Consider the following 144,179-nt stretch of genomic DNA (forward strand, 5'->3'; position numbering starts at 1 on the left):
ACGGCTAAAAACAAATCTCTACTCTACTTAATGTGAATTTCAAAAACAAATATTTCTTTAATGTAGCCTGACCAGAAAAATAAGCAATATCTCCATGTTGCGGGAAATTGTTCACGAAATTTAGAAAACCGCTTGACGTACAAAGATGAAATTTGGCAGGGAGGTAGTCAATTCCACAGTTAGTAGGTATCTCCTAATAATGGATTGCGATAGGGCCGGATTAAAGAGGTCTAGAGGTTCTCACAAGTTTGTATGAGAGTCCTTGATTTTTATGCTACAAACTTGAAGTTAGGCAATTTAGATGTGCAACCTATTCTGCGCCATTAGTCTTGGAATAATGATGTTTTTTTCTTGTAGTCATTTGGACTATGGTCTATGTAGAACTTAGTTCAGTTGAAACTAATGTACGCTTACTGTCTGTACCTTAGATACATAAATAATAGAGGATATGTGACAAGTAATTTTCGTTGAGGCTTCCGGTAACCATGTTTGGTCACCAAATTGAGCTAGGGCTGTTTTATCGATAATAATTAAGCAATCGATATAAAATTATACAAAATATGTTTACTAAAACGAAACTTTTTAAATTCTGTCTTACATTATTATAATATTAAATTCCATACAATTGACTTTCTCATTATAGTGTTTTGTATTTAACACAGATTAATCAATAATAAACAGATGGAGTGTACGGAACATGACGGTGTCGTACCCGCTACGAATATGAAATTCAAAAACGAATACGTTCTCTTGTCAGTACGATACGAACCGTCGCATCAGTAATTTTCAATATCATTCAAAAAAAATGGCGTCATATGTTTCTAAATATTTTAAAAACTGTTTTCAAATACTAAAGAAATAAGATGGTGTACTTTTTTATTGATTATTATATCAATTTACGTTATTGTTTTTATATGCAAATGTCAAGGAGAAGTGTGACTATTGTTTTTTTTATGGGTTTTTATGGGTGCCCGCTTCAGCATGCAGTTTGTAAAGACTCTCTCTGGTTACTCTGTGGTACTTAATAAACATGGTATATTATAAATTATTTAAACTATACAATGTTTTGTATTGGCACTCACGAATGTTGGCCTGTGTTTATGTCTTGGATGTGTAACGATTACTATCAAATGAATATGATGTTGTCCTAGACCACCAACCTAATACTAAACTCGCCAAGTCGCACAGTTTATGCACTGAATCCTCAAGGCAATAGGAAACAAAAATCGTAATTCATCAACAAAATTTATTTATAGAAGTTGCAAAACTTACAGTTTTTGATACAAGGACGTTATACATAACAAAAAGTAATAGGCTAGTTGACACTTTTTTATAAATGGTCTTTTAAAAATTTGATTATCGTTCTACCAGATAAATTTTTTTTTCATATTTTTTTGAGACGTTGTTACAAGAAAATTTTAGTTTTTAAATATGTTTTTGACAATACAATACAATACTTGTATTCCATTTTGGGAAACAGCATTGTCATGACTCTTTAATAACAGATTAAGATTCACTTCTTGCAAGGGTTGTCTTACTTGTTGCTCAGGTGATAAATTCTAATAAATTAAATTCTAAGGTAATTTTTATTCTTTGGTTATCTACTAAAATATTACTATAAATGCAACATTAGTATTTATATGAGTACATAAAGCAAAAACTTTTTTCAAATTTTGAATGATATCTTTCTCTTACACTATTGGAGACAATAAAAAAATTATATAAATAAATGTTAAAAAAAGTATTCAGATATTTTAAAATGAGGGAATTCCTATATTATCACAAACAAGAATGAATACGATGAAAAAGATTCTCACCGGGATAGATAGACAGGCATTGTCTTTGAGGCGCGGAAAGCATAATGTTAAATTAATGTGATCCTTCTTAAAATGATCACTACATATGCAGCTGTATCGTGATGGCTTGAAATTAGGCCTGTTAATGCTGTTTAGCCATTTTTGTCTTAAATTATGATTTTTTGGAAATCTGAAAAATATAAAATAACTATACTTATAGGACATAAAATAATTTATTAATTTATACGTTTTCGCTTATTTCGATGATATAGCGAAACAAACAATCGTTCACTATTCATCGATATTGTAAACAATACTTTCCCAACACTACGTATATGGTCAAACCAAAACTCGTGAAATAATTAAATTTTTTAAAGGATTGCCCATAAAACCACGTATTGTAAAGCTTTAAATTAGCAATGGGACAAATTAAAAAAAAATACCTTTAAAATACTCAATATCAGCAGAAAAATCAAAGATTTTAATACTAACTTGTGAAATGAAATTCCCGCTAGTTTTGTTTGGGTTTTGTTGGTGCAGGCAACAACTGCGCACTTCACCATTGTATAATATTTAATTTATTTTGTGATTCACAAGCTTATTGGTTATTATTTCCGTAATATTTCGAATACCGTCGCACCGGAACCACAACAATAGCCATTTTGGGTCACCAAAAACAAAAGATAATTTGGTTACAACTGACATAATTGATGTTGTCATGAAAAATAATATCTATCTCGCTCCATTAAGGTAGCTTTCTTTAAGTTAGAGAGGTTAGAAAAAATTTTGTTTATTCTTTAAAGAATTAAATCCTTGACCAATTTTGACGTAAAATGCCACAGGTCCATTATATATAGGTGTCAAAGGTAAAAATGCTCTGTGAGTCCTAATAGTGATCTGTGTGTGAGTCTGTGGTTTTTGTAATGCCATTATGCCAGTGATTTATTTTGTTTAATTTTTGTTGTAAGGTTTTAAGCATTTAAATAAAGTAATTTCAATGTGATTTCTTCTTGGTTTGAACGTATTTCAGTTACAAGATGATTAAGGAATAATAATTTTATATGAATTGCGCTTAAAATATTATATTATATTTGAGGTTATAAAACATGGTTTCAAAAACATGGATGAGGAACCTGTAAGCCCTGTAAAAAAGCTTCGAAGTCCACTTTTAGATAAGTCTTTTAACAACAAGACCTCCGTAACGTAAGTACCCGTAAAACCTTTTTGCTGTTTTAACTAATTGTAAAATTCCGCAGTTTCAAGGAAGATGATCAATCATTATTAATATTTTCTTATTGCAAGGTCACCTGGCTAATGTGTTGGTTCTAGTTGGTTCCATATCGCATTATGATATCGAATTTTTGAATAATATGCTCAATGAGGCCCAATTCAGTAGTTTTAATAACTTCAACATAAGGAATAATTATTGTGCTATTTAAAATACTTAATTCATTATTGTGAAGGGCATCCAACTATGGGGCACTGGCGAGGTATGCCTAGTTGGACAAATTAAAACCACAAACCAAAAAAACAATGACAAAATATTAATTTGTACAAACGAAAAGGAGATTTAAACCCACGTCTTACTAGACATGAACATAAGTTATAGTCCACAACTTTAGGTTTTTTACACAACAATAATACTACTCAAAAAGGTTCTTTTAAGCGACACTTTTTGTTTCGATTCACATACATTTTATTTTTAATAATAAGCTTTACGGCTCTGGGTTCTAGCCCTTTTGAGTCCGGATTCACATACAACAAATTAATTATCACGGACCAATTATAGAAAGACCTGCCCCGCAAGACGTTACCTCTCTGTCAAACAACCAACGATCTAACGCGTTATCGATTGTATCGATGTTTCATTGTTGTAATCGTTTTCGTCGTCTAAAAAGCTCCCTAATAATTCCGGTTTGTGTAGTAAGTAGTCAGTCAGTCAATGGCATGAAAAACGGTCAACAACTTCTAATTCACTAAAAGATGACGTGACGTTTAATTTGAAAATATTTCTATTTTATTTTTGTTATTCTTTACATGGTAGCCCTTGATTTTAGTCTCACTCAGTAACTGATGTTCAGTCAGTAACTGATGATGCAATCTAAGATCGAAGCGGGCTAACTTGTTAGGAGGAGGATGAAAATCCACACCCCTTTCAGTTTCTACACGACATCGTACCGGAACGCTAAATCGCTTGTCGGTACGCCTTCGCGGTCGAAGCCTTCTACCAGCCAGACCTGAATCAATTAAGAAAACCTCAATCGGCCCAGCTGGGAATCCAACCCAGGACCTCCGTCTTGTAAATCCACCGCGCATACCACTGCGCCACGGAGGTCGTCAAAAACATAATTATAATTAATAATAAATTAAAACAATATATAAAAGAAAAATCGATTCTATTCTTCTAACGAACGAACGAACAGCAAAACATTGATCCATTAATTGAATATTCTGTGTACAGATTATAATTATTATTTATTCTTGTTAAATTTTTTCGATGTGTGAGTTTACCTCGTCCCCCTCTAAAAACGACAGACAATTTTGTTGCTGCATTTGGGTGCGATGCATTTCCATGTCTAATTCCTCTATGTTAATTAAATAGAGTTTGCAGAAATACAACACAAACGACATAAAAAGAACCTTAAATACCCCAAGCAGACATGAGTCACAAACCATTTTGAAAAACAAAGATTGAGTTTTATGGGTATTAATATGCATTTATAAAATTAAATAAGAGCTTTAATTAATTTTATAAATCGTATTATCGTATTATCATATCAAAAGAAGAAAGAAGATGTAATTCAAATGATGTTTTCTTTTATTATAATGTGAATAAAATATTTTCATTTATTGCAGAATTACCTTAAACTATGATTAATTTTTTGATTTTGTATTAAGTGAAAGAAGATTTGAGATTTGACAGTTCACACTTCACAGCACAGAACACTACTTTATTTTTTGTCTGTGACTAATACTCCTACTTCACAGTATTCGTTAACTCCCTTTTAATTTTTGTTATTTCGTTTTGTTCTCGTTTCGTTGTTATTGTTTATTATTGTTATTTGTTGTTCGTTTACTGTTTTTAATTTTATTTAGTTTAGTACGAAATTAAATTAGCACTTTAAATCTTAATATTTTACAAATAGAGGCCTAAATTGAAAAGTAGTGTCTTAACAAACTCATCAAATTCTACATAAAAACGTATACCTAACAATAACCCACACTACGAGAAAACGAGTAAAAACTACTTGTCAAGTTTTTAATTTACGCCTATAATCGCGTACATAATTTTCATAGTCAAGCTACAGTTTTCTATTAGTAATTGAGTTACAGATAGAAGGACAGACGGACATGGGTATGGGTATCTTCAAGTCAAGAGTGAATAGGCATCTTCTAGGCAAGCGCGTTCTACCAAAGGCTGCCTCATAGCTTACAATCTAGCGTACAGCTAAGCGGTGCTTGCTTATACATAATAAAAAAACAAAACTATAAGGGTTCTTTATTGACCACGGAACCCTAAATATAAGTGAAACATTATCTGTTCGATAAATAACAGTTTATAGGAACATAAAATATAAAAAAAATTGTCTATCAAAGGAAGTTTTATTTCATGACAATATTCGTGAATAATGCTTTAGTAAAATGTTGAGCACCCCTGAATCATATGTTTTTGTTTATTTACATTGTTTAAAATACCTACCCGATCTGACTATAGTTATTTCTGCATATCGTCTCCAAAGAGTAAAAAAAATCTTTTGTAGGTTTGGGTGTACTCTTTTATAACAAGATCCCTAAAACTGTGATGGACCTGCCAATGCATAGCTTTAAGCAATGTGTTAAAAAACATTAGCTTTACTTTAGGTTACTACTACATTGATGAGTTCCTTAATGATAAAGATGCTTGGAGGCTGTTGGATCAGCTTCCACCTTCACACAGAAAGTAAAACTATAAGAAATTGTAATTGTCATCAATTGTAAATTATAATTATAATATTGTATGATTTTTTTAAAAGAGCAATTGTATGATTTTTTTGAGTTTCTTGCCGGTTTCTTCTCAGCAGAACCTGCCTTCCGAACCGGTGGTAGAATCTTTACAAATAGTCAACTGACATATCAAAAGTGCTTGTAAACTGAGCCTTTTTGAAATAAATGAATTTTGAATTTTTGAATTTTGGACCATGAAGATAGTCAACATACTATATTTTACAGGTGCTCAAATGTCCCTGAAGGGCTATTTGAAAATAAAGTTGCCGAGAAGCACTTCAGCAAGTTTGGGAAAGTGCTCAGGATACGGCTGATGCCCAAGAAGCACATGTGCATTGTTGAGTATGACCAACAGACATCGGCAGAGAGAGCTGTGTTGAATGCCGGAGCTTTTGATGGCTTCATGTTTGATGTAACTCGCACCAAACCAAGAGTGTGAGTATACTAATATTATAAGTGTGTCAGTCTGTCTTTATAAACCACTGAATCAATTTAAATTAAATTTGTTATTTGGATAAATAAGATGTTGGACTAGGCTAATTCTTTATCCTAGAAAGAAATCCTGTAGGACTAAAAATAGTATTTTATGCTAACTGAGTTGCAGGCTTCCACTAGTTTCACCATATTTTGTTATTTTCTCTTATGGTTTGGGAGTCCATGATGCTAAATGTGGATTTACTCTGTGGCTGAAAATACTTACTAGATTTTCATACAGCAACAGTGAAAATTACTGTATTTTGTAAATTTATCTTAAGTTGAAACTAGTAATGTACAAAAAGGAATTGTGTTGTAGAAGAAGAAAGAGCAAGCGGGATGATGATCCAGAGTGGCTTCCAGACCCAGATGTGAAAGCAGAACTATCAGCAATGGTCGGAGCTCCAGCATATAGAATTACAAGGCAGAAATGTAAGTTCATTATATCAAAATCTGTAATTTATTATTATATCTGTAAAAACGTTTATCAACAGCCAAAGTACTTCATATACTTGAACATCTTGAAATTTCAAAGTTGATTAATATATTGTCAGAGACGGCTTGACATCAGAAGCGGGTTTAATGGGCAAAACACAGGATTTTAATGAAAACTCTTAACTTAAGTGTTTTTTAGATATCAAGGGTATGATGACAGTCCCCTGTATGATATTCATCATATGTACTATTATCGTAAATTGTGGCAAACTTTCAAGAGTGAAATGAACTGTCACCCGCACCATCCCACAGCCAAACCGGGCAGGTTTCCACCAGAACAACTGGACACCTCTTCTAATATAGAACTGAGGCATGTTATATATTGTAACACATTTTCTCTGGGACCAGCGAACCTATATTAGACATAGGCACTATATATTCTACTTTTTATCCAAAATATAATGTGCTTATGTTCATTTTGTTAGTTACTGTTTTTCTTTAATGCATATGCATTATTTATTCTTACAGCAATGGATTTGGATGTACCAAAAAGACAATCATTAGAGTTAAAACTTCCAGTCAAGAGGAAGACTGTTGTAGTACCCAAGATAGTTAAACCACCAAAGTTGTAAGTGTACTGAACTACTATTGTATCCTATAATATTGTACACTAAGTTATATTACTGTGTGCTATATATTTTTCTAGTTACATCGTGCTGTTCAAGTATTACGTAAGCAGATTTATTAAAATTGTTTATATTTATGAAATAATATAATAAAACCTGTTTACTTGCAGTCAACCTACCAGTGGTATAGAGTCTCCTGTATTGGTAACAACAGTTCCAACAACTCTGTCAACCTCAGAAGCAGCTGTTGAGCTGCATAAACTTCGCGCCAGGGTCTCTGTGACCCCTGACGAGAAATGGAGGACTTTGGATGCAAGAGACAGGTATTTTTATTTGTGAACCATTAATCCAGCCCTTACAGTATTATCGCTTTAAAAATGGAATAACTTCTCCCATTTTCCCAACATTTGCCTTCAGAACTCTGCTCCTATTGACTGTAGTGTGACGAAGAGTATGAAGAATAATTATAATTATAATAAAAAATTATATAATAAAAAAAACCAAAGAAGGAAAAAAAAGTTCTTGAAAATTGAGAAATTTCAGTGTGACTGTGATATATTTTTTAGAATTATTATAAATAATAAATTGTAAGATCACAAAATAGAAAATCTATAGCAATAATCATTTATTTTGATTCAATGCATATCTTATGCCATACTGAACACATACTCATAGACAATCAGATTAAAAATGAGGGTATAATTTACTAGTCAGTTTACACCTAATAATACTTATAAGTATTTGTTCTTAAATTAATGAAAATAAAATTAATAAGTTTAGAAGTATTGCTTATTTCACTAATTTCAATATCGTAATGTATCTCATTAAGCACATTTGCCGTTATGTAATATAAAGCCTTTGTCATCCATCTAAAAACCAACAGTACTTTTAAAATCCTGGCAAAGAGTCACCTTTGGCTCGAGCTGCAATATTGTCTTGGCTGTAATTTTCAACTTACCGCACTTATATCATAATGTACTATTAAATAAAATTTAATGAAATAAATAAGTTATAAAATGACATGCTTTTTCTACCTTCATTTCTAATTTGTTTGTTAGTAAATAGTACAAGTTGAGTATGGTTTTTGTATAGGTTTGTTTTGTTTTGTAGAGTATTAAGAGCATGGGGTGGAGCTGGTTCCAGGGTGAAGGTGGGTGGGGCCACTATCGGTACTTGTCCAGATATGTGCCCCGAAAAAGAGCTTCTACACAGACAATCTGAACACCAGGTGAGTTGATATATGTATTTCCTAATCCTACTATAATTTTAGTTATTATTAGTAGTTTTGGTTCAGTTATAATACGTAAATTAGTCAGTGTTCTTTGGATCTTATAGGATCTTACCAAATTTGGCTAGGCAGGGAGAACAACACTAGCAGAGAACGGGGAGTGTTGATCGATCGTCAAGGAATTCCTTAACCCTACATCCTGTAGTCACAAGTTCAGGATTCTGCTCGGAGTTTTTCTCTCTACCACGCACAGTGAATCTATGGTTTGCTAAGATATTCGTCTCTCTCTTAGGATTTTACATAATAGAACAGAATAGTGTAGTTGAAAATATATCTCTAATATATAAAAATGGGGTGTAAGGGGGAGGCTAGTACCAGTCAGTCTCCCCAACTGCCAACCTCACCTGCTCGTGGTGCACCCTGCAGATGGACCGACGAGGCTCTGGCGACCGACGAATGGCGGTATATCCATTCCCACAGGCTAGATTACGAAATGCCTCAGGCCGGTGTCGGGCAGCAGCGACACCGGCGCGAGTAATCTAGCACTGCGCTGACCAACCCGCATGCCCAGCGTGGTCAGTACTGGGCAAAACTTTGTATGGACGGCAAAAACAAAACACAGCCCCTAGTCCCCGGCAGCCCCGCTATTCCTGGCTCTGGCAGCGGTTATGGTAACGGCGGGGCAAGGGGTGTTAAGAATCTCCGGCAGAGATTCCGCTGCCAACCCCGACGACTAGACCTGGCAACATACAACGCACGCACTTTGAGGTCCGACGAAAAGGTCATCGAGCTGGAAGAAGTTATGAGCAAGTTGCACTGGGATATCATAGGATTGTCTGAAGTCCGAAGAGAGGGGGAGGGCTCGATAATCCTTGAATCCGGCAACATGCTCTACTACCGGGAGGGCGACCAACAGTCCCAGGGTGGTGTCGGATTTATCGTTCACAAGTCCCTCGTGAACAATGTTGTAAAAGTCGAGAGTGTGTCGAGCAGGGTAGCGTTCCTGGTCCTCCGAATTACCAAACGGTATTCGTTGAAGGTTATACAGGTTTACGCACCGACCTCGACACATCCCGACGAGGAGGTAGAGGTATTGTATGAGGATATTTCTAAAGCCATACATGCCTCAAACTCTTATTACAATGTTGTGATGGGGGATTTTAACGCAAAGCTGGGCGAACGTAGCGGTTCAGAGTTGAAAGTGGGACGATTTGGATATGGGCAACGGAACGATAGGGGCCAAATGTTGGCTGACTTCATGGAGAAGGAGGGCCTCTTTATGATGAACTCCTTCTTCAAGAAGCCACCACACAGGAAATGGACCTGGATGAGCCCCGATGGTTCCACGAAAAACGAGATCGACTTCATCTTGTCTACCAGACGGCAAATATTCAACGATGTTTCTGTGATCCATAGGGTGAAAACCGGTAGCGATCACCGAATGGTTAGAGGCACGTTGAATATCAACATTCAGCTGGAACGGTATCGACTGGTGAAGTCTACGCTCCGACCTACTCGTGCCCATATTCAAAACCCCGAGTCCTTTCAACTAGAACTGCAGAACCGCTTTGATTGCCTAGCAAATTGCGAAACTGTGGACGATCTGAACAACAGGTTCGTGGAAACTGTCCATTCCGTTGGGTCTAAGTTCTATAAGACCCACCGTGCGAAAAGAACCAAAAAGTTCTCGGACCAAACACTTAAACTCATGGAAGAGAGGCAAGAAATGAGATTACAGTCTTCAGCAGATGCGTCAAAATACCGACAAATCAGTAGACAGATCTCTAAGTCGCAAACCAGCGACTTGCGAAATTTCAATACCGAGCGTATTAAAAATGCGATTGAAAATAATCGAGGCTCGAAAGTTTTCGCCAGAGATCTGTCTATTGGACAGAGGCAGCTGACGCGTTTGAAGACCGAACACGGTAATCTAATTTCTTCCAAGCCCGAGTTATTAAGTGAGGTCGAGAAGTTCTATGGACAGCTATACACGACTACTCAGCAGCTTGTTGCCAATTTGGCTAAAGACCCCAGAGCCAAGTTGACCCGACACTATACCGAAGATATCCCGGACGTCAGCCTATACGAGATTAGTGTGGCTCTCAAACACCTGAAGAACAATAAGGCGCCAGGTGAGGACGGAATCACAGCAGAACTCCTGAAAGCGGGTGGAAAACCGATACTTAAAGTCCTTCAGCGATTGTTCAATTCCGTCATTCACGAGGGCACGACGCCTGAGGCGTGGCATAGGAGCGTGGTGGTTCTGTTCTTCAAAAAAGGTGACAACACCTTGCTGAAGAATTACAGACCCATCTCGCTGCTAAGCCATGTTTACAAATTGTTCTCGAGAGTCATTACGAATCGTCTCGCTAATAGGTTTGACGACTTCCAGCCTCCCGAACAAGCCGGTTTCCGAAAAGGCTTTAGTACCATAGACCACATCCATACGCTGCGGCAGGTTATACAGAAGACTCACGAGTATAACCAGCCACTTTGCTTAGCGTTTGTGGACTATGAGAAAGCCTTCGATTCGGTGGAAACCTGGGCTGTGCTAAGGTCATTGCAGAGATGCCGAATTGATTACAGGTATATCCAAGCGTTGAAGTGCTTGTACGAAAACGCCACTATGTCAGTCCGTATTCAGGATCAGACTACGAGGCCAATCCAGTTGCAGCGAGGAGTGCGTCAGGGAGATGTGATCTCTCCGAAGCTATTTACCGCCGCACTGGAAGACGTCTTTAAGCTTCTGGACTGGAGCGGACTTGGCATCAACATCAATGGCGAGTACATCACTCAACTGCGGTTCGCGGATGATGTAGTCATCATGGCACAGACTCTGGATGACCTTAGTACCATGCTCAATGACCTCAGCAGCGTTTCTCAACAGGTGGGCCTGAAAATGAACATGGGCAAAACAAAAATAATGTGTAATGCTCATGTATCGCTCCACCCAGTTATAGTTGAGAACGCTGCACTCGAAATTGTAGACGAATACATATACCTAGGACATATGATCCAGTTAGGTAGGTCCAATTTCGAGAAAGAGGTGAACCGTCGAATCCAACTCGGCTGGGCTGCATTCGGGAAGCTTCGCGACATCTTTTCGTCCGAAATTCCTCAGTGCCTGAAGACAAAAGTCTTCGAACAGTGCGTGTTGCCAGTGATGACCTATGGTTCCGAGACTTGGTCGCTAACTATGGGCCTCATAAGAAGGCTTAGAGTCACACAGAGGGCGATGGAACGAGCTATGTTAGGAGTATCTCTGCGTGATCGAATCAGAAATGAGGAGATCCGCAGAAGAACCAAAGTCACCGACATAGCTCAACGAGTTGCGAAGCTGAAGTGGCAATGGGCGGGGCACATAGTTCGAAGAGCCGATGGACGTTGGGGTCCCAAAGTGCTAGAATGGCGACCCCGCACTAGTAAGCGCAGTGTTGGCCGACCCCCCACCAGGTGGACTGACGACATCAAGCGAGTCGCAGGGATTCGCTGGATGCAGGCGGCTCAGTATCGTGATGTTTGGAAGTCCCTACAAAAGGCCTATGTCCTGCAGTGGACGTCCATCGGCTGATATGATGATGATGATGATGATATAAAATTCTCGTGTCGCGGTGTTCGACATTGAACTCCTCCGAAACGGCTCGACCGATTTTGATGAAATTTTTTGTGCATATTTAGTAGGTCTGAGAATCGGCCAACATCTATTTTTCAAACCCCTAAATGTTAAGGGTAGTCCACCCCTAAATTTTTTTTTTATTTTTTAGGCAATATTTTTTGTTTTTATTTTTTTATGACACAGCATACAAAAATACATACAACCCTAAATTTTCACCCCTCTACGATCAACCCTTATATTTTATTTGTTAATTAAAAACTATACATACAAATAATTTGTAACTAAAACGTAGTCAATTTGAGCTTTATTGTTATTGTATAAAGTTCATATTAATAATAATTAGAAAACAGGGTAGGGGTAGGGTAGGGTAGGGGTAGGGTTGGGGTAGGGTAGGGTAGGAGTAGGGTAGGGGTAGGGTAGGGGTAGGGGTAGGGTAGGGTAGGGGTAGGGTAGGGGTAGGGTAGCGGTAGTTGAAAGTTTACATCGAGTTTCACGCGGACGAAGTCGCGGGCATCCGCTAGTTTAAGTATATAAATTAAATTTATAATTACTAAGTCCAATAAATCAATTTGCGCTGGTTGCCAACCTGTGGCGGTGTTAAATTATCGTCACAGTATTTCATATTGTCAGCCTAAAAAATGTTTAATTTTATTAAAAACTTTTAATAAGAATTTTTTTTTTTTTAATTAGAATCTAATGTAATTTTTCAGGTGATGACATTAGAGACCGTCATCGACTCGGACGGCGAGTTGGAGCCGTGGCGCGCGGTGAAGCAGTACAGTCGCAGCTCGGCCGACCAGGAGATCCCCATGTGCTACGAGCTGAGGCCGGCTCCTGTGCTCATGCGCACCAGCGCCTACTTGCTGCACGAGATCGCGGACACCACTCGACAAGTGAGGCGCTACTCTATTACTGTTGCCAGTCAGTACAGTCGCGCTCAGCCGACCAGCAGATCCCCATGTGCTACGAGCTGAGGCCGGCTCCTGTGCTCATGCGCACCAGCGCCTACTTGCTGCACGAGATCGCGGACACCACTCGACAAGTGAGGCGCTACTCTATTACTGTTGCCAGTCAGTACAGTCGCGCTCAGCCGACCAGCAGATCCCCATGTGCTACGAGCTGAGGCGGGCTCCTGTGCTCATGCGCACCAGCGCCTACTTGCTGCACGAGATCGCGGACACCACTCGACAAGTGAGGCGCTACTCTATTACTGTTGCCAGTCAGTACAGTCGCGCTCAGCCGACCAGGAGATCCCCATGTGCTACGAGCTGAGGCCGGCTCCTGTGCTCATGCGCACCAGCGCCTACTTGCTGCACGAGATCGCGGACACCACTCGACAAGTGAGGCGCTACTCTATTACTGTTGCCAGTCGGTACAGTCGCGCTCAGCCGACCAGCAGATCCCCATGTGCTACGAGCAACTATTTTTAACCAACTATGTTTTTCCGAGTATATTTGTCAAATTATTTTTTTTACTTAATAAATATTATGTACATTTCGTGTTATATGATATAAAAAATGTATATTTATGTTTTCAAGGTAACGTTGGCGGATTGGTTTCATTTTATGTGGGATCGGTTTCGTGGTATCCGGAAGGACATCACCCAGCAAGCACTTTGTTGTTCAGGTACACACAGTTAGAAATACATATGTATTTGATTTTAAAACTCTCCTGGTATTGAGGTACCCTCATAGTGTCTGGTGTACAATACTGAAACACAAACAACCTTTTTTAAAATTTTGTTTGTCTTGGAACAGCTACACCGATTTAAATGGGACTTTTACCAGGAGATAGTTATTGATCAACATTTTACAACAACAACAACAGGCTACATTTTATCCAATTCTGAACTATTATTTTTGTATTTTTAGTTCATCACCACGATTCGTTTTGAAGACCCCTTCTGGTCTGGTTCTCAACAGAGAGATCCTGGGTTCGATTCCCAGCTCTGGACAGATAAGAATTAAAAATTTTCTAAATTGGCTCGGGTCTGGTCTGGTGTTATTTGTTAGGCCGTGGCTAGTTTTCGCCCTACTGGCAAGTGATTTAGCGTTCCTGTACGATGTCGCGTAGAAACCATCGTCGTCGTCGTCGTCGGCGTCATCAACCCATATTCGGCTCACTGCTGAGCTCAATTCTCCTCTCAGAATGAGACGGATAAGGACAAAAGTCTAACACGCTGGCCCAATGCGGATTGGCAGACTTCATACACGCAGAGAATTAAGATAATTCTCTAGTATGCAGGTTTCCCCACGATGTTTTCCCTCATCGATTGAGGCAGGTGATATTTAATTTCTTAAAATGCACACAACTGAAAAGTTGGAGGTGTATGCCCCGGACCGGATTCGAACCCACACCCTCTGGAATCGGAGACTGAGGTCATATCCACTGGGCTATCACGAAAACCATGGTATGGGTAGAATAAATTTGTGCCTCTTCAATGTAAGCCCGCACACATCTTAGACTGCATCATCACTCAATATCACGTGTGATGGTAATCAAGGCCTAACATGTCAAAGAATGAATAAAAAAAAAATACTTTGAACAGAGTCCATACGTCTGGTCGAGTTCTGTGCGCGTTTCCACGCGCACTGCGCCGCGCGGCTCGCCGACCTGCAGCACACGCAGTTCGACCAGAAGCTGAACACGGACAACCTCACCAAGTGCCTCCAGACGCTCAAGCACATGTACTCGGACGTGCGGCCCGAGCACAAGCCCAACGAGGCGGAGTTCCGCGGCTACGTCGCCCTGCTGAACCTCGGCGACGCCAACTTCTGGTGGGAGGTTGGTACTGAACCACTTTTGTAACGCATTTATGTTTTTTTTCTTTACAAGTTAGCCCTTGACTACACACCTGATGGTAAGTGAAACTACATGAAAAAACATTTCATTGTTGGAGGATTCAATTAAGTTCTAATTTTATTTTATTAGGTTCTAATAATGATATTTAAAAAGCCTTTAAAATCCTTCCTTTCCCTTTGTTTAAACTATTTGTGATCTTGGAGTTCTAAGTACACAGACAAGTATATAATATATTGATTTATCACTTGTCTGTGTATGGTTTAAGGCTTAATAGGGTTAGAACTCCAAGATCACAAATAGTAGTAGTAGTAGTAAATAGATAAAAAGTCAACTGTCACTGCAAAGTCATTCATATCTTTTTAATCTGTGTGTCATTGCCATTGATGAATAACTTATTGAACTTACACCACAGATAAATAACTTATTAACATAATATTGGGTGTGATTATTTTTATTGTGTTATTTATTGTTAAAAATATATATAATATAATATAAATGATAAATGGAGCTAATTTAAATAAATAATTGTGTCAATTTAAAATTCACTTCTAACCTCAACAAAAAATGAATTAAGTACATTAATATTCTCCAGCTTTAAAAAAGTAAAAAGTTTAATTACATATTATTTGCAGCATTACAAGCTATCAATAAAACATTAGGTTAATTGTGGCACTTTATGGTCTGGTCATAGCTTGCATAAAAGTGGCCGACCTCCTTTAAAAAACAAAGCACCATCTATGAGTCTCATAACTGCATTGCAACAGGTTCTTGAAGTGTACAAAAAAGGATTATTTCAAAGTTATTATTATAATTTTTTTTTCTTTACAGATTAAACAACTACCACAAAACATCCAAAAATCTCAACCTATTATGTTGGCGATTCAAATATACACAGCACTAGATAGCAACAATTATGTGAAATTCTTCCGTCTTGTTAAAGAAAAGGCTACGTATGTTCAATCGTGTATTCTTTTGCGCTATTTCAATGACGTGAGGGCAAGATCATTAGCCAGGATTGTAAAAGCTTATGCACCCAGAGGTGGTTCTAAATATCCTGCAGAAGAACTAATGAGGATCCTCGCTTTTGAATCAGTTGAAAGTATGAAGTCCTTTATAAATCACTATGGTTTGCGATGTTCTAAAATGGATACAGAGCTTACCGTTATTCTCAACAGGAACCATTTTATAGAAGACAGTGATCCATATCCACTTGCTAGATCTATAAAGCTTATAGAATCTAAGAGACAAGGTAATGTTGGTGAAGTGATTTCTGGTGGTCCACTGCCAGTTGATAAATATGCGGGCCATAATCTTTACTCCAGTTTCAATTTTGATGGAAGATTAAAAGAATCAGCTTTAATCGCTGAAGACTTGGGTTATAATACGCTTAATGACAGTAATAAACAAGTACAAGAATTAAAATTAGAATTGCAAAAAATATTGCAAGGAAGAAATTTTGAAAATGTTGAAAGAGAACCAATTAAAAATGTAAAGGTTGAACTTAAACAACGAAAAGAAACCATTGCTAGAAACTCAAATGAGACTGACAGAACACCAGTAAAGAAAATATTCTCATTCCAACCAGCTACACCAGTTGCACCAGCAGAGGTTATTAAGAATTCTCCTGAGAAAGTATTACAGGAGAGCTCAAAAAGTGTATTCACGTTTTCTAAACCACAGGATACGAAAGCAACGAACTTGACAGGCAGTTTATTTGGTGCTAATGTTAAACCGTTTATTGAACCAAAAATTAATTCTGATACAAAAAATATTTTTACTAATGCAAGTCAAAGTAGCAACTTGTTTAAAAATGCATTTAATAATATCGAGCCTGCGAATGTATTTAAAAATGTATCTGTTGATAAATCGATATTTAGACAACAAAACGACAGTTCGCAAGATACAAATACAGGAGATACTAACAAAAACATTTTTGCAAACACTAACGCTAATTTGTTTTCTCAAACTGAAAGTGTTAGTAAAAATTTATTTTCAAAGATAGGAAACAATTTGTTTAACAAGACCGATAATGCAGAAAAAAGTACGAACATATTCGCAAAACCACAAGAACCACCAATACAACCATCAAGTATCTTTGGATCACATGAGAAACCTCACGCTTTTTCAGATCCACAATCTATTTTCAAATTAGAAAATATTAATAAAAATGTGTCAAATGGTGAAACAACAGTTCTGTCACCCAGTAGCTTGTTCAAAAGCGCAAACAAACCTCTATTTGATGCCAATAATACGATCTTTCAAACTAAAACTAAAGCACAATCAGTTGCTGATAATATTTTTAAATCTGTTCAGTCAAAACATGATGTCTATGAAATTGAAAGGAACGAGAATAGCAATAAAGTAGAACAAAATTATAACGAGGAAGAACAAAAACGTCAAGAAGATGAATTTAGAAAACGTCAAGAATTTGAGGAAAGAAAACGCCAGGAAGAAGAAAGAAAACGACAGGAAGAAGAAAGAAAACGTCAGGAAGATATAAAGAGGCAAGAATTAAAAAGAAAAGAGGAAGAACAACGAAAACAAGAAGCGCTTAGGCTTGAAGAATTGAGAAAAATTGAAGAAAAGCGTCAAAGAGAAGAGAAGGAGAGACAAGAAAAATTAAGGAAAAAGTTGGAGGAGGAAAAAAGAATGGAATTGAAGCGACAGGCGGAGGAGCAAGAGAGGCAGTTTAGAGAAAGAATAGACAAAGAATCCGTAGAACTTACAGATGAACTTATCAATGAGGTCAATTATGAAACAATTAATGTCCTTTTAAATGAAGAGATCGAACGTTTAAAATTATTGTTTGCATTTGCAAAGGAAACCACTGACAATATTTTTTCTGAGTTGACAAATGAAATTTGTGAATCTGAAATGAAAGCTGAAATATTTAGAACGAGAAAACTATCGAAAAAGTGGTTTAATATTTGGAGAAATCAATTCATTAGAAATTTCAAGAGACGAACTCTGTTAGAAGGCACACCAGTTTGGCTAACAGATAATACTCCACAAGAAGAAGCTCGAATACTGAGACGCCCTACACAAGACGCGGCCTTGCGCCATATGAATGCTATACATAGTGGTTATAGGTTTGTAGGAGAACTGAAGCTAATACCCTCTCCAAAGTCATATAACATTGTTGATTTAATTAGATCTTCTTTATTAAAACGTATGAAACAAATTCAATATCCATATGATAAATGCTTCTTTTGGAAAATTGCTATAGTAATACCAGGGAGAAATAAATGGCTTTATAGAAAAATTAATATTGAAAAATGGATACAAGATGCATTGAGTGACAATAAACATCATGAAGTTAGTGACACACTTATACATGTAGGAAAACAGTCATGGAACAATTTAATAGACTTCGCTGTTTCTGTTAGCTTGATTAAAAGTGAAAATTACAGTGTTGCCAATGAAGCTTTAAATGGTGCAAACGGTTTATTATTTTATGCAACCGAAACCGATAATAATCTTGAAGAAGTGATAGAACAGACTTTAAAACATAGATATCAATATCAAGTACTTCCTATTGCAGTAATTATGGCAGAAAGGCACACACCACTAGAGCTAAAATATTTGAATGAGAAGCTATTATTACTTAAAAACACCAATGTTATAAAAGAATATAAAATTTTTGCTGTAGAAGTAAAAAATGTTGGAATATCGATTAACAGCTGTACAAGAAGTGCTTTGAAATGGCTAGCAAAAAATTCTCCAAAACCTCCAAAACTCGAAATAGATTATTTAAAATCAATTTGTCAAAGGTACCTTGGTAATGAAATATGGCATAAATTAAAATTAGAGAAAGACAGCAGAACAGATACTATTTTTAAAAATTTACATAAACTGGTAGCATGTTATAATACTGCTGTTGATAAGTTAACTCGAGTAATAACAAATGAAGATCTTTTTAATTATCCCACTTTTCCATTAGAATTTAATCAATATTTAAATAACAATTCTCCATATCCAAAACCGTTTGAATTTATACCGAGCAATGTCAAACAGTCAGATAATACAAATGCTATCCTCCATATTATGCAAAAGCTTAAACTTCCAGATCCAAATTATGTTTTCCTTCCCAAGAGTATATGTAGTATGCAAGACCAGATTCGTAAATACTGCAATCAAATAGGTTGTTTTTCTGATCCCGAAGAAGTTGTTTGTAAAGTTGTTGCCATTTTACCCAATGAACTAACAGATACGAGTATACCAAGTGAACATTTTAGTCAGTACTTTCAAAACTATGATCTGATAGATTTCTTAAATGTTATAATATATGCGAAAATCAATAGCTTAGAAAATTTTGATCACAGACTTGCTATATATGAAAAGGATGTTTTAGATGATTATCGTAATAGTCATTGGTTGTTTGAAATTGAAATTTACTCAAAAGCTAAACACAAGATTTTGGAAAATGAAGATGAATTAGACTATTATATAGAAGCCAAACGTCGCAAATTAAATTCAGATTCTTTTGAATATTTAATGCTTGAAGATAAAGATTTTAAAAATGTAGAGGATAGTATAATTATGGCAGAAAAAAATATATCAACAATAGACACTTGTATGGATGCTGTTTCTCATATAGATGAGGAATTGAATGAACAGAAGAAGAAATCTGATGAACTTGAGCAATTACTCAGAGCAGCACTTTCTGGTGTATAGAACTTCTATTTATAGTTTTTAACATATTTATTTTTGCATTATGCATGGTTTAAAAGAATGTCTGATTTTAAAACTTTTAAAATACAATGAATTTTATAATGATTTTGTTTTATTACTTTTGTGGAGACGTAATGTTGAAATAAATCATGACACACACCAGTGACATATATATATACAGTGGCATGCACTTCATTGATGCAAAAAAGCAGTGCCTACCCCAAGGGCTATTACCCAAACCTATGTTGGACCACAGAATACATAGTTGGACAATGAATTTTCCTATGTTTACTTTCAAAATACATTTATTTCAAGTATGCTGTTTACAAGTACTTTAAGTTTCTATCACCGGTTTGGAAGGCAGGTTCTGATCTTTAAAAAAAAACATGTACAGTATTATAATTTACAATTGATAACAACATTACAATTACTTATAGTTTTAATTCCTGTGTGAAGGTGGATGGTACTCGGTGGCAGTTGATGGCACTCGTATGAATGATGTGATTGTCTATTAGTAAAAACATTCAATGTTCAGTAAATCCAGAGATAACCTGACAAACTTTACCTTTATAATAAGTAAAAATTTCTACTACAAATAGTCTATCAGTGAGCTTATTATCTTATGTTTTATGCTCACTATATTACTCATAAGTTAAAAAGATAACTGCAGATTAATGGCCAACATTTTCAAAGAAAATTATTGATCAAAATATTAAATGGATGATCAATATTTTCGTTTACTACTTAGCATTTATTTATATGTAAGTATAGGTACTATTAACTACATACTAAGTATTTAGCATGTAGCTAATAGTATGTCAGTGGCCTTAGGCATTGCTTAGAACTGAGGATCTTACAGTTTATATTCTAACTTTAATTTTAAGTTTTCGAACCATCATCACCATTAATGGTATCCAACCTTCAAAGTTTTTGACCAATTGGAACATGCGTTCGGATTCGTTTGCATTTATGAATTTTTAATTTTATTTGCAAACAAATCCCAACGCATATTCCAATTGGTCAAGAACTTGAAGGTTGGATACAATTAATTTTGTATCATGGAATGCTTGGGTATTCATTTTATATATATTATCACCATTATTTAATAATATTATTATCTGATGTTTCAAAAGTACTTGTAAACTAAGCCTAATATAAATAAATCAACACTGATACTTCAACTGCCAACCTATTTAGGCTACACTTGGTATTATATTAAACTAAAGGAAACTTCTGTTAAATGAAACACAATAAATAATGCTTTCTGTCTTATTAATAAAAACCAGTTTACCTAAAATAATTAAGTATTATGTCTCTTCACTTTTATTCTGAACAACATTCAAACAAGCATCTGCAAACTCAGTAAATATTGGCTCTCGCATGTATTCATTTATTAAAACATCTGGATGTGGTGCACTGTCTAGTATTTTCAGAATTTCTCTTACGTGAGGATTTTCTAAACATTTATTCAATTCTTTTGACTCTTCTGCAATAAAAATATTTTCATAAAACAATACCATCAATAATGAATGTACTAGTATACAACCATGTTTCTGTTATGGGGCTAAAAAAACATTTTTTTTGTTTGTTTACACTTATCTTTGAAACTCTTACAGAATAATTTCAAGCAACTTAAATTAATTTAACGAGTTTTGACAAGCAAAAGTTATAAAAAAGAAGTAAATAATTCCATTGTCTCAATGACAGACTTCTGTCACAATAGAAATGTAATGTAGGGTAATATATCTTTTGGTTTATAAGCCCAAGTATATTGTACTGAGATATTTACCTAGTAATTTTAGTTTTTCAATAGAAACAGTGTCTTCTGTAGGAAAATCATACTCAAAAGGTTGTTCTTTAGGCTCAACTTGTGGAGGCTCTGGAGGCGGAGGTGGCGAGCATGGAGCTTCCTTGTGCAGTTTGCAGCAGACCATTGAGCAACTGTAATATAAATCCAACTAATTTTACAAGTATTGACCTTTTTTTCCAAGGAATTCTCAGTAAAATAAGTAAGCCCAGGGTTTGTAAGTGGTTGTGTTGTGTTGGTTGTTCACGCCATGCACCAATGATCATGTTGATCTCATGACAGACATCATAATCATTAACATTGTTACAAACATTAGCAGCTTAAGCCAATCAACCCAAAATGGAGCATGGTGGGGGCTTTAAGCTCATTTGGAGCCCTTGTCTTATGAGAAGGGAGGTCTGGTCTTGTAGAAGGCCATTTAAATAGGCTGATGATGATAATTATCAGTGTAGTCTGTGGGTATCTTCAAGTCTGAGACTAGGCAAACGTGGCCCACCGTAAGTTGCACTTTTCTAACTACCAGATGTGCTAGAAACCTCGACCACCAAAAAAAGTAATACAAAAGGGAAAAATAACACTTACTAGGGTGCCCTACATGTGGGACACTTATATTTTGAATTTGAACCCTTGCACTGAACGCAACTCATAATACAAATTTTTAATTTATATAGGCACACTGTAGCTTTTTCCTTAAATTGGATTATATTATAGTTATATTTATATTTACTTTGTTGCTGAATTTAATTTGATTTTTAAAATTTATTCATCTCAATTCTTCTTTAAGGCTTTAAAATTTATTGTAAAAAAATACAAAACAAATGCATTTGTTTCTGACAATTTCACAGACATATTGACACTGACAGTGACAGGTTCTGTGGTGTTTGTTTTATGATACTTTTATTTTTTTTATTTAAACAGCTGGTCCTAGATTCTAGTTAACTAAGATTTTGTTTCTCTCAAGCGTTTGCAAAACCCAAAAATAATGCCAATTCAAAGCAAAAACAGCTGGTAAAAAGCTCGGTATCTTAATATATAAAACGCAAAGGTGATGGTATTCATCTATCAACGCTAGGTACTTGTACAGACTCGTAAATCTATGATCAACGCACAGCCCAAACCACTAGACGGTTCTGGCTAAATAATTGATGTCTTTTAAATTATATATTAATTGAATATATGTATTACATGATTCATTTATGTTATAGATAAATGAATCGCGTCAAACACCTAGCATTATCAACGGCACCACCGACCTCAGCCACGGGAAAACTTGCTCCAAAGTGGGGTTGGTAGTGCCGCCGCTGCATGAAAAAATCACTTTTTTTTAAAAACTATTAAAACGTGCAAAATCTGTAGGTAAATTCGTAATAAAAACTAAACTTGGCTTAGGATGAACCACTACTTTCAGACGTAGTACTTGTTTCAACCGAATCATAATATGGTTATGTCAAAATCGGCACTTTCAGCCCCGCTCTCCCCTATAGAGAGTGAGTAGGCGTCTTCTAGGCAAGCGCGTTCCACCATAGGCTACAACATCGCTTACACCTACTGTCAAGCATGATTGCAGCCAAGCGCTCGCGTATACAACCTAATTTAAAAAAAAATCGCCCGAAAATAAATTTTCTGTTCCGTGATAGGCTTAGTATTCTAAACTAAAAAAAACTTGATGATTGGTGCTATGGAAATAAGACAACATTGCTTTGTTTTTGTACTTTTAATTAATTATTCGCAATAAATATTTACAACAGCATTACATACATTTATTTTCACTCAGTACAACATAAAATTAACAACGATGTAGTTAGGTAACATAAATTAATTCTATGAAAATAACACATTTTATCTAAATACATTCAAAATATTTAATATTCTATAAAATACATTTATATAACTATTATATTTTATTATTTTCTATAGGTATAAACATCATTTTCGATATTTTAAGTTACTGTTGGTGGGCATAAAATATTTCATAACTTTTATACATAATATTAACTACCTATCTACTTATTTTCCTGCATAGACTTTTAAAATAGGCAGACGGTATATCTAAGTCAATCAAGAAGCACCATAATGTGCCGAGTGTCTATGTGTGACTGTCAAGTGAATTGCCAGATACCTATAGGAAATTAATGGCGGTCTTTGTGTGTATAATTAAATTATGTGCATTGTATGCTTGTCGGTGTGTACGTGTAAGTGCGTAATTAAGTATATGCGAACTGTCTGAATTGAGGTGGGTCACTATTTAGTTCAGGAGACGGTGTCTGGACTTTCTAAGACGTCTATGCCTATATGCCTATCTATTTACCAGTAAGTAATGCCAAACACAAAGGAAAAATCTCCTCACAAGTTTTATGAGTAAGTGTTGTTTTATATTTTTTGTATCAAAATATTTTTTATCAGGACAGCTACGAGGAGGCAACGTACCTTACTATTTTGTCTACATCCTTAAGCGCGCTGCACACTTGACGGTGTGTAGCTGGCTTTACCTATATAATTTAGTCGTAATCAATACTTACCAATCCATTAAGTTTGTTTTCAATTTTATCATTTTATTCTTGATTAATTCTATCATCTAAACGTAAATTATATGGGTAGGTATCTCAGCACCATACGACACACAGGAGGAGACGGCCGGACCGTACACCGAGGACGTATGCATTAGGCACTCGCATTTTTTTTTTTATTCTTTACAAGTTAGCCCTTGACTACAATCTCACGTGATGGTAAGTGATGATGCAGTCTAAGATGGAAGCGGGCTAACTTGTTAGGAGGAGGATGAAAATCCACACCCCTTTCGGTTTCTACACGGCATCGTACCGGAACGCTAAATCGCTTGGCGGTACGTCTTTGCCGTTATGGTGGTAACTAACCACGGCTGAAGCCTCCCACCAGCCAGACCTGGACAAATTAAGAAAATCTCAATCTGCCCAGCCGGGGATCGAACCTAGGACCTCCGTCTTGTATATCCACCGCGCCTACCACTGCGCCACGGAGGCATGAATGTCGACCACCGAATCGCACATACTCTTAATTCGATGTTTACTTGTCAGTCAGTTTAAAGTATTCTATTTTAACAACAAGCGTCACATTCCGATGCCCACAGTGATCCGGCTCGAAGGACCACTGTGGGCGTCCTATGCATGAAAGTGCCTATAGTGCATATGTCCTCGGAGCGACGGTGCACGGTCGCCCGACCCCCTCCGCGACCTCTCCCCGTGCGTACGCTGTTGGCGGCAGCGCACAGTGAAAGGTGCGCAGAATAGGTTGCGCACAAAAACGTAATCTTCTCAATTCGACGCGTATTTTTTGGTTTGTATTGTAGAAATAGTAAGGATCGTCTGCCTGAAAGTTGCTAAGTAATGTTTATTTTTGTAAACGAGTTTTTTATAATAATATCATACGGCTATTTCTGTTATAACTTTAAATAGTCTAACAATGCGTTTATGCTGTGCTGGCGGTACTTTAGTATCCACATACATTCAAAGCGAAACAGTCTTCGAAAAATAAAATAACTATGTGTAATGTCTAAAACACATAAGTTGCATTTTACACTTGCTATGGACATTCAAAATGTCACTCAAAGTGAAATCATCCACAATTCATTCTATTCTATCTCTCATTTGGATCTCGAATTAAACCATCAACAATCAATATCGATCAACATTTTGATGCGATTAAAGGAATAGAAGGTAGGTATGTATTTACCTCTATGTTTGCCTAAATTGACAATAATTTAAAAGTAAAAGTTTGGGCAATTGTTTTACTGTTACTGAACTGTTGGCAAATATTTTACTATTACCATTGTATATAATTATACTTTTATAATATTACCATTTATATATCTTAATATATAAATGCGAAAGGTCATTCATCACGAAATCTCAAAAACCGACGTACAAAGACGAAATTTAGCAGGGAGGCAGTTTTTAGATAGTACCGGTCCGCTAACACGGATTTTGCGAGGGGGCCGGATTAAGGAGGTCTACGGGCGGACGAAGTCGTGCGCGTCTGCTAGTACTGTTATAATTCAATGTGGACGGCAGGTTTGTTGTCACTGACGTAGTATGCAACATCAGGCGCGGGCGCTCCATTGTCGGCGGCTGCAAGTGATAGATATCTTGCTCTCAAGTGGTGAGCTGAAGCTTTGGGCTGTCTCTCCCGTGTGAAGATACCCTTCTTGTTGCCGCCTACTCGTGTTATTGCTGAAATACGGATACATGTATAACTATATGTATAAATTTTTTATCTAATATTTTTTACCAGCTACACACTGTCAAGTAAGTAGTATACCGTCGACTCTGCAGCGCACTTGAAGCGCTATCCATTAAACTTGATTGTGTGTGGCTATCAATGTGCATGTCAAGTAGACTTGAAGCAAAAATGGAATTTCCATTCTGTCGAATTGAGTCTTCTGCGTCATGGAAACTTAAAAGTGTGTGTGAGGTATAACATTTTAGAATTTAAACTATTGCGAGTGTTATTTATATTCATTGATTATGAAACACGGCTAAAACTCACGTGATATTAGGTCGAAATATGCCCGACTAGTTTCGACTCACGATCCAAACTGCGAAGCGGCTGCGCGACGCGCTGCTGCTCGCATTGCGCGTTGGGAGCTTCACTCCTCACCATTGGATCGTGCCGCGATGCAAGAACCAGCTCTTGACTAAGGGCCCCGTATGGGTTCGAAACTAGTCGGGCTTACTACGACCTAATATCACGTAAGTTTTAATCGTGTTCCATAATTTAAATAACACTCGCAATACTTTAAATTCTAAAATGTTATACCTCACACATACTTTCAAGTTTCCATGACGCGGCAGATTCAAGTCGACAGAATGGAAGTTAAATTTTTGCTTCAAGTTTACTTGACATGCATATTGATAGCCACACACCATCAAGTTACTGGATGGCGCTTCAAGTGCGCTTCAGAGTTGACGGTATAGTACTTACTTGACAGTGTGTGGCTGGTAGAAAATATTAGATAAAAAATTTTAGTTAGTTTTTTATAGTTAGAAAATTATAGAAGTCGATCGAACTTATGGTGTTTAAAAACCTATGTAGGTTTCCAGATATTTTTTTGAAATCTACAGTTTACCTATTTGTGATAAGTTTTGTAGTAAATAAAGAAATAAGAACAACACAATATGTAATCACTATTGCAGTGTACAAAGTTAAAGTAAAAATTCCTACTATACTTTGAAAAATGATTATAAAACAAATATTGTGATTAAGAACGTAAAATAAACTCACTCTGTGCAGTTTTGAAGTCTGCAAAGTTCCAAATGAGCTCTCCGGAGAAGAAACCGGCGTGACGAAGTTGATCGAAAGCTTTGAAGTGTTCCGAGAGCAAAGCGACTTGATATTCCTCCGACCACACGAACTCTGGCAGCTGTAATAGGGTAGTATTAATTATTTAAAATATATATAACTGCGATAATTAGGTATATACAGATATCCCGTAATTAATGAATAAAACATAAATAGTAGATACACCGCATAATTATCTAAAACTAATTTGAATAGTTTTGAAAAATCCCTAAAGTAAGAGATTTTGTTTTTCGGATTTTTAAAATTTTTATATCTTGAATCAGTCTTTTCAATGCTTTAGCTGCTGTCATTGAGATTTTAAAATCTGATTATTATTGTTTAAAAATTACGGACTAAATTACCAATGATATTATTTTTATAAATAATGTTTTATTTGTTTTGCAGCTGCAATAATTAGAGTGCAACAATTATTTTTCTTTAAATAAGATGGGCCCGATTTAAGAAATATCCTGAAAGAAAAAATGTATGAAACAAAAGTGTACCAACATTTTAAATTACCTACCAACCGGCAAAGACGTACCGCCAAGCGATTTAGCGATCCGGTACGATGTCGTGTAGAAACCGATAGGGGTGTGGATTTCATCCTACTCCTCACAAGTTACACCGCTTTCATCTTATATTGCATCATCACTTACCTTCAGGTGAGATTTAACTTGTAAAGAATAAAAAAACAAGCTTACCAAATGCAGCCCAGCAAGCGTGTCGGCGCCATATTCGCTCATGATGACGGGCTTGTTGTGCTTGCGATGCCACGCCGTAGCCTCTTCCACCACGTTGCTAGCTATGTTGAGGAGCTGGCCGGTGCTTGCGTACCAGCCGTTGTATCGGTTGAAGCAAATCACATCTAAGTATTGACCCTGTAAATTTAAATCATCATCATCATTATCAACCTATATTCGGCTCACTGCTAATCTCGAGTCTCCTCTCAGAATGAGAGGAGTTAGGCCAATAGTCCGCCACGCTGGCCCTATGCGGATTGGCAGACTTCAAACACGCAAAGAATTAAGAAAATTCTCTGGCATGCAGGTTTCCTCACGATGTTTTCCTTCACCGTTTGAGACACGTGATATTTAATTTCTTAAAATGCACACAACTGAAAAGTTGAAGGTGTATGCCCCGGACCGGATTCTAACCCACACCTTCCGAAATCAGAGGCAGAGGTCATATCCACTGGGCTATCAAGGCTCTTTTCGAAAATTTTCTATTCGAAAATTTAAATAGATGTTTACTTCCATTCATTAGAGACTGTGGCTTCAGGCTATGTCCGTGTTCTGGATCAGGCTATGTTTAAGGCTTTTCATAATTCTAAAGTTCTCAAAAGCAATTGAAAAGCGTTCTTCTGACTCCGACGCATAAATGTTAATACCACCTATTAACAATAACACCTATACGAAACGAACGAGTGACGTAGCGTGCCTTGGAGGAGCCCTGTATCAAAATTATTTGGGGGTCCCAAATGAAGGGTAACAAATTCTCCCAAAAATAATATTGTTGCTTAAAATAAATATGACAGTGACTCAACCTAATATGTATGATGTTATAATGAAAAAAAAACGGAGTTTTAAACTTTTGTGTGTGAAGTGAAAACTCTAGTTTATTTTAAGACTTTTTCTGGGAAGCACCAGATTAAGTGAGACTGTGGTACTAATTGTTGCTTTTACACGTAAGGGACCGCTGTAGTCCAGGGGCTCCGTATCATTGATGCGGCGGCTAATAAGGCGATAGCTACGCCCCTGACGTAGTCAGAAGACCTCGGTAAGCTGTCGGTAATAATCATCATCATGTACTTGTGATACTTGATAGTCATCGACATGACAAAACTTTATTAATCTAAACCCGAATTAAATAAATTAACATCACTCTTAAAGATGCTTAAATTGGTACTTTACGGCTTAAAGTTGAAGAAATTGCTTAGAATGAAAACGTAACTGATTCCGGTGTGTGGTTTAAATACTAATAAAAATAAATAAATACTTACAGATTTATCATTTAAATAACCTTGAGAAATGGCAATCGTCACGGGCCTTGATAAATCCATAGATTTTACATGCTTCACAACTTTTCTGAAAAGAAGAGATACTTAAGTTCTTTCTTGAGATAACTAATATGAAGTACATAAACGCTCTACGTTTAGTACTACTAACTTTTTTACTAACGAATGTTAGCAATCAAGAATGTACCAAAGATGAAAAGAAAAATATTTTATTATAACTAAAATAAAATAAGATGCTTAAAGCATTTGTTACTTAAAACAGGAGTCGGTTGCAATAACACAACTACAGAGAATACAAATGTCAGGAATCAAGAATGTACCAAATAATTAATTTGATTATAAAAAAAACAGAAATACAACAGTCATCATCATCTCCTTACCCTTATCCCACTTAAGTGGGGTCGGAAAAATATGTCAATCTTTTCCATTCGTTTCTATTACTCGTCAACTCATCATCCACTCCTTTTACACACATGTCCTCTTTCACACAATCCAACCATCTCTTCTTTGGCCTTCCTCTCCTCTTATGACCTTCCACTTGCACATTCAAAATTTTTCTAGTAATATGACTTTCCTCTCTACGCATTACATGTCCATACCAAGCTAACCTTCTACTCCTCAATTTTTCTGTCACTGGCGCCACCTTCAGACTTCCTCTTATATACTCATTCCTTATCTTATCTATTCTTGTCACACCACACATCCATCTCAACATACGCATTTCGTTCACATGCATTCGTTTACTATCCATCCCTTTCACCGCCCAACATTCTGATCCATACAGCACGACAGGTCTTACAACCGTTTTGTATATTTTACCCTTAAGTCTAAGAGGCATTCGCGGGTCACATAGTACACCTGAGACTTGTCGCCATTTCATCCATCCCGCATTCATTCTACTTTTTACGTCTCGGTCCACATTGCCATCGTTTTGAAAAAGCGACCGAAAATCGGAGCAAAAACAGAAATACAAATATAATAACAATACAAATATAATAACAGAAATACAACAGTAATTAATAGTAATTAAAAGATTGTTTACTTAAAATAGGAGTCAGCCTTGAAGTTGTTGGACCGTGGCTCATTGGAAATGGACCACATGATCACACTCGGATGGTTCTTGTCTCGACGAATTAGTTCCGTTAGCGACTGCTTGTGCTTCTCCAGAAGGGTATCTGTGAATATACTGAAACAATACAACATAATTATATCATCATCATTTCCTCATTATCAACCCATATTCGGCTCACTGCGTTCGCTGCGCTGCGCTGAGCTCGAGTCTCCTCTCAGGATGAGAGGAGTTAGGCCAATTGTCCACCACGCTGGCCCAATGCGGATTGGCAGACTTTACACACGCAGAGAATTAAGAAAATTGCAGGTTTCCTCACGATGTTTTCCGTCACCGTTTGAGACACGTGATATTTAATTTCTTAAGATGCACACAACTAAAAAGTTGGAGGTGCTTGCCCCGGACCGGATTCGAACCTACGTCCTCCAGAATCGGAGGCAGAGGTCATATCCATTGGGCTATCACGGCTATATCACATAATTATTTATCTATGTATAATTATTATTATAAAATAACTGTGTCCCGGGGTTTTGCCTGCATAGACATGAATATGTTGAAATATATTGTGCTTGTTACACGATTATAATCTAACTCTGTGCCTCATACAAATAGCCGTGAACGTGATTAAGTCGATAAATTGCCTAAAATTTTAAAATTTTCTTTATATTTTGTTTTGTTAGATATCATTCATCATCATCATCATCGTTCATAACGCCAGCCACACACGGTCAATTAAACCGTCATGTCCGCTTAGGAGTGTGGAGATTGACAAAAATATCGACACCATTCAGTGATTTAGGTACTTACTCCTCAATGTTTTCTTTTATTTAGCCTAGGACAGTCACAAATAACGTGCCTTTCTAGTGGTAAAAGATTTTTTTTAAATCGATTTATTAGAACCGGAGATTCCCCGTACAATACAATTTTAGCTCTTTTAGAACCGGAGATTACCCCCTACAATTTTAGCTCTTAATATTAGTATAGACTGAAGAGACGCTTATACATAATTATATAGAAACGCCCTCATAGAGAGTTGTTCCGCCCATCTCTTTCAATTCTGCTATCGGGCGGGAAGTTGGCGATGCTTCTGTGATCGCCTAAACCTCGTGGTGACGCTGCTGAGGTCCCATTAAGGAAAATACGGCACTTACACATTCAGAAACTAGTCGCACGCACACAAACACCCGGTACGGTGTTTGTGTGCCGAACTGAAACAACGTCAGACGATGCACGGCTTTCAACGCCGCACGGCTGTGCCGGTCGGAATGGGGGGTGTTAGGTTTATTTTCGTTACGGAATTTCTTGATTCGTTCGACGCGTTCAAAACCCTCTAAAAATGCAAAGATATTTGGCAGTCTTCGGTTCAATGACTGTTACTCACTCAGTGTCAACGCTGGGACACTCGTCAATGATCATGATGCCCTGCTCGTCGGCCATCTGGTAGATCTCCTCGGCGTAGGGGTAGTGTGATGTGCGGAATGCGTTCGCTCCCACCCATTTTATTAAATTGAAGTTCTTCACCCACAGCACTGGGTCCCAGCCTTTACCACGGAGCTGTCAAAGAAAAATAGTAAAAACTAGTGGATGCCCGCAACTTCGTCCGCGTGAAAGTCGATGTAAACTTTCAAGTACCCCTACCCTACCCCTACTCTATTCGTACCCTACCCTACTCCTACCATACCCTACCCCTACTCTACCCATTAAGGCTACACACGCGACGGAAGCTTAAAAAATTAAGTAACTTCTCCCGTTTTCCCAACATTTCCCTTCACTACTCAGCTTCTATTGATCGTAGCATGATGAAAAGTATACTATACCTGCCCAGGAGTATGAAGAATAATTGTACCAAGTTTCGTTAAAATCCGTCCAGTAGTTTTTGTTTTTATAACGAACATACAGACAGACAGACAGACAGAAAGACAGACAGACAGACAGACAAAAAAATTACTGATTGCATTTTTGGCATCAGTATCGATCACTAATCACCCCCTGATAGTTATTTTGGAAATATATTTCATGTACAGAATTGACCTCTCTACAGATTTATTATAAGTATAGATATATATATGTAATCATTTATTAGTAAACAAAGTCAACCGCCGCGTCTGTTCGAGATAACTCAAACATTTAGATATTTAAACTTGAGTCAATGCGATTTTCACCAATTGACAGAGTATAAAGATTTTAAGAGCTCAGACCTTCGTCATTTTATAGAAGCTGTAAGTTTGTCAGCTCATGCACCTACCATAGTAAGTACGCCCGCCAGTTATGAAGTTTGACCGCGGTGGCTTTGGGGGGTAGCAGATTTTTAGGATCCTTGAAACTTGCTACGTCCCAAAGCCACCACGGTCAAAACTCTATAGTTGGTTATGGTACATCATACGGTAGAAACATGAGCTGAAAAACTTTTTAGCTCATGCTTCTACCGTATATTATGAAGAAGGTTTTGGTGTATAATTTGAAGTTGTGTATTTATTGAAATATGACGATAAAATCAAATTCAGTGCCTTTGAGATAATATAACAAAACTGCGACTGAAGACAAGATTTCCCATATTCAGAAGTGTGCACTTCATAAATGCAAAAATGCACTACCTACCCTAAGGACTCATTATGAACCTAGATTGAAGACGGAATTTTCTATTTTGTACGATTTGTACGTATAGTGCATACCTTAGTAAAAATCTTTGTGCTCGCCACTGCTCATATTATCCCGAAAATTGTATAAAAAATTTAAAAACTTGATGCTTGCCGGAGCCACCATAATCCAAACTCCAAACATCTATCGTATACTTACTTACCTATGATAGGACCAGGGACTGACAAACTCTCAGCATGTATAAAATGACAAAAATCTGGCCACACAGGCACGTATTGTTTTAGCTGAAAAATCGAAATTTTAATACGAATCTACTTATAAAAATTTGGTAAACTCACGTCTGAATCTTCGTGCATGCCAAACCCTCTCAAGTAAATGGGCTTGTCGTTGAGGTAGATTGTTGTGTTGCTCCAAGTGACAGTCCTGATGCCCACTTTCAGATTGTAAGTGTCTAGAATTTCTCCTAACTGGCCTATGAGGGATGCCTGAAAATTTTAAATGAATAAATTGGCGAAGTCTTCGAACAGTGCATGTTGCCAGTGATGACATATGGTTCTGAGACTTGGTCGCTAACTATGGGGCTCATAAGAAGGCTCAGAGTCACACAGCGGGTGATGGAACGAGCTATGCTCGGAGTATCTCTGCGTGATCGAATCAGAAATGAGGATATCCGCAGAAGAACCAAAGTCACCGACATAGCTCTACGAGTCGCGAAGCTGAAGTGGCAATGGGCGGGGCACATAGTTCGAAGAGCCGATGGACGTTGGGGTCCCAAGGTGCTGGAATGGCGACCCCGCACTACAAGGCGCAGTGTTGGTCGACCCCCCACCAGGTGGACTGACGACATCAAGCGAGTCGCCGGTATTCGCTGGATGCAGATGGCTCAGTATCGTGATGTTTGGAAATCCCTACAAAAGGCCTATGTCCTGCAGTGGACGTCCATCGGCTGACATGATGATGATGATGATGATAACATTGGCAAGGAACAATACTTTAGTAGGTACAGTAACTTTATAAATTAAATTTTGACTTTATAAGTTAAGTAGTACTTAATTTATAAAGTCAAAAAGTAAAAATTCATATATTTCAATTAGGCTTAGTTTACAAGCATTTTTGAAACGTCAATTTATATCATGATTAATTTAAAGGTGATAATTAAAGCCGAAAATTTAAAATTAAAGTTACGAGGGTTGTAAAAGCGCCTTGATCGTAGAAGAGCCCATTACAAACTCTGGGAATATAAATATAGAAGCTATTGTATATGTAATCATCAGTTTCTTCGAATGGTTCCTTATAGAACCAGACCTCACTTCATCACGCTGTGGGATGGCGGGCGTAAGGTGATAATTTTGTCTCTGTAACGATCAATAAACAACCACCCCCAACTCTGGGCAGCATACTAATTACTGATAATTTCTTGGAAGAAAGCTCAGTATTTGATAGCCCGACCCAGGACTCGAATCCAGGACCTTAAGATTTAATACTGCATAGACTAACCACTGGACCAGCGGGGCAGTTTTGGCAGTTAATACTCATATCTATTTAAATAGGCAAAAGACAAACGATGCGTACACAAAGATTATAAGTAATTAAATATTTTCCCACAACGATTATGTATTCAATATAAATACCTAATAGAAACCTAGATTACATGAATTACCTTCAAAGTGTATAAGTAACCAGGAGAGGAATGCATGAGGTAAGGCCACCAGAAATTGGCGTTGCCAATCTCCAAAAGGCCGGCGCATTCGTTAGCTCCAGCCACTTGCAAGCCGTCCTTATCAAACAATTGGATAAGGCAGTTAACGTTGGAAGTACCCTTGTATGTTACGTTGTATACAACGAAACCTGAAACAATGTGACAAGAACGACTTTATAGTAATTGTTGACGGAACAAGCATTGGCAACAACCTCATCCTTTTTTGGAAGTCGGTTAAATACTGTTACATCGGTTAAAGACCGCAGCAGGAAGTTGGTTCCACAAAATACATGTAAGGTATACGCTTGCCAAAGGGCCAAATACCAAGGCATGCCAAAATATCCTTTCATTATCAATGTTTTACTAACAGCCTACTTCAGGACGAGGCCTTAAAGGCGATAACAGCAGCTTAAATCTAACGGGTAACAATGTTTAGATGCAACTATCAGATGGTATTTTTTATTATTTACAATATAGCCATTTTTAGAAGATAATCAAAATCCACACCCCTTTCGGTTTCTACACGGCATCGTTAAACCTCTTGGTGGTTTTTTTTTGCCGGTAGGGTGGTAACTAGCCACGGCCGAAGCATTCCACCAGCCAGACCTGGGCCAATTAAGAAATCAACCAGCCCAGTCGGAGATCGAACCCAGAACAGTCATGTAAATCCACCGCGCATAGCACTGCGACACGGAGGCTGTCATAAATCAGAAGGTAATTGATAATGACCTGATCCGACGCGACGGCTGAACGGTTTTCTCAACACAGAAAAAATCTTGGAAGGATGTTCAATACTTTTGAATTTACTTTACATCAGGACTTCTTGATTCAACGCCACCTAAGCTTTAGTGGCGTCTACGTTGGCATATTAGACATAGTTAGTATAAAGTTTAGACCAACAATGTCTGATATAACTAGTCTAAAATAAAAACCATGCTGTGGACAGGAACATAAAGCAACCTCATTCTCGCGAACCGTTAGCTTATTGTTAGCAACCAGTGCAGTGAAGATATGATCAATGCATTGTCATGTAGCCTGCAATAAATGTGCCGCGTAATTTATTCAAGGATTATGAATAAGTCATACGTAGGTTAATGCGGTCATAGGAAATAGTATGTTGGTAGGGAAATGGGATGTAGCTAACTGATGAGTTTAGACTCTTCGACTTCTATGTGGTGGAGTTTTCTGGTATTGGAAGAGAATTTCGATAACACAACAAATTTGATGAAAAAAAATAATGAATTATCCTAAGCTTGGTAAATTATGTCTCTGTGCCTAATTTGACTACATTTGAATTCTATCCATATTTTAAAAAGAGAAAAAACATTTTTAAACTCTCTGTGTCGGTAGGTTCTATACTAACGGATATTTTTCGTCTGATAGCAGACGCGATTGAGATGAAAGTTGAAGAAATACGTCACCTGGACCTGTACTACTGCGACATGGTTTAGAGGAACACCGAGCGATGGATGCTGGCGTACTTGAAGAACTGCTTTACGTCACCTGTGAGCTCCTGGATATCAGTGTTGACGATGACGTCGTCGATGTACTGCTGCGGCGTGGTTTAGAGGAACACCGAGCGGTGGATGCCGGCGTAGTTAAAGATATACTTTACGTCACCTGTGAGCCCCTGGATATCAGTGTTGACGATGACGTCGTCGATGTACTGCTGTGACGTAGTGAAGAGGAACACCGAGCGGTGGATGCCGGCGTAGTTGAAGAAATACTTTACGTCACCTGTGAGCCCCTGGATATCAGTGTTGACGATGACGTCGTCGATGTACTGATGCGGATTGGTGTAGAGAAACACCAAACGGTGGATGCTGGAGTAGTTGAAGAACTGCTTTACGTCACCTGTAAGCCCCTGGATATCAGTATTGACGATGACGTCGTCGATGTACTGCTGCGGCGTGGTGTAGAGAAACACCGAGCGGTGGATGCCGGCGTAGTTGAAGAAATCGAATGTGTATGTCTGCTCTTGTCGCACTTTTGTTGTCCTGAAACATATTACATACTATGATCATTGTTATAACACAAAATATAATAGAAAACCCTATCCCTGCCATTGCGGGGCCTTGGAGGAGAGCCTTGACCAACAGTCAAGCGAAAGCTTGCTCAAAAGCTTCGCTGTAAGATTAAGAGCATTGACTAAAACGACAATCGCAAAAACTCTTGTTGAGATATTGTAGGTATTCAATATGTAAAACAGGAACAAGTAAAGTATTTCATTACAATATAGCCATTGACTCCGATCTCACCTAATGTTAAGTGACGTTGTCTCATGGTAGCAGTCTACCTTGTGTTGGGAGAAGCACACGTTTATTATATAAATTGCTTAACGATATCTATGTCTTTGCTGGTAGAGTTAACTCTTCCAGCAGAAGACTTCCACCAGACCAGCAATAAAGAAAACAAAAAACCGATCGATTGACCCAAGCTGGAATTTGGACTCTCTGTTGAAGTACCAGAGAGGTCATCAAAAACAAATCAAACATGCGTATTTCATATTTATAACATGAATAACTGAGAACGATACGACAAGTCTGTGTAAATTTGATAAAACTAAATATAAACAAGTTAGGATAATACCAACCATTGTTAGAATACAATTTCTTCGAAATAATTAATGCAGGAACTATTTACAAGTAACAGATAGCGAAATCGCAAAACATGGAATTTACATTTGAGTACAAGTTTTTAAGGGTATCTATGTTTAAATTATGTAAGAACCTACAATCCTTTTTCAGGTAATTAAAACATGTTACTTTAATGATATATTATGTTTACACTATCTATGAGTAAATTAATTACTTGATAAAATATATAGGTACGTCTTTTTAAATAATTTCATGAAAGGAGCATTACATTCAGTGATGAGTATATGTGTGTTAGGATCATAAATTACGGATTTTCAAAATTTGATAGCGTAGGTAATGATTACCATAACTAAAGTTAACCGTGAAGATAATGTTATGTAGTTTGATATAAGATACTTTTCTTTTCGTTTACCGCTATTTGTCACAGAATTTTACGGGTATTTATGAAACGAAATCACCGTGAAATTTCTAACAATGAATAATTATGATGTCAGAGTAACTGTCGCAATGTTCTATTACGAACTTATGTAACAAAGTACACTGTTTATAGAAGACGATAATAATTTTGAAGTGAATGATTATTAACAGATCACGTTCTGTTAGGGATGATTTAAAGATCCATTGGTCAGTATCAGGCCTTTATTTCCATAAGACAGAGGATATTATATTATCTAGACCTAATACCTATTACAGAACTATCACACTAGCGAATTGAGAGCGTTTTCAAAGCGGAACGGGCTTGCAACGTATACGTTACGGACGCGCAACGAACATGCCGCGCATCCGCAGCGAATTCGTTGCGGACGCACAATGTTGTACTGTCTCGTACAAACGCCAGTCCGTCCCAGTGTTGCCAAACGTATGATTTAAATAGTAATTGTACGACTTTTTTGGCTCTTGTGCGATGTACGATGAAGTAATCAAAATTGTAACGAACTAAACATATTAACTAGTCGACGAAAAATTAACCTGCGATGATTTGTTGGTTTGGAAAGAAAAATACAAACAATATAAACAATAGTTTTTTAGCCAGAAATCTGATTTTTTTTAAATAAATAAAACAGCATTTTGTTACTGAATGTAATGTACGTCGTAAATTCGTTACAAAACCGCGACGGAAACGTGAATCCGCGACGCCTTCGCTGCGCAGCTTCGACGTGTTCGCGACGCATTCGCTGTGCGTCCGCTCCGCTTTGCAACCGCTGGCAAACCGCTAGTAATATGATAAGGCCCTTACGCTGCGCCCAGTTAGCTTAGGCTTAGGGTGATAATATTTAGCTTTAAGAATATGCGATTCCGTGCTGACCACGGAGTTAAGGGTTATTTTTAGCCCGTGCAAGTCAGACATGCCCTGTCGACTAGCCGGCAGAAGTATAGAGATATGTATTTATCCCCGACAACACTGAGCAGAAAAAAGATATCTGTATAAAATGAACTTACCCAACAAATATATCCCGAATGGTGCCTTGAGGAACTGTGTCGCTGAGTAATGTGTTGTCAACAACGACGGTGAGGAGGTTACTGCTGTTGTAGTGAATGAGGTCAGTGATCTCGGCCTCGAACGGTAGGTGACCGATTTCATGGTAGCTCACCGGTTTGCTGTTCACCCACTGGAAGAACAACTTACTGTTATAATGTGCTAAAGAGATTATAGCTTTAATTGTTTGAGACTGTTTATGTAGATAATTCATCTAAAGGCACAGTTCCTGTCTTAACGAACCACTGAGTGAACCTCTGCCTTCGATTCCGGAGGGTGTGGGTCCGGTCCGGGCATGCACCTCCAACTTTTCAGTTGTGTGCATTTTAAGAAATTAAATATCACGTGTCTCAAACGGTGAAGGAAAACATCGTAAGAAAAACTGCATACCAGAGAGTTTTCCTAATTCTCTGCGTGTGTGAAGTCTGCCAGTCCGCATTGGGCCAGCGTGGTGGACTATTGGCCTAACCCCTCTCATTCTGACAGGAGACTCGAGCTCAGCAGTGAGCCGATAATTAAGAAAATTCTCATGTATGCAGGTTTCCTGACGATGTTGTCCTTCACCGTTTGAGACGCGTGATATTTAATTTCTTATAGTTCGATATTGTACTATTGAACCAAGTTCTATATTGAACTAGAATATCTAGATGAGCCACATAATACATTATTCTTAAAATGAATGGAAAAATATGTTTTAATTAAGTTACTCGTTTTATTTATCTACCTACTTATACTGTAAACAGCGGAAATTTTGTAGGAACTTAGGAGGGTATCGCGTTAGATGTTTGTTTCAAACGATTGCTGCGTTATCATTTACGATAAAGGAATTTGTTTTAGGTACCTACATGTTACCGTTATATTAACAAGCAAAAGTTTCGTTAAGCAACATACACTACTTAGGCTTATATCGGTTAAAGACTTTCTTTTGTTATTGTAAAATACACCAAAAAATAAAGTTATTTAGAGTAGGTACTCGTACGTAAAATAATATTGAGGATAAAACATGTTTTAACCCCAAAATTATTTTATATTAAATTAACCAATATTATTTTATATTAAACTAGCAGATGCCCGCGACTTCGTCCGCGTGAAACTCGATGTAAACTTTCAACTACCCCTACCCTACCCCTACCCTACCCCTACCCTACCCTATCCCTACCCTATCCCTACCCCTACCCTACCCTACCCCTACCCTACCGCTACCCTACCCCTACCCTACCCCTACCCTACCCCTACCCTACCCCTACCCTACCGCTACCCTACCCCTACCCCGTTTTCTAATTATTATTAATATGAACTTTATACAATAACAATAAAGCTCAAATTGACTACGTTTTAGTTACAAATCATTTGTATGGGAAAAAGAAAAGGGCTATTTTTAGGGTTTTTCCAGCAATCATTCTAATTTTTCTCGCCGTAAAAACTATCCTTGAACTTCAACGAACATTTTAAAAAAAATTTGGCCAAATTGGTCCAGGCGTTGTTGAGTTATGCGCTTACCAACACATTTTGCGATTCATTTTTATATTATAGATTCCCAACATTATTTTATATTAAATTATAATAATACTAGCTGACGCCGCGCGGTTTCACCCGCGTGGTTCTCGTTCCCGTTGGAGTACGGGGATAATATATAGCATATAGCCTTCCTCGATAAATGGGCTATCTAACACTGAAATAATTTTTCAAATCGGACCAGTAGTTCGTGAGATTAGCGCGTTCAATCAAACAAACTAACTCTACAGCTTTATATATTAGTATAGATTTATTTTGCAAGCATACAGACAATCTTTCTTTTTTACATATTATTTAAGAAGTGTCTCATAAAAATCAATATATTCAAACCTAGTCATCATCCCCATTGAATACCTAAATATATTGATTATACCTACAGTTTAAATGTGTTCTCGTATCACTCGTATTACAAGAGGACTTTCATTGATATCGTGTCTCGTATATCATGTCACATTCCTTGATGTGACGGTCTGTCACAAATCGTAACCACAATACGGTCCAACTTATTGCATTACAAATTTCTATGGCCTGTTAAATGATACGATGTGACCAAGTCTGATACAGTTAGGATTGCCAACATTTTTTGAGTATAAAATTTTAATAAAATAAAATACAACCGACTTCAAAATTATAAAAATGTTTTTACTAAACTAAAAAGCGAAAAATAGCATCGTACTATGTTCTACCTTCTTAGTTTGTTTAGTGCGATCAGTTTGAAGGCGGTACCAAGGTACTGCTGTGTTAAATAAATACTCATCGGGACTTCCAGTGGAAGACAATGGAGGTTATTGAGCAACATACAAGCTACAATTTGTATCCCGGAAACATCAATAGTTCCCGTGGGATTTGTAAAAAAACTGCACTTCACTCGGACAAAGTCGCGGGCGTCCTCTAGTCAGGGATAAATGTGGGTCGCCTGACTGAGACACGCGGGTGTGTCGACCGAACCTACTCCGTACACCGTAGAGTTTGGCTACTGAAAGTAGAGACTGAAATCTTCCGGCAAATGTAAAAAAACCGGCCATGTGCGTGTCGGCGCACGCGCAGTGTAGGGTCCGTAGAGCAAATCACTTTAATCCCTAATTATGCAAAAATACCGATAATGATACATACAATCACTATTTTATAGGTGTGAATAGGAATCGGATATCTTAATAACAACTTTATCTATTTAATTAACAACGTAATTAACTTTATTAAATGATATATTTTGCCGACCCCACTTAAGCGGGATAAGATGAAAGATATGATGATGTGATTTTTTTAATTTACCTCGAAGGGTGTAAGTTCGAATCCGGTCCGAGGCATGCACCTCCAACTTTTCAGTTATGTGCATCTTAAGAAATTAAATATCACATGTCTCAAGCATTAAAGAAAAAACATTTGAGAAAACATGCACACCTAAGTAATTCTCTAAGTGTGTGAAGTAAAATCTGCCAGTCCGCATTGGGCCAGAGCAGTCATCATCATCATATCAGCCAATGGACGTTCACTATAGGACACAGGTCTTTTGTAGAGACTTCCAAACATCACGATACAGAGCCACCTGCATCCAGCGAATACCTGCGACTCGCTTGATGTCGTCAGTCCACCTGGTGGGGGGTCGACCAACATTGCGCTTTCTGGTGCGGGGCCGCCATTCCAGCACCTTGGGACCCCAACGGTCATCGTCTCTTCGAATTATGTGCCCCGTCCATTGTGTGTGAAGTGAAATCTGCCAATCCGCATTGGGCCCGAGTGGTGGACAGCTATTATTAGCCAAACCCTAAAGCCATTCTGAGAGGAGACTCTTTCGTCCAGTGACCCGAATATGGGTTGTTAAGGATGTTGATCATTAACGTTTTAACACAATTTTTTTTACAATTACATATTTTGCCTAAGGAGATGGTGATTTTTTTTTATTTGCCAAGCGATTTCAGTCTCTACTTTCAGTAGCTAAACTCTAGTCAAGCCGCGACGCCGGTCTCCGAGCTGACAAATTGTTCAATTATCCGACCAATTGCCTAGCGACAGATGACTGACACAGATAGTCTACATTTAGAGCAGTTACGTGCATAATTTTTCACCTTTGATGTTACGTTTCACTTTCGCGATATATAGAAAACTATCAGACGCCCGCGACTTCGTCCGCGTGAAATTTAGTTTTTCACAAATCCCTCGGGAGCCATGGACTTTTCCGGGATAAAAATTAACTTATGTGTTAAAACAGAGTAATATCTATTTCCATTCCAAATTTCAACTAAATCGGTTTAGTAGTTTCGGCGTTTAAGAGTAACAAACACCCATACAAACTTCCGCGTTTATAATATTAGTAGGATGATCAATTAAAATAGAAACTCTAAAAATGTAGGACTTTCCATATAAACTTTCAACCCCTATTTCACCCTCTGCTATTTTTATTTAAGGGTCAAAAAGTATTCTATGTTTTGCTCCAAGGTCCCCTTTACGATCATACCAAAATTCATCTTGATCGGTTCAGCCGTTTAGTCGTGAAAAGGTAACAGACAGACGGAGAGAGTTACTTTCGCATTTATAATACCTATTAAGTATAGATCTTGCCCTCAGACTAAATACATAAGGACTAGTATCGCACCCAAATTCACGAACAAAATTTTCTGCCATTTTCTAAGGAAAACGAGCTTAGATTTCATACATATCTTATACTAAACTAGCAGTTTTTGTTCACTTTTTACACCATATAACTACACAAAAAGGTATTTTTACTGAGGTTTTTAACCGACGGACACGATTGTAAACTATGAAACATCGATTCTTTAGAGACAGTGTTTATAATCGCATAAGATCGTTGATCATATACTTTGACAGAAAAATAATGTCTTGCGAGGCAGGTCTTTATCTAATTAGTCTGAGATCTTGCCTGTTGCGTCAGATAAGTGCTACGTCGGAAAATGTCCAAGTTGTTTGTTTGATTTGAAAAATATTAATTAACTAGGTACTCTTAAGTCAGAAATTATTTTAATCCTAATAAAAAAACGCCGATATCTTCGGATTTACTTTCCGCATTTTAGTCGTATTACCCATAAAACACCGCTCACGTCAGTTTTTAACACACAAAATACCACATCTGAAAGAGTTTTTCAGATAGCTTGGGTATTGACAGTCGCCTGTATGACGTTCATAATACGTACTATTATCGTGAATCGCTGCAAACTTTCAAGAGTGCAACGAACTGTCACCCGCACCATTATAAATGAAACGAACACACAGACAGACAAACGGACGCTCATGTCAAACTTATTGACAAAAAGCGTATTGACATATTATAGGTATATAAAAGACGTACCTACAGCGAAAAGCATCCTTTATCGGTTCCTCTTTCCGTAACTTTAAAAAATCAAAACAGCATGTGGTTCTTACTCGTAATTGCTCAGTAACGCACCGGTATAGTTTTTAATACAAATTAGCAAACAGGTAATATGGTAATAAGTTTTTTATGGTAATAAGTTTTTTATTCCAAAGATGTAACATATTAGTACATTATTTTCAAACATAGCAATAATATTGTGATTGGAACCATCCCATTAAGTTTGCAGTATTACTACTGTAACTTGTGACGGGCGGCCCCGCTCTTCCATAATATATAGTAGACTAATATACATGTAAATGAAGTTCTTATAAACTACATTTAAATTGAATTTCCCGCGCATTAATTAACGTCAAAGTATTATCTGTTTAGTTTATAATTCATCTGTCAGAAAATTCTCGATGTTATTTTGTACAAGTGAAGCGTTAACGATTTTATTGGAAATAATTTTGTTCTATTGTACAAGAATATTTGAAGCAACAGCTTTTAATGTTGTTTCTCTTTACAGAGCAACAACTTTGCTTTTGTTTCAATAAGCAGCAATCAGCATATTACATACATTTGATATAAATAATCATTAATACTAAATTCCTAATAATATACAAGAGTGCATGTGTTTGTACCTATACCTGTTTGCTAAGTTGTACAATTAATAAATGTAATTTTGTAAAATTAACAGTGTAAGTACCTATACTTACACTGTTAATTTTAAAACAGGATTACGTATAGGGATAATGATTGTTTTAGTTTCAGTCACTGACCCAACCAGTGTTTTTTTATTTCGAGGCTCTGACTATAATATTGCATAAAATCTATTTAACAAAAAAATTTAACCGACTTCAACAGCGAAAGCCGTCGCCAAGTCATCAGTAACGTATTAATTAAAGCCGTTTCTGAAAGAACTACGGGAAAAAACTGTCCTTGAATACTAAAAGTTTATGATTTAACCGGCATTAGTTAATGCACTGTGTTGGCACCGCCTTCAACACAAAAAGGTAGCACATACGATGTTATTTTTCGCTTTTTAGTTTATTTTTGTGATATTGAAGACGGTTCAATATTTTTTTCTGTTTTTAGTGTGTCTTGGCATTTAATTTTCATAAATTAAATTTGTGTGTTTTGTGACGAATTTATGCGGTACATAAAAAAACATACGCATCATTGAGAAACTCCTCCTTTTTTTTTAAGTTGGTTGAAATGAACGCACCGTACCAAAACTTTAGACGACTATTGTTTACTCAAAAAGTCGCACTCCATGATCAAATAGTAAATTTCCAATAGGTGTATATTAATGAGTGAGTTAATAAAGTGAGGGCAATGAACTATGTTTCCACGCAAAATTTAAATATTCAAAACACGTAATTTAATAGGTTCTTCGATCTGATTGAGGTACATTTGGATAATAACAGATATTTTCATTTTATTTAACGAGTTGAACAAAAACGGTGAAACGTTACGTGAAAGATTGGCGGTTTTATGTGGTTTTAGGAGGCACAGGGTAATAGCAGAGTATGTATACTGTGGTAATAGACACAGACCTATTAAGTTAATGAAAAATTTTATTTAACTTATCACTTCATGATGTTGAACCTGGCTTTTAGTCGTACTTATTGGTGGGGGAGCCCCTAATGGTAAAAGTGTACAGCTACTTAGTCGAGCGTTGCGAGGATTATGTATGTCAGAAATAAGGTCTTGTGGTATTATTTTATTTAAAAAGCGGAAATACAGGGGGTTTAATTTGCGACATTGTAATCCTTTCATTTTCTGGCATTACGTACATATGTTTTCTGTGGCATTACGTTTAAATCGTCATATTTTTGAAAAGCACACCTTTTAGCTATTGTATTTTTGGAGACTTTTTGTTTTGGTGAAGCATACCCACCAATATTGAGGGATCATACTTGGTGGAGGTACATTTATAAACCTTAAGTATGCTTATGGTCATTCCTCTCATAAGCTCGAGTAAGTTCAAAATTTTCTCTGTTCGGCTCCCCAGTTGTATTAACGGGTACTAAGCGGTACCTAGGTACTGAAACCGCGTGCAACTGCTATATTTAGTTTATGATGATATTATTTACCTACCTATCTCATATATACAGAGTGTCCCGTAATAAATGGATAAAACGCAAATGTTAGATACACCACCTACTTATTATCTAAAACTATTTGCTAAGTATCTAAAACAATCTATTTTATTATCTAAAACATTGGTAATTAATCCATAGTGTTTAACAAAAATCAGATCTTCTAATTCCAGCAGTTACATCACTGAAAAAACTGATTCAAGATAGAAAAATTTGAAAAATCCGAACAAAAAATATACCTCGATCACACTAGGGAATTTTTGAAATTAGTTTTAGATAAATAGGTGGTGTATTTACCATTTGCGGTTTATTTATTAATTACGGGACATCCTGTATATATGATACAAAAATATTTTTTTTAAATATTAATTTATTAATGACTTACTACTTGGGCAGCGTAATGGACACTGCTGAATCGTAGCCAAACCCGCTGTTCCGCCCGGAGCCACCATATGGGCACGTGGAAGCGCCTGTCGTACCAGACCAGCCCTACGTGGTCTCGCAGCGAAGCCTCCTCCCCCACGTCGTTGTACGAAGACGGCACTGGCATGGGGATTACTGGCCCCGTCTGTATAAACATTATATAGTTAGTCACACATCATCTTATAGTGCTCGTTACAGGATCAAATTACTTTGCTCGCCATTATATATTGTAGAAGCTTAGTGAGCTTAAGCTCCATCTTAATAAAAAGCGCAATATAAATACAGGGTGCTGGGGAATATTTCCCATAACTCCACCAGAGACCACGTATAGGAGACTGTATAACTAATATTTTTTTGACTAAAAAATTAAAGCTTTTTATATTTTTATACAACACACCTTTATCTATCCTTACATTTTCAAATACGTAAAATATGGCTACTTCATAGTTATAAGGATGCGTTCAAATGTGTCCCCTATTTATTATATTTCCCAGAGTTATGGAAAATACTCCCCAGCATCTTGTATAAATGAAATTGAAGTGTCTGTCTGTGATTTCAAAATAACCATGTTTTCCCAAGGGCTTACAAGGTACTAAAATACATTATTACATACATTTTCAAATTTTTATTGTTTGGTCGGGGTAATCTTTGGAACAGCTGAACCGAACGGGACTTTCACTGAGAGATAGAGGAGGTTAAAATAAAATAAATAAATAAATAAAATAGTCTTTATTAATGAAGATTTTGTACATTTAAATTATGTCCCTAATCTCATTGTGCCTCATGGCAAAGGTCTCCTCCAGCTCCCGCCAGTGTTTCCTGTCCAGAGCTACTCTTCTCCAGAATGGGCCAGCTGTAAGCTTCAGCTCGTCTTCCCACCGTCCGATAGAGGAGGATATTAAACAACATATTATAGGCTACTTTTTATCCCAAAAAGATCAATGGTTCCCGCTGAATTTTTGAAAAATTAAATTCTTCGCGAACAAACTCAAGGGTGTCCTCTATAGATAACAATAAATATACCTTGAGATGTCAATTAATGCTATTTAACATTAGAATAATAAACAATTGAATCGAGTTAAAATACGAAACAATTTAGTAACTTCCGTTCGCATATACAACACGCTTTACGTCTGTGTGAATCGGCATGAGAAACCTTTGAGGAACGCATTTAGCATACCATTAGGTACACAATAGCTTTTTGTCTAAGGATTAAAAAAAAACATCCTTGTAGACTTAATTAATTTTTATGTCGTTCATAAATTGTAGTTGCCAAAAGCTTGAGCAGTTCTAATCGCATAAAATAGCGAAACAAGAATCCGGGGTAAACAACCTGGTGAACTATGGGCAGATAAACATCATATGGACCAATATCCTACGATAGCCAGACTTACCTCATTTTAGGATAGCTCAAAGTTTGTCAGACCATGCTCGTACCGTTGGTGATTACGGTAGCCAATTATGGATTTTGGACTGTGGTGGCTGTAGAAGATAAGAGATTTCAAGGGTCCAGAATCTCAATCGACCTATAAAGCGCAACTTCTAAATGTATAAAAGCGAAATCTTGATAACCACTTTACGTTGAAATTGGAAATTCGGCAGGGGAGTAGTTTACATATTTTTATGATCTAATGAACGATAGTGAACAATTTATGACCGTTTTTAATGAAATGTCACCTAGTCTATTTGACTTTCGTACTTTTCTATGGGAGGAGCATAGGCTGACAAACTTTGAGCTTTCTTACGATGAGGTAAGTCTGACTATCGCAAGCTCTCGGTTTAACACCCATAAACAAGATTTTAGGTCCAGGACAACCAACTCTCGGACTTAATTACCATAGCATAATAATTTAAATGTTAAGTTCAAACATCTATTGTTTTTTGCATCGACAAACTTTAATATGTCAATATCGGGTTTTGAATGACAAAAAGTTTGTTTGTACTTGTTTAAACTTTTTGTTTAGCATAAGAGTATTCCATAGCTTCTCAAAGTGAGCAAGGAAATAAATTATATTTAATAATAATCTAATATTAAATTCAATGATAATTATTAGCACCTATATTCTACATCGAATAAGATTATATTTTTATCACTTGCCTAATCGTAGCAATATCAATAAAATACAACATCTCAGTTGTATGGTCATCATCATAGCAGCCGATGGACGCTGTAGGACACTGTAGGACACAGGCCTTTTGTAAGGGACTTCCAACCATACTGAGCCACCTGCATCCAGCGAATCCCTGCGACTCGTTTGATGTCGTCAGTCCACCTGGTGTGGGGTCGGCAAACACTGCGCTTACTATTGCGGCGTCGCCATTCCAGCACTTTGGGACCCCAACGTCCATCGGCTCTTCGTACTATGTGCCCCGCCCATTGCCACTTTAGCTTCGCAACTCGTTGTATAATCAATAATAATTATACTTACAACTTACCTTATATGTGATAGCTTATCTTACCTTACACAATATAGGTACCAAAGAAATTATGATTTATCATAGCTTTTTATTTACTTATGATTATAATAAAGTATGTTCTATCTGGAAAGTCTGTATGGCTTACCTAAATGCAAAAATATTTCGAATTTCGATTAAACAACAACTTTTGACGCACTTTGAGAAACAGGGACTTACGAGAATATAAAACCTATAGTAAATAGTTTTATTTTACCTTTTCAAGGTCTTGCTCGTACCAGCCGTTCCGATATCCGTATTCTGGGTCCACAGGCGACCGTCTGAAGTTCCATATACCATCTAGGTTTCTTATGGATCTTGTTATTGTTTCTTGGGGGTATAAAGCCCCGCCAGGGTTTGGGGTTTTCTTTTGTGCTTTTTGGGTGATCTCATTTGCGCTTGCTGTGCCAGGCACCGTTGCATCGGCGAGTTTTAGGATAATGGTTGAGAAGAGAAGCAAACTTGAAGTATTCGTTAACATTATCTGTAACAAAAATTGTGCTTTATAGGAGATATCTGAAATTGGGCCCACTTTACAGAACGATACAAAAATAAAAAAATGTACTGAAAATCTTGTATATTTTAGTAGATTACTCATTAGAATCTTAGCCGAAATAATATACGCCAACGGGAAAAATAAGCTGTCTTTATTACTTTCACACCGATCTAGCTTTGTAAATGCGGTAGTGATTTATTTATATAGTCGTCGTTGATGCGTATTTCACTGATTGTCAGTTGTCTTTGCAAACGCGGGTTGTCAATGTCAAAGTCAATCAATGAATAAGATTGTCATTGTCAAATATCATTAATAACGTCCGTGGAGTTCGCCTCTGCCTTGTAGAGGAAGTTTAAAGCAGTGGATCCCGGTCACTATTAGCATTTGATAAATGCATAAACAGACAAACATTATGAACAAGGCCTGCCAACCAGCGTTACACCAAAATGATGTTTAAAAGCTCTATATCCCTTCTCATTTAAGGAGGGAGGGAGGCCTTGTCCTAGTGGCTCGTTAAAATAGGCTGATAATCAGAGAGTAACCTCAAGCTCAGTTTCGTGCTGTTTGGAAGTCCCTACAAAAGTCCTATGTCCTGCATTGGACGTTCATCGGTTGATTTGATGATGATGATGATGATGATGATGATGAAAAAATTACTCCGTCTTATTTCTTTAGTTTTTGAGAATAGTTTTTAAAAATATTTAAAAAAACACAAGACGCCATTTTTCTTGAACAATATTGGAAATTACTGATGCGACGCTTCGTATCGTACTGACTCGAGAATGTATTCGTTTTTGAATTTTGTATTTATGACGAGTACGACACCGTCGTGTTCCGTACGCTCCATCTGCCTATTATTTATTATTGACGGCCTCCATGGCACAGTGGTATGCGCGGTGGATTTACAAGACGGAGGTCCTGGGTTCGATCCCCGGCTGGGCAGATTGAGATTTTCTTAATTTGTCCAGGTCTGGCTGGTGGGAGGCTTCGGCCGTGGCTAGTTACCACCCTACCGGCAAAGACGTACCGCCAAGCGATTTAGCGTTCCGGTACGATGCCGTGTAGAAACCGAAAGGGGTGTGGATTTTCATCCTCCTCCTAACAAGTTAGCCCGTTTCCATCTTAGACTGCATCATCACTTACCATCAGATTGTAGTCAAGGGCTAACTTGTAAAGAATAAAAAAAAAATCTGTGCTGATAATGATGCAGTGTTTATATGAATGAATGTACGCCATTGATATGGTCAAAGTTGTTTATCCGGCGCTGTTGCAATTGCAACAATGAAACTGTAAAGTATCAAGAAAGTTCCTTGTTTACACAATATACCTACGCTATATTCTGTTTACATAGGAAACAATATCAACTTGAACTTTAATCTCATATTTCCGGCAAGTAAAATTGATAACTTAATACGATTGATTAATAGGTAAGTTAAAGCTAGTGGACATTTGCGTTTGATTTTATCTGTAAGTATAACATATCTACGTAGGTACTACTTATAGGGTGACTATGAATCGTATTTTTTTTTATTTTTTGTTATAAATGAATTTATCTTTTTTAGTTATAATAAAATCATAGGTTATTAGAATTTATTGTATAGACAGGTATGGAATAAAGATCACAATAAGTTAAATGAAAACTACTTAAATGAAAATGCTATTTGTCATTAAACATATCCTAAAATTTTTCCTTAATATTGAAATAGAAAAACACTAAACTACGTAATTATGCCTATGCCCGACTATTTCGAACCCGGGGTCCTGAGTCATGATCTTGTTCATGCATCGCAAAACCAAACCACCTGCGTGCGGTTGCCGGTGCTAGTCGAGCGTGCTGCTGTATTTACATTTCAATATCATGCTTTAGTATTTCATTTCATTAACCTACATTATCACAACAATACAAAATACGAGTGAAGCGAGTCATTTGATTTTTCACAAATCCGAGGAAAACATGGATTTTTCGAGCATAAAATGGTGACAGTATGTTGCTTAATAAAATCCTCAATCTTCCAGTGAAAGATCCCATTCAAATCGTTTCATCCGTTCCAGAGATTAACCCTTACAAACATCAACAGACAGACAATTTTTTTTTTTAAAGTTTGCTATACTATAAACACTTGAGAAAACACAGTCATTTTTGAATCACAGACATACAATTCAGTTTTGTTTACAAGTATTGATTAAAATCCAGTTATAGAGTCCAACAAATTGAACGAAAGTGAAACACTTTTTAGATGCGAATCAAGTACAAGTATATATACGCGGTTATGCATATTGCATGAGAATGTATTCTCTCAAGAAGCGATAAGTAAGCAACGAACAATGTATGCCTCTTTAATAAATAACCGTAACTTTATCTTACAATTTAAGCGCCGTGTAATAAGGGATTGCTGCAAGCGGCCACGTACGACAAGGTTATGTGAGTTGAGAGATTTATTATTTTTCACTACTCTTGCTCAAAAACACTGTCTTATTACCACGCCACAGCCTCTAGGGGCTAAAGTAATTTTGTTTTTTTAATTCTTGTCTGTTACGAGTACTAGCCAAGTACTAGCCTACTATAAAACGGAGGAGGTTTTATTCGAAAATAGAATCATTATAGGTAAGGCCCTGATTGTTTTGAAAATTAAATAAAAAACTTTAAATTGGAAGGAAATGCAGCGTTCTTGTTTGTGGAATACGTTCATTTTTTTATTTAATTTTTATTGAGTTGCGACTAGAGCGAGATTTGAAGACATTGGACATCCTTTACGGTGTTTGCCTTTTTCTCATGTGAAAAAAATTAAATTAAATTAATTGTTATTGTTGTCTTCATCTAGTGAGAATGGTGATTCAAATTTTAGTGATGGATAAAATTTTCAATCTGTTACCATCAAAGTCGAGACGCATTTACTTAAATACTTACAAGTGGAGAAAACAACAACGAATGGATTCACTTACGAAAGGAGTTTTTTAAACTATTATCTCCCACGTTTACCTCACATACTCATTATTCATCTTCACAGTAGCCGGAAATTATGTTACCGGGTAAAAGCATCTCCCTTAATATCCAAAATTGTAGACTTTGTACATTTAATTTTCAATTAAAATAAATCATTGAATATTGTACTAAACTATTTTATTTTCTCGCAATCGTAGTGAAAAGCAGCGTGTAACACGTGGGGCTAAGCCCATTATAAACTCGGTTTCTATTTAGTCGGCCCTCGCCTTACGTCTCGGGCCCTAAAAATACCTCGTTTATAATGGGTCTTTTTAGCCCCTCGTATAACAATCTACTACTGTTGGTAAGACACCTACTTCACAGTTTCGTTGACTAGTAGAAGTCCCGAAGGTTTACCGGCGTAGTTTCCGTGGGAAGGGAAAGTGGCTTTCTATTGGTAAAACAATTTAGAAAATAGGTTCAGTAGATCCAGAGCTTACCTTAGAACATAACTCCTACGAACTTGAAAACTATAAACTTGATCTCTTTATAATATTAGATCGAGTAGGTAATAGTTTTAAAACTCTTTATTATATATACTGTTTTGTTAATATCCTGTTTTTAAGCTTGTTACGACCGCTGTAGTCCAGTAGGTTGCAACGGTTGCATGTTCCAGTGCCCTGCTCTCATCTAACCTTGGACGGCAGAATGTGCTTGTTCAGCGCCCTACATACTTCGTTGCGATGGATTCACGTAGCGATTTACGTAGTTAATTACGCGAATGAGTATCAATATAAAAGAGGAGGATACGCGATGGAAGGCGCTCTTTGATCAATCTTCGATCGAGTGGGACATCTAGTTAGGATTAGGCTCTCTACATTTCAATCGCCGAAATTAGAGTCTTCTAGTTATTATAAGTTTTTTGTAATATTTTATTTAAAATAAATATTAAATAATCAGTCGCGTTTGCATTCTCAACCCTGCTGCCCCAAAACGTAGGTAGCTTGCTTTGTTTGTGTACATAACAACAACAACAAAATAAAAATATTGTTTTTTTTTAATTTTTACGAACTTGCATTTTTAATTTTTGTGTTGCGTTCACAAAATTCTGCAATTATAAAATATGAGAGAATCTTTGTCATTTATAAATGATTTATCTAATTTTATATTATAAATATATAAAAATAAAAATAAAAAACTCACTCTATGTTAATGGTGGTGCAAAATCGAATGGCACTAAAAGTTAGTATGTAATTGGTTATATTGATGCGTTGTTGCGAAATCAAATGGCTTTCTAGCATACTCGCATAGACAATAGAACTCATAAAAATTCTGTATCGGATTCCCCACCGCCGCCATAGCGATGTAGGCAGCAGTGATAAATCGTTTTTACATGTTTCACATAATTTTTATGGTAATAAGATGTCACAAAACTGTTCGAATTCCCACCTAAATTCTTTACACTTACCTAATGCTTGCTAGCCAACAATGCATTAGGAATTACAATATTTAAATAATAATTAATTACTCTTTAGGCAATAAGGTTGCAACAGTTTTTTGCTTTGAGTGCGTATATTAAACACCGAGCAAGCGAAAGATTCTACGATTGAAATACAAGCAAAGCGAGCATAGGTATTTAGCGGGTGGGCTGGATGGGCCGGGCCCACCCTAGAATAGACAAGTAGGAAATAATCCTAGATACGCCAATGAAAGCGAGTGGTTCATAAAAGGAATCCTGAGCATAGCGAGGTATTTAATATGATTACGTGTAACATACGGACGGGGTGATACGGCGTTTACATAATTAGATATGTACCTTTTTAATTTTATATAGTGGGTTGCAGGGAGCCGCTGGATGCTGGCATCTCGAGACCGTTGTGCTTGGAAGTCCAAGAGTATTTATGATCCTTTTTATGATCGGGGAGGAAAAAAAATCTTTCCATCTTAGACTAATAACCTAAAATCTATGCTCTCCAAACTTTTTCCGGCTAGTGGGCAGGGCATAAAATGTTCGACTTGAACGGACTATAAGTGACCTCACCTAAATTATGTGATTTGAGGGCCTAGTGGCAATTTGATACTGTTACTGTCACGTAACGTAAACGAGAATTTTTATGGAATTGAAACAGCGCCATCTAGTGGCACTACTGCACAACTGTTTCAATTTGCGTTTACGTCAACGTTTTCAACTCTCAGTTATGAACTCAACTCATAGGCCAAGATGCCTCAGCCCCGAAAGGGTCTGGAAGAAATCACCGGGGGAGAAGGATCCCCTGCGTCTTACTCGGGCAAGGAGGCAAAGCCTCGAGGCCCGTACCCCCTCACCCGACACTCTCGGGAGGAGATGACCCCCACTGACTACGTCAACGTGATGTTAACAGTATGAAAATATTGAAAACTCCCACTAGGCACACAGCATTGATTACGGAAATGCTTGACAACGTATACATACTCGTACTATGTATACTAAATACCTCGTCTCGTCGCCGCCCTGTCCACGTCCTAACCCCGTTCCATATGCAGCGACCTTAAAACTACTTAACGTCAAATAGCTTGTTTAAAAGGCAAACGAACGGGAAGGTTATCCATACATAATAAATTATACTTATTATATGTTTAGATACTGTGTTTTAATTGAATAACTGAAGTAATATTTATTTTGGTTTGTATGTTTATTTTGACGAGGTTTTAAATTCGTACGTAGGATTTGATGGTATTTCTGTACATATAGTATTATATCCAACCATATTTAATCACTGTATAATTAAAATTTGCATAAGAACCTGAGAATTTTCTTAATTCTCTACGTGTGTTAGGTCTGCCAATCCGCATTGGGCAAGCATGGAAACTAAAGTAAAGGAAACTATTGGCCTGGCAATTTTCGCCAATAATGTGATTCATGGTAAATGTTAGGACAAACAATTTGTCAAGATTTGTGTATAATAACGTTATCTATTGAATGTGTCGAAAAAGTTGACGACTATTCGAGACTATAATATTCTATCACTGTGCCAAATTTCATCCAAACCTGTTCAGCAGTTTTGCAGTTATAAATGAGTGAGTTTTGGAGTGCTAGTTACTCGATATTGTAGACAATGATTATTTTATACTATAGATATGTTACGTGCCTACAGAATAACCGCAAAAAGTGATCCTAATTTAGCAACTCCACTGAGCGCACACATGCACAATTTTGTGTTTATTAACTTATTATATAGGTATGTTTATTTTTAAATCGTTTTTATGTATAAATAGTTTCTATACTTCCTAAACACACAACTCGACATTGTAGACAATTTAGGTATTGTGTGCTTGAATAACTTTCGTTGTTTAATAAGCGACTAAATGAAATTACGACAATTATGCACATTAATTTGTCAGCCTTAGTTTTGATGCGCTAGTGCCGCATCTCTAGTATAAAATATGGTTGGTTTAAGATATATAATTGACTAGCTGAGGCCGCGAGGTTTCACCCGCGTGGTTCCCGTTCCTGTAAGAATAATATAGCCATTAGCTTCCTCGATAAATGGGCTATCCAACAGTGAAATAATTTTTCAAATCGGACCAGTAGTTCCTGCTATAAGCGCGTTCAATCAAACAAACATACTCTTCAGCTTTATAATATTACCAGTAGGCGCCGCGCGGTTTCACCCGCGTGAATCCCGTTCCCGTAGGAATACGGGGATCATATATAGCCTATAGCCTTTCTCGATAAGTGGGCTATCTAACACTGAAAGAATTTTTCATGTTCCTGAGATTGGCGCGTTCAATCAAACAAACAAACTCTTCAGCTTTATAATATACTTACTTGCTATTCGTATATAATTTTATGTGTACCTACTACTTAGTATACCTATGTTATATGTTTTACGTAACTAGGTATTTATAGCTTTATAATTAAGTGTTATTGATAATATTATTTATTTCCTTGTCCACGGCACAAGCCGTCCAGTAAATACATAGTGACTTGCAAATTGTCGTTTAATTTAAATATGTATACAATCTGCATAGAATTCAAAATCAAACTCATATAAAAAACTTAAGAAAACATTAATTATCTTTTTTTTCTATTCAATCAATTGTTAATATTGTTTTACAACGATGTATTTAAATTTTGTGTGTCTGTTTGTCCGGGCTTTTTCTGGAACGGCTGAACCGATTTGAATGGGACTTTCACTGAATAATAGCGGGTATTTGGGCAAGCAACATAGTATAATAAGTGGATTTTTCGCAAAACAATCCATGTCTTCATGGGTTAAGAGAAAAAAATCACTCGGATTATAAAGAATAGCTAGCTAGCTTAGAATTAATCATACTGGGTTCTATATGTATATATGTAAATAAACTAACCTCAAACCTTTTAATCATTCACACGTAACCATGACAAGAAAACTCAAGGGTTTTTATTGCTGACTAGCGGACGCCCGCGATTTCGTCCACGTGGAATTTAGTTTTTCACAAATCCCTCGGAAACCATGGATTTTTCCGGAATAAATGTAGTCTATGTGTTAGTCCAGGCTTTAATATATCTTAATACCAAATTTCAGCTACTTCGTTTCAGAAGTTGAGGCGTGAAAGAGTAACAAAAATTCATATCATCAAAATCATCAGTTTTCGCAAATCTCGGGAAACCATTGAATTTTTCGGGATAAAAAGAAGTGTTAGTCCAGAGTAAAATCTATTTCCATTCCAAATTTCAGCTAAATCGCTTCAGTAGTAGCGGCGTTATAGAGTAACAAACATCCAAACATCCATACAAACTTTCGCGTTTATAATATTAGTAGGATTGTGTAAGCCGTAGGCTCCTTATGGGACCTCAGCGGCGTCACCGGGGGGTTTGGGAGAGCGCAGAAGCATTGCTTGATGGAGCCCGAAAGCAGAAGCAAAGTTAGATGGGCGTCTCCGGCTTAAAGGGCCGTTCGGAAAGGGTTTTTTGGCTTCAGTGTATCAGTCCGGGCGCCCCCGAGATCGTGAGTTAAAAAGCCCACGTCTGGGTGACGTCAGATATCGGGGACCTCGTCTTCGCCGCCGAGGACGCTGTGTAGCTTGTGTTTGAGTTGCCTGGGAAGCATTGTCGTTCGTTATGTCATCGTCAGGATCGTAAATTAGTAAAGGATCGTAAAACTTAAGGATAGATTTAATCGATTAGTGCTTACCTACCTACTCACGTTTATGTCGTAGCTACTCATTTTATATTGGACACTTGGACAGGTAGAAAATGTGGTGAGAAAATGTCTTTTTTTAACCCCCGGCGCAAAAGAGGGGTGTTTTAAGTTTGACGTGTTTGTCTGTCTGTCAGACTGTCTGAGGCACCATAGCTCCTGAACGGCGAAGCGATTTCAATTTAGTTTTTTTTGTATTAAAGGTGACTTATGTGCGAGTATTAGACATTTTTGATTAGGTTTAAAAGTTGTGGGGGGGTGAAAGTGGGGAAGAGTAACTTACCGAATGTCTGCAAATATACTTGACTGGGGGTCTCAAATGAAAGCGCAACGAAAGAGAATGTCTGATGACTGATGACTTGATCCAGAGTGTAATTAGTTATTTCATGACATCTGGGGTTTTTTTTTATAAAAATATGTTGATAACAACATCAAAAAGAATTTTTTAAAATCAGCCGAATAAAGTAGGGATGATGATAGGTTTGAATATATTGATTTCAGGGTTCCCAACTTAGGGGTTTTCCCCCCAGATTTAGGGGGCAAATAAGTGAAATGGGATTTTTTTAGGGGTCTGAAATTTTTAGGGGTATTTTCAGGGATTTTTTTGACTCTTTAATATTTTTAAATTGATGATAATTTTAATATTTCTTTCTTGGCCTAGCGACTTATAACTACATATAATACGTTATTCTACAACCACTCTGAGGTTTGAACTCTGAATTGGAGACAATTTTCATCGAATAAAAAAAATTGGTAAATTTATTCATTGTCAACATGTATGATTTCAAAAAATCTGAATCTTCAGATAAAGACGTAGTATTTTGTCTGTATTAAATATAGACTTTTGAAACATATGACAGCATATTATTTCTAAATTATTATGAATTTATATTTTTTAGGGGGACAACTCAATAATTAAGGCGATTTTAGGGGTTTTTGACACCAACTTTAGGGATAAATATTTTGGAGAGTTGGTAACACTGATTGATTTTTATGTTACATTCGGGTAAATAAGGTCAATGTTAACTGATTTACACATAAAAAGCAAAGATTGACTGGATATTTGTAAAATAAATAAGATTATAAAATTACAAAATCTATTAAAAATCTTTTATCGTAATTAGATGAAAATTCATACAGTTTTAGCTTCCTTACATTAAATGTGACATTTTTCAATAAATGGACTATAAACATATAAACGCACAAATAACAAAGATATTAGTAATTTTGTTTGATCGCCCACACAAATCTAACGATCATTAAGAACCTGCGACGTCATTAAATCGCACCATTTTGTATTTGGTATACGGGGCGTTTTTCCAGGATCCGAGGCAGCGCCGCAAATCTGACCCTTTAAACCCTGTAGCTCAGAAAGTAATGATCGCAGATACCCTGTTACTTTTGCAAAATTGCTTTACTATTAGCATACTCCTAATTTATATACAACTAGCGGACGCCCGCAACTTCGTCCGCGTGAAACTCGACGTAAACTTTCAACTACCCCTACCTTTTCCTACCCTACCATACCCTTACCCTACCCCTACCCTTCTGTAAACCCTGCTATAAACCTCACGGAGCCCGAGCCCTTTCCAACGAATGCAAAACCGTGGAAATCGGTTCGTGCGTTCGATCGGTTCGTCAGGAAGGAAATTCCGACTTATTTTTAACCGACTTCAAAAAGAAGGAGGTTCTCAATTCGGTCGTCATCCATATTGGTAAATGGGTAAGTACATAATAAAATTCATACACGCGAACTTAAGTCATTTTGGAAGTCGGATACAACAATAGACTAGTAATTACGGTACCATCGACATAACAGAATATTATTTTCATATCTTGATTTACTGTTTACCGACGGTGTACAAGCGACATGCACGAGTCTTTGTTAGAGTCAGTTATCGTCCAGTCGCTAATCCAGAGGTCAGAATTGAATAAGGTTGAGAAGTTCAGTTACCTTTAAACACAAAACGGAATTTATACGATCTTGTCTACAAGTCCCGCACAGAAAAAACATTGTAGCTATAAACTATAAACTTATAGCCATTATCAGGTCGTTGATATCTATTTGATGTTATGATTATTAGCACAGATTAAAGAATAATAGGCTGATAGAGCACTGAACACGACGGTGTCGTAGCAGTTCCAAATACAAAATTAATAAACGAATACATTTTCGAATCAGTACGACAGCGTTGCATCAGTAATTTCCAAAATTATAAAGAAAAAATGGCGTCTTAAGTTTTAAGCATTTTAAAAACTGTTCACTAAAACTAAAGAAATAAGATGAAGTTTTTTTTTATTGGTAATTATTGATTTATGAACCGTGATAGCCCAGTGGATATGACCTCTGACTCCGATTTCGGAGGGTGTGGGTTCGAATCCGATCCGTAACATGCGCCTCCAACTTTTCAGTTATGTGCATTTTAAGAAATTAAATATCACGTGTCTCAAACGGTGCAGGAAAGAATTTTCTTAATTCTCTACGTGTGTGAAATCTGCCCAACCGCATTGGGCCAGCGTGGTGGACTATTGGCCTAACCCCTCTCATTTTGAGAGGAGATTCGAGTTAGCAGTGAGCCATATGTGGGTTGATAATAATGATATTAATTTACGTATTGTTGTTAGTGTTATATTTTGAAATACAAATTATGAAAAAAGTTTGTATATTTATGCGGATGTCAAGGAGACGCGTGACGTTTGGTTTTTTTATGGGTGTCACCGGCTTCACCAAGCTGATTGTAAATACTCATTCTGGATCATTCTTTATTCTGTGATTATTGGTGAATCAATTAGAATAATAATATCAAAATGGGGTTTTATGTCTTACAAAAAGCCCCAAACAAGTTTTGCAAGACATAAACATTGAATAACATTAAAACCCCCCGGCTATCGTGTAAACTATCAAGATCACAGTGGTATACCACCCACTGTTTCAATTTGTTAATAATGTTTGTATTGAAATGGGAACATGTTCTAACATCTTCTATAGCGAGTACTAGTGTTATAAGTATTCAGAGCCTCAATAGCTCAACGGTAAGTGCGGTCGGAATCATCACCGAGGGGTGGTGGTTCGATCCTCATCTCGTTGGTCTATTGTCGTACCCACTTACCAGCTGGGAATTGTTCAAAATTACGAAATTAGTTAATTATATTAATGCGTTTGATATTGTGATTGACAATCGGCTTTAAGGAATACGAAAAATGCGATTGATGTGATGATATTTATCATCATCATATCAGTGGACATCAGCCGGTGGACGTCTTGCATGGACTTCCAAACAAAACGGTCTCGAGTCGCCAGCATCCAGCGGCTCCCTGCAACTCGCTTGATGTCTTCGGTCCACACAGTTCGGTCCACCAACACCGCTCTTTTCGGTACGGGGTCGACATTCCGGCACCTTGGGACCCCAACGTCCATCGGCTCTTGGAACTACGTGCCCTGTCCATTGCCACATTAGCTTCACGACTCGCTGAGCTACGAGTATGTCAGTGATTTTAGTTCTTCTGCGGATCTCCTCATTTCTGATGTAACTGTATCAGGAGTGGGTACTTCAATACTTCAGCAGGTGGGGATCGAACCCAAGACCTTTACTCTGGAGCTGTTGAGGGCTCTGACTCGACAAGACGGCCGCGTGGCGCAGTGGGTAGACCATTCTGTATCCATGGCCGTGGGTTCGATTCCAACAACTGGAGAATATTTGTGATAAACATGGGTGTTTTCCTGTGTGTGGGTGTGTTTATACATTGTATACGTATTTATATGTAGTATATAAATATATCTTAGTACCACACATAGGCTATAATATTATGCTAAGTAGTGATGTGTGTATTGTGTAAGTATATTTATTCGCATTTAAAATTCCACTGCAAAACTCTAAATCAAAACGCAAATCCTACTAATATTTCCTACTTCCTACTAATATCCTACTAATATTATACCTAAGCGCGAAAGTTTGTATGTTTGTATGAAAGATGTATGTTTGTTACTCTTTAACGCCGCTACTACTGAAGCGATTTGGCTGAAATTTGGAATGGAAATAGATTTTACTCTGGATTAAAACTTAAGCTTTGTATTTTCGAAAAAATACATGAATTCCCGAGACTTGCAAACACCTAATGATTTTGATGGTATAAGTGACCGTTACTCTTTCACGCCTCGGCTAAATTTGAAATAGAAATAGATTATAGTTTGGATTAACACATAGGCTACTTTTTGTCCCGGAAAAATCCATGGCTCCCGATGGATTTGTGAAAAACTAAATTCCACGCGGACGAAGTCTCGGGCGTCCGCTAGATAAATAACACATACAATTATTAATTACATGTATAATTATCATATTTAGAACAAATATTTCCCAAGTCGCTTAATAGGTTATCGACCGCATAATTATTATTATGTTTGCAATTATTGATTACACTACAAAACAATGTTAGGTAATGTTTATCACGGAGTTATGAAATTCCGTTCCGCGATTGACTTCTATTGTGTGGACTTGGTACTAGTACTGAGGGTTTAAAGCTACGGATAATTTTACTAAGTACATTTTGTGATGCGGTGATAGCAGTGGCTATGATATGCAGATATGACCTCTGGCTTCAATTTGAAGGGCGAAGGTTCGAACCTACAACTTTTCAGTAATGTGCATTTTAAGAAATTGATTATCACGTGTCTTAAATGTTGAAGACAAAACATCGTCAAGAAACCTGCATACCTGGGGATTTTCTTAATTCACTGCGTGTGGATATCTGGATTAAGCAGCTAAATTGAAAAGATGATTGGGTTTTGATCTTGACCAGCGTTAGCCAATGGGAGGAAAAATGAACACACACACACATATTAAGACACAAATTTTCATCTTTATAATATTAGTGTAATTATGTTTAAATTTATACAAATATTTTTTATAGATTAGGTATAAGATACATATTAGAAAAGGTTTCGGTTCACTAACCGCTCCCATATGAACACCTAGCTCTACTTATACTATTGCGAGAAATATTTCTTCCATTGTCTATGTAATTTGTCAAATCTTTTGTCAGCTTGCCCCTAATGAAAGTCTTTAAGTAATGCTCAGAGCCGTTGACCCGGAGAGCGTCTCATTATCGAATCAAGGGTAAAAGGCATTAGCTTTAACTTAACCTATTTTAACGGTATGTAGGTAACTGTCGACATCATGTTAATGGTCTAGCTCATTTGAGGTTCGACAAACATTTTGAACATCGACTAAATGATTAAAACTATATTATTAGTAAGTATTTTAACCACAAAGGATTTTTTAATATCCATATTTGAAACTTAACATACAATGTTTCATTGCGATTGATTTAATAGATACACGTAATTTTTTATCACAAAGTAGACCATCTAGGAAATGGATTATCTGGGCAAATTGCCTGTTTTATTAAGTATGAACTGCTTAATATCAAGAAATGGAAGTTAATTCCTAACTAAACCATTGAGTTACTATGTACTACACACAAGATTCATATCAACCTGATCGAAATATTTGCTGTAGCGCTAAATACTATTAAAATATGCAACGAAATATCGCTTATAAGATATTGTTTTCTGCGATAACAATGTCATTTAAGAATAATCATACGTGTATTATATGACCTTAACGTATTTCGCTCAATATAGTAAGTGCGGCGATATCGCTGCAGTTGAACAAAATACAGTAGTACTAATAGATAGATGTTGACTTCTCTAATACATAGGAACACAATGCACTATAATCAATAACTATCATTAAAATGATACTTATGTTATAGGCATTATTTGCTCAATTCCCTTAAACGAAATAATAATAAAAACGACTTGGTTATTAAAACCATAACATTTCAGACTTACACAGATCACGGATGGCTTCAAACTCATATAATTTTGAGAAAAATCACGCAAGTTAAAGATCGCACGATGTAGAATGGAGTCATTAAACACCATTGATATCGAATAGAGATCGTTGTACCCCACATAAAGTATATTTTATCGCTTCTTTTATACAATCAGGTAAAACATTAGTCTGTCGTGTTGACAGTAGTCATTCACACGTTTTTATTAGCGTCCACGCAGCATACGTCTCTTCACAAGAGATTTAATGTCATTGAGCTTATATATTATTGTCTATGCTTGTGTCTATGTACCTCTACCTATGTACGTTATATGCAGTTTTCTAATATGATCCCGGAGTCAGGAACATATTTTCATGAGCATTCCACCCGTGTTAAAATTGTCAAATGCTTAAGTAAAGTTTTGTGCGGCTTAGTGTAAGTCAGCTGCGATTCTGTGGGTGGGTAAAATATTACTTTTTCGGTAATTTATTTCCGAACTGTCACTATAGTTACCTATCTCAATTAATTGGAGAAACTAAATTGTTAGATTCTTTTACCTTGTTAAATATCTCTATTGTGAAATCAGTGAAATCTATTAATTGGGAAGATATCACCAAAAAAATATTTTTACGCGTACAGGAGAGTTATTTTCAGTTAGTAAATACCTTTCAATTAAGAATTATGACGTATTTTAACAGAGTAACTACTTATTTGTATTGAAGTTGTGATGCGATGTGTATTGCTATAAATAAATTTGCAGAATTAGTAGATTTCTTATTAGGTGTTTAAATAATATCAAGCTCAATAAAGGATATAAATTGAATTAAGAGCCGCTGAGTATAAAATGGTAATTGAGAAGCTGATAAATTAATGAAAAAAGATAAAATGAATTATTGAGTACCTCTACCTACCTACCTACCTATATTAAACTTGACCTGTTAAATAATCTAAGTGTTAACGAATTAACGCATTAACCTCATTTCCTAAAGCAAACATAAGTTTGGTTTATGGTTTCATTGCTTCGAATAGGTAAAGTTAAGCTTCGGCTTATCGCCTTACGTTAGCGTAACAAAACAAGCACCTCGTAAAACTTAGAAGTACTTATATTGTGCCGATAAATTTGTATGTGATTATTTCCATTTTCCTGGACAACAAGTGATTTTGAAGAAAATCATTTCCCATAACTTAATTTAACATGACATATCTCATACGACAAATTATAAGTAAAGTTTCGTAGGAGATTGTGCAATTAGCTCTTGTCTTCGCTTTATCTAAAAGTGTTCTTCCTAATTTTCTATAAATTTTTGTTCTCCTTGTGTTTGGACCGAAATGGCATTATTTTTGATTATTTTTGTGTTATTTTAATTTTAATAACCTACAGAGGTATTTGGACTTAAAAATAATGGATATGGTTAATATATTTTATATAACATTTTATAAACAAACCATACATAATTAATTATAAATAAGTTATGAAATGTCATGCGTTTTCTACCTTCATTTCTAATTTCTTTGTTTGTAAACAGTACTCATCAAAAAAGGCTGTAGTGTAGATAAAAGCAAAAATGAGTTTATACTTCTTCCAGATTAACTCACTAGGATCTGTAACTGCAACATTACCTTACGTGAAATCATAGTATAATCTTTAACGGCCTCCGTGGCGCAGTGGTATGCGCGGTGGATTTAATGACGGAGGTCCTGGGTTGGATCCCCGGCTGGGGTGATTGAGGTTTTCTTAATTAGTCCAGGTCTAGCTGGTGGGAGGCTTCGGCCGTGGCTAGTTACCACCCTACCGACAAAGCCTTACCGCTAAGCGATTTAGCGTTCCGGTACGTGTTTTTGTAGAAACCGAAAGGGGTGAGGATTTTCATCCTCCTCCTAACAAGTTAGCCTGCTTCCATCTTAGATTACATCATCACTTACCATCAGGTGAGATTGTAGTCAAGGGCTAACTTGTAAAGAATAAAAAAAAAAATGTCAACAAATTCCTATGAAAACACAATCTCATCATTTTGTATATCTACCCTCTAACTAAACAGCTGATCAAGTTAAAAACTTCTACCAAAAAAAAACTTATATTCTTTGTTCACGTCGCAGCATTTTTTGTTTATGGCAGCTGTCTTCTCAAATTTCAAGCGGATAATGTTTGCAGTCGAATCATGCACGTGTTTATGGTAACATGATATAAGGTTATATAACTATGATCGAGCTTTAAACTTAATATTCCTTTCGGGTTAGCAACACCACTAGCTACCAACTCCTTTATGTTCATCTGTTCCACATTTGCACGTGCATTTGACGGGCATACTAATGTTTCATTGAAAGTTAGATTTAAGCAATTGATTGCAATATGTAAACAAAGAGGTGTAAAGAGAAATTCCTTGCGCATTCATGACGGTGTAGGAGTTGATAGAGTTTTAGTTGTATGGTAGTTAGCGATTAACACCTATACTTCCTAGGGCACAAATAATCTAGAATACCATAAGTTTGTATTTTTTAAACTAAGTTAATCACAGTTATCATCATCGGCTTAATCATTATCATCACATCAGATGATGGGTATTTAAGATTTTCTATAATCTCAAATACCGCAGCTTAAGTGATATTTTGTGGCTAAGGTGATTTATATGCTGTGGTCTTTTTTTTTTAATTCTTTACAAGTTAGTCCTTGACTACAATCTCACCTGATGGTAAGTGATGATGCAATTTAAGATGGAAGCGGGCTAAATTGTTAGGAGGAGGCTACACGGCATCGTACCGGAACGCTAAATCGCTTGGCGGTACGTCTTTGCCGGTAGGGTGGTAACTAGCCACGGCCAAAGCCTCACACCAGCCAGACCTGGACCAATTAAGAAAAAAATCGAACCCAGGACCTCCGTCTTATAAATCCACCGCGCATACTACTGCGCCACGGAGGCCGTCAAAAAAGCATGTTAAAGAATTTTTTACTTGTGCTATGCCAAATAGGGTAAATAAAGTTCATTTTGATTTTTTGGCACCTTCAAACCGATCAATAGAAAGGACAAAGGTACGATGTTATTTTTCGCTTTTTTAACCGACTTCCAAAAAGGAGGAGGTTCTACGTTCGGCTGTATGTATGTTTTTTTTTTTTTTTTTATGTATGTCCAGCGATAATTCCGTCAATTATGGACCGATTTTGAAAATTATTTTTTTGTTTTGTAGGATTTACTTTCAGGGTGGTCCCATTTTTTTCATGTCAGGATCTGATGATGGCATCCTGGAGAAATTGAGGAGAACTTTCGAAAGTTGTAGAGACGGCTAGTACGTTTGTTAGTGTTTTCATAAGGTATTTTAAACCACTACACCACTACTTTATGAAGGTTTGGAGTTGGTCTGATGTTGGAGCCGAAACACAGACGATGGAACTCGTCAAGGATTTACAGCAGTCACCTTTTGTTTGGGCTTGATTAATTTGTATTGATGAGTACTTTCCACCTATATGGGTTGTGACTGTATTAACGGTCTGGTGATGAAGACGAGGGACAGTGAAGAGAACTCTTCGATGGTTCACAGTAGCTACCTTGTGTTTGGACTTGATAAATTTGTATTGATGAGAACTTACCACCTAGATAGGTTGTGACTGTATTAAGGGTCTGATGATGAAGACGAGGGACAGTGAAGAGAACTCCTCGACGGTTCACAGTAGCTACCTTGTGTTTGGACTTGATAATTTTGTATTGATAAGAACTTTCCACTTAGATAGGTTGTGACTGTACACACGCAGTGGGTATGCTAACACTAAAAATAAAAAATTAAAAATTTTAATAAAAAAAATTCAACCGACTTCCGACTTAAAAAATAACTTTAACTAAAAAGCAAAAAATAACATCCTACCTATGTGCTACCTTCTGATCAGTTTGAAGGCGGTGCCAAGCCAGTGATGTTTTAATTCCAGAAACAGCTTTAATTAAAACACGACACTGGCTTGGCACCGCCTTCAAACTGATCAGAAGGTAGCACATAGGTAGGATGTTATTTTTTGCTTTTTAGTTAAAGTTATTTTTTGAGTTGGAAGTCGGTTGAATTTTTTTTATTAAAATTTTTTAGAGTAATGCATCGTTGTAGTCGGTAATTTTTTTTCTGTTAAAAAGATTTTATACGCTTAAGGTATTGCTTCCGTGTAAGTTTTGAAAACAATTTTGTGATTCAACTTTATTAATATTGTCGTTTATTTTTGCTCAGATCCGGAATATCCAAACAAGCTTGAACACACGAGTGTGGGTGTTTTAAATATTTCAATTTAATTTTTGTAGTTTTTTTGTTGTAAATGCTAAATTATTTGTTTTAGATACTTTGTGACGTTATAGAAATGTTTATTTATTGGCCATTTTATCATTTAAATCCTCTTTTAGGATTTAATAAAATGCCACTAATATATGCAAATGTTAATCTTGTATTGAATTAAATTATCAATTTCTGTCTTAGATATTTTTATTTATACGAAAAAATGTAATCGAAATTTGTATTAGAATCTTAAAGATCGTAGGCGAAGTTTTTTCTAGTAGGTACATAAAAATAAGTATAATAAATAATTATAGATACTCGATCAACAAAGAGGAAAACCAGTAGGTAACAAAGTAATAGTTAATAATTCATGTCATAATAGTGGTACTTAGTAAATATAATAATAATTGTAAGATAAATTACATAATTCAAATTATGCACTGCAAAAATCATGAAATAATATAAAAATAGAATTTACATCTTAATATATTATTGCTTTTCTCATCGATATCTATGCTAATAATATTATAGAGAGGTAAAATGATATTGTAGGGGTAATCTCTGGATCTATTGAACTGATTTTGAAAATTCTTTTACTACTAGAAAGTCACGTTATTAGTGAATGTCATAGGCTATATTTTATCCCTGTATTCTCAAGGGAACTGGAACTATTACTACTAATATTATAAAGCTGAAGAGTTTGTTTGTTTGATTGAACGCGCTAATCTCAGGAACTACTGGTCCGATTTGAAGCATACTTTCAGTGTTAGATAGCCCACTTATCGAGGAAGGCTATATTTAGGCTATAAATTATCTCCGTATTCCTACGGGAACCACGCGGGCGAAACCGTGCAGCTTCAGTTAGTGAATAATACTCATGGTCATGATAGTTTAAATTAAAAGCAAATGACCTCATACAAAATTCGCACATAAAGATCTTTAATTGTGAATTTTTTTATTTTTGGTAAATTTATTTAATATACAGAAAGTTATTCAATTACTGTAGGATGAGAAAAGTTTCGAAAATGTAAAGGGTCTTATACTTATTTCATTACTTTATTTTGGATAAATAATTTTAGATGAAGAGCTGAGGAAATCTGCTATCTTAACTTATCTTACTAACACATTCTATTTTTACTAACACAATTATGAGCCTATTGAAGCTTGAAATAAATAAATTATTATTATTATTATTATTAACACAGGCTTCCACTTACTTTGCAGTTAAATAGTGATGTGTTTATTTTCATAATAATATTAATTTATTGTTATAGGTACACCCATTCAATCAGCAGGACCCAAACCCACGACCTCTCGAGTATGAATCCGATATCTTATCCGTGAAACTATTGAGGTTATATTCAAATCTATCTATAATTTAATTATAAACTAGAAACATTGTAAAATATTATTTAACTATTTTTGTAAAATGTTTTTAATTAAATGTATCTACTAACATTATTATATTACCTATTTGCATTTTTACCGACTTCCTCAATAGAGGTTCATGTTTTATTTAAAATTTACCTATACATGTAGGTAACTACGAAGTATTTACTTTTTAAGCGCAGAACCTCGCAGTTTAGCCCTCGTAGTCCCCATTCCCGTGAGAATACAGGGATAAAATATAGGCTATGTCACTCACAAATAACGTGGCTTTCTAGTGACAAAACAATTTCCTGAATCATTCCACTAGATCCAGGGATTATTCCCTACAATTTTACCTCTTTGTATTATTAGTATAGATTATAGATAGACTAGCAAAACCTCATGGTTTCACCCGTGTAGTTCCCATTCCCGTGGAAATACGGGGATAAAATATAGCCTAAATTACTCCTTGATAATATAGCTTTCCATTGGTTTAGTTTATTTGTTACATAAAAAAAATTCAAACTATTCCTCCTTTTAATATTAGAAATAAAATATATGGTTTACTGCCAGTGAGAAAATTAATTGAAATGTTTTTTTAAATACTTGACATAAATACTACCTTCTTTATATTGTAGATACCTACTTTATATTGTTCTAAACAAGTAGGCAGGTAATATATAAAATAATAAATATCATCTAATTGGCGTTATATACAAAATTGTTATCTGTTACGCATAAATAGGTACCTATATCACATTCTTGATAAATATGTTCCACCGATGGGTCAAATTGAGGAAAAAAATACTTATTTTTCCTGGAATTTAACACAATTGTATGGTCATTTATATTAGTCTGTCCCGTAGAAGGCAAATTGGTTTTTTTTTAGAAATGAAAAAGGCAAAAGGTTTTTATATATTATGTTCTATTAGAAAATACCTACTTACGATTTACTTTCTGCGAGAAATCTGTGAAAAAATGTAAAACTCGCGAAATGTTTAATTATACGATATTTTCACTTGATTACATATTTCTTTTACAGTACCACTACATTAATTAATATTAAAATTAATACGTATAAAATAAATATTTAATAAATTCTATTGCAAAGTTTCGCGCGAATTTCCCTCACGCGAAATTTAAAATTCGAACGTGAGCGCGTTCTCTATGCCACGCCAGTTGCCGGACTGGCTGGTTGTAAAAAAGTGACAGATAGGAACGCACCGGCGTAAACCAACCAAATCAGAATAAATACAAGTATTTACTGTGCCACTCGTAATAATGAGGCAATTTGACGTGGTCGGCTAAGTTATTTCAATTCACTTTCTAGCCCAAGCATGATTGCTTGCGTTTGCTCCACAGATAAATAAATAAAGTAAACAATGATAAGCGAGTAAAGGTTATTGTTTATTGTTAGTATGTGATGACGACTTGTTGTCAGTTTTTCTGTGATATTAAATTATATTCAAACAACTAAAAATATTGACCCTGCCCTGCATATATATTTTTGAAATATGTAAATTTGTGAGAAAAAATTTTCATTTTTACGAAAAAGTCGAAAACTCTTATAAACCACGGCGCTTCCGCGAAAAAAACGAAAATAAACTAATTTACCCTTTTTCAAAATTAATACTCCACAGCTCCGGCCCATACGCAATGTCAATAAAAATTTACAACAACCTTCCAGACCGTATACGTAATGAGGCGAAAGATATTGCTTTCAAAAAGAAATTAAGGGACTTTTTTGTCGAAAAGTGCTATTACACGGTAAATGACTACTTGAATGATAAATAAGAACAAAAAATGAAATCGGTCTCCCTATCACTCACTCGACAAAAGGCTACGCCCAAACTGGGTATCCATAACTTGCATTATGTAATAAAATGTAACTTGTAATTATTATTATTATATTGACATATTGTATAATGTAATGTATAGTATTGCTTGATATTAAATAAATAAATAAATGTTTATGCAACGCTAAACAATGGTCTGAAAACAATTTATCAAAATAATTTAACTTGGTAAAGTTCATAGTACTTACATAATTATAAAAACAAAGTACTTAACTAACAAAGAAATAACGTGAAAATCAATTCTAATTAGATAACAATTTAAAATCTAATAACAAAATGAGTAGGTACCAACATTTTCTTCTCGTACCTACATTATCTATCTATTTTTTTAAGGAAAAGAGGTACCTACTACCTACCTGCTTTCAATTGAAATAGATACTTGAAGGTAAGAAGGTAAATGATCTAATACTCTAGGTTGGTACCTAACAATCGCCAGACATCATCTATGATTCCACAGACCAGCAATTTCTATGAAAAATAAATAAAAAAGGTTTGTAATATTAGAGGCCTATGATAGATCGCAATTTTGAATACCTACCTACATTTTGTCAATAGTCAAGAAAAAACCGGACAAGTGCGAATTAAGCTCGCGTGACGAGGGTTTCGAACAATGTAAAACTATCATGTTGATGAGAAAATTCTTTATTTAATAAATGAAATAAAATTTTACAATAATATTAAAACTACTAAATTGAAAATTATATACTTAGATAGTCGTACATTTCATGTTTTTTTGAAAATGACCTAAAATTCCGGAGATAAGGCGGGGGGAGGGGGGGGGGGGGCAAGCGTCGCTTTGACCCATGTTTAGAAAATCAAAACTATGCTTATTCCATAAAATATTATGTTTTCTACAGCTTAAATATGAAAAAACTCTATTTTTCTGAAAAACTCTTGGCAACCGTAACCCATACCTACTCCTACCCTACCCTATCCTATCCCTACCCTATCCTTACCCTACCCCTACCCTACCACTACCCTACCCCTACCCTAGCCCAACCCTACCTCTAGGGTAGATCACTCTTATCACTTAGGGGTTTGAAAAATAGATAGTAGCCGATCCTCAGACCTACTGAATATGCATGAAAATTTCATAAGAATCGGTCAAGCCGTTTCGGAGGAGTAGGTAGGTTCCCATAGGCACGAACATGAGAATTTTATATATTAGAAGATACAATACTACAATAGTAATGCATGTATCTCATAATACCCATAATACCTCTTTATGAATCACATTGAGTATCGCCGGTGGCAACCAAACCGGTCACATAATCATACGTATACTATTTATTATGCAGTTCGGTCCGACTGAGCTATCCAGCCGTAGCATTACTGGTGATTCAAACCTGCATTACTGATTGCCATTACCATACTGTAATGATGAAATGAAGATGTTATCGTATGTCTGATTATATCCATTCTAGTGTTATCATTAAGGGCATCTATGGAATATTACTATAAGGGTGTGTAAAGAGAATTATTGTTTTTGACTATTTTCGAATAATGTACCGTAACGTATTTTCACACTTGCCTATTGAACTTAGAGTCTGCGATAGCCAGACATGCCTCAGTTAATATATAGGTATATACTAATAATAGCGGACCCGGTCAAGCTTCGCTTTGACTTATATGTGCACTTCTTCCCTATTCCTACACTACATTACCCTACCCCTATCCTACCCCTACTCTACCCTACCCTACACCTACCCTACCCCTACCCTGAAGTTGCTGATGCACCTCCGTGCTTCGGATACATACGACTACATACGATTGAAAGCCTCCGTGGCGCAGTGGTGTGCGCAGTGGATTTACAAGACGGAGGTCCTATGTTCGATCCCCAGGTAGGCAGATAGAGGTTTCTTAATTGGTGTGTTGGTTGGTGGGAGGCTTCAGCTAGCTACTACTACCATACTGGCAAAGACGTACCGCTAATCGATTTAGCGTTCCGGTACGATGTCGTGTAGAAATCGAAAGGGGTGTGAATTTTCATCCTCCTCCTAATAATTTACCTGTTATCATCTTAGATTGCATCATCACTTACCATCAGCTGAGATTGTAGTTAAGGGCTAACTTGTAAAGAATAAAAAAATACGTGTGTTGTAAAGTCCATCCCAGCTGCAGCAGCAGCATGGTGGGTTTAAACTACAAATCCTTTCAACTATAAGGAGAGAGATATGCCATAATCATAATGATAGGCATGCAGAGGCCTGATAATAAGCTTCGTGAATACAATTATAATTTTTTGAAATGATAACTTCTTATGGGAGGGTAAACCGTTTCGTAACGTAACGCGTTACGGCGCCACTCTGTCTGGCTTCCGTTTCTCTCACGTAAAAGGCACCAGGTTTAAATTATCACTTTAGTCGAGCATCCCGAGACGCATTAAGAGGGTTATAAGCAGTGGCGGATTAAAGGTCCAGAGTGCCCTAGGCAATCACTTTATCGGCGCCCCTGTATCGGCCGTAAATGGTCATCATAATACTATAAATTTTTACTAGTTGTTTTTGCAATTACGATGACGTTGTATCATCAAACCCTAGACTTAAGTAGACCAGGACCCTTGCACTTACGCTAATGCGCGAATGAAATATGACATTATAACTGTGTATAAATCAAGAAGGACAACAGAACGAACATTGAAATTCATGATTATATAATGATTTATTTATTTTGCTATCATCCGCGAAAAGTCGACGAACCCATGCGACAACGTCACTCAGGTCCGGCAAAATACTCTCTACGTACGTTTCACCCCGAAACCGGAGCATCCTCAGGAGATGTTGACTCTACAACGTGCAATTGCACGTAGAGAGTATTTTGCCGGACCTGAGTGACGTTGTCGCATGGGATCGTCGGCTTTTCGCGGATGATAGCAAAATAAATAAATCATTATATAATCATGATGAACTTCCGCAAAGTAACGCCTGCTTCTATCCAATATTGAAATTCATGATTATTCTCTGCTCTGGGAAATAAGCCTTAATGTGTGTTGACAGGTGATGGTGTGTTATAAATATATCAACTGATTTAGGTTATTCATTTTAAGTTTATTTTTTAAACTAGGATCAGCATTTAGTTCTTAAAAATTGATATGTTATTTTTTTTGTATTTAAAAATTCTGAGCTTGCGCGCCGCTTGTAACTACACGCCCCTAGGCACGTGCCTAGTTTGCCTTACGGATAATCCGCCCCTGGTTGTAAGTTTAATGTATCTGATTGTCTGTGGCACCATAACTCCCGAACGGATGAAGGGATTTCAATTAGTTTTAATTATTAAGTTTTTTTTATTAAAGGTGACTTATGCGCGAGTGTTCTTAGACATGTTTGATGAAAATCGGTTGAGCCGTTTAAAAGTTGTGGAAGTGAGAGTGAGGAAGAGTAACCGAATGTCTGGAAATATAATCGAGTGTCTCAAAGAAAGCCCATTGAAATATACCTGATCGAGAGTGTAATTAATAATTTCATGACAAAAAAATTTGAATAACCCCCGAAGGGTTATTCAAATTTTTTTGTCGTAAACAGGCGAATGATTGTTATAAAGTAGGTAATAAAATTGTGTGTAAGTACCTACTTGATAATCGCAGAGAAATTGGTCGTTACACTTAACAACTTAGCCCTAAGAGCACAGAGTAAAGACGATACAGAGTGAGTCTTTACAAATAGCGTGGGGAAGGCGGTGTGAGCCCATAAAATCAATTCAATCATCAATTGTAAATTATAATATTGTATGAGTTTTTTTAAAGAGCAACTGTTGACTTTCTTGCCGGTTTCTTCCCAGCAGAACCTGCCTTCCGAACCGGTGGTAGAATCTTTACAAATAGTCAACTGACGTATCAAAAGTGCTCGTAAACTGAGCCTACTTAAAATAAATTAATTTTGAAACTTTTTGAATTAAAAATAAACGCGTCTCCTTGACATCGACATATACAAACTTTTTTCATAATTTGTTTTTCAAAATTTAACACTAACAACAATTACGTAAATTAATATAATAATCAATAAAAACAAAAAAAAAATACTCTATCTTATTTCTTTAGTTTTTGAGAACAATTTTTATAATATTTATAAACATATAAGACGCCATTTTTCTTGAATAATATTGAAAATTACTCATGTGACGCTTCGTGTCGTACCTACTGACTCGAGAATGTATTCGTTTTTGAATTTTGTATTTGTGACGGGTACGACACCGTCGTGTTCCGTACACTCCATCTGCCTATTATTGATTAATCTGTGCCTAAGAGTAAGTTATTTGCAGCTGCGTAGAGTAGACCGGTCGACAACCCAACCTCTGCCTTGGGCATGACCAAATGACTAAGATATAGTACGTGTTTCTCGCCTACGATATTAAGAGGTGGATCCATTAGTTATCAACTAGATTGGTGGGTTATTATTTTACCTTACGTGGTGTAGATTGTAGATTTGAAACGCACATAATAATTATTAGTAATCAGGTAGATGTAACAAGAAATAGAAGTATTATTATTCTTAACTTAACTTTGTGTAAGAGCCGTGATAGCCTTGTGGATATGACCTCTGCCTCCGATTCCAGAGAGTGTGAGTTCGAATCCGGTCCGGGGCATGCACCGCCAACTTTTCAGTTGCGTGCATTTTAAGAAATTAAATATCACGTGTCTCAATCGGTAAAGGAAAACATCGTGAGGAAACCTGCATACCAGAGAATTTTCTTAATTCTCTGCGTGTGTGAAGTCTGCCAATCCGCATTGGGCCAGCGTGGTGAACTATTGTCTTAACCCCTCTCATTGTGTGAGGAACTCGAGCTCCGAATATGGGTTGATAACGACGACGTAGAAACTTTGTGTGTAGGGGTAATCTCTGGATCTACTGAAACGATTTTGAAAATTCTTTTGCCGGTAGTAAGCCACGTTATTTGTGAGTGTTATAGGCTATATTTTATATCCGTATTCTTACGGGAACGGGAACTACGCTAGCTACGCGAGTCGTCGGTTAGTAATATAAAAATAAACAAATACGACTATTGGACTTAGTCCACTTGTCCTATGCTTAGCCCATGTGGCACGGCGTCCTGGGTTTGAGTCGTAGGTCGGGCTAAAAAACATCCTGAGCTCAGTTCAAAATTCAGTTAATAGTGTTACACCCCCGTGCTTCGGTGAACACGCTAATTTGTCGGTCTCGGTCATTATCATTAACATCTGATAGTCGCCGTTTAAGAATTTAACATTTTTTTTTATTCTTTACAAGTTAGCCCTTGACTACAATCTCACCTGATGGTAAGTGATGATGCAGTCTAAGATGGAAGCGGGCTTACTTGTTAGGAGGAGGATTAAATCCACACCCCTTTCAGTTTCTACACGATATCGTACCGGAACGCTAAATTGCTTGGCGGTACGTCTTTGCCGGTAGGGTGGTAACTAGCCACGGCCGAAGCCTCCCACCAGCCAGACCTGGAGTGATTAAGAAAATCTTAATCTGCACTGCCGGGGATCGAACCCAGGACCTCCGTTTTGTAAATCCACCGTGCATACCACTGCGCCACGGAAGCCGTCAACATTTTATTACTCTTAACACCAACGTGCTGTGGTGAGTATAAGCCACATATCCCCATTCCTATCAGTAGGGAGGCCTGGAAGTCTATTCTGTAACAATGTATTGTACAACTCAAGTGCGAATTTCGAATTTACCTATGTCTTTCTCTTTTTATAGTATAGTCTTAGACAGTGAGATATAGGTGACTTCGTAAAAACGTTGTTACAGAATAGCCCACCTGTTCCGTAGTATTTATTTATTTATTTATTTTAAACAGGACACCAACAGGTTACAATAAAATCTTATAATAAAATATAAAGAAATATGTAAGTTACGGTAATTATAGCAGACCCACTTATTGGTTGTCACAGCATGTACTAAGGATAAGGATAAGGCCTAGTTCGCACTACAACAGTAATCCAGCCGAGTACAAACGATTTTTGGGCGGTGAAACCAAAAATCGTTGGCACCCGACTAAAACAAGAAAGTAGTTCGAACTAGGTATAATAATATAATATAATTTATAATTAATACAGAATTCTAATGTACAAAGAACAATATTAAATTTAGATTAAAGTTAAACTACATGTAAAACGCAATATGTGTGTATAGAACAAAAAACAAAACACTATCTAACTCTAGGTAAAGAAGACGCAAGGTCTAAATCAGGATTTGCAAAGCAATAGTATTTAAATTTCTTTTTAAAACAATTAAGACTATCGAAGCTTATATGTATATCAATTACTTTACTGGTATTATTATATAACAGAAGCATTATAACGATAGATCGCATTGGTGTATGTACTGGGAGCTTTACAAGGTGTGGGGCGTGTTTCAAGCTTACGAGTACAATAAAATTTCTCTCCGTTCATTCATTACGACTTGCGAAGGCTGGTCCTATCTACAACAGGAATTTACTAGGTCATAATAAGTACTAGATTATTTAGTCCTCTCAGTGTTTGTTACGCCTTACATCCGTTCTTTTAAAATCTGAGCAATACATCAAAGTCAAAGTTTATTCATTTCAATTAGACTACCTAAAGGCACTATATCTATACTAATATTATAAAGCTGAAGAGTTGTTTGTTTGAACGCGCTAATCTCAGGAACTACTTGTCCGATTTGAAAAATTCTTTCAGTGTTAGATAGCCCATTTATCGAGGAAGGCTATAGGCTATAAAATTATCCTCATATGCCTACGGGAACGGGAACCACGCGGGTGAAACCGTGCGGAGTCAGCTAGTATGCTCTAAAATAGCATGCTAAAAACGTGCTATTAAGTATGCTCCATACGAGCATGTTTATCATCAGTTTACATTTGCTAGCAATAAGTATTAAGTAAGCTATTTTTAAGTATGCTCTTGAATAAGCAATAAGCATGCTCAAAGCAAACATTCCAATAACACATGCTAATTTGTATCTATCGCTTTCTGTCTATAGTATCGTGTTAGACAGGCAAAGATGAAGGTGAAGAGAATACAGAACAGCAATGCTGATCGACTAGCATACGCTATCTATAGCCCAGAGGATATGACCTCTGCCTTCGATTCGGAGAGCGTAGGCTCGAACCCGGTCCGGGGCATGCACCTCCAACTTTTCAGTTATGTGCATTTTAAGAAATCACGTGTCTCAAACGATGAACGAAAAACATCGAGAGGAAACCTGCATATCTGAGATCTTTAATTCTCTACGTATGTGAAGTCTGCCAATCCGCATTAGGCCTGCGTGGTGGACTATGGCCCTCTCATTCGGAGAGGAGACTCGTGCTCAACAACCCGAAAAATGGGTTGCTAATGATGAGCCATAAACCGCTTACCTTGGTAGAGGGTTAAAAACAAAGTGGAGGAGGACCAAGTGGTTGTAAAACAGGAGGAGACTTGATTGACTTTGATTGATATGGATTGACTTCACATTCAAAGGATTTGGGCTCGCCTCGACCTTGGGCAGCGGCTAACCCAGTGACTCTGTCTCGTTGTGCCTATTGGATGTGACCTCTCAATGAGGACGGCCTATTGTCGATACAATTTGTGTACAGATCATCTTGCAGTTACAAATTGTCTGATGTACAATTGATTCTTGAAACTTTAGACGAAAACGTTAAAGTTGACGTCACATTTACGGTTTCGTCAAAAGCTTTTTCAATTCTGTCCATAAAAAAAATATCTTTAAAGAGTCGTTGAGGGTGTTTTTTAAAGAATTAAAAATAATGTCTGTGCATTCAGTCATATGTTTCGAGAATTTTTTGTATGTTCACAAAAAAGTAAGGAACTTTAAAAGAAGGTGTGATTGTTATATAATATTAATGTCAAAATAAAAAGAAATTGTTGCACACTACTCTATAGACCAGGCGCTATGATATTGAGTGTGCATAATACGAGGACTGCATTCTGTTTACAGTTTTGAACTCAGTAAAGCAACAGCAAATTACGATTCTGCATTCTTTTGATATATGAAATAGACGTATTCTTATCTATTTAAAAAAAAATTGTCTATTTGTTCTGATCTCTGAAGCCGCAGGACCGATTTTGACGGTACTTTCGCTTGCAGATTGATGTTATAAAGAGTAACGAAACCCGAGTGAAAATTCGAGGCGTTAGTTTACCTTTGTGACGCAATCTATGGTTGAGTATTTCTGATGAAGTTTTATGTTACTCTAAGCATACCTACCAATATCGAGGGAAACATGGTGGAGGCACTCAACCTTCCAAACCCAAACATAAGTAAGTTAAGTATTATCTAAGTAAGTACACATACTACTTTATCTTAAATCAGCTTGTACAATATAATTATAATAGACAATATATATATATTGTCTATTATACATTATTATACATTATTGTATTATCTACGTAATAATCCATAATCTACGTGTATAATAGACAATATATATATATTGTCTATTATACACGTAGATTATGGATTATTACGTAGATAATACAATATATTAAAAACATATTCTATTCATAAAATGTAGGTATGTGGTTTTTACTATGTTTTTTATTATACTATGTTTATATAAGTCTTGCCTTCCAAGAACGTTGTAAAAAAATAACGTTACCCGTTTCTAAGTATTAAAAAAAGACATTTCGCGTATTTGATTTGATTCGTGAAGATTTATATCTCCAATCACGAATTGATGCGCTGTCGATATACGTTTTATGGGCTCTTACCGTTATGCTTATGGTACCATTCACAGGTACATACTGCATAGTTTATTGGTGCATTATTTTATTTAAATCATTCCACTTTTTTTTTGGGAATAACTGTTTTGAAATATTACAACACTAGCTGACACCGCGCGTTTTCACGCGCGTGGTTCCTGTTCCCGTAGGAATACGGGGATAATATATAGCCTATAGCCTTCCTTGATAAATGGGCTATCTAACACTGAAAGAATTTTTCAAATCGGACAAGTGGTTCCTGAGTTTAGCGCGTTCAATGAAACAAACAAACTCTTCAGCTTTATAATATAAGCATACATACTTTGCATAGTGAACAAGGGCTTGTATAACCAGTGGCACGCACAAGGTTTATAACTCAGGTTAGCATTATACGTAAAGATTGTACAAAATGGAAAACTCCTCTGAAACAGTTTTGTATGCACATTGTAGGCATAGGCAGTGCATCTATGAAGTCTGACGGCTTCCGTGGCGCAGTGGTATGCGCGGTCGATTTACAAGACGGAGGTCCTGGGTTCGATCCCAGGTTCTACACGGCATCGTATCGGAACGCTAAATCGCTTGGCGGTACGTCTTTGGCGGTAGGGTGGTAACTAGCCACGGCTGAAGCTTTCCACCAGCCAGACCTGGACCAAATAAGAAACCTTATAAAATGGCCTAGCCGGCAGTAAGCCCGCGTCTAACCTGAGAACCGATGCCTCGCTAAAGACGACAACGACGGTCGTCAACTTATCGTTGTGAACGATATTTTACCGTTTCTTGCGGGATACATCGTTGTCCCATCCGTTCATGCATCCGTGAGTCGCGATCGCGATCATTTTGGTATATTATTTTGTACTAGTAGACGCCGCGCGGTTTCCCCCGCGTGGTTCCCGTTCCAGAAGGAATACAGGGATACAATATAGCCTTCCTCGATAAATGGGCTGTCTAACACTAAAATATTTTTTTTAATCAGACGAGTAGGTAGTTCCTGAGATCAGCGCGTTCAAACAAACAAGCTTTATAATATTAGTATTATAGATGAAACAATGATGTTTTCCAAAACTTATCGTCCCGTCTCGTCCGACTTACATTACGTATGCAATGATCTCGTGAATGATACTCTTACCGGTAGTTTTTTTATATATAATATGACACTTGTATCGAAAATCTATGATATTTTCATCAATTTGCAACAAGCATCGGTGGTTCAGTGGTAGAATGCTCGCCTGCCACGCGGGCGGCCCGGGTTCGATTCCCGGCCGATGCATCCTTTTTTTATAGTTATATTTAGTTGTTCTTTTTATTATTAATTTTTCGTTTCTGTCTATTACGAATAGCTAGCTAAGAAGCTAAAACGATCATTCATTTCGTAAAACCAGTGCAAAATATAGACAGAATTTTGATTATAGCATAATAATAATAATTTACAAAAAGCAATCCTGCCGAAACCCGGGATTGAACCGGGGACCTTTAGATCTTCAGTCTAACGCTCTCCCAACTGAGCTATTTCGGCGATGCCAGTGTAGTTGAAATTTTACTTAATATTAGGCTACTAGAATTCTTCACAAACTAGATTATTAAAATAATGATGACTTATGTATAAATATAAAAACGGCTGACTTACCTATAAACGGATTAAAATTAACTTATTAAATTATATAAAAGACATAACATTTTAAGATGTATGTATCTTAAAGCACCATCTAGCTAAAAACTAATGAAACATTATGATATGAACTTCGAGGTAGTTACTCTACTCACCAATAGATGGCGCTGCCAAATAATTGCATAATGAAATTATCCAGTCTCACCGCCTTCCGCTTGTTACCAGTATTTAACATCATTGCAACTAATATTTTATAGAGGAAAGATTTGATTGTTTATTTGTTTGCATTGAATAGGCTCCGGAACTACTGAACCAATTTAAAAAAATAATTTACTGTTGGGAAGCTATACTACCCCCGAGTGCTCTACGCAACAACAGTTATTAGAAAATCTTTGACTTTAAGCCTTAAAGCCGCAAAAACAACGCGGGTAAAACCGTGTGGCGTCTTTTTTATATTTTAATAAATAATTGACGATTACATAATTTAGAATAAAAAATCTCAATCTTAAAATATGTTAGGAGAACTTTATGAAGTAGCTTGTAAGAATATTTAACTGTAAACAGCGAGGTCAAAAGATTTATGATCACCACACCCCACAGCCATATCAGCATGGATCCGTGACGCATGTTCTTGCAGTTATGGGATAATCTGTACAGACATGGCTGTGGCACGCCTCGTGTGTTATAAGTTATAACTTCTGGCTTAATCTAACTTAACGGTGTTTAAATTATTATCTTGAGGGTATAAATATGCTGCGAAGTAACTCCAAACTCGGTTTCTCGGTAAGGAAATAGAGTAGATGAAAAAAAGAAAGCTCGAGGCTCGAGAACAGAGACTTTACTCTGACAGAGATACGGGTAACTATAGGTAGGTACAAGGTTTTTATTTTTCAATGTTTTAAGTTCCTACCTAACCCTTCAATTCCCGTAGGTTACGTTGGAATCAATGGATTTTCGAATTTCACGCTTTTTATAGCAGCTAACTTTTTTTTGTTTTTTTCTGATTGTGTAAGTGCCGTAGGCTCCTTATTGGACCTTAGCAGCGTCACCAGGGGGTTTGGGCGCAGAAGCAGAGTAGATGGGCAGGGTAGCTAACCCATACACTAATCTGAAGAGCTGGTTAAATATTTCTGAACTTAGTTATTTTTGAGTTGCTCTAAACATACTTACAATTGCTTACCACTTAAGGGTCCATACATGTAATGCAATCCACTCTGTACATTCATATTGTAATACAATTCAAATGTCGTGCTCAATTAAATCCAAAAATATTATGTTCGGCTCCGCTACTACTACGTACTATTAGGTCATTAATGAAAATATTTCAGTAATGACCTAATAGTAAATAATATGCATCTAAGTAATCCTCAAACAAATATATGAGTGAGTAAATATTTATTTGAGTAGGTAGAGTCAATAAATTTGGCCATTTAGTCGTCTTAAGTACATAATATTATGTACATTTGAAATATTTACACCGTATCCTATATCAGGTGAGATCGCTATCAATCACGCGAATATATCAATCATTCGTCATCCTATGAATGAATGGTTGACACGTTCCTGCAATTTATTACTATTTATGTACCTATGATGAGTTATCCAAGACATTTATCTAATAATAAAATATAATATGTTACTTTTGTCATGTATTAACATCTGTAACTTCGAGTACTCTATACCTTATGTACCTACCCATCCATTTGTGAATCTTACAACGTCTCTCATTGGTGGACAATTTTAATGGATGTAAAAAACACATCAAAACCTTTTTAGTTCGCTTTTGTATTTCCAGCTTAGTTCCTCAGTGTGCTATAAATTTTATCAGTGATTCGCGATCTCTGTAATCTCCTTACGTAGGCGTGGTATTGTTTAAACCAATGTAACGGGAACACGACGAGTTAATTTTCATTTCTTAAGGCGATGCATGTGCAATGAAACAGTTACATCCGATTTGGAAGATACACAATAAATGCGTAAATTGTAGATACGTTTCTTTTCGATTAAAACACATCGTCTATATCTACACTATTTGTTTTGTCGTCGCAGCATTTTTTTACGGATAATCGGAAAATATCTTAAATGGCTTCGTTTTGCAAGTACAAAATTACATTTTATTTTATTTACATTACATTTTATTTGCAGCGCAATAATAAAAGATTTAAGAATCACCCATTTTTGTGAGTTTTTAGCCTTTAGTTTGTTTAGTTTAGTTTGTTCCCTTATTAGTTAGTCTTTAGTCTGTTCTCTTATTAGAAAGAAATCCATTAATTTTTATGAATTCACTAAGAAAATGAGCGTTTTAATAAACTTTTATTCCCTATTGTTACTTTTAAGAGGGTTATAAACAAAAAACAAAAGTTTAACCAAATTACATTTTGTGATGTACAAAATTTCATGAAAAATATATAATTTTAAAAATAAAAGACTCATACGAAATATCATCCCTTACACCTACTCATCAATCAAATTGCCCAATAAAGAAACCTGGACGAAGTCACGTACAAAAGCTAGTACTACTCGTAATAATGAGCGACTAGTCAAGGCCATATGTCAAATAACCGTTAAATCTGATCGGGACACTGGAATGAATTGTGTAAAGGGACTTTGGGCGCGGACGTACCAGATAATTGGATATGGAGTGAACAAAGGGTTGTGTGGCTTAAAAAGCGTACAAGGGAAGCTTAATCGGCCCGCGTTCGTTTACTGCGATTGTTTCACAGGGCGTCGTGAGGTTTGTTGATTGACTTGGTGTTGTGTTGTAGAAAAGCTTTTTAAATGTTTCTCTTTAGAAAGAACTATGTGTTAAAAAACATTTACTTAGTCGAGGTTACTACAATATTGTTGAGTTTCTTAAAGATAAAAGCGCTTGGAGGCCATTGGATCAGCTTCCACCTTCATACAAAAAGTAAAACTATAAGAAATTTTAATATAATACTGTAAGTTTTTTTTTAAAAGAGCAACTGTTGAGTTTTTGGCCGATTTCTTCTCAGCAGAACCTGCCTTCCGAATTGGTGGTAGAATCTTTACAAATAGTCAACTGACGTATCAAAAGTACTTGTAAACTGAGCCTCCTTAAAATAAATGATTTTTGATTTGATTTGGGTAAAGTACAATTTTGTGTTTTTAAAACCAAAATGGGGTAAAAAAATAGGGTAAACTTTTACTCAACTACTGCGGAGAAATCTCAAAATATTATTATCTATCTGTCTGTATTATATATATATCATTTTGTGCAGTGATTTATTAATGCTAAAATGCTTTAAATTACAGTGTTCCACTCCCACTATATGGTAAAGGCATATGTTTTCTGTGGTAAAGGTTCGTGCCCTAAACACCGAGAGGATATGGATTGGTAATTTTTAATAACTATAGCAAATGTATTTTTCTAAAGTAAACTTTTAACTACAGCAGCAAAGTTTTTGTCATCTATAATTATTCTAGTTAGTTATTATTATCACTTCGTTATGTTTTATTCTAAGTGATTCTCTAGGGAAGGGATAAACAAAAAGTTAGGTATAATAGAAAATAATTAAAAAAAAATGCAAACAAAACATGAAAAAAAACAGTATAATTTTACTGTTTTTTTTCATGTTTTGTTTGCATTTTCTAGGATCTATTAAAGATACTTCATACGGTTGTTGTTAGATGATTGTTAAAACAGTGTCAACGAATTAAATTAAAGAATTAATTAGGCCATAGACCGTTATTACCTACCTATTGTTATATAATGTAAACTATAATATTATCTGTTTAGTACTATCATTATAATAGCCGACAAACTTGCCGACAAAATGTCGGTGAATCATCGACAATGATGACACATTTTGTATTAATTTTATAAAATGCAATTTAAAAATCGATATAACATCCACTTATGTCCAGCATCCCGTACATTTTTATCTAATGATACATACTATTACTATGCTACATTTACGACAGTAGGTATTTATGCCATTGTCACGTAATGAGCACTGCAATGGCTAATTATGTCCAGTGGCATACAATACCTTTTCTGCTGCCATGATAAAATAAATAAAAGGTTTAACAAAACTTGGTATATATAATAGGGTAGTTGACTCATATGAAATTTAATATAAACAATATTAATTTCGTACATGGAATAAGGGTCTGAAATATATCGATATCAATCAATAAAAGATAAGGATTTCTTATAAAACTTAATTTAAATATCACGAATTTTTTTGCAAATCTTCCAAACGTCAAAAACGTTGTCGTCCATTTTGTGACGTCACTTGATGTACTCGACGTTAAACTAATTTTTAAACGCTCCGTTTAGTTTAAGATTTGTTAAAGTGACGTCATGAAACAGATAATTTATAAAAAGATTATAAACTATCATGGCCAAAAATATTTAAAAAAATATTTTTTGTATATAATATCACGGTGATGGATTTACATCCTACTAATAAGTTAGCTTCCATTTTAGATTGCATCATCACTTACCATCAGGTGAGATTGTTGTCAAGGGCTAACGTGTAGTAACTAAAAAAAAACTTAAAGTTCATTTAAAATTCAAAAATACAAAGATGAGCGAGGACGTCAGATAAAAGCTTATCAGTAGCTATTTCAGAGTATTATAGGCAGTAAACATGCTGAGATAACCCGGCTAATGTTATGTAATAAATCACTTAGCAAGCATACTGTACTTATCGGAGGGAGAGAGCACTTTTCAAGCTTAAGTGTTTCCTAAGTTGATGTAAAAAAAAACAATTTTTATGAGCCCCATTTTAAACATGTTTCTCTAGAAAATCCTAATAGTAGTGTAAATTTGCAGTTCGTCGTCATCAACCCAACCCATATTCGGCTCACTGCTGAGTTCCAGTCTCCTCTCAGAATGAGAGGGGTAAGGCCAATAGTCCACCACGCTGGCCCAATGCGGATTGGCAGACTTCACACGCGCAGAGAATTAAGATAATTCTCCGGCATGCAGGTTTCCTCACGATGTTTTCCTTCACCGATTGAGACACGTAATATTTAATTTCTTAAAATGCACACAACTGAAAAGTTGGAGGTGCATGCCCCGGATTGGATTCGAACCCACACCTTCCGGAATCGGAGGCAGAGGTCATATCCACTGGGCTATCACGGCAATTTGCAGTTAATAGAGCGTTATTGATTATAGATGAATTAATAATTTAAAAAAAAATCTTGGTTTCCTGGAATCTAGTGGAACAAAGTTGAACATTGTTATTATTAGTCTGTTATGTGATTTAGTCGCTTACCCGCATTGTAGCAGCATGGTTCGTTCGTATCATGTAGGATGGTGCGGGTGACAGTTCGTTTCACTCTTGAAAGTTTGCCGCGATTCACTTAATAGTACGTATTATGAACGTCATACAGGCGACTGTTACCGTACCCATGCTATCAGGAAAAACACTTTAGTAAGAATCATAAACCCGTTGTTTTACGCTTTTTGGCTTAGTGATTCTAATTTGAACTTTATGTTAGTAAGATGCCAAAATTAAAATGTCATTTAATGCTTAGATAAAACAAAATTAAATAAAAAATTTCGCCCAACGTGGGGCTCGAACCCACGACCCTGAGATTAAGAGTCTCATGCTCTACCGACTGAGCTAGCCGGGCTGTTAGGGACGGTTCTAAATTTAACACTGGAGTGAAAATGAGACACTTTGCTTTTGTTACAAATCAATAGAACGGTTTTTAGAACGATGATAGTTAAAAGTTTCGCAAGTCTTTTTTGTCGAATTATTTTGCTTTCAGAATGAAACTATCTTAAGCAATTTTATTGATTACATTTTCGTGTTCACTACTTCACATAGGTAGGTACATATTTCTCGATTTTCGATTTTGCCGGATCCTAAACCACACCGAATTATAAATATTTCGAAAAGAGATTATTTTTTTTTTCCAGTTTTTGCTTCGTTTTTCACTGATACTCCGCTCCTGTTGACCGTAACTTAATGTTAAATAGCCTTCCTCGATAAATGGACGATTTTTTTTTTTATTTTATCCAGTAGTTCCTAAGATTAGCGCGTTCAAACAAACAAACTAACTCCTTAGCTATATAATATTTGTAAAAATCCCTACTACGATTACCTGTAATTTGTTCTCGATAGCACCTTAATCTAAGTAGGTAGATTAATCACCGATTTGTGGGTAGTTAAGAAAATAGCTACCGTACAGCTCTAAAACGAGCGATCGACGCCAATCGTCATTACCGACTCCTGTTAGTCTGACGTGTGGGGTATTCCGTCTTTATTCGACAAACGAAATCCGTAGACGACGTGGTTTTAAGTGCATTTCGGCACTTCGTATTAATTTGATTTTTAATTTTGGTGTCCAAAGGACAATAACTTATTATCGAGGCCGCGACTCAGTGCAATGTTTTATGAAAGCCATTGTCAACGTGTCTGACAAGTAAGCTGTTTTCCAGGCAGCGAGACGGTTTGCTTGTAATTTCCTTCGTTTTAGTCGTGAAAGCCTGCTCTATAAAGAAAACTATCGAATTCCTAACTACCTTCAATCCCGTGGGAACAGTGACGTAGCGTGCCTTTGAGGGGTCCACAAATGATTAAAGATTTCTCACATAAGAAACAAAATTGCTGACTTAAAATAAATATGACAGTGACTTAACCTACGTAGGATGTTTCCAACTTTTGAGCTTAAAACCCGGAAAAAAGGATTGCTTTTTTTTTTTCGACTGCGTCAGGAGGGTAATGTTTTTCGAGCGTATGAATGTGGGTATGTGTGTATGTACTATGTCCATTTCTTTGGCCTACTGCCCATACGGCTGGACGGATTTTGACATGTGAGGTGTCATTGAGTTCGTTAGAGTTGTGGTAGTGACATAGGCTATATAAATTTTCAAAAAGTTTTTTTTACTTTACCCTTAATAATATGGGTATCAAATCAAAGGTCGTAAAAAGACAATTTTGTCGAAAAAACTTCATACAGATATTGTGATACCTACTTGTTTTTTCTTTACAGTTCATTAAGCAGTCGGGTTTTTTGTTTTTATAATAATACTAGCGGATGCCCGCGACTTCGTCCGCGTGAAACTCGATGTAAACTTTCAACTACCCCTACCCTACCATACCCTACCCCGTACCCTACCCCTACCCTACCCTACCCAACCCCATCCCTATATTATCTTTAATAATTTGAATAGTAATTCCCTATTATTTTTATTTATTTATTTATTTATGTTTAATATAGGGATTTTAATTTTTTTATGCTGTATAAGAATTGGGGTGTATACGGTAATAATTGCTAGTTGATCTTCTAATACAAATTATTCTTTATTCCCTACCCCGTTTTCTAATTATTATTAATATGAACTTTATACGATAACAATAAAGCTCTCATTGACTACGTTTTACTTAGAAAACATTTGTAGGTATGGGAAAAAGAAAAGGGCTATTTATGGTTTTCCGTCAATTATTCGATTTTTTCTCGCCGTAAAAACCATCGTAGAACTTCAACGAACATTTTAAAAAAAGAATTGGCCAAAATGGTCCAGGCGTTGTTGAGTTATGCGCTTACCAACGCATTTTGCGATTCATTTTTATATTATAGATTTTTTTTACTTTGACATTTTGTTCATAAGTGAAACCCTATTAGACAGTTTGTTGTTCTTTTTTTAAGGAAGCACCAGATTAAGTGAGATTTTAGATTACATTTTTACACCCCGTAAGGGGCCTCTGTAGCCCGGGTGCCCCGTATTATTGATACGGCTGATACGGCGGTAGCTACGCCCACGCGGGAGTATTCCACAACATTAATATTAGTTCAGATTTTTTAAGGTTATTCATTCAATTGAATGAAATCCAGTTCTCTTACCTCCTTTGATCCTACTTTTTTGGTTAAGTTGAAAGGATATCTAATGCACACAACACTTTACTTTAAATAAATCACGATTTATTTAAACGAAGTAAAGCTGCAATAAATCGAATAACTGTTTGTATAGGAGCATGTCACAGCATAGCTAGGTCATTGGTGTTGCTAAGCCTCAGACTAATTACTCAAGGACCTCGCTGGACGTCATTTCTCTGTTAAGGTATATGATCAACGATCTAATGCGATTATAAAAGTGTGTCTATAGTATCGATGTGTCATAGTTGTAATCGTGTTCGTCGAAAGAGCTTCGTAGAAATACCTTTTTGTGTAGTTAAATGGTGTGAAAAAAGGTCAACAACTTGTATTTTAGTAAAATAAATATATACTTACTAGCTGACGCCCCGCGGTTTTAGCCGCGTGATTCCCGTTCCCTTAGGAATACGGGGATAATATATAGCTTATTATAGCCTTTCTCAATAAATGGGCTATCTAAAACAAAAATAATTTTTCAAATCGGATCAGTAGTAACTGAGATTAGCGCGTTCAATCTCACAAACAAACTCTTCAGCTTTATAATATCAGTATAGATTCTATAGTACGATTATTAATTCCAGTTAGTAAAATGACAAGTGCAACTGTCACTGTCAAATAATAATCGTACTAAAGTATTTTTCAGATAGCATGGGTACGGCGACAGTTACCTAATGACGTTCATAATACGTACTATTATCGTGACGCGATTCACGATAATAGTACGTATTATGAACGTCATAAGGTAACTGTGAAGAGCTGTGATAGCCCAGTGGATATGACCTCTGCCTCCGATTCCGGAGGGTGTGGGTTCGAATCCGGTCCGGGTCATGCACCTCCAACTTTTCAGTTGTGTGCATTTTAAGAAATTAAATATCACGTGTCTCAATCGGTGAAGGAAAACATCGTGAGGAAACCTGCATACCAAAGAATTATCTCAATTCTCTGCGTGTGTGAAGTCTGCCAATCCGCATTGGGCCAGCGTGGTGGACTATTGGCCTAACCCCTCTCATTCTGAGAGGAGACTCGAGCTCAGCAGTGAGCCGAATATGGGTTGATGACGACGAAGGTAACTGTCGCCGTACCCATGCTATCTGAAAAATACTATATAAGTTGGTTTTTTTCGAAAAATGACAGACAATTTTGTTAGTGAATGACAAGTGATACTGGTCATTGTGTAATTAGTCCGAGTGCTAAGCTCATCTAACTGTCCGTCATGTGTGTGGCTTCCTGCGCCGTGCGCGCGTCGCATACTGAGTAGCCTGCAACGCCTGGCGCCTGGTGCGTTGTCTTGGGCCAATGGTGTATTACTTGATATCTACGCCTTTTATGAGCTTGTTTTAATGGCTGCAGGAAAGCCTTTTAGAGGATTCGGAGCTTAGACTAACTTGATCCAATATGGGCTGGCTTAGGTTGATAATGTTTGACTCTTTGACGATTAATCAGCCTACTTTATACATTCACTAGTTAGTCGCAGTAGATTGCAGGAGGCCGCTGGACGCTGGCGGCTCCAGATGGTGGTGTTTGGAAGACAATGCAAGAGGCCCATCGGCTGTTGATCATAATGATGACTTAGAATTACCACGTTGCTCCAATTATTATTATCATTTGTTTGCCTTGCTCCGAAATTACTGAACTGAACTGAACTGAAAGTTCTTTCACTGTTGGGAAGCTCTACTATCCCTGAGTGCTTTACGCTATATTTTATCCCCGTATTCCAACGGGAACGGGAACCACGGGAGTGAAACTGCGCGGCATCTGCTATCACTATATAGTATAAAACAAAGTCGCTTTCTCTGTCCCTATATCCCTTTGTATGCTTAAATCTTTAAAACTACGCAACGGATTTTGATGCGGTTTTTTAATAGATAGAGTGATTGAAGAGGAAGGTTTATATGTATAACTAGCGACCCGCCCCGGCTTCACACGGATGCAATGCTGATACTAAATACACTACAGAAAAACTGTGAACGTTGTATATAAAAACATAGCGGCCCGCTCTGGCTTATCCTAATACACTTCACACTAATATTATAAAGGCGAAAGTTTGTGTTTAAGTGTGTATGTATTTTTGTTCCTCCTTTACGATGTGATTTGGCTGAAATTTGGAATGGAAATATATTTCACTCTGGATTAACACAGATTACTTTTCATCCTGGAAAAATCCATGGTTCTCGTGGGATTTGTGAAAACCTGCATTTCGCGGACGAAATTTTTGCGGACGAAGTCGCGGGCGTCCGCTAGTAATAATATAGTCTGTTACTTTGTATCACGAGACTATAAGATTAAGGTCCGATCATCTGTGTATCACAATATTTTTCCTTTACCGTTTAAAACATATATGTATTTCATTTCTTAAAATGACCTAACTAAAAAGATAGAAGTGCATGCCCCGGACCGCATTTGAACCTACGCCCTCCGAATAAAAAGCAGAGGTCATATCCACTGGACTATCACGGCTCTCCCACATTGACGCTATATGTTATTGAAGGAAATGGCTAAAATAATAATGAGTAAGTTCCTACCGGTTTTTAAGAAATGTAGTGATTAATTTTTTATTTATTTTGAATGTTAACTCATTGAAAATAAATAAAAATTAATCATCGTCAAACAGGTAGGTGACCTACCTATATGGATATTTATTTTCTGAATCATCTCAACAACTAATTAATTTGAACACCGATGAAATTATTTTCTGAAGTTTTTGTTGTTTGTGGTTTCGCACGTAATAATGGTTTGAAAGCGGGATTCCCGTTGATTCATACGAATTTGAAGCCGACATAGATCTTCTAGTAAGGCTTTTTGGTATAATTTATAGGTAATGGAAACATTGTAAATTCAATGAGTAGGTATTTAATTCCTGTTATACAAGTAGTAGGTACGTTACAACATAAAATGGTCTAAGATACGTCATTAGAAATATATACCATCATCTGTTATTTATTAGTGTTGAGAAATAAATCTATGTATACATATAAAAGATATATATCCGGGGCATGCCCCGGAGCATGCCCCTCCAATTTTTCAGTTGTGTGCATTTTAAGAAATTAAATGTCACGTGTCTCAAACGGTGAAGGAAAAACATCGTGAGAAAACCTGCATACCAGAGAATTTTCTTAATTCTGTGTGTGTGAAGTCTGCCAATCCGTATTGGGCCAGCGTGGTGGACTATTGGCCTAACTCCTCTCATTCTGAGACTCGATCTCAACAGCCGAATATAGGTTGATAATGATGATGATATAAAAGAAAGTCGTGTTAGTTACACTATTTATAACTCGAGAACGGCTAAACTTATTTGGCTAAAAATTGGTCGAGAGCTAACTTAGAACCAGGAGAAGGACATAGGATATTTAAGGTAGGGGTAGGATGATGTTGCACAATGGTTCATTGCAAATAGGTTGTTTTAGTTATCCCCGTATTCTTACGGGATAGGGACCACGTAAGCAAAACCGCGCAGCGTCAGCTAGTCGTACAATATACATAAATGTAGGTTTTTTTTAGTCTCTGGATTATTGAGGCTGACGTTAAAAGGTTGTAAATCTATACTAATATTATAAAGCTGAAGAGTTTGTTTGGTTGAATAATAATAATAACGCGCTAGTCTCATGAACTACTGGTCCGTTTTGAAATATTCTTTCGGTGTTAGATAGCCCATTTATAGAGGAAGGCTGTAAGGTCCCTTGTCCTCACTGTAATAGCAGTAAGTCACCATCTCACCACTACACTGTTATACACTATAATGGCCAGCAGCACACGTCCGCCTTCTGCCGATGCCAGAGACAGAATGGTCGCCGTCATACTATAAAGGCTATAGGCTATATTATATATTATACCCGTATTCCTACGGGAACGAGAACCACGCGGGTGAAACCACGCGGCTTCACTTCACTATAGTTCTATTATATTCTTTTACGTTTCCCGAAAACAGCAAGCTTTCATTGCGCCGATACACAACATTAAACTGCTCATAAAATTCAGTTAGCAGTCGGCTGGACAACAGTTTGTAGCGATGCAGTAACGAAAATGCATTTTAAATGCAACACACTTTATTTACAGCGCATATAAACTTCGTAGCGGGCACACAGTTGTTTGTATTGGAAGTGCATGTCAGTAGGATGAGATCAACTGCGTTTAATGTATGTAATGGTGGTATTACATGGCCTGGCCCGTCATCATCGTCGTCATCAACCCATATTCGGCTCACTGCTGAGCTCGAGTCTCTTCTCAGAGGTTAGGCCACAAGTCACAGTAAACCACGCTCAATGCGGATTGGCAGACTTTGGTAAAGAATCAAAAAAATTCTCTGGTATGCAGGTTTCCCCATTATATTTTTCCTCCACCGTTTGAGATATGTGATATTTAATTTCTTAAAATGCACATCTGAAAAGTTAGAAGTGCATGCTCCGGACCCATAACCGGTTGGTTGTTAAAACGGCTGAACGCATTTAGATGAATTGGATGACATTTCACATAGAGATAGACTATAGTTTGGTATAGCACATGGCTACTCTGTATCTGTAATCCCATATTTTCACAGTGATTGGATATATGTGGATCAAATCGTAGAACACAACGTACCTACGTAGATTGAATCATCACTTACCATCAGGGTGAGATTGTAGTCAAGGGCTAATTAATGCATGATTTCCCGATAAATATAGGCACTCTTCGTACAAAGTCGTACCACACTTGCGTTCCATGACGTGTGTGAGTAAGACGCATGTTGAATAACTACACAGTGTTTTATTCTAACCTAACTTATTACGGCCATAAGAGTAACTTGTATACCTCTTATCTAGACTTATCTGCATCGTACGTATCGAACGTATCGCATCAAACGGATTTTTAATTTTACGGTAGATAAAATCCGTTCGATGCGATCCGTACAATGCGGATCAGGACGCACTTGTACGTCTTTATTTATAAAGAATACTAAAAATATCCGTTTGATGCGATGTGTGCGATGCGGATCTGTGGACGCTAGCCTTTAGAATACATACGTGACTAAGTTGAAAAGTGATGACAGAGCGCAAAGGTTTTATTAAAATTACTGCATAATAAAATTGTCTCTAAATTAAAAAGCGTGTCTGACCTTAAAATACACAAGGTCGCTTTAATTATTATTATCATCACTTTCTTAATATAACCAAGATTGCGTCCGACGATGATACTTTGTGCAAATGATGATGGATCCGATTCCGATTCCGGAGGACGTAGGTTCAAATCCGGTCCGGGGCATGCACCTCCAACTTTTAAGTTATATGAATTTTGATGTGAAAAACTAAATATCACTTGTCTCAAACGGTGAATCTAAAACATTGTGAGGAAACTTGCAGACCTAAGAATTTTCTTAATTCTCTACGTCTGTGAAGTCTGCCAATCCGCGTTGGTCCTGTGTGGTGGATTAAAGCGTAACCCCTCTCATTCTGAGAGGAGACTCGTTCTCAGCAGTGAGCCGAATATGGCTTAATAATGATGTATGATATAGCGAAAATTACTTTGTGAGTCAAAATGCAGGCTTATGACAGACGTCCACTGATCCGGATCGTACGTATCGGACGCGTGGCATCAAACTGATTTTTAATTTTACGGTAGATAAAATCCGTTCGATACACTTGTATGATTTTCGTTAGAAAGAATACTAAAATCCGTTTGATGCTATGCATTCGATACGGACGATGCGGATCTGTGGACGCCTGCCATTACGAGGTAGGTATCTATAGTTGGTCCAATTTATGAAATCGATGATAATAAAGGTTAATTCTGTTCATACGTCCATTTCTCGGTATGATGACAATGTGAACATATTGCAGCGTTCACCAGTGTTTTACGGCCGAAGCGACGCTTTTATGGGCGGCGTAATGAGCGAGATGAGTCTTGCGTTTGCTGTAATTAATTTAGTAGGCACTGCAAATTATAATTTGTTCTGTGATTTTGAAATACATTTTTAAATGATTTTTTTGACGTGATAAACTTGACGTGACTTAAAAAACGATATATATGTCAGCTGCACGCACGAGAAAGTGTCTAATTCCGCCTGAGAAGGGTATAAGTAAATAAAAAATATCATGCTTCCTGACTTTAAAAGTGTAATAAAATTACCCTACAATTATTAGAAACTAGCGGACGTCCGCTACTTCGTCTGCGTGGAGATCAATGTAAACTTTCAAGCCCTATTTCACTACTTTAAGGGTTGAATTATAAAAACTTTTGAATCACATATTTTATATTTTTTTTATGATTTATGAACAAATTTTTAAAACTGTAACTCTAAAAATTAAGGACTTTCCATACAAATTTTCGACCCCTTCTTATTTTATTTTGGCAATAAAAAATATCCTATAACCTTCTCCATATTATGGTCTCAAACTGAGCAAAAGTTTTATTTGAATTCATTCAGTAGTTTCAGCGTGATGTCCGAATAACAAAAAAACACGGACAGACAGACAGACAGACAGACAAAAAAATCGAAAAAAAATATTTTTAGCTTCAGTATTTTAAAAAAAATTGTTTTTTTTCAATGTACAGAATGTAAAAAAAGTAACTTTTACAGTTTTATCATAAGTTCTAGATGGCGCTAGTAGTCCTTTATGCCAAGGTAACGTTTGGTGTTACAAATGGTATAAGTAAAATCTCAAATTGCGAATTAATTATATTTAAACTATTATAAGTATAGATATAGATATAGATATAGAAGAAAAAGATCTATGCAATAGCGGGATTTTAAAATCGTTTTCAAAACCTTTGTTAAAACCGTATTTAAGACCGTTCAATCCGTTTCGATTTTATCGCAAACAGACAGACAGACGCAGCGGAGGACCTTGTTTGAAATATGTATTTAAAATAAAGTCCTCATATGTAACTTAAGTAATGTATCTATATTAATATTATGAAGCTGAAGAGTTGGTTTGTATGTTTGGTTGAACGCGCTAATCTCAGGAACTACTGATCCGATTTGAAAAATTCTTCTAGTGTTTGATAGCCCATTTATCAAGGAAGGATATAAGTATCCCCGTAATCCTACGGGAACGGGAAGTCGGGATCCACACGGGTGAAACCGCGCGCGGTCAGCTAGCAGAAAATAAAAAGCAAACAAATACGCACGCAGTTTAATATGATTTATTTTATTTGTTCTAAAGAAGTAATTTTTCATACTACGCAGTGGTTTTTATTGGATTTTTATTATTGAAATGATTTAGAGCTTCCGCGACGCCACGGGTGAGATGCACCACTTTAGATATTGCTTTTCAAGTGAATTTCAGTATACTTTACATTCGAAAACGCATAAATACGATTACTTAGGTATCGATTTTCAATATCTTTATCATATTCGACAAACCGTGTTGATATTTGTTTGGTTAAAATGGTTAGAATAAAAGAAATAAATCAAGATTTTACAAGTTATTTGAATATGTATTTATTTAAGGAGTTTATTGCACAGTTTAACCCGTATAAACAGGTGTAATACACCTGTTCTGTCCTGAATGTGGACCACCGGTGACAATAACTAGATAATTTTCAGGTTAATCCATATTTTTACAAGGTGTCTGTCAGGGAGGTACTACGTCTCCAAAACTATTAAAATGACGTTGTTTACATTGCTATTAAAGTTCTTCAACGGATGGAGTCCAATTTATCTGACGATATCTTTGACGCGGTCTTTGACTCTTTGAGTAGACAGATTTTAAGTTCCGGATATGGATTGGTAGTCGAAGTTTGTATTGGGGTATATCTAAATCAAAGAACATATTATAATAATCGTAGTACAATTTCGACAAATGTTTGTATATATATCCCACATAGAGGCTTTATTCTAATGAAATTGGACGGAAATAATAAAGTTATCCAAGAAACATGAATTCATAAAGTTGTCAAAGTTACACAGGTCTGCTAGTGATCTCACAAAATATTATGAAAGTAAGGATCTCAAGAGTATTTCCAAAATTTTAAAATTACACAATGAAAAAATATACAAATATTGACAATGCAAATAACGCAATGTAACCAAACAATTGTTTATATTAACTGTTTCTCTTGGTTCGCTTATTTGTAAAAGTAATACTCGTAATGATTCATTGCATTTCGATCATGATCAGCATGTTTTGTGTAAAGCAACGGAACTGCTCACATGTGTACTAATAGTCTAAGAGCTCGTGAACCCCAGATCTTCGTCATTTTATAAAAGCTGAAATGCTCATGCTATATACACTATATCATATCATATATATACACTATAAGTAAGTACGGTAGCCAATTATGGCTTTAGGAGGTAGCAGGTTTAAAGATCCAAGCTTTTTTTTTATTTTTTTTTTGTCCTGGGGAAATCCTCATGGATACCTCCGCGCCACGCGGAGGCGAGGCGGTTATGTCGGACTCTTACCGACTAAAACCCCACGGTGTTTAATCTTTCCGCCATGAGATTGGGCCACGGGTACTTCGACTCTTCCGCGACCTTAAAGATCCAACTTAACCCAACCCAACCCAACCCCTCACCGTCAAAGTATTTTTTTTTTTGATTTTCTGCGCATAATATAAGAAATTATTTGCCCAGTCGCTTCTGAGTTTCTGCGATTATGCACTTAGCTTCACGGCAAACACTTCCCTTCGAAAAACACTATTTAATTTGAAACTTTAACAGTCTCTAGCAAAAGGTTGCGATTAAACCAAGTGTCTGGCGGATATCATTTCTCATATTAAGCCGACAAAAATATAAAAAAAATATACTTTATACTTAGGTGGTTGAGGGTCTGGATACTTGAAACTCTTAAGTATCTCCCAAAGCCACTACGGTCCAAACTTCATAGTTGGTAATGGAACTCATCTATAGTAGGCGCTTTTATAAAATGACGAAGGTCTAGCTGTCGCTGGCTCTCAGTCTATAAATGAAATACAGCATGAATAGAGTGACGTGGCGGGTGTAGCCATGCACGCACGTGACTCACTTTTTATAATTCAGCTAATTTATATTTGGTCTTTGCGACTGCCTCATTGGATAGTGATCATTAGTAGGTAAGTATAACATTAACACTATATTTAAGATTTATTTATTTATTATATGATTTAAGCACAAAATCTCCATTTCTTAAATATATAGAAGGTGTGGGTCATGTAAAGTGTCATTCAAAAAGAGTTACAGCGTTTTTTCGTAAATTTTTCTACCACGGGTCAATTTGAGTGAGATTTTTTTAGCAACAACAGTCTTTGGTTTACTGTTTTAACTACCAAATTTTATTAATTGATTTACTACTAGGTACTTCAACTTTCACAATTAATATCTAACAACGCTAATCATAATTATTCAAAAATAAATAAAATTAAAGTATAGGTACGTACATAAATTAAAATAGCTTTATACATAAAATAAATAATATCTATTTCATTTCAAGCATTTCCCTAAAAGTTTCTTATTTCATCTTTTAAATTGTTTCAATTAAAACTTATAAGGTCACCTAAGTGAAACTATAAACTTGAAAACCATGAAACTTGAAACATACCATCTTTTACGTGTTACGAGTACATTGAATTCAGGACATACTCGTAGAAAAGTGAGAATCCAGACCTTTCTTCAAATCATTTTGTTCGTGGAATCTCAGACGAACACGTAGACACTTTCTGCAGTTGTTTCAAAGACATGTCTAGTTCTAACTCATTGAATTACCATCGTCTGTGTGTCCTTTTGTATTATGAAATCTAGTTTTTAAAGTACAGAAGGAAAGATACGCTTGCTTTAAAGCACAGAAGTGCTGAGATACGTTTTTACAGAAGTGAGAAGGTAAATGTAATTTCTTTAAATAATATCTCCAAAATGAGTAAAAAGATTTTCTTAATTTGTCCAGGTCTGGCTGGTGGGAGGCTTTGGCCGTGGCTAGTTACCACCCTACCGACAAAGACGTACCGCCAAGCGATTTAGCGTTCCGGTACGATGCCGTGTAGAAACCGAAAGGGGTGTGGATTTTCATCCTCCTCCTAACAAGTTAGCCCGCTTCCATCTTAGACTGCATCATCACTTACCATCAGGTGAGATTGTAGTCAAGGGCTAACTTGTAAAGAGTAAAAAAAAAAACAAAACTACTGGAAATAATTTGATCAATGAGATAGAGGTTAATATCTAGAGTAACAAATTTTATTTCTTTATCTCAAAAAAATCGTTTTAAACATTCTAAATTAAATCGAACTGACTCGGGGGCATCAGATAATATACTAAAACATAATTATCAAGAGGTTCAATTAGGTACTTTTCTTACTCCTAATGTATATTATTGCTTATACGAGTATACTTTTTAACCGACTTCAAAAAGGAGGAGGTTCTCAATTCGGTCGGTTTTTTTTTTTTTTTTATTATTTTATTATATATTATTTACGATTTCAAAAATTCTTTTTTTGTTTGCCCCCATTTGGTCCCATTGCCATCATGACAAGATCTGATGATGGAATCCTGGAGAAATTGAGGGAAACTTTCGAAAATTATATGGGTGTCTAGTGTGTTTGTAAACTATTCCATTTAGTACCTTTAAGAAATACAAAATTATGAAGGTTTAAAATCGATCTGATGATGGAGTCATAAAACAGACGAGGGAACTCCTTGGCGATTTACAGCAGTTACCTTGTGTTTGGGCTTGATTAATTTGTATTAATGAGAACTTTCCACATAGATAGGTTGTGACTGTCATTTAGGGGTTTGGTGATGAAGACCAAGGACAATTAAGGGAACTCCTTAACAGTTTACAGTAACTACCTTGTGTTTGGCCTTGATTAATTCGTATTGCTGAGAACTTTCTACCTAGATGAGTTGTGTCTGTTATTAGGGGTCTGATGATGAAGACCAAGGTCAATGAAGGGAACCCCTTGACGGATTACGGTAGCTACCTTGTGCTTGGGCTTGATTAATTTGTATTGCTGAGAATTTTGTACTAAGATGGGTTGTGACTGTCATTAGGGGTCTGATGTATTCGTTTGAGATGAAATTTTACACTAAAAATTGAAAAATAATAAAAATTTTAATAAAAAAAATACAACCGACTTCAAAACCTAAAAACGTACCCACTAAACTAAAAAGCGAAAAATAACATCATAATATGTTCTACCTGCTGATCAGTATGAAGTCGGTGCTTAGCCGGTGTTGTCTTAATTTAAGCCATTTCTAACAGGACCACATGAAACAACACTGTCTGCAAAATCTAAATCTATAAGATATGCTTACATGGCTTGAATTAATACATCACCGGCTTAGCACCGCCTTCATACTGATCAGCAGGTAGAACATATTATGATGTTATTTTTCGCTTTTTAGTTTAGTGGGTACGTTTTTAGGTTTTGAAGTCGGTTGTATTTTTTTTATTAAAATTTTTATTATTAGTATGATTTTCCAAATAATGATTTGTAACATAGGGTCATGTTACAACTGGTTAAAGCTTGGGATAAAATAAATTAAGCTTTGTCCAAAGTTTGTTGTTCTATTTTACTTCTATTGTTGATTAGTTTAGGTGATTCTAACTTTTACAAATCTGTTTGCTCTCTGAAAACCTGACAGGTAGAAGCTGACTTTCAGCTTTTATAAAATGTCGAAGATCTGACTGTCACTGGCTCTCCATCTATAAGCATATCATCGTAATTTTTTGCTCACAACAAACATGATACGGTCTACACTAATCCCGGGTTGACCTCCATACCTACATTCAATTCTGTGTACACCGCAGGTAACATTTCGCCCAAAACTCTGTGTGCCTCCAAATGATTCATCATTATTTGAGATGCGATGACTTACCTTTGCTTATTTTGTCGGAGCCTTCGTTTACTTACGAAAATAGAATCATTTAATACTACTTTAAAACCTTGACTTTATCTATCGACGACCTCTAGTTCGTTTCCAGCTCCGATCAGTTTATGGTTCCTAAATTGACTAGAGACTTGGTCGCTAACTTTGGGCCTCATAAGAAGGTTCAGCGGGCGATGCAACGAGCTACGTTTGGAGTAACTCTGCGTGATTAAATCAGAAATGAGGTGATCCGCAGAAAAACCAAAGTCACCGACATAGCTAAACGAGTCGCGAAACTGAAGTGGCAATGAGCGGGGCACATAGTTCAAAGAGCCGATGGACGTGGGGATCCCAAGGTGCTGGAATGGCGACTCCGCAATAGAAAGTGGATCTTACCAAATTTGGCTAGGCAGGGAGAACAACACGAGCAGAGGGGGGGGAGTATTAATCGACTGTCAATGAATTCCTTAACCCTACATCCAGATCAAAAGTCCTGGACTTTGCTCGGTGTTTTCCTCTCTACCAGGCGATGAACCCGGCACCCGCACGGTGAATCCATGGATTGCTAAGATATTCGTCTCTCTTTTACCCAAGACCTCTGTGATTGGAATCTGGACTACTCTTATTAATAGTGAAGTTATCTTACTCTACCGATAATGGACTAATCTGTATTTGCAGAATAGACCCGTACCCACTTAGGTATAGCACTAAGTTTTTAGCATGGTACGTGGGCAGAGCGAATATTTGTCGTGTTTAGTAAAATTATACTAAACTAGCCGACTATTACCCGCGTAGTTCCCGTTCCCTTGAGAAGACGGGAATAAAATATAGCCAGTGACACTCACAAAAACGTGGCTGTCAATCGGTAAAATATATTTTTAAATCGGATCTGTAGTTCCGAAGATTAGCCAAAACCATTTACAAACTTACAAACATTACCTCTTTATGATATTATTATAGATAAAACAAGCTCCGTGTACTAACAAAGTTTCGTATAAGCAATACAGTCATCAGTAAGTAATTTAGGTTACTTCAGTTAAAATTTAAAGCTCTTTTACAAGTTCCACGTAAGCTTAGAAAAGTGGAACTAACTTTACTTTTCTGGGTTACGAACATAAATAATTATTAGGTTAGCTTAGAAGTTGAACTTTTGTGTTCTTTAGACCGAAATTTATTTTCAAATTGGCAATTGTATTAAAGTTCGTTTCATGTAGGATGGTGCGGGTGACAGTTTGTTTCACTCTTGAAAGTTTGCCGCTATTCACTATAATAGTACGTATTATGAACGTAATACAGGCGACTCTCACCGTACTCATGCTATCTGAAAAATACTTTAGTGGCAATCCGTACCAATATTATAAAGAGGTAAAGCTTGTGATGCTTTAAGAAATTAAATATAACTTTTTTGTTATAACTTTTTTTTATATATATTATTAATTTTTTTTTCATAACTCCGTTATTTTTTAACCAATTTTGAAAATTCCTTTTTTGTTTTAAACAGTATACTTTTAGATTGATCCCATTTCATTGTTATGAAAATCGGTTTTGCAATTTTGTGTTACATAAAATCAAAATAACTGAAATACGTCTTTGAAGTCGGTTCAATTTTTATGTTTAAAAAAAATTATACATAATTAATTATTGTCTATTAATTAAAATAATCAATTTATTTTCTTCACACAGTTGAGGAAACTTCAGCTTGTTTCGTAATTATGAAAAGCCCTGAATCAATAAGAACGAGTATAAATAAGCTGATGAAAATATGGTACACATACAAACATTTAGAGCAAACAAAGCATAACGTAAACCTTGTTTTGGACACCTTATACTTTAAAACGTTTAAGTAGGTAGTATTTTTATAATTTAAAGATCATTTATCGTTCGTTCAATCATTTTTATCACGACATTTCAAACCCTCCGCATCTGCAGTTCCGGATGGAACCATTCAGTTCATTCGTTTAATAGCCGCCATCTTTATTTTTATGGATACACTCGAATGCATTTGAGATTAATATTATTATAAAATAAAATATTCAATAGGTATACCTACTTACATAATAACATTTTTTTTCATATTTTATTTAACAATTAAATTAAACTTATCTTATTTTTCATGTCACGTCTACTAGATATTTTGTTATGTTCATATCTAGACTATGTAGCCGGTAAGACATTTAGGAGTTATAAATATCTTATAAGGCTTGGCAAATTCGTTCGTAACACTCCCGATGGACTGCGCGCGCCTGGAGGCGTGTAGCGATGAATGAAAAACCCATGACTGGTGCACCTCACTTTCCCGCACGCACGATTGCACAACCGCGCAGTCTTTCCCCCCGTCGCCCGCATATCATGAGACTGTCATCAACAAACTTGCCAAGCTATAGCGGACGATCTTGACTCTTTAATCCTAACCTTGTCGCAAAGTCCGTTCTTAACGGACTTCTACTAAGTATAAACTACCTCTTCCTCTTTGCCAAATTTAATCTTTGTACGTCATGAGATTTTTGATATTTCGTGATGAATGACCTTTTGATTTTACATATTTAGATACGTATTTCTTCAGGCTGCAAGTGAGAATTATGTGAAACACTGTATTTCATAGGCCGGGCTATTTTGGGATTTTCATATATCAATAGGGCCCGGCTAATTATAGGTTATATATACAAGCACTTTGGAAACGCCAAGTTTGTCTGTATGCTATGACTCTGTTAAAATACCTACTCGAACCTGGGAGCTTATGATCCATAGCCGCACAAGCTAAGCACTGATTCAATGCGGCAATTATTACGTATAACAATAAAAATAAATAATTAATGAATGTGTGTAGGTCCGTACTCGCCATACCGTATTATCACGCAGGATGTCGGTCGGGTCGTCGCACTGACGAACCTAAACCAACGACATTTTACACTATAGACATGTTAAGCGCCAACAAAATCACCGCAAAAGTGAGCCGAATTTAGCTACTCCACTGAGAGCACTAATGCACAATTTTGTGCTTAATTCTATTATATATTTACTAGCTGACGCCGCGCGGTTTCACCCATGTAGTTCTCGTTCTCGTTAGAGTACAGGGATATTACATAGCCTATAGCCTTCCTCGATAAATGGGCTATCTAACACTGAAAGAATTTTTCAAATCGGACCACTAGTTTCTGAGATTAGCGCGTTCAATTAAACAAATAAACAAACTCTTCAGCTTTAATTATTAACATAGATGTATATACAGGTTTTAAAGTTCCTAAACACACAACTCGATGTTGTATAAGTATATTTAGGTTTTATTTACTTAAATAACTTTCGTTGTTACAATACGACTCAGTGAAATGCGGTCAATTAGCCGCTTTTGTTCGCCTCAGTTTTGACTCGATAGTGACATATCTTTATTATAAGAAATCTTTGACTTAAACTAATTGCTTGTGCCAAAACTTTATTGTATATAGTACTAGCGGATGCCCGCGGCTTCGTTCACTTGAAATTCAACTTTTCACTAATCCAAAAAGCATTTTTCCAGGATAAAAAGTACGATAAGGGATATGTTGTTAAATAACCTCTGCTATCTTCCAGTGAAAGTCCTATTAAAATTGCTAAAATCGTTCTACAGATTAGTCGAATAAACAAATAAAAAAAAAATAATGTCTATCTGTGATTTCAGAATAACTATGTTTCCTTATAATAGTAATTTACCCACACCCTACACGATACTAAAAATAATCAAGCTTTTTAAAATTTTTGTCTGTCTGTCTATCTATACGTCCATCTATTTGTCTATGCTAATCTCTAAAACGGCTGAACCGGTTTAAACGGGACTTACACTGTAGATAGAAGAGGTTATTGAGCAACTTAGCTCGCTTAGCGTAGCTTATGTACCTAATGTAGTGGGTAGGCTCCCTGCCGTTATATTCATGGCCATGAATATAACGGCAGGGAGCCTACCCACTGCGTCACTCGGTTGACAAATGAGAATGATGATGGTGTATGGTTAGACCTCTTTAATCCGGCCCTATCGCAATTTCCATTCTTAGCGCATACCTACTAACTATAAACTATCTCCCAGCCAAATTTCAGCTATGTAGGACTTCAAGCGGTTTCCGAGATTTCGTGATGAATGATGATGAACCTTTTGCATTTATATATTAAGATATGAAAATATTGTATCATCATCATCATCATCATCATCATCATCATCATCATCATATCAGTCGATGGGCGTCCACTGCAAGACATAGGCCTTTTGTACTAGTAGGGACTTCCAAACATCACGATCCTGAGCCGCCTGCATCCAGCAAATCCCTGCGACTCGCTTGATGTCGTCAGTCCACCTGGTCCACCAACACTGCGCTTTCTAGTGCTGGGTCGTCATTTCAGCGCCTTGTTCGAAGAGCCGATGGACGTTGGTGTCCTAGGGTGCTGAAAATATTGTATGCTTTTATTTAATAATCATAATAATATTAATGTCCACTCATGCGAAGCAACATTTGGTTCAATATTTACTTGATTACGCAATGTTTGTCTAGTTTATAATTTTGCGTAATCTACACAATTCAACCTAATTTTGATAACACAATGTAGGTAGGTATTATGTGAGCTGACGAATGTGTGTACGAGTTATTGATTTATGGAAAACATAATAACAATAATAAGGAAGATATGTATAAAAATAACAGGAAGTAAATAAAATTGAAGTGTTCTGTGGTTTCAAAGAAACCGTGGTTTCTCAAGACATTATCGTCATACATTTTCGGATCACTGTTGAGCACGAGTCTCCTCTGAGAGTGAGAGGGTTTAGGCCAATAGTCCACCACGCTGGCCCAATGTGGATTGGCAGACTACACTCGTAGAAAATTAAAAAAAATCTCAGGTATACAGATTTCCTCACGATGTTTTTCCTTCACCGTTTGAGACACGTGGTATTTGATTTCATAAAATGCACACAACTGAAAAGTTGGAGGTGCATGCCCCGGACCGGATTCGAACCTACGCCCTCCGAATCGAAGGCAGAGGTCATATCCACTGGGCTATCACAGCTGTTTTCTCAAGTGCTTATAATTATTTACTCCAGAGAGATAATAAAATCCAAGAGGGCCTAATATTTTTCGAGTGTGTACATAACTTAGAGAAAATAGTAATTAAACGAAAGTGTGAACACAACGCATATAAGCTGTTTGTATCACAGAGCAAGCTGTCGTTGTACCTAGATGTGAATTTATGGCCACAGGGAATTATTTTCCGACGGTTTGTGCATTTTAAGCTCAAGCGCCCGAATGAAACACCTGTATCAGAGGTGGTGACGAATGAATTACTAAGTGTTAATGGATAAAGGCCTAACATGTAAATTTGTGACCTTTAATTGTAAGAGTGTGAAGCGCTCTGCACAGTGTATACGCGAACTTTGTTTGACGTCAGATATAATAGCGCTACAAGAAACATGGCTGCTACAGGAAGACTTGCCCTACCTCGACACGTTGAGTGAAGATTTCAGCTCGACAGGAGTGTCGGCGGTGGATACCGCTGCAGGCATCCTACGCGGTCGTCCGCACGGCGGGGTCGCGCTGTTATGGAGGCGTAGTGTGTTTCAAAATGTGTCTGTGGTGCAGTGTCATAATCCGCGTATTTGTGCTATAAGAATAGTGTTACCGGAGAAATCGTGTATAATTATGAGCGTTTACATGCCTACGGATTCAGTGGCAAATTTAACGGATTTTACTGATACACTAAGCTCGGTAAGTGCGATTATTGACACTCATAGTGAAAGTTGTGTGTATATATTAGGGGACTATAATGCACATCCAACTGAAATGTTTTATAGCGAACTTTCTCAGTTCTGTATAGAGCAAGAATGGACTTGTATTGATACGGATATGTTAGGTTTGATGTCTGATACATACACGTTTGTGAGCGAAGTTCATGGCTCCAAGCGGTGGCTTGACCATTGCGTTGTGACTAAATCCGTTTTAGCTTGCGTACAAAATGTTTATGTGTTGTATGATGTGTTGTGGTCTGACCATTTCCCTCTGGTTGTGGAATGCAACTTAAATGGGTTAATACCAAAGAAACCTGCTATTAACACCTCGCTGAATGAAGTCACATGGGGGGACAGAAATCAAGAGCAGATATACACATACCAGAGAGAATGTCATACTAGGTTAAGACTAATAGACTTTCCACACGAGCTTTGTGATTGCTGTGATCGTACTTGTAGTAATCCAGAACATACGGTTGCTATTACAAAGTTGTACAGCGACATCGTCCAGGCCCTTCGAGAAGCGTCTGTAATGAGTAGAAAGCCAAGAAAGAGGAAAATTAAAAACAAAGTGATAGGCTGGAATAAGCATGTAGCTGAAGCACACGGGAAGGCAAGACAAAAATTTTTGTTGTGGGTATCATACGGTAAACCAGCTGGTGGGCCGTTTTATACGGAGATGACTGAGGCCAGAAGAATTTTCAAAGCACGTTTAAAATGGTGTCAAAACCACCAAGAACAGATAAAAATGGACATTCTGGCCTCACATCATTCTAAAAATGACTTTAGGGGTTTTTGGAAGCATACAAATAAAATAAATGCTAAGCCTTCTATACCCGTGAGCGTCAGCGGCGTGAGCGACCCTGAAACGATTTCCAATGTTTTCAAGGACCACTTTTTTGTAAAATCGCCATTGGGGCCCTCTCATTTGATGCCTGATGTTGAGACTGACAGGGTGGTGGGGATACAATTCAAGTATAAAGAAATTGAAAGCACTATCAAGCATATGACCAGAGGTAAATCCCCGGGCCATGATGGTCTTAGCATCGAGCATCTACAACATGCTGGGCCACATCTACCGAGGGTCTTGGCCATGTTGTACAACATTTGTATTAGCCACAGCTACATGCCCAGTGAGATGATGCGTACTATAGTTGTGCCTATAGTGAAAAACAAAACCGGGGACTTATCCGATAAAACCAACTATAGGCCCATCTCATTGGCTACTGTCATCGCGAAGGTATTTGACAGCATGCTTAACTCTCACTTAAATAATTTCTTTAGACCACACGACAACCAATTTGGTTTCCGACATGGTTTGTCTACTGAGAGTGCTGTTTTGGGGCTGAAGCATGCTGTCACATACTATGCCAAGAGGAAGACTCAGATTTACGCCTGTTTTCTGGACTTGTCTAAAGCATTTGACCTGGTTTCTTATGACATCCTATGGCGAAAGATGGAGGAAGCAAAACTACCTCCAGAACTCACCAACATTTTTAAATATTGGTATAGAAACCAGGTCAACAATGTCCGGTGGGCAGGCGCATTGTCAGACTCGTATGGGTTGGAGTGCGGAGTGAGGCAGGGGGGGTTAAGCTCACCTACGCTATTCAACCTGTACGTGGATGACTTGCTAGGCGAGCTCAGCAGCACCAGAACCGGCTGCTACATAGATGGAGTGTCTTTAAATAACATAAGTTACGCCGATGATATGGTGCTGTTGAGTGCGTCAATCTGTGGTCTCAGGAAGCTCATAGCTGTATGTGAGGCTTATGTGGAGAAACATGGTCTTGCCTATAACACTAAAAAGAGTGTAGTTATGGTCTTTGAGGCAGAGGGTAAAACATCTAAAAATCTAACCCTTCCACCTATCTCGCTGAATCGCGTAGCATTAGAGAGAGTGAATAAAGTCAAGTACCTCGGACACATGTTGACCCCTGACCTTAGAGACGACACTGACATCGAGAGAGAACGGAGGGCGTTATCAGTAAGAGCAAATATGCTGGCTCGCAGGTTTGCGCGGTGTTCATATGCCGTTAAAATTACGTTGTTCAGAGCATACTGCACTAGTTTCTACACGTGCAGCCTGTGGGCCAAATACTCTCAAAAATCTTATAACGCTCTCCGTGTACAATATAACAACGCATTCAGGGTGCTGATGGGGTTGCCCCGCTTTTGTAGCGCATCGGGGATGTTCGCGGATGCGCGTGTTGACTGTTTTTACGCCACAATGCGCAAACGTTGTGGATCCTTGGTGCGCAGGGTGCGGGGCGGCACCAACAGCATTCTAGCAATGATTGCGAGCAGGTTGGACTGTAAATATGTGAATTACTGCTGTTCCATGTCAAATGGGTTGGAGCGGCAGTGACACACATATTACGAGTACTAGAAATAGAATAAGTTATATTACTATACTTAAGTAGTTCATAAGTTACTAACACATTGTATTTTTACTAACATAACTATGAGCCTATTGAAGTTTGAAATAAAAGTATTATTATTATTTATTATAACTGCATATGTAACTACATAGGTATATGTATAATTTGCCTACCAGCAAAGACGTACCGCCAAGTGATTTAAGCCTTCCGGTACAATGTCGTGTAGAAACCGAAAGGGGTGTGGAATTTCATCCTCCTCCTAACAAATTAGCCCGTTTCGATCTTAGACTCCATCAGCACTTACCATCAGGTGAGATTATAGTCAAGGGTTAACTTGTAAAGAATAAAAAAAATCAATAGATATAGGAAGGGGGACGCACATTTTTCAAACTACATTGTTAAATGGTGTAAACACACAATATTTTTTAAAACACCTAATCAACGACATCCCACTCCATTTGATTTGACTACAAGGAATTTTTGTTGATTGCGGAACCCTAAAAACATGCTAAGCTCCCATTTGTACATTTTCAAGCCCAAGTTTTATAATAAAAAGTGTTAAATAACTCTGTTGAATCATTTTGATTCCCACGTTTCAAATCATTTATCAATCCAGATATCTAATGTCAGGTTGTCTGCTATTTTTTGCCTCGCAGTTAGTTCTAAGAATAAGGTTTAATCTAAAAACGTTTGAGGTCATTTTAAGGAAGCGATTATCTGATTACGGAGGTGTAAGGACGAACGACGTCGCGGGCGTCCGCTAGTGACGATTTAAAAATAAATCTATACTAATATTATAAAGATGAAGAGTTTGTTTGTTTGTTTGTTCGTTTGATTGAACGCTCTAATCTCAGGAACTACTGGTCTGAATTGAAAAATTCTTTCAGTGTTAGATAGCCCATTTATCGAGGAAGGTTATAGACTATATATTATTCCCATATTCCCACGGAAACGGGAACCACGCGGGTTAAACCGCGTGGCGTCAGCTAGTAAATATATATTTGGCCTGTTCCTATACACATACAGAGTTGTGTGTTTTGACACAAAAAACATATGTATTTTGACCAAATACATTTATTAAAGTCAAGCTATGTTAACTTTGTGGGCTAGACCGCTCTCTAGCACCCTAAGTAATCGTAATAGCTTGTGTTATGGGTAATAAGATACATGATAAAATAACATAAATATAGCAATCTAATAAATACTTACAAATATTAAATACATATATTTATATGTACATACATATAAATGAACCACCCAGACACTTGCAAAAATCCTTTATTTACTGTGTCCATGCCCATCACACAAATATTTTTCAATTTTGGGAATCGAATCCACGACCATGGATGTACAAGGCACGGTCACTAACCACTGCGCAACGCTGACGGCAATATATAGGTGCCTACTTTAATTTACGTCAGATGTAAGCTCATTTTACTTCATGATTGGTTTCGAAAAATCCCCCTGTACATTTTCCTATTTGTCACTAAATATATTTACGCACTTTACCAAAGTTACAAGTAAGTATATTTGCATTAGCTAGTATTATAAAACTGTGACAAATTTCTAGCTGACTAATGTAGACAGTTTTTTTTAAATTTGTAAATAATTAACCAACGTCGGCTTGAAAAACCCATTTTTTTCTGCGGATTCCGGATTAATAAAGGATGTTAGTTATAAGTAGGTACTTCACTGCTTGCTTAGTTGGGATATTGTGTAGATAAAAAATATTAATTTACGTTACTAATATTAATTTTTAATGTGTATCTAATCAGCTTATTTTTTAAAATCGTATTTTTATAAAGTTTTCCTGCAGATGCAAACAATAACAGCATGTTTTTCAAAATTTGGTATTTATTAACAACCTACTAAAGTAAACCTCAAATTATCTGAGAAATGTCATCTACCTACTGTATGATATCCACGAAGGTTTGTCAGTAGGAACCGGATAACATTTGTTACATAGAATCTTATATTTATTTTTATTCTTTACAAGTTAGCCATTGACTACAATCTCACATGATGGTAAGTAATGTTGCAGTCTAAGATGGAAGCGGGCTAACTTGTTAGGAGGAGGATGAAAATCCACACCCCTTTTCGGTTTTTACACGACATCTTACCAGAACGCTAAATCGCTTGACTGTACGTCTTTGTCGATAGGGTGGTAACTAGCCACGGCCGAAGCCTCCCAACAGCCAAAAATACTATAATATGACAACTAATAAAATGTCAAACTTAGTAAATTAGTCTGCTAGTCACGACACCTCTTTAGATTGCCAGTTAAGAGACCGTCTTTTATCATACTTCTATCAGACCCAACATCTGGTGTCAACGTGAGGTGACAACTATTAAAATTCAATCATCAGAGGACCTATTAGCAGTTTGATACTGTTACCATCACGTAACGTAAACGCGAATTTCTAAGGAATTGAAACAGCGCCATCTAGTGGCACTACTACTGCACAACTGTTTCAATTCCATATAAATTTGCGTAAACGTCACCGTGATAGTAACAGTATGAAAATATTGAAAACTCCCACTAGGCACACTGGTGTCAATAGGAGGTGACGACTATTAAAATTCAATCATCAGTATGTGACATGATACAAACTTGTTTTGTGTACAAAAAACGCAACAACAGTCCAATTCCGCACGTCGCGTTGCTTGAGCACGCAAAAACTATTGACTTGTCATTAGTCATCAAACGTAACGGTGGCTGACAGTAGGTCAAGTACTCGGAAGAAGTGAGCTGGGTAGAGGTCTGTTCCCGTGTTAGTCACTGCTTCATCTGCGACCAAAAATTAAAAGGTTAGTGTAGTACAAGTGTTGAGAGGGAGGCGGTTTCGTTTAAAACTTCTTTATGAATGCTTTGAATGGGGAGTAAACTGGTGATGTCTTATGAGAATTGTAATCTGCTGGCCTATTTCCTGTTATGGTTTTTATTATCAACCCATCAAAATTAAAAACAAATCAATTGACAAAATGTCATCCACATATTATGATACAAATTACAAATGTCACGCGGTACTTACGGTGTATATGTATATCATATAGTATGTAGATGACACTTTGTTGTCCACTTCAATAAGTTGATAATAAAGACCAAAATAGTGAATTAGGCCACAGGGGTGGCAAATGGACGTTCAGACGGAAAGCGAAAGAAGTTGTTTTTATAAGCAAAAGAGGTATTTCGACATAATCGAATTATTGTCATATTCTCCTGTAATTGTTCCCCATTTCTTTGTAGTGGTTTTAAAAAAATAAACCAGACTATTGGAAAATCACACTACACAAGCAAGCAAGAAAATTTTTTCTTCCTCATGATGCTAGTTTTATTGTTCATTAAATAACAACTTTTAGGTACATTCCAATTTACACTCATATTTAATGAATTTAATCCGTATCCGATAGTAATGTTAAGACCATATCTGTGGTCATATTTCATAATGCTACTGCACCAAATCTTTACAATATTTTAAATAAATGGATCGCCATAAATATTAAGAAATCGCTTCCGCTTCAGTTTATAAGTTGTACCATATTCAAATAAATGTTTAAATGAAAGTAGGACGGACGTCAGTCTAATGTCGAGAAGTTACTGTGGATTAATAATAAATATAATTATTGTCATCAAGTGCGTAGTCGAGGACGGATTTTCCTGCATTATGTTGTTTATTCATCGCTTTGGTCTCATTAATGCAACCCACAAGCTCATTTATGTGAAGTTTAATGTCACCAAACTGTATAAAATATGTTCAAAAAATTAATCATCTATTTATCTAAATAACTCCATGAAAGCAAATATACAATACAAAGCAAATATGGTTAGCCTCAGTGACTTTTGATCACGAGGTCCTGGGTTCGAGTCCTGTGTCGGGCCATAGTCCGAAGAAAGAAAAGCACTATACCTCATAAGGTAATCTTCGGAAAATTTTCTTTCATTCGCAGGCTTAGTCTAGTGGGCCCTTAAAAAAAGTCGATAATCATGAAACATACAAGAAGTTGCTCAAAACAACTTAGATTCTCTCATAACCATCTAAGTGGCTTTCCGGTGCGGAGTCTACATTCCAGCACCTTGGGACCCTAACGTCCATCGGCTCTTCGAACTATGTGCCCTGTCCATTGCCACTTCAGCTTCGCGACTCGCTGAGTTATTTGGTTTTTCTGCGGATCTCCTCATTCCTGATTCGTTCTCGCAGAGAAACTCCAAGTATAGTTCGCACCATTCGCCCGCTGAGTAACTACGAGCCTTTTTATGAGGGCCACAGTCAGCAACCAAGTTATCACAATTTTGGATTAAATATTTTGTAAATTAAAAAAGTGTTTCGGTAGGATGCTGCAAAGAAAACGCTGGTAAATAATATGTTCAGAATTTTAAACAATGTCATCTTTTAACTTCATAAGTCTTATTTAGTTAAAGAAAAAAAAATCTTTTGTAAATTATATGTATAACATAACACCACTGATGCTCTAACTAAAGGCTCAATTATATTTGTCTGACATGTTTTGTCGTGACGCATCTGAACAGCATCGGTATCATACATTTTGTATGGCAACGTTTACACTTACGAGTATGTGTTGTGACATGTCAAGATGGCTTCTGACGTGTCGCATACAAAATGTCAAAATTCAAAATTCATTTATTTCAAGTAGGCTCAGTTTACAAGCACTTTTGATACGTCAGTTGACTATTTGTAAAGATTCTACCACCGGTTCGGAAGGCAGATTTTGCTGAGAAGAAACCGGCAAGTAACTCAACAGTTGCTCTTTAAAAATAATCATACAATAATATTATAATTTACAATTGATGACAACATTACAATTTCTTATAGTTTTACTTCCTGTGTGAAGGTGGAAGCTGATCCAACGGCCTCCAAGCATCTTTATCATTAAGGAACTCATCAATGGTATAGTAACCTCGACTAAGCAAATGTTTTTTTAACACATTGCTTAAACCTGTGCATTGGCAGGTCCATCACAGTCTTAAGGGATCTTGTTATAGAAGATTACATCCAAACCTACAAAAGATTTTTTTACTCTTTGGAGACGATATGCAGAAATAACTAACTTATGCCCGTGTCTAGTAAGACGTGGGTTTAAATCTCCTTTTCGTTTGTACAAATTAATATTTTGATATTTTGTATGTCTAAGTTTTGATGTATGATACCGATTCTGTTCTGATGCGTCACGACACCATACGTCAGTAAATATAATTCCGTCTTAAAGATCGATTATATTATTAATCGATTGTATACTTGAGAGTGCATTTTTGCATAGGGAAATATCTATTGAATTTATTTCTAGAAGCTATAGAAACGACGTAATGCGGTAGTGTAGCATAATTGACTAAGTTTGGACAACCGGTAGGCCTTAGAACAATAACACTTAATCATAGTAAGTCCACGTAAAAGGCGAACACCAAAACTGGAAGTTAATTCACTTCGATGTTAGTCTTGTAAGTCGATTATGGGCATTTCCACATACTTGTTACTGGTATAGTGTTCTTTGAGGGTTGTCAACGACCAATCTTACGAAACAAGTCATCATCATATCAGCCGATGGGCATCTACTGCAGGACATAGGCCTTTCGTAAGTACCTACTTCCAAACATCACGATTCTGAGCCACCGACCTGGTGGGGTTCGACTATTCTCTACAAGTTAGTCTTTGACTACAATCTCACCTGATGGTAAGTGATTATGCAATCCAAGATGGATGCAGGCTAACTTGTTAGTATTAGGATGAAATCCACACTCCTTTCAGTTTATGATGTCGTGTAGAAACCGAAAATAAAATAATATAATAAAAAAATAAAATAATAAAAGAAACGCAAAACGATTTTTTCGATCGTTTGGCAGTACGTGTTTGTCGATAGGGTGGTAACTAGCCACGGCCGACGCCTCCCACCAGCCAGACTTGGCCCAACAAAAAGGCGCTTTCTAGTGCGGGGTCGCCATTCCAGCACCTTGGGACCCGAACGTCCATCGGCTCTTCGAATTATATGCCCCGCCCATTGCCACTTCAGTTTCGCGACTCGCTGAGCTATGTCGGTGACATTGGTTCTTCTGTCGATCTCCTCATTTCTGATTCGATCACGCAGAGATGCGACGCGGGCATAGCTCATTCCATCGCCCTCTATGTAATTCTGACCCGTCTTATGAGGCTCATAGTTAGCGACCAAGACTCGGAACCATACAAATATGGCAACAACAAGCAAGTCATATTCAGTGTGTAGTATTCAGATGCAGTGTACCTGTGTGTATAATAGTACATTATGAAGTGCGTTAAGTTGAAAATTACAGCCGAAGCGATGTTGCAGCTCGAGCCTAGGCGAGAGCTATAGTAAGGAAGCAGAGCCTGTAATTATCAAAGCACATTTATTTTTGACATTTGCGAGGAAACACACACTAACTGAACATTAGTTTGCATCTTTGCCTGTTTTCCGATTACATTTAGATACGCTTGTTATTTTTGACACACAGATAACGAACACACCAGCGTTTGTTTTTTTTAGACAAATGCACCAAAAATAGTAGTAAAAAAGTATTATTAATAATTAGTAAATTAATATTTTTGTATTTTTGATACAGATAAATGGTTAACATTTATTGTCAAAATTATTAAAATTAAAGAATTAAATGTTTTTTTATCATTTTTTATCTCACAAAGTTAATTTTATTCATAAAATGTAGATCTGCCATAAAAACTCTTTGCTAAGACTTTAAAAAAGTACCATTCGTTTTTAGACGGATGATTAACGTCTTAAACTACATTACAGCACATGTGCGTAATGAGATACATTACAATACTGAAATTGGTGAAATAAGAGATACTTTACGAGCAAATGTGTTACAAAAACAATTTACTTAACTATCATAGAATAGAATATACAAATGGTAAATCCAGTGAAGTGTATAAATCAAGTCTTATATTGGGCAGCATTATGAGCTTTATTAACCTATGTGTGAAGATTAGCTATAAGCTAAGCAGGGAGTCTAGACGGCGCTCAAGGGAACTACGGAGAATGGACTTGCTTCAATTTTCATAAATTACTTGTTTATTTTAAGCCAAGCGAACTCAGGTTGTTAAGGCTGACCTTCCAGTTCGGAAGTCTACTAAGTTCCTTCACCTACCGTCTTCTAAGTGCTATAGTGGGTAACAGGTAGTCTAGAGAATATCTGATGCGATAATGTAATATAAACTAAAAAAACTGCCAAGCAAAAGAAAGTTAATTATGTAGTTTATTTCATTAAGGTGTCTGTACCATTGAATGTTATACAGGGTGCTGGGGAGTATTTCCCATAATTCTGAGCTTATATTCTTTACCGAAAATTAATTAAAAATGTTCAAAGAACACGTGTTCTAAAATGTATATTTTTGGAGTACGAGTATATATTTCTTTTGTAAATAGATCTTAAAATGTGCCCTTTGTACGCATCCTTATAATTATGACGTAGCCAAACTTTAAAATTTTAAAATGTAAGGATAGATAAAGGCGTGTGTTACATGGATAGACGGAATTATTTGAATTTCTATGAAAACATAAAAAGTTTTTATTTTTTTTAGTTAAAATAATGTTAGTTATTCAGCTCGGCTCCTATAAGTGGACTTGTTAACACCTTGAAGTTATGGGAAATACTCCCCAGCACCCTGTATAGTACATTCAGAGATTGGGAGCTTCACACCGGCTGGGGAATTAAACATTATTTTGCGATCGCCATTCTAATTCTGAATCAATCCGAGCAACGTGGTCGGTCTTATCTCAAATCCTTGTGTACCCAAACAAAAATATTGAGTTTCTATCATTCTGATATATTTATAAAACTTTAAGGACCAAAACAATCATCATCATCATCATTAACAGTCGATGGACGTCCACAGCTGGACATAGGCCTCTTGCATGGACTTCCAAACAAACAGCGGCTAACTAAAAAATAGAACATCAATAAAGATATAAAATAAAATAGAAGTGTCTGTCTGTGATTTCAAAATAACTGTAAGTATCATATCAAGTGCTTATAGTTATTTACACAACACCAAAACAACATTTATTTAATTTTAGTCTGTCTGTCTGTTTTTCCAGGAACAGTTTTAACAAGACTTCACTGGTAGATAGATAGAGGAGGTTATTGTGTAACACATAGGCTACTTTTTATGTCGAAAAAGTCTATTATTCCTGCAGGATTTGTGAAAAAGTGAATTTCACGCAGACAAAGTCGCAGACGTCCGCTAGTTAATAAATACAAAGCGCCCGTTCACAGACATTTTGGAAGGTGATGCGTTAATTGCTTGCATTCAAGCATAACTTCTGTTTTACATGTGTTTACCTCTAATTTTGTGGTTCACGAAGTTCATAGATTATTAGGCTCCAAACAGACGTGCCAACTCGGTAACAAGTCGAACTTAAAAGAGTAAATGTAATTATGAAAGAATAGTAAATATGTAGGTAATTATTACACACGTACATTGAGTTTAGTCTATTTTTTTATTTATTTTTGATTGGTTAAATTATAAAAATTATAACCTGGGGTTTCTTTTGTTCCAGAAAAACATTTTTACCCATAACCGATCAGTTCATAAAACCCACAACTGATTAGTCCACTACTACTACTTTTACACTATTGTGAAGATTATATTTAGAGTTTAAGTTGATGATGATGATGATCGATAATGATACCAAATCATCAAAAATAATAAATAATACACCTACATCGTAATTAATTAACATGTAAGATCGTAACAGGACAGACCTAAATATTATTAGGGTCGGTTGAAAAGTTGGGACGTCTGTTACTTTAGAAACATTTGCCAATCAAGTTAGATTGTCTACTGCTGGTATAACAGAAGCTTGAAGTACTAAACAAAGCGACGTTAAACCGAAAAAAAAATCGGCCCAAATTGCCCCACACTTCATTGTGCGCCAATAATAACCCAGAAGCGCCACACACACACGTGGCTCGTGACGCTGAGGCGCATGCACTAGCCATAGGGTTGCCACATTTAGTAATAAAAAAGCTCATCGCTAAAAAGCTCATATAACAGTATAATTATGTAATTTCTGGTAATTTTATATTCGTTATCTGTAAATAAAATAGAATAGCTCAATAACTGTGGAGTTACAATACGGTTATGAGATCGAACACAACTATAAAAGGACATGGATCAGGACTATTAGTCTTAACACAATTTCTAATACTAGTTCAGGGGAAGGGTTATTCGTCATTTAAAAATAATATAAAAAAAAAATTTTTAAATAATATTTAATTTAATACATAAGACATAAAAAGTAAAGAGAATATTATAGATACGATTAGGTAGAGACTTTTTATCAAGCATAGATTGCCAACGATTTTGTTTATACTTACTTGCATTGGCCAAGTGATCTTATTACATTAATCATTTTATTGTCATTCCTAGAAAACAACAATTACCCGATTATGACAAAATTCACACCTAATAGGAAATGATGAGTTTTATGTGACCCTTATCTGTGATTAACGATTATTGTAAATCACTAAGTTATTGTTTTTCCGCTTAGATAATAAGCATCCTGCTTGTTTGTATGTTATTGTATTATTAACGTTCGCACCTATATGGTAGCGGTGTTTTTGGCAATTCGTCTGAAGTACACTCATTTCTGAATCACCGTCGACAGCCCTAGTGCGCCCTAAAGCAGTTACGTTCACCCGAAGTTCATGTCGAGTCGAAGTTTAGTAGACAATCGCGCGTGGTCGCGGCGGGCGTGCGCCGCGCATTTGCTCATGGTCACTTTTATTTTTGCTCACGAACACGACAAAATAAATGAAAAGTGAATTTTACAACAAACACGTACAAATTTCTTTATTACACCAATGTAGTGTGCACGTATGTTATATTACGACATGAAACAATAATGCAATTTTATTACCGAATAAATATTCAGTGTAAAGTTTTGTAGAGCAGTGCTTTCAGTGTCTCTGTGGATGTTTGTTCTCTCTGTCGTATGAAAGCGAAAGGAAGCTCGCTAGGGGGAGTTGTTTTGTTTCCGTGCTTTTCTTTTGAGACAAATTTTGTTGAGCGATTTGAGAAAACGTAAGTGAATTGATCTGTTTTTTTTTCGTTTTTGTTTACTTTACAATTACAATTATTTGCTTACTTTATATTTTTAATATCGAAATCACCTACAAACAGACTTTGCTATATCTATACTAATATTATAAAGCTGAAGAGTTCGTTTGTTTGTTTGGTTGAACGCGCTAATCTCAGGAACTACTGGTCCGATTTGAAAAACTCTTTCAGTGTTAGATAACACATTTATAGAGGAAGGCTATAGGCTATATATTATCCCCGTATTTCTACTGGAACGACAACTACGCGGGTGAAACCGTGGCGTCAGCTAGTAAGTTTATAAAACGCAAGTCTCTGTTCAAAGTTTTAAATTCAAGAAATTAAATTAAATTTAAAATTTAATTAATAGAATACGCTCCAAGCACAAATTACATATTTTTTCATATTTGTGTTTTGTATGTTTGTTCATGCAAATCTCTGAAACAACCGAGGTACCTACTAGGTTTTTAAAGTTAAGTTAAGCCTTGATTAAAATAGGCTTTGTCTTATTAAAATCTCATGTTAAGTCTCAATAGCTGTATCCTTAAGTGTCTCGACTCAACACCGAGATGTATAACAGGTTCAGTTCCCGCCCGTTGGACTTTACTACTAATTAGACGGAAATAAGAATAGGTTTCATAGAATATGACAAATTCTTTCAAAATAATTATGTATAAAGCTATGGGTAAAAAATAGTAACAAAGTCGCAGGCGTCAGCTAATAAAATACTAAATTGAAGTACCCATAGTATTGGATTAGAATCACTCAATTGAAGTAGGTACTTCTAGAGTCTGTTCTGGTCAGACCTCCCACATTTTATAAAAGCTCAAAATGTGTCAGCCAGTTTCATAGCAAACCCTATTTAAGATCAACTTTAGGGGTCTTGCTACGAAACTAAGTGTTTGACGACTGCGGACATTTATATTTATTTATCAACCCATACTCGGCTCACTGCTGAGCACGAGTTTCCTCTCAGAATAAGAGTGGTTATGGCCATGCGGATTGGCAGACTTCACATACGTAGAGAATTAAGAAAATTCTCAGGTATGGTGGTTTCCTCACGATGTTTTTCCTACACCGTTTGAGATACGTGATATTTGATTTCATGAAATGCACACAATTGAAAAGTTGGTGCATGCCCCGGAACGAATTTGAACCTGCACCCTCCGCTATCATAAGCTATGATGGCTTATATTGCGGATATCATTCTCATGAAATCCAGTAGAAAATATAAAAAAGAAACGCTATATAGGTGCGGGACTTGACTTGACTTGAAACCTCCTGTCTCGTGCTCGCTTACATGGTGTGACATGGTTTCAGCCCAATCTTCAGACAATTTTGTTTTTATAAAATGAGGGTGATCTGGCCATCGCAGGTCTCCTTCTGGCTAATCGACTTTTCTACGTAGTTCATTGGATCGTGCTCACGACTTGACTACGTTACTGAATTTTAAGTTAGCAACTCATTATATTCTGTGAAACAGCATTTTAAGCTTAATATGTAATCTTAATATATAAATGCGAACGGTCATCACAATATCTCGTAAGCCGATTAACGTGCAAATTTGAAATTTGGCAGGGAGGTGGTTCATAGGTAGTAGACATCCACTAAGAACGAGAGAATTTGCGAGAGGGTCGGAGAAGGTCTAAGGGCGGACGACGTCGTGGGCATCCACTATTGTAAAATAACAACAAAACGAAGCTTAAGTATAACGTCTGTGCGATGAACTTTAAAACGATTGATTATCATTTTTACCAATAGATAAGAGTGCTATCAGGTCAGGTGGTTCAGGTCAGGGATTCCCAAAGTGTGGATCGAGAACCACCGGTGGGTCGTCAGCGAATATTGAGTGGACCCTGGAACATAAAACAACTCGACCAATATTTACACGATACTAACACTAACAAGCGCTTTTAACATTATTATCTGTTTGTCTTTCTCGTGTCCGGGATAATCTTTGTAACTGAACCGAATTAATAGGACTTTCACTGGAAGATAGAGGAAGTTATTGGACAACAGTCAACTTTTTATCCCGGAAAAATCCACGGTTCCCCAGAAATTTGTGATATTTCAATTTCACGTAGACCAAGTCGCGATTGTCTGCTAGTTCAATAAATGACAAAATCGTTACAAATTATTATCAGAGTATGATAGTCGTTCTCAAACATATTACGTGGGACGTATCTGTTTCATTATATTTTATATGCCTTATTTTACGAGTATGACAAAACCAAGTAGGCATAGCTTCTACATCATCATCAACCCATATTCGGCTTACTGCTGAACTCTAGTCTCCTCGCAGAATAAGAGGGGTTAGGCAAATAGTCCACCACGCTGGCCCAATGCAGAATGGTAGACTTCACACACACAAAGAATTAAGAAAATTTTCTGGTATGCAGGTTTCCTCACGATGTTTTCTTCACCCTATGAGACACGTGATATTTAATTTCTTAAAATGCATGCAACTGAAAAGTTGGTGGTGCATGCCCCGGACCGGATTCAAACTTACGCCCTCCGGAATCGAAGCAGAGGTTATATTCACTGGGCTATCACGGCTATAGCTTCTACGTTGTACTTGAATTCATTATTTTGATTTGTCAGTATTATTTTCTGGGTTATTAAAATTTTGATTGAAGATCTATTTTCAACGCCCAAAATAGGGATGACGACAGTTTTTTAAATTTGGCTGGTGGGAGGCTTCGGCCGTGGCTAGTTACAACCCTACCGATAAAGACGTACCGCCAAGCGATTTAGCGTTCCGGTACGATGCCGTGTACAAACCGAAAGGGGTGTGGATTTCCATCCTCCTCCTAACAAGGTAGCCCGCTTACATCTTAGACTACATCATCACTTACCATCAGGTGAGATTGTAATCACGGGCTAACTTGTACAGCATAAAAAAATAAAAAAAAGTATATAAGTGAAGAGTATGCTAATAGTAAAGCAATTTCGTAAAAGAAACAGGGTATCTGCGAAGCTACAGGGATCTAAAGTGTCAGATTTGCGGTGCTGCCGCGGATCCCTGAAAAACGCCCCATACAAAATGGCACAAACTAATGACGTCGTAGGTAATGTAATGATCGTTAGATTTGTATGTGTGTTCAAACAAAATTACTAATCTTTGTTATTTGTGCGTTTATGTTTATAGTTCATTTATTAAAAAATGTCACATTTAATGTAAGGAAGCTAAACCTGTATGAATTTCTAATTACGATAAAAGATTTTTAATAGAAATTGAAATTTTGTAATCTCATTTTTAAAACACGGCGCTTTTTTATGGAGCAGAATTGCATTTTCAATTAGGATGATGACTAGGTTTGAATATATTGATTTTTCTGATACATTCGGGTAAATAACTTATACTTCGGAATACATTTGTTGTATTTAAACGCTTTTTCAACGTCTGTTAAAAAAGCTCTCGTGCGAATAAGGCCTTAGACAAAAATATTATGAACAAGTTGTTCATATTTTTTCATGAACTCATATTTTTCCAGCGTGACTCGTATATTCGTTAGCGTGTTTTTCTTCCAAGTCAGTATTTATTTTCTCTAGTCGTTAGTATTGAATTAATTGATTTATTTAGGTACTAATAACCTTTTGCCTTTTGAGTTATTTAGAGTGATTTGAATGAAAATAGTCTAAGTATAACTTTAAAAACAACAATATGAACAAGTTCGTTCATATTTTTCAGCGTGACTCGTAGAATACTCTCTGTTTTTCTTCCAAGTCAGTATTTATTTTCTTCAGTCGTGAGTACTAAACCGAAGCTTTAATTGAATCAGCGTTCATTTATAAATAGAAAAGTAGATTGAGTTCAGTGCTTAATAATTTCGAAAGCTCGACTCAGACTTATGTATATTTAGTATTTTAACGTTAGAGATAATAAAGATAAAATAATAAGTAGGTATGAGTAAGTTAGTAGCAATAACTTCTTCAAGGCTTCAAGGCTGCTGATATACATTCCATATTTGTACTTCAGAAAAGAGCAGTTCGTGCAATATATAAATTAAAATCACGCGAGTCCCTTTGTCAAAAGTTTAAAGAAATAGGTATACTAACAGTAGCCTGTCAATATATATATATATAGCATAATCTATGTAAGACAAAATATTAATTTGTACAAACGCAAAGGAGTTCTAAACCCACGTCTTACTAGACACGGGCATAAGTTAGTTATTTCTGCATATCGTCTCCAAAGAGTAAAAAAATCTTTTGTAGGTTTGGGTGTACTCTTCTATAACAAGATCCTCAAGACTGTGATGGACCTGCCAATGCATAACTTTAAGCAATGTGTTAAAAAACATTTGCTTAGTCGAGAGACTACACCATCGATGAGTTCCTTAATGACAAAGTTGCTTGGAGGCCGTTGGATCAGCTTCCACCTTCACACAGGAAGTAAAACTATAAGAAATTGTAATGTTCTCATAAATTGTAATTATAATATTATTGTATGATTTTTTTTAAAAAAGAGCAACTGTTGAGTTTCTTGCCGGTTTCTTCTCAGCAGAATCTGCCTTCCGAACCGGTGGTAGAATCTTTACAAATAGTTAACTGACGTATCAAAAGTGCTTGTATACTGAGCCTACTTGAAATAAATGAATTTTTGATTTTTTGTTTTTTTAAAATAAAACTTTTCTATAAGAAACTAACTTTACGAATATTAATGAAGCCTAACTATTTTAATATTTTATACCTAATTTAAACTTGCTCAAACCTAAATATTGGAATACTCATTATTAACTTAGATTTGGTCATGCAATATTAGGTAAGGTAGAAAAAGGTGTAACAAGTATGAAATACTAGCAGACGCCCGCGAGTTCGTCCGCACTTAGACCTCTTTAATCCGGCCATATCGCAAAATCCGTTTTTAGTGGATACCTACTAACTATAAACTAGGCCCCTGCCAAATATCAGCGTTGTACCTACATCAATCGAGTTTTCGAGATTTCGTGATGAATGACCTTTCCCATATATAAAAATAAATAGTCAAATAAAATATAATTAATTTATAATATTATTAAAATTTAACAACAAAAACAATAACATTTCAACAGATCTAAAGGAACAGCGTATCTTCAAGAGGAAAACGTTTTTCCTGTGCTCTTTTGATTGAGTATTCTTCTTCTGTTATTGTCTTCTTCTAGAAGAATCTATCGTGCAATGGATGTAAGACCAAGTTCTAATTTGCAGGCTATAGTTGCCGGTATGTTCCTAGCATGGTCTGCGAATGAAAAAGCATGGTCTTTTTGTTTGTTATGAGCCCTCTCTTTAAGTTACATGTTGGCTAGTACGTTGACCAATACGTTGGCCAATACGTTCTTCACGTTGGCCAATATTGTAGTTGCTTCGAAACCTCCATACTTTTAATAGGCAACCATGTTCGCTAGCATGTTGGCGATCATGTTGGCCAACTTGGAGAGCAAGCAATATGCTTTAGAGGTAGACCATTTCAATGGGCCGTCAAGTATTATTTTTTTAAAGAATATTAGCCATAACTTTTAAATATAATAATGTCAGTTCCAATTCCAATTAGTCGTAAAGATTGTTAGGAGTGTTTACGACAATAAATAGCCCATCGGGCGGGGATTGAACTCATGACCTCGCTCTATTGAGTCCAACGATTTACCATGAAGCTATTGACGATTGACATTACTTGTTTAATTTACATACAAAAAGACTACCTACTTATATCGATTTACCTTATCGACCTTTTTTTCGATCTTTATATGCTCAGAAATTTGAATAGCTTAAACCATTCAAAGACATAACAACGAAAACAATCCCCTTATTGAATAAACAACCACCCTCTTTATTATTTCACGTAATTTGAGCAACACGCGGAAATTGCTTAGAGATTTCGGCATTAAATTGAATCGGTGTTTAAGAATATTTGTTTTGTTTATTACGTTCTATGGGACGCTGCGATATACGGATTTTTTCGATTTGTTCAATCCTGTAAAAATCATTTTCCATAATGATAAATAACTCAATAAGCTTTACGGTTTTAGTATGTGCCTGCTAAAGAATCAACGTCAAAAGGTAACATTCAAGTCAAGAATCAAGTCACAAAGACGTGATAGCCCAGTGGATATGACCTCTGCCTCCAATTCCGGAGGGTGCGGGTTCGAATCCGGCCCGGGACATGCACCTCCAACTTTTCAGTTGTGTGCATTTTAAGAAATTAAATATCACGTGTCTGAAACGGTGAAGGAAAACATCGTGAGGAAACCTGCACGCCAGAGAATTTCTTAATTCTCTGCGTGTGTGAAGTCTGTCAATCCGCATTGGGCCAGCGTGGTGGACTATTGGCCTAACCCCCCCTCTCTTTCTGAGAGGAGACTCGAGCTCAGCAGTGAGCCGTATATGGGTTGATACGACGATTGTTAAAGAACTAGTTAATATACTCGTACCTATGGTAAACACTTTTGCAACGTTGTCTTAAAATAAATTGTACTCCTAATTTTAAGCTTTAAACTTTGATATTTTACTTTGTCGTAACTCGTACTGTACCAATTTTGAGTATTCTTTTGCCACTAGAAAACGGGAACGGGAACTACGCAAGTGAAACCGAGAGGTGTCGAATATTGTCCTGTTAATTAAATGGTTGTCCCGGTTCTACGCTGATGAATTATTGTTGGAATAAGTGTTAATGAAGCTATTCTCGGAAAATTATGTTGATATTCGTCGTCATCAACCCATATTCGGCTCACTGCTGAGCTCGAGTTTCCTCTCAGAATGAGGGGTTAGGCCAATAGTCCACCACGCTGGCCCAATGCGGATTGGCAGACTTCACACACGCGGAGAATAAGATAATTCTCTGGTATGCAGGTTTCCTCACGATGTTTTCCTTCACCGATTGAGACACGTGATATTTAATTTCTTAAAATGCACTTTTCAATCTTCAATCTTGATAGTAATCTGGTGTAAAATCGTTCCCCAGCTCCTGCACTATATTGTATGATCACGATAGTTGACATGCACGTGACGTTGGCGCCAATTCATACTCGTTTAATTCATCCATTTGAGCTGTTTAACTGATAATTTATGTGATGGACTAGGAAACAGACGTTAACGTTTTGCAGAGCAAATAAAAACCAATAGGCTCAATGTAACTGTAATAAATCAAAACTGAATGCTGACACGAAATAAATAGTTCAAGAGCTGATGGGTCATTTTGTGAGGTACTAATATAGTAGGTATTAGTATATAAAAAAGATGATTTTCGGTATATTTTAAAGTTATTTAATTTATTTCCGTGTAAAGTTTCTGGCGTCAGGCCGTAATTTAGCAGTAAATTTTCATCCATAGATCCAAACTTTCGCTTATATATATTATTATTAATTTGTTTAGATCTTAATTTATTAAATTAATATTGAAAGTTCAGTGTGTAAGTAAGTGGGTGTAGATTACGTAATAAATTATAATTTTATTTTAGCATAGTAATATAGACTTGCAGACCGTTTCATTTTACTTCTCTATTTACAACTAGCGCGTCTTATTTCCGTTGTATAAACAAATTTCCCCGCGGAGTTCTTACAGATAGGACTCACCTAAATACATAAAATGTAGTCTAGATTAGGTACTGTACGTATTTTATTTGCTACCTGATATTGATTTCTTGTAAATTTATAACTGTAGTGAAGTTTAGTGTGAACAACTTAAAGTAAAGTTTTTATTTTCTCAGGTTTTTACAAGTTCAAAATGTATTGCGACCACAAAGCGAATATCAACATCCTACAACTTACACAATTTTTTACAAAAAAGGCGGTGCTTAGCCGGTGTTGTCTTGATTTAAGCCATTTCTGACAGGACCACAATGAAACAACACTGTCTGCAAAATCTAAATCTATAACATGGCTTGAATTAATACATCACCGGCTTAGCACCGCCTTCATACTGATCAGCAGGTAGAACATATTATGATGTTATTTTTCGCTTTTTAGTTTAATGGGTACGTTTTTAGGTTTTGAAGTCGGTTGTATTTTTTTTATTAAAATTTTTATTATATAAATAATGTATATGTTTTGATATTATAAGATAGTATGATGGAAGTAAATAGGTACTATCAGTGTATGTGTTGAGATTCACTATCGTGGACCTCCATTTTCATTTCATAGACCCCCAAATTTTTTTTCGCTGACGTAGACCCCTTGCAGGTTGTCATATACCACTTTAGGAATTACTGGTTTAAAGTATGGTCTACCTATACTAATATTCTAATAGGGAAAAGTTATTTGTACATACTATTTAAAAGCGCTAATATTTGTCAAATTGTGACAATTATTTTTGTATATATGACTACTTATTATGAGTTTCTTTAAAGGAGGACAAACTGTTTATTTATAAGTGTTTTCCATGCGGATGATCTTTGCTTGTTATAATATAAAATAAATCAGATTTAGGTTAAAAAGTGTGATACTAAATCTGAATACTAGCTCCGCGACTATAACTGTTTGCAAACACGGCTAACGGTGTTTTCTATTGATAATAATCAGTGGAATTAACTGTATTTCTGCCCATCAAGTGTTTGTCAACCAGTGTTGATTATCGTCGCTCCCGTCTAGATTAGCTTTTATATTAAGCTTTGAAGAAATCCACATTGCCGCTATTTGCATAGTTGAAATGGTATCAAACAAAGCTACTGCGTTTCTTTTAAAATCTTAATTTGAAAGCTTAATTGTATTTCATTTAGATAAACACAATTACACGCACTATTTGAACAGTGCGTGTAATTGTGTTTATCTGAATGAAATTTCATTTTGTTTAATAATGTAGTTCATCATTATCAGCCGATGGACGTCCACTGCTGGACAATAGGTCTCTTGCATGGACTTCCAAACAAAACGGTCTCGAGCCGCTAGCATCAAGCGGCTCCCAGCAACCCGCTTGATATCTTCGGGCCACCTAGTGGGGGGTCGATCAACACTACGCTTTCCGGTGCGCGGTCGCCATTCTATCACCTTGGAACCTCAACGTCCATCGGCTCTTCGAACCATGTGGCCTGCCCATTGCCACTTCAGCTTCGCGAGTCGCTGAGCTATGTCAGTGACTTTGGTTCTTCTGCGGATCTAATCATTTCTAATTTGATCACGCAGAATAATGTAGTTAGTGGTACGTTATCTCTCTATCGGTAATTTAAGTTATAATCTCTATTAAAGTACTTATAAAAACCAAATGAAAATGGAAGAGACTACGAGGTTACCATACTAGTATATTATTATAGTTACGTTAAAAAGAGCGTATAAGATTTTGTATTTTTAAATGGTTCTTGGATGAATAGTTCTTGAATAAATAATGTATACCTATCGCAATTTTATATTGAAGCGGTTTGCAAGTATTGACATTTCTAAATAAGATATGAGTGTTTATTCAGTTGGAGATGCTCCCATTCACTATTTGCGGAGAAAGTCGTCGTCGTCTCGTCTTTGCCGATTCGGCAACAGCGACTGGAGACTCTGTCACATTACATGCGGGCTTCGATCATGCGCCCTCATGTGACTTATGTACCCTATATATATAAATTGATAATTGAATTATTCATTTCTTATTTATTGCAACGTTACGAGAGTATGTTATAATAACGCATTGAGAATATATTATTTCTGTGAGTTCGTTATCACAAATGAAGATTTATGCGTGGATACCCTTCAAGTTATCATTTTACTGTCTCTGCAATTAACTGACGGCCGCATGGCGCAGTGGGTAGTGACCCTGCTTTCTGCATCCACGGCCGTGGGTTCGATTCCCACAACTGGAAAATATTCGTGTGATGAGCATGGGATTTTCCAGTGTCTGTGTGTATTTATACATTATATAAGTATTTATATGTAGTATATAAATGTATATGAATATTATAATATCAACTATCTTAGTACCCATAACACAAGCTGCTCTGTATGCTTACTTTGGGGCTAGATAGTGTTGTGTATTGTTTAAGTATATTTATTTATTTATTTAATTATTTATATTCATCGTTATTGTTATAGAATGTTGATATCAATAAATACCTGGCTCAAAAAGACGGGTGTTGTAAGTTTGGCGTGTCTGTCTGTCTGTCAGTCTGTATATGGCACCATAACTCCCGAACGGAAGAAGCGATTTCAATTTAGTTTTTTTTTTTATTTAAGGTGACTTATGCGCGAGTGTTCTTAGACACGTTTGATGAAAATCGGTTGAGCCGTTTAAAAGTTGTGGGGGGTGAAAGTGGGTAAGAGTAACCGAATGAAACTTGATCGAAAGTGTAATTAATAAATAATTACATGACAATCGGGGGTTTTTCAAAATTTTAAATTTTACGTTATCATTCAAGGTATAAAAGGAAATGTTCTGGTTTTTAGGGAAAATAATAATATTTATAATTACATTATAATAACTGTGAAAATAAAAGTGAAAAGTAGCAGGTACATTTTCATTTTCCATAATAAGGATAAATTATACTTATAAATAATAGCCAATAAGATTTGCAAGTAGATACCTATATATGCATAATAGGCATTTACACTACTTAGAACTTATAAAAATTATATTAGTGATGTACATGTAGATAATATAAAGCAAATATCTAGTTGTTAAAACGCTTTTTCTCCGAAGTAACATGATAACGTTTAGAACAAAGTAGATCAAGATTCAGCTCACTATAAACAAAGGCTGACTCTTAAACTCCATAACAAACTTCTTTGTGTTCGCTGCTTATCAGTTTACATTCATCATAACTTATCTTTTTGTTGCAGAAAATCGCTCCGATATCTTGTGCATACAAGAATATTTTAAGTTTAAAGCAAACAGTGCGCCGCCCACGTCGCTCGATATCAGCATCCCGTCCCGCAGAGAAATTAATCTGGAACACGGTAACAGGAAGCGTCCCGATAAAGTGCTCTATGCTGTAGCTCTGGATGAGCAAACCGCACAACGTCCAATGCATGCTTAGAAGCACATCAATAGACAAACAGTAATGCTTCGAAGCGTAAACAAATCAAAAACAAAATAAAGAACAATAACAATGGGAAGCAAACGCGAAACATACGACACGAAAACGAATGTGAACACTTTTTTAAACGATGACAATCATTCCAATGATTTAGACGTAATTTCGACTGATCTAGTTAGTAGTTTGAAATGCCAAATCGAAATTCGGTGCTTGATCGCGTGTGAGATGCATAAGAAGGATGACGAATATGGGAAAGGATCGATTAGGAGGGTGGACTGTTATGGTGTAAACCGTGCCGCCGATTTGAAATTTAAATGTGTGAGGGACAAGGAGTGCGCGGATGCGTTCGGGAGGACAATGGGAGTGCACGTGCGATCTCTGGCCGTGGTAGGACTCGTGTTCATGTTGCTGGCGACGAGTGCGGCTGCGCCTGCGCCGTCTAGACCTACGCGGAGTACCTCAGAGAAGAGTGCGGTAAGTTACTAATGAGTTTTTATATCTTTTCGAAGTGAAAACTTCTTGGATGAAAGCTTTTAGGATATGACTGCGGAAATGCACTGAACTCGCGATACTATGCTTTGGAAACTTACGACTAACTGTTTTTTAAACCCTATTGGGTATAAAACCCATAATCATCGATCTCCTAATAGAAAGTAGACGCACAATCAGCGACCAAAAAACGTTCCCACTCAATGAGTGCCAAACACAACTTCTTGGCACTCAATTCAAGTAGTCGCATTTGCAAATTCAACCTTAAACTCAATTCTTAAGGTTGAATTTGCTCTGAATTTGGGATTTTATTGAATATTGGACTTTATTTAAAGGCCTTTAGGTGTAATTTTCTTACCAATAATTCTAAAACTGTCAAAGCAAAATTGGCCAGTTTTTAAGTAAAATTTTCGACATAATTGTGCGTCCTTTTGTTATAAGATGTAATTATAAACTGTTAATGTTGAGTATATAATGATTGAATGATGTTTATTTGAATTACAATTAAAAATTAGAACGCAGAAGGGCTTTTAGCCATTGTCTAATCTTATTTTATTATAAAGAAAAGAAAAAAATGTCTCTATATGTATGTATGTCATTATTTACTTCTTAATTTGCGTAGATGCGTAAAAAAATGTGTAAACAGTACCTACATAATTACACTTTTAGTTTAATATACAGGGTGATTCGGTCTTTAGTGCGGATTTTCGTGGTTCTGTATCATTAATAGAATATAAATCTACAAACAGTTCGATACATTTTATGTAATTTTTTTTTTAATTTATGTCTCTAAAATAACAAAATAATGTACATATTATTACTAAACAAGATATATTCAGCTTAAAAGTGATCTGGTGACGTCCTTTAGGTATCAAACGAAAATAAAATAAACGCACAATAGGGTGACCCTAAAATTCTGTTCAAAAGTAAATAACTTTAGCTAATGATAATTTTGTTATTTTTGAGTTAAAAAAAAAAAAGAAAAAATACGTGATCATTAAATTTTGTTTATGTACAAAATATAAAAATATCCGCACTAAAAAAAATTTTCTTCCTGTATGTTTAATCCGATAAAAGTTTAGATAAGTATATAAATGAAAAACTCATTTTTAATATACTATTAACATAAGTTACTCAAAAAAAAACATTATGTTTGTATTCAGACTTTACTATGTGATTCTTAGCATATTCAATAGACGATGCAATTACTTTACTTATACTTACACATGCATATATCTTTATATATAACAAACAACGTTGAAATGAACAGAAAATTTACAATATTTTTTAAATTCATAAAGTTTTCAAAGCTGAAAATCTTTAGCATCATAATGGAGATTTCTTAGGATATTACCGTCAGATTTATTAAAATTCTGGTCCGTTTATTTATAGACGGTACATGTCACACAGCTAAGTTACGAGGCGCATACAAAGCAGGACAATATGCCCTGACGAGCGAATTGTCTCGTCTGGCCCTTGCCGGAAACCGGCTGCATACATTATAAAAGTACTTCCATTGTCTGCTTATCTTCATCCCTATCTGACGCACCGAAAAAGCAACACGACTTTGTATAACGAGCATGCAATAGCCAGATCTACCTTATTAACACATAACACTAATATTATAAAGGCGAAAGTTTGTGTGTAAGTATGTTTGTTCCTCTCTTACGCTGCGGCTACTGAAGCGATTTGGCAGAAATTTGGAATGGAAATAGACTTTACTCTGGATTAACACATAGGCAACTTTTCATCCCGGAAAAATCCATGGTTCCCGCGGGATTTGTGAAAAACTGAATTCCACGCGAACGAAGTCGCGGGCGTCCGCTAGTTATTATATACTCAGAGGCGCAATTATCCGTCTACTTAATCCGTCCACTTAATATACTATATGTCATATTAAAGGCTCATCATCATAGGCTCTTCGTCCATAAAGTTACTACGGATCAACATACGTTCGGTTTTGTTAGTTTACAAATATTACTGTGGCTTAATGAGCGATGGATTATCGCAAATAGTTTTCCTGGAGGACAAATGGTTGTTTAAGTATCGGTGAGTGATTCAAAACATGAGCCACTGATCAAATCTCAGACTAATTATCCTCTATGGTTCAAAGTGATTTTTCATTTCAATCAATCAAAATCACTGCCATTTGATGTTTAATGTAGAATATTTCTTACTTTATTAGTGGTTTTATTAACATAGTAAAATTATTAGTTACTTTATCATCGTATGAAAAATTAATGGACAAATAGAGAAAAGCTTCAATAACATTCATTTGAAATTTATATATTAAACACCCCGAACGTGTTATTGTATTATATACAATAACACGTTACATATTTATTTTACATTCCACAAAACAAGTCTTTAAAACTATTTTAGAATCATTTATTAAAACTTTTTCCAAGAAACTCTTACTGTAATTTAGAGTGACTAGCTCTAATATCATCAAAATTGTGGTTTCACAGTTGAACAACCTCTTTGTATACCTTTCTAACAAACCTCTTTTTAATGAGCTCTTCCTAAAGAAGCTAAAAGAAAACTTGTTTACCCAGTGTCCATATATGGCACATATTATGCAATCACGTATAGAGCGAGTGATTACCAGCTCACCACATAGGGCACACAGAGCCATTTATGACCGTGAACATACTGATCTCCCGTTCACAATGTCCTTCCTTTTATCTGGAATGTAGATGTCCCTTAAAAGGGCTCCCTTATTCTGATGGATTAACGGCCATTTTAAGGCGCTCCGAGTGCCACTATTACGGGGACAAAAAGCCAGCGTGTCGTATTAGATTAGTGACAGTGACAGACGGATGGACCGTTCGCGAGATAAATGAGCTAAGTGACGAGTGGGAGGCTCCTCTGTCCTCCGTAAGTCGGGAAGACACCATCCATTTATAACGCGGACAGCTACTGAAAAATCCGGCAAATTTAAAACGGAAGTGATAAACTGCGAGAATATTTGGCACGTAATTGTTAATGGTTTCGGAGTTCCGCGTCTGTGTAAACGGAAGATTGCTCATTTGTAATAATTTTGTATGACTATTAATAATGTAGGTATATACTACAGCCTTTCTTGATGAGTACTGTTTACCAACAAACAAATTAAAAATGAGGGTATAAATCATTAGTCATTTCACTCCTAATAATAGTTTTAACTAACTTGTTCTTAAATTGATGAAAATAAATTTGATTAATAAGCTTAGAACAATTAGATATGGTTAATATATTTTCTAAAACATTTTATAAACAAACAATACATGATTTGAAATAAATAAGATATGAAATGGCATGCGTTTTCTACCTTCATTACTAATTTATTTTTTGGTAAACAGTACTCATCAAGAAAGGCTGTGGTATAGCTATTCTCTTTAGTTTCGCTAGGGGTTGCTAGTTGATATTCAAATTATTCAACATAAAAATAGATTGAAACCGGCAATATGAGCTAAAATCTTTAAAATATTTTGTGTTGCAACTGCAAGATGTCTTCCCTAACGAAGATTTCAATATTTGAATCAATTTAATAGTATTTTTATTAGAATTGATTAATTTATACTACTTAATTTTAATTTAAATGTATGTACAGCATCAGTAGCAGATTCGTTCAGCCTTTCAGCAGTTCTAGAGTTATAAATTATGTGAAAATTGTGATTTTTAACCGACTTCCAAAAAAGGAGGAGGTTCTACGTTCGGCTGTATGTATGTTTTTTTATACCTGTGTTTCGAATATTTGCTGTACATTTTTAATACGAACAGTATTTCCGCTCCTCTCTAATTAGTCGGAAAAACTGTGTACGACATTAGTCTATCGGGCAGGAATCGAACCCACGACCTCTCAGTGTGAGTACGGCCTTAGTTGAGATAATGAGGCGTTACTTTTTTACTAATTATAGTCATTAGCGTTGAACTATAATTGTATCGATGCTAGAAGTACAGACAGTGACAAAACGATTACGAAACACATCCCCAAATACGAAACGTTACAAACACTACATCAAACGTTAAATCATTAATTAGCGGAACGAAAAGTGCCGACAGCAGACGTTGGATGGGCTAAATCAAAGTTGAACCGAAATAATTATAGTTCAAACACGCCATGACCGTAATGGTTAGCAGCATCCTGCTCATGTAGGTCGAGTTGTAGCTATTCTATTTATATGGTAGCTATAATATCAAATGATAACAGCTGGTGGATGCGTTACTTCATAGCTAGTAATAAAGGCGTTTTTTATTGAGTAAAAGTCGTGTGTGGCAGTCGATATATGCAATATGGTAGTAGATGGTGCTTTTAGTACAGTATCGCGTTACTGGTGCAAAATGGGTTATACAATGTGTGGTATTGTAAAGCATACTCATAGTAGGTACAGCTTTAATAATGAAAATAAGCGCTTTATGCTTAATGGAGTATATAGAAATATGCTGAGCATAAAGTTTGGGCCAAATATAAAATTAAGTTGTTAAGTAAATATGATGTTAAGTTGTTAAGTTTGGTACAATTTTTGAAATAATGACCAGTAGTTTCTGAAATTAGAGCAAAGCAACAAACAAACAAACAGCTTTATAATATTAGTATAGATATCATATTCCGAGAGATTTGTGAAAAACTGGATTTCACGTGGACAAAATGTGGTAGATTTACAAGACGGAGGTCCTGGGTTCGATCCCCGGCTGGGCCGATTGAGGTTTTCTTAATTGGGCCAGGTCTGGCTGGTGGGAGGCTTCGGCCGTGGCTAGTTACCACCCTACCGACAAAGACGTACCGCCAAGCGATTTAGCGTTCCGGTACGATGTCGTGTAGAAACCGAAAGGGGTGTGGATTTTCATCCTCCTCCTAACAAGTTAGCCCGCTTCCATCTTAGACTCCATCATCACTTACCATCAGGTGTGATTGTAGTCAAGGGCTCTCTTGTAAAGAATAAAAAAAACATCGAAGGCGTCCGCTAGTTATCTATATAAAAAAATACTCTCTTTATTTAGAACATTGAAATAATAGTTGAGATATTTATTCGAAAAAAGAACAAGCTCTCATAGAATTGTTTATCTTTGAATGAATTGTTTATTTTTGTACGTTGTTTGCAAAAACAGTAATAATCGTTTTCTTTCAATACATTAATACAACACACAAATAAAATATTTATAGCTTTTTACGGACATGAAATTTTTAAAAGGTCGCTCGGCGATTCAGTGGAATGGAAAAAAATCTTAATGGGCTTGGAAACCAATAACCTCGTCGGCCATTTTGGAATCTGTTCGAATGAAACACTGGGGGCTGCTGAAGTTATGTTTAACGGTTCAGGTGTTTGTATTTTGAAAATGTACGAAATAATTGAACTTATATTGTTTTCAGTAGACAAACTTATTATGTACAAATAAATAGTAGATATTTTTTTTATGGGATAGCATTATTACGAATTATTTTTAACAAGCAGACGCCCGCGACTGAATTTTTTCGCGAATCTCGCAAAACCATGGACATTTTCGAGACAAAAAGTAGCCTGTGTTAATCCAGGATATTATCTTCGCGTTAATAACACTAGCGGACGCCCGCGACTTCGTCCGCTTGGAATTTAGTTTTTCAGAAATCCCTCAGAAACCATGGATTTTTCCGGGATTAAAAGTAGCCTATATGTTAATCCATGCTATAATAAATATCAATACCAAATTTCAGCTAATTCGGTTTAGTAGTAGAGGCGTGAAAGAGTAACAAACATTCATATCATCAGTTTTCGCAAATCTCGGGAAACCATGGATTTTTTCGGGATAAAAATTAGCTTATGTGTTAATCCAGAGTTAAATCTATTTCCATTCCAAATTTCAGCCAAATCGAATCAGTAGTTGCAGCGTTAAAGAGCAACATACCTACATCTTAACAAAGATCCATACACATTTTCGCGTTTATAATATTAGTAGGATAGGATTAATGTTTAATTGATTAGTTAGCAAACAATAGTATCTATAAAAATTAGACTCCATATTTAGGAATAGAATTTGAAGGTTGGTTATTTAATGAGAAACATCAAACATCAAAGATTAAAAGACGTGTAAACAAAAAGTTTAACTACAAAAAAGTGTTTTCCCTACAACCTTAGTACGCCAGTACCTTCATTTATATTCGTTTAGCAGTGCGGGCGATATTGCCTTCACCGGGGATTTCATCTCTATTGAAACCTATTTCAAACGGAGTGGAGACTTGCCCTGTAGCCTTGTTTACTTTTACAATACATATTTATCGTCGCTTTTATAGTATTGTAATTTAGGGACCCCTTTCACGATCGGCGTCCTGAAATTTATCAATAACAATGAGATCCTTGTAAAATGAAATTCAATACCTACCAAGTTCGAGCTATTGTGCACTGTATATGATTTGATATCAAGAAAATAAGGAAACTTTTAATACATTTATGATTCTCTATAGTAACAATTAGCTAGGTGTGTTACAACAAATCAAAAAATCAAAATCAAAAATTCATTTATTTCAAGTAGGCTCAGTATACAAGCACTTTTGATACGTCAGTTGACTATTTGTAAAGATTCTACCACCGGTTCGGAAGACAGATTCTGCTGAGAAGAAACAGGCAAGAAACTCAACAGTTGTTCTTTTAAAAAAATCATACAATAATATTATAATTACAATTGATGACAACATTACAATGTCTTACAGTTTATGTGAAGGTGGAAGCTGATCCAACGTCCTCCAAGCAACTTTATCAATAAGGAACTCATCGATGGTGTAGTAACCTCGACTAAGCAAATGTTTTAACACATTGCTTAAACCTATGCATTGGCAGGTCCATCACAGTCTTGGGGATCTTGTTATAGAAGAGTACACCCAAACCTACAAAAGTTTTTTTTACTCTTTGGAGACGATATGCAGAAATAACTAACTTATGCCTGTGTCTAGTAAGACGTGGGTTTAAATCTCCTTTAATAACATCGCCTATACGCTTAAATAGTATGTTGATGTTGTTTGTTTGTGTAACATGTGTATAAAAGTAAAAGGGTGCTAGGTTAATAGCGGTTGCATTATGAATCAATCAACACCATATAGATTTTCTATTACCGTGGTAACTTTTTACCTAATGGGAACAAGGTGATTAACAGTTGTTCTATAAACTATCTATGTATAATCTATGATAGAATAGAAACATGTTCCTTTTCCTCATTATAATTATTGACCCGAAATCGGCTCACTACTGAGCATGATTATCGTCTCAAAATGGAAGGGTTTAGGCCAATAGTCCATCAAGCTGGCCCAATGCGACTTCACACACGTTGAGAATTAAGAATATTCTCAGATATGGAGGTTTCCTCACGGTGATTTTCCTTAATCAAATTGAATATGAAATTCAAATTTAAGTTTTTATTGATAAAGAATACAATAATTTTAATAACTATACAAATCATGCCCCCGTGGAATGGTGGCAAAACAAATTCAAATTGGTAAAATATCATGCAAGTTTAATATAAGTAAACTTAAGTCTATTTTAGGACATGTATTTGTATATTATAATCTTATTATGTAGATAAGTATAGCAAATCATAATTTCACAAAACAAATCTATATAATTTTTGCGATCTTATAATCATTTATGTATTGCCTACTAACGACTGACTGCTATAGGCTTTATAAGCGAGTCTCCTTCTGAAAGCTTCCACGCTCTGTGAGTTAATGTGCTTCAAACAAAGGCTCGTCTGGATCGTTAGCTTTAAGCACGCCATACATTAACATTACGTAGTCCTTATTCCTCTTAACATAAAGAACATTATGCTACATCAATGTAAATTTCAAGTTGTCATCTCAAGTGTGATACGCTGCATTGTCTGCTGCATCTAGCTTCTTTGAAAGGCTACTTAGTTTGACTTATTTAGCGTGAATATATTATCCAATAGGGTAGTTGACTCATATCAAATTTAATATAATCAATTTTAATTTCGTATGGAATAAGGGTCCAAAATATATCGATATAATTTATTAAAAGTTAACCCAACTTAATTTAAAAACCATGTATTTTTTCAAATTTTCCAAACGTCAAAAAGGCTGTCATCCATTTTGTGACGTCACAATGTTAGTTGATATATTAAACATCAAACTGATTGTTAACATATATTTTTGACAAACACTCCGTTTGGTAAAGGATTTGTTAACGTGACGTCATGAAACAGTTGAAATTTATACCACCACTAGCTGACGCGCGAGGTTTCACCTCGTTTCGGTTCCCGTATGAATACGGGGATAAAATATAGCCTATAGCCCTCCTCGATAAATGGGCTATCTAACACTGAAATAATTTTTAAAATCGGATCAGTAGTTCCTAAGATTAGCGCAAATGAACAAACTCTTCAGCTTTTTAATATTAGTATAGATGTCTGACAGGTGTTTTGGCTCGTATTGTCAAAAAAACATTAAAATTTTCATGTAATCACGTCTCAAAAAAATACAATATTTTTTAAATCTAGAACGATAGTGAACAATTTAATGGCAATTTAAAAAAAAAAGTGTCAACTAGTCTATTGCATAGACGTAAGATCAAATTATTGCACAGGAGATATGGATGTAAACAGTAATGGAAATGATATTTTATGCCTGTCTTGTTTAACAGCATTCTTGTCGAATGTTCCATTGAAATGATTAAACTTGATCATTATAAGTTGCGAGACTAGTTTGAATTGCGTTATGAAAATGTTAGATTCGTTCAGTTTTGGCATTGATTGATTGTAGATGAAAATGTTCGAGCATATTTTTTTGACGTGACAACGTCATAATTCGATGGAGCCGGCTGCACACTCGAAAAAAGATGACGTAATGCGTCGTTCCCTCGCTCTAGGGTTGCCAACTTCTTTTACAAGAAATAATGTATATATAATAAATAATGTCTATGAAGATTATTATACAGTATTTTAGAAAAACGAACATTTTCTTTTGAAAAATGCAACCATTCCATCAGTATTTTCTTATGACGTTGTCACGTTCAACTATCGTCAGTAAACCAACTTTTCAGACTACCAATTTTTTTTATTTAAAAGTTTGGATATTTGTGGCTTAGTACTAGTACCTTCTACTACTAGTAATATTATTAGTAATAAGTATTAGTAATATTAGTAATCATAATATATAAATGCCAAAGCGCGGGTGTCCGCTTTAATAATAATATGAATTTTTGTTCCTCTATCTCAACACAACGGTTAAAAGAACCCATGCCATGAAATTTGACACAGAATAGATTCTTCACTAAAATATAGATGTATACTTTGTAGTATTGTAGGGGGTAATCTCTAGATACAGAGATTACCCCCTTATTACTAAGAAATAAGAATTTGTTCAGTATCTAATGAACCGATTTACAAAATTCTTTTATCACTAGAAAGCTACGTCATTAATGAGTGAAGTGGGATTTTTAAACCCACATTCTCACGGGAAGGGAACTACGCGGAGCGTTGGCTAGTAGAAAATATAAAATAAAATCTCCTTACCGTATACTTTCCAATGTAATATAAAAGAAATAAAATAAATCTGTAGCTTTTCTAATTTTGTTTATCTGTGACATTATTAAATGAATCGAAAATCGTTAAAGAAAATCGCAAAAAATTGGACAAGAAATAAAATACTACCCAATGTTAAGTACCTACTTGACAATTCAATGATGAAATCAAAGCAGCCGTTGATAAAAAAAAAAATGTATCACGCAGCTTTTTAATTAAAAGTTGGAATTTGTTATTTTGTTAATTGGAAAACGGGTGAAGTTGTGAGATTTTTTACTAACGAAATAAGATTTTAAAGCGCAACTAACCTTAGTAGGTGAGGTAAACCTTTGCCTGGCCCAGTTACACCTATACATAAATACCGAGCTAGTGCAATGGTTAAGCAATTTTAACGGGGCTTTTATCTTTATCATAGAAACTAGCAACGCTCGCGACTTTGTCCGCGTGTAACCCTTGACAATCATATTTATTAAAAAAAACCTTCACAACTAAGTAAGTATCAAGGACTTTTTTAACCAAATAATTAAACCGACTTCAAAATCACAAAACTAAAGAGCGAAAAATAACATCGTATGCGCTACCTTCAGATCCAGTTGAAGGCGTTGCCAAGCCAGTGACGTAAATAAAAAATATACGAATTAAGAACCTCCACCTTTTTTTTTTAAATCGGTTAATAAAACCAATTCCGTTGGATTAAAAAAATATTACTTGCCATATATATTATCTATATCTATAGTAATGTTATAAGGAGGTAAAGTTTGTCGTATTGTAGGGGTAATCTCTGGATATACAGAACGAAAGTTATATTGCGAAAAATATTGTTTTCGAGCAAAAGCGGTTCCGGTCTTTTGCAGCAATATATCTATTTATTTTAGTAGTAGACTTAAAAGTTAGGGATAAATGCTTTCCTAGGATCATATTTAAAACATATAGCTTCCTGACCGAGAGTAATCCAGCAATAGAGTATTGTTCACTAGGGAACAAGGTAAGAAGAAGTTAATGACGGCTGAGATTCTCAGGCCCCCAGCTAAATAACTACGCCTTATGCAATTGAACTTAGGTACCTACAATGCAATAATCAGTGAAAACTTAAATTATCCAGCCACTCCACAATCTATGCGGTTACGTTAATTCAACCGCAAACCATTGGTATTCTAGTTAAGGCACGTCTCTAACACTGGCCTAATTGAAATCACTCTCGTCCCCAATTTAAAGTTGCATCCGATTAATTGACCACACGCACACACTCAAAAAGCTGGAGTACCTTTATATTACAATAGTAGTGAGCGCTCGCGACTTCGTCCGCGTGAAATGAAATATACAAATATACAGCGGAAACAATGTAGGTTTTATGTTGCTCAATAACGTCCCCTATTGCTTTTAAAATATTTAAAAAACATAAGACGCCATTTTTTTTGAATAATATTGAAAATTACTGATGCGATGGTTCGTGTCGTACTGACTCGTGAATGTATTACTTTTTGAATGTCGTATTTGGAGCGGCTACGACACCTTCGTGTTTCTTACGCTCAATCTGTATATTATTGATTATTCTGTGTTAATAAGTTGATAATAAAGACCAAAATAGTGAATAGTCAGCAGACCTCCCTTGTGATAAGAAGGGGGGATATCGTGCTTAAACGGGTGCTCCATTGCGTGTTGGCATTGATAGCACCCAGTACCTCATGATCCGAAGACACATAGGCCAAGTGTTGGACCAAGGATTCAAATATGGGTAAACAACAGCGGCGAAGAGTTCATGTAAGCCGATTCCAGCCGAGTTACCTTTACAAATTCATTCATACTCATTGTTGTACTGTATCTAGATATATGAGAAACCGGAGTTAGTATCACGCTGTATGAATTTCGTTTTCTTTGGGACGGCTTACTTTTTTTTAAATTCCATCCTTCGCCACTGGTAAACAGTAAACACTAATAAAACAGGAATATAACTATGAACTTAGAATGCACGAAGTATGTACCAACTCACCCACTCTGCAGTTATTATAGTAACCGAGTTGCATAAGACTATCGGTTGAGCAACAAGTGTGAAGGCGAGTAATTAGTATCAATGCAGTTCTCATCATAAGTTGTGACTTAAAAAATACCTAATTTATGTTTTTATTATTTTACCAATGTATAATTAATTAATTAAGCCATACTGTTATAATTGTAATTTTTATTCATAATTTGTAAAATGTATAATTGTAATTCTCTCATAATCATTCTTCATTTTATAAACATGTAATTCTCTCTCCACTTATAATTTTAAAATTTTAAAGTTCTCGTTTAAATTTTTTCTTTTGGTTTTTGTCAAAATGTGTAAATTCAAATTTATATTTTGTTTTTTTTCTTTCTATTTGTCAATTTTAATTTCTATTATTCGTACGACCTATACTTTTTGCATGCTGTGGCTACCTATAAGTAAAATTATATGTGTTATGCTACCCTTATTTGTAAAATATTTTGTATGTATTCATATAATTTTGTTGGTGGTCCAAATAAATAAATAAATAAATAAATAAATAAAAGTTGCTGAGTCTGCCAGATAGCACCTATCTACCTATACTAAACCATTACTGCATGTTTATCAAGAAATTAAAAATGTGTATAAATTGTACCTAATAATAATTTTAATACAAATAATAATATAATAATATAGTAAATTAAATTTATAATTTTTTTTTAATTAAATTAAATTATAAAACTTTTTCTTATAATAATGAAAATAAATTTTATTAATAAAACGATTAGATATAGTTAACACACATACTCTAAGCCCTCATTCACACGAGAGTTTTTTAACGAACGTTAAAAAAGCGTTCAAATACAACAAATGCATTGCTAAGTATACTCGTATGTTAAAAAAAGCGATCAAAATATATAGTATGTAGTTAAATGATTAAGTCTATTTCCTACGTCCAAAATTGAAAACATAATACTGTTCGAAAAAAAAGCTTCGTGTTTTAAAAACGCTGTCGTGTGAACATACAGTTGGGAATGCATTTGTTGTATTTAACGTTTTTTAACGTCCGTTAAAAAAACTCTCGTGCGAATGAGGGCTAACATAAATAAATTTAGGTATGAAATGAATTTGGCTTTAGTTTTGTACATATGTTTTTTGTGCTCATAATATACTTTTCCGGGATAAAAGTAGCATATGTGTTAATTCAGAGTAAAATCGATTTCCATTCCAAATCGCTTCATAGCCGTAGTGCAAAGGAGGAACAAATATACACACTTACACACAAACTTTCGTCTTTATAATATTAATGTGATAATGACCACAGGTCTGAAGTAACATGAGCTAACTACTTGATCAACGAGGCAATTTCAAAGTTTAAATATATGCCATTAATTAGCAAAGACTCGATTGGAATCGATTCCATCTCGCCACGGGGAAGCGTGGAGATTATGTCAGACTAAAATACCACGGTGTTGCAACTCGTCGCTAGATGACTAAAGTGGCGTGCAATAGAATATCAGAATAGATTTGCTTTCATAAATTGCTATTATATCCAAGCACTACAGTGCTCTGCTTTGAGTAGGTACTTTTTTGACTAGCGACTTGGCAGTCAGCTTCGTAAACTCATCTCTGTCTATATTAAATTTATTTTAAAACACTGCTAAAACACAACGTTGGAGTATACCCGAAATAGTTTCGAGCCAATACGGGGCCCTTAGTCATGAGCTGTTAAACATTCATGATAGTATAAATTCCTCTCTATGTTTCGGAGGCGAATTAGTTATGCGGCACTCGCGATCTTGCTACACTCTCTGATGTTCCTCAACCTAGACTTATTTCTGCGACCAACGCCTCTACTATCAGCATCGGCAATCTAGATGAGCTGTAGGAGCCCGCATGTCTCGTGCCATAGACACGCAACTTTTCTCATCTTGACGGTATGCAAAAATTCGAGCGTCTGATTGGCCAGTCACAGAACTTCAACATTTTGTCACTTTATTAGTCCAGGTTAACGATGTTATAGTATAACAAGTCAACTATTAAAAACTTTTTTTAGACTACATCTAGTATGAAAGTCCTCGTTGAGACGAATCAAATGAGCCCAAACTCATTAGGGATGTGTCGTTTAAATACGGAGTTCTTATGGCTACCTTCCAGCTCCATCATCAGACCCTGGTTATCACATAATATCAACGTACTCATCAAGACGAATCAAATGAGCCCAAACTCATTAGGGATGTGTCGTTTAAATACGGAGTTCTTATGGCCACCTTCCAGCTCCATCATCAGACCCTGGTTATCACATAATATCAACGTACTCATCAAGACGAATCAAATGAGCCCAAACTCATTCATTGCGTCATTTCATTACGCAGTTCCTATGGCCACCTTCCAGCTCATCATCAAGTCAGCTCTATGTCATAATAATATTGCATTGTCATCTGATTTATACATGCAAAATTTCCGTTCAATCGGAAACCAGGGAGTGGATTACATTTAATTTAAAAGATTTGTTTACAGACCGACAACGAAACAGGTAAAACTGAATAAAAGCTTGTAAAATATCGTTAGTCTAGCTAGCTAATGGCCAGCATGTGTCTAAAAACGCACAAATCTCGGACACTTTTGACTATAAGAAAAGAAAATTATTCTACGACCACAGATAGATTAAATAGATTATTCCCCGAAATAATATAAACATAATATTATAAGAACGGCTGAAAAGTAATATACATTTTATACTAAGTATAAAATATACAGATATCTTATCTCAGAGCATAATCTCTAAGCTCAACTTGTTCAAAAGGGATGAATAAAATCACACAGATCCCTAAACGCCTCTCGGAATAGTTTAGATTTTCCAACTAAGTTATACAAGTTCTGAATTTTGTAGAACGCTCAAACTCAATTGTAGATTTGAATAAATTTTCTTAGCTCGACCAATCCCTGGATACTCACTTGAATATTTAAATTATCTCTAATACCAACGATGTAAATCTCTAGTATTGCAATCGGTATAGTGTACATAAATAAATTTTAATAAAGAGTTTATTATTTGGTGGGCCAATATAATGTTGACTTTTCAAATAAAGCCAGTTAAACTACGGAACATATAAAGATGTTAATTCCGTGATCTAACCTTTAAAAATAGTTCGTATATATTCGTTAAACAGTTCTTAATAAATAAAAATGGCGATTTTGTGATTTGTGAAATCAAATGAAAATAAAAGATAAAAAAGAATTCGCCCAACGTGGGGCTCGAACCCACGACCCTGAGATTAAGAGTCTCATGCTCTACCGACTGAGCTAGCCGGGCTTGCTGGAAGAGTCTAA

At 36.2% G+C, this 144,179-nt stretch overlaps 4 protein-coding genes and 4 non-coding genes across 10 annotated transcripts in view; 3 read left to right on the plus strand and 5 right to left on the minus strand.

Moving 5' to 3' along the window:
• The first annotated feature begins 2,728 nt into the window (after positions 1-2,728).
• Positions 2,729-19,737, plus strand: LOC112051742 (protein xmas). Its single transcript, XM_052885236.1, has 10 exons — positions 2,729-2,999; positions 6,006-6,215; positions 6,574-6,686; positions 7,218-7,317; positions 7,486-7,638; positions 8,426-8,543; positions 12,870-13,052; positions 13,698-13,785; positions 14,708-14,943; positions 15,790-19,737. The coding sequence occupies exons 1-10, from the start codon at positions 2,917-2,919 to the stop codon at positions 19,633-19,635; spliced, it is 5,130 nt and encodes a 1,709-aa protein (XP_052741196.1). The 5' UTR covers positions 2,729-2,916; the 3' UTR covers positions 19,636-19,737.
• Positions 19,738-20,887: 1,150 nt separating this feature from the next.
• LOC112051736 (zinc finger HIT domain-containing protein 3) lies at positions 20,888-22,295 on the minus strand. Its single transcript, XM_024090516.2, has 3 exons — positions 22,022-22,295; positions 21,422-21,573; positions 20,888-21,118 (listed from the first exon to the last, which is right to left on the minus strand). Exons 1-3 carry the CDS (start codon positions 22,084-22,086, stop codon positions 20,940-20,942), a joined length of 396 nt encoding a protein of 131 aa, XP_023946284.1. The 5' UTR covers positions 22,087-22,295; the 3' UTR covers positions 20,888-20,939.
• Positions 22,296-23,138: 843 nt separating this feature from the next.
• On the minus strand, positions 23,139-69,232 carry LOC112051739 (beta-glucuronidase). Of its 3 annotated transcripts, none has more exons than XM_024090518.2 (13): positions 68,981-69,232; positions 48,225-48,491; positions 45,516-45,698; positions 38,170-38,339; positions 35,987-36,129; positions 34,094-34,281; positions 32,772-32,918; positions 31,217-31,389; positions 29,809-29,952; positions 28,752-28,836; positions 27,454-27,630; positions 26,696-26,834; positions 23,139-25,644 (listed from the first exon to the last, which is right to left on the minus strand). In XM_024090518.2, exons 2-13 carry the CDS (start codon positions 48,486-48,488, stop codon positions 25,463-25,465), a joined length of 1,995 nt encoding a protein of 664 aa, XP_023946286.1. In that variant the 5' UTR covers positions 48,489-48,491; positions 68,981-69,232; the 3' UTR covers positions 23,139-25,462. The 3 variants fall into 3 exon arrangements, with proteins under 3 accessions (XP_023946286.1, XP_023946287.1, XP_023946289.1); XM_024090519.2 differs by having other exon boundaries at positions 68,977-69,232; XM_024090521.2 differs by lacking the exon at positions 68,981-69,232 and adding an exon at positions 52,630-52,783.
• Positions 69,233-79,753: 10,521 nt separating this feature from the next.
• On the plus strand, positions 79,754-79,824 carry Trnag-gcc (transfer RNA glycine (anticodon GCC)). The gene has a single exon. It is a non-coding gene; the product is annotated as a tRNA-Gly (tRNA).
• A 173-nt stretch (positions 79,825-79,997) lies between these two features.
• Positions 79,998-80,070, minus strand: Trnaf-gaa (transfer RNA phenylalanine (anticodon GAA)). Its single transcript has one exon. It is a non-coding gene; the product is annotated as a tRNA-Phe (tRNA).
• A 5,627-nt stretch (positions 80,071-85,697) lies between these two features.
• Trnak-cuu (transfer RNA lysine (anticodon CUU)) lies at positions 85,698-85,770 on the minus strand. The gene has a single exon. It is a non-coding gene; the product is annotated as a tRNA-Lys (tRNA).
• A 31,837-nt stretch (positions 85,771-117,607) lies between these two features.
• LOC112046181 (matrix metalloproteinase-2) overlaps positions 117,608-144,179 on the plus strand; it is a 288,811-nt gene continuing 262,239 nt past the window's right edge. The window contains exons 1-2 of the mRNA XM_052885424.1: positions 117,608-117,963; positions 128,709-129,379. Coding sequence (XP_052741384.1) covers positions 128,978-129,379 — 402 coding nt within the window. The 5' untranslated portion in view covers positions 117,608-117,963; positions 128,709-128,977. The remainder of the gene's footprint in view (positions 117,964-128,708; positions 129,380-144,179) is intronic.
• On the minus strand, positions 144,090-144,162 carry Trnak-cuu (transfer RNA lysine (anticodon CUU)). The gene has a single exon. It is a non-coding gene; the product is annotated as a tRNA-Lys (tRNA).

The sequence above is a fragment of the Bicyclus anynana genome, chromosome 14 (genome assembly GCF_947172395.1).
Source record: "Bicyclus anynana chromosome 14, ilBicAnyn1.1, whole genome shotgun sequence".
Classification (NCBI taxonomy): Eukaryota; Metazoa; Arthropoda; class Insecta; order Lepidoptera; family Nymphalidae; genus Bicyclus; species Bicyclus anynana.

Bases quoted from the DNA above. Each gene is read 5' to 3' on its own strand.
- LOC112051739 (XM_024090518.2), bottom strand. From the start codon at position 48,488: ATGTTAACGAATACTTCAAGTTTGCTTCTCTTCTCAACCATTATCCTA. The intron at 27,631-28,751 runs GTAAGTATTTAT...TTAAATTTACAG, and splicing joins GTTATTTAAATGATAAATCT to GGTCAATACTTAGATGTGAT. The intron at 25,645-26,695 runs GTGAGTTTATTT...TCCGTATTTCAG, and splicing joins AGACTTCAAAACTGCACAGA to CAATAACACGAGTAGGCGGC.
- LOC112051742 (XM_052885236.1), top strand. From the start codon at position 2,917: ATGGATGAGGAACCTGTAAGCCCTGTAAAAAAGCTTCGAAGTCCACTT. The intron at 6,687-7,217 runs GTAAGTTCATTA...TTATTCTTACAG, and splicing joins TAGAATTACAAGGCAGAAAT to CAATGGATTTGGATGTACCA. The intron at 7,639-8,425 runs GTATTTTTATTT...TTTGTTTTGTAG, and splicing joins ACTTTGGATGCAAGAGACAG to AGTATTAAGAGCATGGGGTG.
- LOC112051736 (XM_024090516.2), bottom strand. From the start codon at position 22,086: ATGAGTTGCGTTCAGTGCAAGGGTTCAAATTCAAAATATAAGTGTCCC. The intron at 21,574-22,021 runs GTAAGTGTTATT...TTTATATTACAG, and splicing joins CCCACATGTAGGGCACCCTA to TTGCTCAATGGTCTGCTGCA. The intron at 21,119-21,421 runs GTAAATATCTCA...TTTTTATTGCAG, and splicing joins TGAAAAACTAAAATTACTAG to AAGAGTCAAAAGAATTGAAT.